Genomic DNA, 144,179 nt, shown 5'->3' on the forward strand with positions numbered 1-144,179 from the left:
GCAGCTAGTCTGGTAATGATTAGTTGTGTTTTATTTAGCAGCTCCCCTTTCAGGCCTCACCAACTGAGTATGCCGGATTGCCCTCCTGTGTTCATAATGCCCATTATCCGTTTTAATAAACCAAGATCACAATTTAAAACAAAAAGACCCAGTTATAGTATTTCACCAACCTCATATTTCACTGATGCTGCTGTTTTTTTTACCAATCCCTGTAATTATAAAGGCACAGAAGCAAACTGTCTCATTTTCATCAAATTTCTACTTCCGGACTTAATCATCTAATTCCTTTGCCCTCTAAATCACAGCCCTCAAAGCCTCTAAGTCCAGCAGTTACTGCCCTTCTTAACTGCAGATCTTTAATCTTCTGCCCATTATCTGTGACCTTCTGTTCTGCTAACATGTGTGTATGTAGGAATGAATGAAAGCCTGTGGGCTTGACTCTGTGTTTGCATGTGTAACCATTTAGACTTTTTTAAGTGTTTTTATCCAAATTGTGAAGCACTTTGTAACTGTTTGTTTTAAAAAGTGCTATACATATAAAGTTGTTATTGTTATGTATGACTGCTGATTTTGCCTTTGGGGGCATGGGTCAATTTGTCCGGGCTTTCAGTACAACAAGAACTTCCTGTCTACTTCCTGTTCCAACGAATGCAGACAGATCAAAGAAAGGAAGTTTCCAGGTTGAGTTTCAGCAGATGAAGTCTCTCTTTTGCTCTTGCCACATACAGTTTAACTCTATATGCAATCAGAGGCACCTCAGACGTGGTTGGTCAGTTGATTAGTCTACTCGAACTACAAACAGAGTACAAATAGGAACCAGAAAACCTGCAGTGGAAAGAATCTTGCCCACAGATTTCAGATTCATATGTTTTAATGAAGACGGTTCAGAAGGTTCTGAGTAATCATCACTGAGTGATACAATTTGACAGAAACGTACTGCAAAAGACAACTTTTGCTTGAATGATTGACTGCTTTGACAGTATTAGACTGTGCTGTGTTACCAGTTTGATTCGAATATACTTGAAAGTTAAATCCAAACCGGAAAACTGAAGATTTACTAGATGAGAAAATGATAAAGGTTACATTGCCTGCATAGGAACCTCAATACGCAGTTGTGACTTCACTAAAAAAAAAAACTGAGACTAGGTGATATTTTGTCTTTTTCTTTCTGAATTTGCAGGTTTTCCTCTCTGTTGCTTATTGATAACTGGGAAAAGGTATCAAATGTTGAGATTCTCATTGCTCTACTATAAAAGCAGCAGTTCAAGTAATATTAAGCAGACGTGAATCAGTCTATAAACACTTGTGAAATGTGCCTTCAGAAAATGTCACCCACACTTGTTTGTCAATAAACCCCTGCACTGGGAGGCCGAATACACTGAAACTCATTTGGCAAGCTCATTTCTGGCACAGCTGGCTGGTTTCAAGTGTGAGAAGGACAGAAGCGGGAAAGACACTGTGTCACTGTGGGTGCCAGGTATGGCTGCGTGGTGCATTTTGGGTACTGAACGACAGAGGTTGGTGAGTGTGGTGTGGCATTTACCCAGCAGCAGGTTGACTAGGACCTCCTGTCCAGCCAGGGTATTACTCCGTGTGAGACACACGATAGTGCCAATGATCCACGTGATGCCATGCCCCGTGAGAGCCAACAGGGCAACCATGGAGCGGCAGCCTCCCCAGGAGGACGACGTGTAGGCGCACACCCCCATGCGCTTGGACAGGCAGATGTCAATGGCAAGCAGGGAGTTCATTGCTATTCCTTTGAAGGAAGGGTTCAGCTGCATGCAGTCTTCCTCTGGCATTTTGGTGGACTCTCTTCTGTCCCTGCTGCCTCTGTCGGTAGGTTCTTCACTCTGCTGACTTGTTTGGTGCTTGATTTGACCCAGTCGCCTTGAGCTGCCTCGGCTCTCAGCGGGGGCCCCGCCGCTACAGAGGGGCTGATGGTTGAGGGACATAAACTCAGGTCTGCCCAGGACGCTGTTTCTCTCCCGCGCCCTGGATCTCACACTGGAGGGCATACTGGGGGTGTTGGGGCCAAGTTTTCTTCTGTGGCTATAATAACCGATTGCCAATCTCCAGAAGATAATGCAAGTGGTGCAAGACAGTGAAATGTCCCAGGATAAACCCCCCTCCCCTCCCTACACCACTCCTCCCCCACCTCCTGTGGCCTTAATAGATATATTTAGACACGCTGGAATGCACGTTGTCTGTGGTGTTTATGCCATGCGGGGAGGAAGAGTGTATTGAATAGCATCTGCTCCGTCCAATCCAGAGAAACACGATCTAAAGCACGGAGATAAAAATTACAACATGAACATTTCGTTACGCACCGATACACCACTAACAGGTGCCTCACTGCGCGTGCTTTTGGTGGAAATCAAGCTCAGTGCAAATTTAAAACAAAAGAAGAAAGAAAAACACTGTGTAAAGAGACTACGAAAGACACGGCGTTGTCATCTTACCGAGCGAAGAAGGGAGAGCACGGGAGCGCGCACATCTCTCTAAATCCTCTCCGATATACAGAGAGGACGTTCACGTATATAAAGCGATCCGCGCAAAATCAGAGGAAAGTTGACAATCACCAAACCGTCGACAAGAAAAGGGAAAAGACAAGGAAGCGCAGCGCAGGCAGCGCAGCGTTTGATTGTTCCTGGCGGATTTGACGTAGCTTACGCACGATTCCCGATTCAGCCTGGGCGCTGCGCTCCAGCGCCAACAGCGGAGTTCTCCAAGGTGCTTAAACAGACAGCGCCAGGACTCACAGAAACCCCGCATTCGGCTTTATTACACACAAAGACAGGGGGCAGGGCTTATGGAGGGCCACGGAAACAATTTCAAATGTTCAGAAATGGTTAAAAAAAAAGAGAGAAAGGAAAAGAAAAGAAAAAGCGATGAGCACACAACCTACATTTTTACAGAATTTATCGCACCGATCAGACCATTTGTTGTCTGCTACTGCCACACTACAGCAAAATACATAAATAAATCAAAATTTATCAATCATTTATAATTTATTTAAAGCTGACTGTGATCCACTGATTAGTCAGTGGAAAGACATTTCCAAAAACCCCACAAAGATGATTTCATTTGTCTGTGTCCAAATTTTCAATACCACCCAAAGAGAGCGGACACGCGTCTTAAGTTACCTGTGGGGGCTCTTTTAGGCTCTCAAAAATCACTTACTAATTATATGTTATCAGTTATAATTATAACCTTCTCAAAATGAGGGACCTTTAGCCTCCATTTCCCAGCATGCTTGCAACACTCGCAGAGCGGAAGTGTCGTCAGGAAGACTACTAAAAGCTGCTTCCCAGGCAGCTCAGATAGACCAATGCGTGTCGGGGTGAACCTGCCGAGGCAGAGATGGGACGAGCGCGGAGAAATGACAGCTTGTGCAGGAATTTAGGCTGAACTGCAGCCCATCTCTCGGAGCACTGCAGCTGTCCGCTCGGTCGAACTATGTAACAGTTGGAATTTCTTCCATCAGAGCTGCATTATACATATTTTGTATCTATATATTATTATTATTATTTTTATTCAGTTTGACACCTGATCCCGTGGAATGGTCGCAAAAGTTGACCCGGCGCCGTCCTTTTGGATGTTGCGGTGCTCAGTCTCAAACTCGACCAGACTGTCAGCGCTCGGAGAAATGCTACCTCTGTTAACGGGACGCTGAAATTGTTTGCAATTGGAAGGAAAAGGGAGAGAAGGGGACGAAGAAATAAATAACGGGATCGGTTGTGGAAGGAGATAACGGAATTACCTCTGTGACCGGAGAACTGTGCGAGCCGCCGTTTACGCTGAATTTCTCCAGGATTTCGCCCCAAACAATTCAGTGGAGACTTTCCAGTGAATTGTTTTATAGGTAGACTTTCTTTCTTCTTCTTTTTTTTTTTTTTTTGCATGTTGCTTTGTCGGCTTTAAAAACGGGAAAGAAAAAAACAGACCTCAGTTCGTAATTGTACTGCCAGAACCTCTGTTTCGCAGATGTAGCGTTCAATGGTACTTTTCCTTATGAGAAACTGAAGCCAATATTTTAAGTTTGGTGGAACATTTTACGCTTTTGTTAAACGGACTTTCGGCTGCTCCGCGTTACACTAGAGGCATTTTAAACTGTGGGCGTCCACTCTTGAAAACCTCCAATATTTGTGATTAGGATTCTCGTCACCAGCTGGACGCAGTCACAGGGTTATATCTTTTGAGTGCACACGCAAAGGAGAATCTGATGCCAAGCTGTAACACAAGTAGTTTTTTTTTTTTTTTGCGTGTGTTAATTATTTAGCTCATACATGCCACGAACCTTTCCAAATGGACCCACTTTGCCCAAAGGCCAGAACTTTGTGTGGCAGTGTCTTGTAACTTTGGCAGCATGAAAACATCTGCGCTCGGATAAGAACATTTCTGGTGCCAGAGCCTGTTTTGGTGAAGCTGCGTTCACGCACTGGGAAGCATTCGCTCTGTTGTGAAGATTTTCTAGGCCTGCCTTCTTTTGTAGTTTTGGATAAAAGAAAAAGAATGCATGGCTTTTCGTGAGAAACATTGCTTCATATAAATACTTTCTTTGTGCTGGTAAACCATTTTTTCTTCTCTCTGTTGGGGAAACATGATGCGGAACCAACTGTGGTGATCGTTTGCTTGTTTCCATGCGTCTTTCCTTTCCTCCAGACTGCTGGACGTTCTTGTGGACTGTGTTGCTATTTAATGCAATGGGCTGCATCCAGAGTATCAGATGTAAGCCCAAGAGTTTCCGAGACAGCATCGTCATCCTGGAGCTGAACGCTACTATCGACTCCAACCCCACCAGCATCGACGAGACATCCGGCGTGGTCTTGCGCTACCGGACGCCGCACTTTCGAGCGAACGCCCGAATACTGGTGCCACCAGTAGCAGCTAAGGAGACGTGGACCATCGGCTGGATCCAAGCCTGCAACCACATGGAGTTCTTTAACACGTATGGGGACAAAGGAATGTGAGTATCCTCGGGTCTTGTTGTTGCTTGGTCAGGTGTAAGGGATGACAGCGCGTTGAACGCATGTGGATGAGATTCAAATATGAAAAAAAGAAAAATCACCTTTGACATCATTCCAGCTGATGAATAAATATGTCATTTGAGTTAGTTTGCAAGTGGCATTTTTTGCTATTGACACTTTTGGTCAATATTGGCTCTTCTACTTTTAATTAAATGAATTTTATTCCAGTTAGCCAACTGTGAGCTTGGTTTCCAAAAACTATTCAGATTATTTTGCCATTCTAGATTTAATCCACGACAAACCCCAAAGAAAGTATCTAATGCTCACAAATGTTAAGGAACTAAATGTGCTTTCTAATGTACGACCCCAACACAGGGAAACAATCACAGCTTCACTACTTGTCTTAGTTCTGAGCAAGTTCTGAGCAAAAGCTCAGAACTTGAAACTATTTAGCTCACAGATGTGACAAAGAGAAGTTAAAATTTAAGAGACTTAAAGCTGACACTGTTATAACAACTTTTTGGGAGTGCTTACATCTTGAAAATGTGAAGAGTCCAAGTAGGAAGACTTTAATTGGATCAAAAAATCTGCCAGGAACAGTTACTGAAAGGACGTCTAGGTAAAAGGTTTAACAAGTTTAACATAAGCAAATGAGCTTGAGTTCTTTAAGTACGGGCAAAGACGAGTAGCAGAAAGAGTCAGTGCCAGCCGCCCAACAGAGCCAGAACCTTAATTCCTGTGTAATTTATGGTTTAAATTGTAAGAATATCTCAGTTTCTGGTTTATATTGCAAATAATGCTAAAATTACTTCTTAGAGGAAATATTTCACAGTAGTGAAACTAGCCTACGGTTGCATGTGGTTCTCCCAGTTCAGCAAGGGCACACGTGTGTGTCATGCAAGCGGAACGTCACATATTAGCATCAGTTTTAAAGAACTTAAAAGATAACTGTGAGTGTGTTTTAATAATCAATAGCTTGACTGTCCCCACAACACATGGGCTTTAAGCATATGCTTGCAGGCTGCAAACACCTTCAAGAGCTTACACGTGTTTGAGTGCGGGACACTGATGAGAAATAATAGTTGCTGTAACCTTTCTGATGCCCCCTCCTTGGAGTGGAGTTATTTTTTCATCAGTCGTTATTAATAAAGCAAACATGAACAAATGCTGCTTTTAACTGTGCTCATCTCACCCAGGGACTATAAAAAGGTCTAGCTCGCTCTTTAATTAATAAAGTTCTATCTAATCTAATCTAATCTAATCTAATTTCCTTTATTTCTCAGAACGAGTGTTTACATACGTAGGGTTTGTCTTGTATCATGTGATAGGCAAACGCAAGTTGATCCGTGTGCTTTATCTGTAGACACGGCAGCAGAGGATGTTTGGGTGCTGCACGACTAAGATTAGAGTCCCGTCCCGGACACCCCACACCCCAGTATGGGCCTGTATGACACAGAGAGCGGGACAGAGCCCAATTACTTTCTGAAACTCAGTGTCACTGGGTCTTATTGGCCCTTTTATCTGGCTAGATTTTACACTTTCCATCTTTTGTCAAGTTCTTTTTTTTTTTTAGATAATGGTATACAAATACATGCTGAGAAGAAAACCCACATTCAAAACCATGCATGCATTTAAAAATGCTGAACTTGAAAAAGACGTTTTTCGCAATACACCAGTAATGAGAATGAAACATAGATGAAATGCAAATACATGTATGATCATTTAAACTAGCACCTGTAACTATCTGGTTACGCAGCATATAAGTGGTGGTACCATAAAAAGACAAAAACATAGACACTATAAGCTCGCTGTCACCAACGCCACGTTCCCGAAACAGACAGAAAACAAAATAAATGACGCTGAAGACAAACTGATGGCATTATGCTTTTCTCAAATTTTCCATAGCTGTTGAGATAATATCATTTTGGTAAATTTTGTTTTTGACATTACTGGTAATGTCTGATATCATGACTATATATAATTCCACTTACCACATTTTTTAGTCTTCTCAGAAACCACATAAGGGTACACTCACAACCATTTCATTAGTTCTACTATGCTAGTACCAGCTTGGACGCATTTTGCCTTCAGGATTGGATTGGATTCAAATTCTGACCCTCCTACCCAAATGTTGCAAAGAAATCGAGGCTCATCAGTTCAGGCAATGTTTCTCCAATCTTCTATTGTCCAGTTTTGGTGAGCCTCAGTTAGAAGTTAACAGGAATGGCACCTGGTGTGGTCTTGGCTGCTGTAACCCATTGCTGTCCATGTTCAACCTGTTGTGCATTAAGAGATGCTCTTCTGCAAACCATGATTGTATCAAGTGGTTATTTCATTTACTATGGGCTTCCTATCAGCTCAAAGCAGTCTGGCTATTCTTCCAAACTCTGGAATCAAAGAGACAAGTTCGCTCACTGCTTTTCCTTTTTTTCTCAGACCATTATCAATAAATCCTCAGACCAGCCCATCTGGCACCAACAACCATGCCATGTTTAAAGTCTTCAACGTGACTTAAATCACTTTTCTTTCTCTTTCTGTTGCTCACTTTGAACTTTAGCAGATTGTGTTGACCATGTCTACGCACCTAAAAACACAGAGTTGGTTCTGTGTGGTTAACTGTTAGATATTTGCGTTAATGATCAGTTGAACTGGTGTACCTGATGAAGTGGCCAGTGAGTGTGTAGTAAATGCACTCTTGACTTGAATTACCCTACATGACTGTAACAGATATGGTATATGTATATATAGCACTGCGCTGTATATAGGGGTGTTAGAATGTGCGCACCCAGATGTACAGCAGTGTTTACAGAGGGAAAATCCTTGAATCTCGTGCATTCGAACATTGACTTTAAATCATTGTCCAGTGTTAGGAACGCTAAGCATTTCTTTCCTGCAAAGACAAACAATGAAAGAAAAGGCTATTCCTTATGTACATTTTTAAAGGCACACTTAGGTTGTAAGAGATGAGTCTGCTACCGCTGCTGAGACTCTCATACTAAGTAGCTCCTTTGATGCTAATAAAACTTCAGTGTACTGTAATTGGACAGAACAGCCGAGGATGGTAATGCTGCTGATTTCTCTGCTGGCTTTGGATGATGTGCTCGGGATTCTGTTTGCATCCATCACTTCTTCTCCCCCGTGCACCCATGGGCTTTTAACGAGGTGCAGTTTATCGAGTTTGAACAGTTTGTGTGTATTCAGAAAAAAAACATAACAGACATGCACAAAGAAAACAAAAAAAAAAATCCAATTTATTATAGCTACGTCTTGAAAGAAATTGTATCCCTGTTGAATATAGAACATAACAGTCATGGGAGGAACATTTATTTTCACAGAAAACGGTGAAGCTCGATGATGCAATTATCTTGTTGATTGCTCTGACACCCTGTTGTCTTTACTTTTGTTCCTAGTCTTCAGTCTCCGTGGGGGAGGGGGGGAAAAGAAGCATTTCCTGGGCGTCTTTATCATTTCTTTCTTTCTTTTTAAAAAATCAAACAGACTGCTTTCCAAACTATTTGCCCGCAACATGCAAACGAGTGTGAGAGCAAAGGTGCAAAAACAGGAAATAAGCAATTCCACTGCTTGCTTTTGTTCGCAGTTGTGATGGGACCTTTTCAGTGCATGGACAAATCCTCAAAAAAGCTTATTTAAAATCCTTTCTTTCGGCATAAAGCTTCAACTTTTCATATATAATTCAGTTTTAAATAGATTCTTATTTAGAACACATTTTGGTAGGCAGCTTTCAGTTTTGACATGCAGCGTACGAGGCCTAAGACCGGAAGAATTCTAGGTGAGAGGGAATCACAACTATCTTTATGACAGCAGCGGTTACAGGTTTTTTTAAGACTTGCCACATGAGCTAAACTACCTCTTCTGTAACATCACACAATTCATTCATTAGAGGTGAATAAACCAGATGTCATTTCCTGCATACTCAAAGTGGGGGTTTTTGCAAAGAATTTGTCATACAGTTAAACTCAGTATCTTGGTCAAGTTGCTCAATTTTCCACTGATCCATTTCTTTAAAAGTTTTTTTTATTGCCCTTCTATCACCACGCATTCAGTATTTCTGTAATACTTTTAGCCATTTACACCTTTTTAGCCATTTTCTCAGACATGGATTAGGCCTAAGGCTAGACTGAACGTTTAAATCCAGCGAGCTTCTCCTTTGAAACGAAGTTTTTAGTGTAACACTCATCTCAATCTATGTCTGGGAAACAGAGTCTGTCTTTATTCACGCTAACTCTGAGAGTTACATGTTAAAACTTTTCTGCTTTCCAAATATAGATGATAATTTAGATATTTGTATCTATGGTCTTGCACACTTAACATTATACAGAAACTGACATGCTCACAAGTCACGGTGTAAAAAATGGCCTAGCAGCTCTTTAAAAAAGAATGAAGAAAAAAAGAGTGGGTGAATCATTTTAGCGTGTCTGCGGTTGTGTCACAAACACGACCTATGGGAGGCCATTTGCTTGTGACAAAGCAGGCAGTGAAGGCGCAAACAGGAAGTAAGCCCTATCTCTGCAGTGCTTTCCCCAGGCGTGATCAAAGTTCCTCAGCGTGTAGATGAGCCCGCAGCTCTAGGTTAATCCTCCTCCGATACATGTGCTCTTTTTACACTCAATGAAACACAAGCTTGAGGTTTACCGTAAATCATACAGTCATAAATGATGAATTGGAAGAATTTTCAACAGAAGGTGTCAAATAATTTGAATTGAGGAAATGTGTGAGTTCATGACAAAATGGAGAGTTGCTACAAAATGTTTGGGAGGCATCGTATTAGAGGATGAAGGGATCCTTCAGAACAGAAATGCACATTTGCACACAGACACACACGGGCCTGCTATTAGCATGCCTGACATGCTAATCTCACCAACCCCCCTGGGTGAATTCATAAATCACAATGTGAGGCCAGGCGTAGCAGGCTAGTAAGTCATGCGGGCTGGTGATCGCACTGTTATCTCTGTTCTGCTGAGCCTCGGTTTCTTTGAACGAAAGGTAATCTTTTTCCTGCTGCGGGCGGAAAGTCGATAGGTGGACAGAGCAGAGGTGCAGGGTCGCTTAAGTCGTTCGGTGTCGCCCGCTGTGCATGTCAAAATATTTCATCACTGTATTGGGTTCCAGCTCAGCAGGACGTTACTGCTGGAAGCATCCAACTGTGAGACTTTGATCCAATTTACTGTTCCTGTCCTGTGTTTGGTAGATAGACCGAAAAATCTATCAACTGAGGAGGCCACACTTGTGGTTCCATTTATTATGTATTTACTGTTCTTCATCATTTTTATCAGTGTTTTAAAGGGGTCAAATGACCTAAGATAAAAGGTCAGATTACTGTGCTGCGTCTTTCATACCCTGTTAAGCATTATTATATAACATTTTACATGTGCTTACATCCAGTTTTCCCTTCAAAAACAAATGATTTTAAATAAAGGATCAGTGTCTGTGAATCCTCATCTGTGCTTCCTTTCAACTTCCAGGTCAAGTTGGGAACTCCCTGATCTACGTGACAGCAAGATCCAGGCCATCAGCGACTCAGACGGCGTCAACTACCCGTGGTACGGAAACACTACTGAAACCTGCACCGTCATAGGCCCCACCAAGAAGGACAGCAAATTCGTAGTCAGTATGAATGACAATTTTTACCCCAGCGTGACTTGGGGAGTGCCCGTCAGCGACAGCAATGTGCCTCAGCTCAGCAGCATCTTCCGCGACCAGAGCTTCACGACTTGGCTCGTGGCCATCAATCAGGCCACCTCAGAGACGCTGGTCCTGCAGACGATCCGCTGGAGGATGCGGCTTGACATAAAAGTGGACCCGGAGAAGCCGCTGGGTCAAAGGGCCGTTCTGAAAGAGCCCGTGGCCCAGGTACAGCCACAGATTCTGGGAAAGAATGAGCCCATCCCCCCCAACGCCATGGTCAAGCCCAATGCCAACGACGCCCAGGTGCTGATGTGGCGGCCAAAGACTGGTGACCCTGTGGTGGTCATCCCACCTAAATACTGACCTGTTTTCCCTCTGACTTTCACTGACTGGCCTTGGATACCTTAACAGTATCATCTTCTTTAGTTTCTTTCTTTTACTCCTGCTCCTCACCAGCTCTCACTGCTTTAACTCTTCTTTTTTTCTGTCTCTATATTCTCTCATGTTTGAAAATGAAACCAGCTCTCAGAAAACAAAACAAAAGACCAGCTGTTGCTTTGAGCTACGGGCTTGAACACTTTCTAAAGGCACTTTTGAAACCGGAGAAAATGCAACTATTCTACCTTCAGACTTGGTCGGGTCTCACTGTGCTAAACTGCAAAAACGAAAGAGAGCATTTGTTTTGTTTTTTTACAGTACTGTATAATTGTTTGAGCCAACCGACGTAGGGTTTGGGAGTCCAGGGCAGATTGAAGTTTTTCTATGACCGTGCGTGTGCAGGTGGATATGCACAAAGGTCATGAACAAGCATCAGTTGTGTTTTGTTTTGTTTTTTTAATTTATGGACTGGAAGAGAAGCGTATTTAATTGTATTTGATGTTATTGCTGTGTTCTCTACATGACACATTGCATTGGGTGACATACTAGATTTTAGTACTTTTTAAAGAAAAAAACAAACATGCAAGACATTCAATCCATGCTGCCTTACATTACATTGCTTTCCACTGCGAACTTCTTAGCCTTAAACAAAGTGCAATGCAGTATGTGGTAAACTCATGCCCGTTCCTTCCAGACTGTTGGCGCTGGCACGTGTGGGTTTAGGACAGGAACCACAGCACTGAGGAAAAACTCGGGTTTCAGATCTTGGCTTCTGGGTTTCATTTACCTGCTGAATCTATTGTCTTAACAAACGCAACTGGCATTATGCACAGACACAGTTACACAACTGAGCTAACTAGCTGAGCTGTGTTTCAAGTGCTTTATGCAAGAGAGGAGATGCTCTGTGCAGATGGACATACAGAGAGGCGAGTCTCATCAGCAGCCCTCAGCACACACACATAAACACAAAAACATGCAATAACAACTTGAGCATAAAAAAAAACTCCACAGCTGACCTCATTTCACTTATTTTACTCAAACCTTTACTGTTTTAGCAAAGTAGCAGAAAACAAGTTCTCTTTTCTCGATATTACGCCATCTCAGGGCCCCTTGTTACTTCCTTCCCTTCTCGAATCTTTTTTTTCCACCCATCCTGTCTCGCCTCCTCCTTATCACATTGCTCACATTGAGCAATCAATATCTGTTATAAATAAGAAGGGAAATATTTTTTAATAAGTGGTCAATGAAAACAGCAGTCTGTCTTTTATTTTTTGCTCCTGCAATCTTTTTGTCATCGCATTTTTATTGCTGCTGCCATTAATTTGCCTTCCATCTAATTTAATCCAATCATTTGTCTTCTATGTTAACAGATTTTTCTGTTTGTTCCCCCCCGTCCCCCACCCTCAATCACTTTTAATCTTTATCTACCACCAGTGCTCCTCCTCCCACTCGCTCACTTCCTCTCTGCCTCTTTTATTTATTTTTTTCATCTGCTGTCGAGGCTGCAAAAGCAGAGCAGGAGGCATGCGAGTTCGATGCTCAGTTGGCATATAGATGACCCACTTCTCCTTAGCTCTCTCCTCGCTGCAGAAATGTGGGGCCCGTGTTTTTTTTATTTCACCGCTGGTGCACGACCCCCCCCCCCACACACACACACACACACATAAGGAAGTGGCTCTGGTCAGCTAAAGATCGACGGTCGATGAAACGATGCGTATTTAAGTGCTAATCTTTGAGAAGGGCTTTGGTGGTGAACTGAAACTGCTTGCAAAAGCGTGAAGAAACAGGCTAAATTTGGCAATAAGGGAGGAGGGGGACAGGGGTAATTTACTTATCAATGGTATCCCAAATATACTATGGGTTGTGTAGACAGTTTTTCACTTCCAGTTGTTCGAAGCATCTTGCAATTTCCTTCCGCCCCTCCCCAGTCTGTGTGTGTTCAGCGCCAACTAAAGAAATCATCTGCATTCAAGTCTGATCTGCTCGTGCATTTCACAAAGGTCACTGGGCTGCTGTTTCAGAGTCCAAGCATCATACGCTGTATACCACCAGACTTGGTTCGGTCCTTCAGTGGCCCTACATCAGCCACTTTCACTGAGAAAGCAGGCACACACAAACGTAAATAATCACGATCTGTTCCACATAGGAGTGGAGTTTAATTAAGGTGACGGGTAACATCTGCGTTTACCTCGAGCAAAGAGCAGGCGGCTGGGTGGAGGGGTGGGGAGCGGGGGACGCTGAATGTGAAGGTGACAACAAACCGGATCCAACTTAGATCTTTGCAGCAGCTTAAAAATAACGCTGGCATTTTCAGAGAACTTGGATGTCAAGTTGCTTCAGCTTGTGGCTTGTAGTGAAGGTGATGCCGCTCATGCTGCGAACCCACCGACCTCTCTCGGGCAATAAGCGGCCCGTCTGCTCCGCGGAAAGCCGCGCGATGACCGGTGGACACCGTGGATCGTACTCAAGTTGGACCACGTGTAATGTAATTAAGTGCTGACACACAGTCACTGACTTTCAGTGTGTGCGTGTGCTTTAATTCCCGCTGGGAGGATTTAGGCAAGATGAGGAGTTTCACTCGTGCTTATGCTGTTGTTGAGTCATGACCCTCCCTCTGTCTTTCTCTCTCTAGTCACCCATCTCACTCACACACATAAGCAGAGGGCAGGGAAGGTTGTGTCCTTGTCATAAAATGAGCTTGCCCTCACAAACACACAAAATCACCCCGAGGCGAAGGGACCAGCCTGGCTTGGTATCTGTTTGTCACAGCAGTGTCACATTGGCAGTGAGAACTCATTTATCAGCCCGGCACGTGGACCGTCTGAACACATGCACAAGCCATATTCAGCAGCATGCCTGTTTACTAGAAAACAGGAAATGCTTCGCAGCATGTAAACATTGTATTGTAATTGTATTGTATTAAGATCCGAGAGAATTAAAGTACTGGGCTCACCAAGTGGGTGCCTGCCAGCTATCAACAGCATTTATGTAATACTGAAGGCAAAGGGCACCAATTGTCTTCTGTGTGTGTCTCAATCTTTTGAGCTTTGTGTAGATGAAAATGTGTGTTTTGTGTTTGTGCGGAAACTTCAAAAATGCTGTATGTGCTTCCTTGACTAAGCCACAGAAAAACAAAACCACAATGTTGTACTTTTGCTGTACAAATAGTGAAAAAACAAAGGTGCCAAAATTGGACAAAGCCAAAACTATGCATTGTTTTTAGAGACATGTGAACTCAAAAAGCTCTTGGCACTTAGTGACAGACCTGTTTCTTTGGTTGTTTTTTTATTGAATGCACGTTTGTATTTCCAGAGAAACATTATGAATATAGCCATGCTAGTAGGGCTGTGCCAAGTGAGTGTTTCCTCTCCTAAACCCACACCCTTTACAGTTCCTGTGAGGACTGCTAGCTTTGTTTCATTTCCTTATTTAGTTATCTAGTGAACTAAATTCAAATTGAGTTCACACTCAGGACCACCTGCCTTCATTTTCCGGCTTTTACTTTTGGCCATACCCCACGAAAGTTAGTATTCCACAGGTGCTGCTCCATTGTGCTGTTCTCCTCGTGTCAGCGATTATAAGTCGTCATTTTAAATGTAGCCCAAAAGATAATAGGAGCAACTAAGTGTGTCCCTCCTTTCTTTTTGGTTTGTTTTCTGGAAATACAGCACTGAAACAGTTCAGGCCGAATGTGTTTTTTGGGAATTTTTTTCTGTTCCGCTTTGATTTTTACACCAATACTTGAAAATGGGTCAGTTCTGGTAAAATATTTAAAACTGTGAAAATGCACACCACTGGGGAAACAAACCCTCAGAAAATAAAAATAAAAATATATATATATAATATAAAGAGGTCTTTTTCATGCCTAATAAAATGTAGAAATATTATGCACAGTCTGGCTTTTTTTTTTTATTTACACGTGCTATTCGTTACCTGCAGATGTTGAAAACTTATTTGCAAATTATAATCTTTATATACATTTTAATTCAGTGAGGAATCCTATATAGTCACGGTAAAAAGAAAGGACACCTTAAAGTTTGATATATAAGGAATTAATAAAGGATTATCTGGTCCTTACCAGGTCTTACGATAAGGTAAATACAACCTGAGATGAACAACACACATCACACAATGTCACTTTATACAAATTTCTTAAACATTTCAATCAGGTTGAGATCTGGACTTTTTTAAGCCACCCTGTTATAGTTTTGCAGTTCGGGATTCTTGTTCTGCTGTAATTTTGCCAAGCTTTAGCTGCCAGACAGACGGCCTCACATTTGACTCTAGAATACTTTGGTTTACGGAGTTTATGGTCAACTCAGTGACTGCAAGGTGCCCAAATCATCACCGCTCCACTACCGTGCTTTATAGCGCTGATATGCTGGGTTTGTTTTCGTGTCAAACGTGGTGCTGTGGATTAAGACCAGACATTTCCACGTTGGCCTCACTTGTTCAGAGAACAATGCTCCAGAAGTCTTGTAGCTTATTTGATGCAACTTTGCAAACATAAGCTGTAAGATGGGTTTGTTTTGGAGGAACGAATCATTTCCTGGCAACCCTTCCAAACAAAAAAAATAAAAAAAATGTATTCAGTCTTTTTCTAATTGTGCTGTCATGAACTTCGGCATTTAAGATGCTAACTGAGGCCTGCATCTCTTGGGAAATTTGGTGTCTTGAATATTTTCCACTTGTGAATAATCTTCCTCACTATAGAATGATGGACGTCGAACTGTTTGGAAATGGTCTTATAACCCTTCCAAGATTGATGGGCACCAACAACTATTTCTTCAAGATCATTGCTGATGTTTTTCCTCCTTGGTATTGTGTTAACACACTCCTGAATACTCCAAAGTCCCCAAAATTCTGCTTTTATAGAGATGCATACACTGGTTCAGTTAATCAAGTGCATTTGATTTGCAGCACCTGGCCCCTACTATGAAAGTAATGCAATGCTTCTGCAGGATTTATTTATTTTTTGTTAAATAAGTAATGACATAAGTTTTGTAGTTCATCTCAGGTTGCATTTCCATAATCATAAGACCTGCTAGTATTATTCGTATTCAGTCCTCACATGTAAAAAAACCTTCACTTCAAAGAGGGTGTAGTTTCTTGTACTTTTTACCATGAAAGAAAAAAGAAGCTGATTATTTCCACTGATAAATGTATTGATTTTATTAGTAGACCACTGAGCTGATGGTTCCTTGCTGCCCAGCATACATTCATCCATGTGTGTCACTTCGGGGTGTTTTTCTCTATGATGGATGGTGTTTTCTTTCAATGTGTACAAATCAAAAGGACCAAGCATGCTCTGAATCAGAACAAAGAACGGCAGAATTTAAGAGCTGAACTGAAAAAAATCTTGAAAGCCTGCATGCATACGCACAAATCCCCCAGGCTTCACATACACAGCTGAGCACACAGTAGATTCTTGTAACACTGGTATGGATATTACTACTTTATGTATGCAATTATGTCACATTTTGCTGATGGCAGTAAAGCAAAGTAAATATGGGACATTAAAAAAAAGGACAAGAAGTGATTTAAAAAGATAAAGTCCAAGAATGCAGTTAAATATGGCATGGGCTCGTGTGCTCAGACAGTATATCATTTTCACTTGAATTTGATTTAAGAAAGCAGCAAACACAAATGTTTTCTGTAGATTCTTTGCAGTCAGTAGAGCTGAAACTACTGAACACCTGGGGCCAGATGTATAGACAGACACAAATACACACAAAAACCAGTGTACGCCTTTTTCCACACGTATACTGGTATTTAGAGGGAAAAGTGGGTCGAAAATGTTCTTAACTACCTCACAAATACTTTGTGTACACAGAATCATCCATATTAATATGCTGAATTTTACAAATCACAAACTGCATTGTAAATAATTGAGTGTGTACTAAATTCTCTCAAGCCATTTTGTATTTTACTGTTGTTTAGTGCATGAAGCTCATGCTTTTTCTTTTTTTTTTTAACCTCTAGCAGGGGACTTTGTTCTCAGCCTGCAGAGTTGAGAGCTCTTTCTACAAATTGCTCTATGTATCCTATAGAAAAATCCGTGTGCATATTTCTAACTTTTTGTATGCACAATATTAGCTCAAAAAGAATTTTGGAAAGACTCCAAAACTGCATAAAACGATAGGAATATTTTCACATGAATGGTGTGCAGGGGTATACATCGTACTTATTCCCGTTGCAGATCAAAAGCTCTCCGATGCAGACTGTTTGGATTTGGAGACCACAGCTGCACACGGATTTAGAAATCTGAGATACAAAATGAATGAATAAACCCACTTTTTAAATATTTTCAGTTATAAAATATTAAGCTGGGAATATCTGTGTTTTTCGTTTTGTCAGTCAATGCCATCTCTTAAATATTTTTTTTTTTTACTTTTCTCCTGTCTGCGTCACACAAATCTTTAAAAATGGGTCACTGTCAAATAGTTGCATTTGTATAAGTAAGAACAGCTAGGAACCTTTTTTTTTTTTTTTTTTAAAGATGTTATTTAAATAGGAGAAAAACAAGTGCACTGGTTAGGGACTACTTTTGGTTGCTTATTAATGCATATTTGGTGCATTTGAGGATTTTGCAGCATGAGGGATTGACTTGGAATAAACTATAATGCCCAAGGACAGAATGAGTGTTATGCAGTGCAACAACAGAGTTCACACAAGTGCTCTTACAAGTGGGGCTTTTAGCTGCGTCGGCTATGCAGGTAAAAGTTACTACTGGTTTCTTTCTTTCTTTTTTGTGTCAATAAGACAAATTTTGTCTTCACCCTTACTCATTTATGTGTTCGGTCATCCAAACTGGAGGTATATATGCATAGACATAACCCAAATTCCAAAGGATTTCATCTTCAAAGCATATGAAACAGTTAACAGAGAAATAATCAACTTAAATTCTGACATTCAAAACTCTCATTGGATTTGGAATTATTTTTCTATCCCATGAGCACAAAATGTGCGAGTTTAGTCAAGTAATTTGTATGCAAGAGGACACATATGCTGAACAGTATGGATTTTTCCCCTTCTCACCTCCGCCACGAGTCTCACAGGACATCTCACAGCCCTTTGTTGGATTCTTTTAATTTTCTGTTCATCGCTTGTGACCCCATATCTCAGAACCACCTCTGCAATGGAGGACACTGACTGTCCAGCTTTAAAATAACAAAATATGTCCATTTACGAAACAAAATCTTACACGCGGTGTCGGGAGACTAAAGAAACGCCAGAGTGACGCGTGGAAGGCCATGTGTAAAAAAAGGGTTTTGTCCAGCAGCCTCTGTGTGTGTTCAGTTACTTGAGTCAGTTTGAGCCTCGACTGTCAATGCTATCCCGGTCGCATTCCTGAACTGCACATTCACAGCTATATTTACACGGCTCAGAGTCTCTGTGAGGGTGCTGCAGTATCCACCTGTCCCTATTTGTAATACCAAATAATCACTGCATCGCTTTATCTTTGGAACCAGACATTTCTATTAATAGTCCAACGATGCCAGCGTTTAAGTATGGAGAGATTGTCAAGTCGACCTGACGATTTTCAAACTGACTATCAGAATGGAGAAGAAAGGTGATTAATACAATTCTGAATGTGGCATGGTTGTCGTTGCCAGATGGGCTGATCCGAGTATCAGATTTAGTGAGACGTCCCTGCACAAACACATGGAAGTACTCTCGATGAAAATGCCTTGTTGATGCCAGAGGTCAGAGCAGAAAGGCCAGACTGCTTTGAGCTGATAGAAAGGTAACAATAACTCAAATAATGCTTTATTAAAACCAAGGTATGCAGAAGAGCATCATCACCACAGCCACCAGATCTCAAACAACTCTGGGATGAGGTGAAATGAAAGATTCACATCATTGATATACAGTGACTGTGTGATGCTGTCGTGTTAATATGGACCAAAGTTTTTGACAAATGTTTCCAGCACCTTGTTAAATCTGTGGCACAAAGAATTATAGCAGTTCTGAAGGCAAAAGAGGATCAAAGCCAGTCCTAGCTTGGTGTACATATTTATAACAACTGCACCATGTTGATTCTCATGGTTTGGACACACTAAATGCTTTTCTACTCTATTGGAACACTCAAACATGTCCTATTCACACAAAGTAGGCTTTATCTAAGGAAAAACAACCACAGATTTAATATATAATAAAAGAAAAATACAAATAAAAACAAATGTTATATGTTACTTGGGATTTTTTCCCACAAAGCTACGGCTTTACACAACAAAGGGCAACGGTTGGAGATATACCTAATATTTAAAAAAGCTCCAGGGTGAGGAGCTGAGACACAACAAGGACCCAGATATGCCAAGAAACCTAAGCTGTGTTTGTGAGCATCAATTAATACTGGCTCATTTTTAATCTATCACTTTAAGATGCGGGGTCTGCTAGCTGCTACTAGCAACATCAAAGCATATAGCTGACCCTTATGGAGGAAGCTTAATCTAGTACTTTTTAAGACTTTTCAGTGCCTGCAGGAACCATCCAGAAAATATTACGTAACATCTATTTAAAAACAAAATGCTGCAACAAAGCAGATAAATCACTGCTAAGCTTTAGCCCTGACAAACACACTGCAACCCCTACAATTATGTAAGAGATTGATTTATAAACATGTACATCTGGGCTGTCCAGCTGAGCCTTGAATGAGGACAATTACTGCTTAGCATACACCATTGTGGAATTTTCCATTTAAATTAATGATGCTGTTTGAGTGCTGAACATCGCATAAAATAAACCGGGCAGGGATACATAAGTACAGGGCAAGCTTTAACTGTCTACTGTGTAATTACAGCATGTGACAGACCCCACACCTCCAACATGTTGTAGTAAACTCGAGCAGGGAATGCATCCAGAGCCTTTGTGCAATTACGAGTTCAACTTCTAAACACCTCATCAGACATGTCCATCATTAACTTCTGTTAACATTAAAACCTTAAGCTCACATTAATAAAACACGAGACTCGCTCCGCTTTGATGTCATAATTTTTCTCCTCACGGTAGCTCAACTTCATTGACCCCAACAGAAGGCCTGGAAATCCAGTAGGCAGGTGATATAAACAACTATAAACGACAGCACATTGTGAGTGGCCTGGGCTTTTTTCTACCTTGTAGTAATTCAATTAAAATGTTCTAATGAAAAATTCAACTGATGAAACGTTCATTTTTAAATTAATTTAACATTTGCAGTTAATAAATAGACGATGCGCCACAAGATAAATGATTGAACCGCTCAGAGGAATGACTCTCAGTCTGGAGAGGTCTTATTACAAGATTGCTCATTTATAACCAGTAAATTAATAATGCATTATTTAATAACAGAAACAATAATTTATATAATGATATATATAGGACTTGTACAGTTTATTATAGTACTTACAAAAGTGAATCTTGATAACATTGTGAGAAATACAAAAGGTGAATAGGGCTTTCAAAGTTTTTCTTTGCACATTGGATAGCAAAGACAATTTTAAATTTTATCTTTAGGCATTTTGTTACTAGCAGCCTGTTGCAAAAACACATGATTTGGTCCCACTCTTCAGTTAAATCTGTGAAACATGACAAATGTAACACATTTGGACAGGCAAAGACCCAACACAGGACTTGAGAGATGCATCTGGCTCTTCAGTTGAGCCATCTACAATGAAGCCTCATCAGCAGTGTAAAGGGGGCTGTCAAAAAGCCATCCTTAGGGAAACGAAACAGGATGAAAGGGCAGAGGAATCCCAACTCACATAAGAACTGGAATGAAAATCGGTGGCAACAGATCATATGGAGCAATGAATCCAAATATATGACTTCTGGTTTAAACTGTCAGCGAAACGTGTGTTGTTTGGGGTTGAATTTTAGGTCAGTGGACTATTGTCAAAACTGAACAAATTATGTGAAAAGTGTACACATCCACCATGCAGGACCATGTGGAAAACAACGGCATAATTTTCATAGCACCACTGCCAGTCAGACATGGCAATGATCCTAAACACACCGTCAATGCAGTAACAGCAAAGCTAGATTGAAAAACACACGGTGGAGCACTATTAGACATTGACTGGTCTCCCCAGAGCCCAGACATCAACATTATTGAGGCTGTGTGAGATCCTTGAGACAGAAAACAGACCAAAAAAAAAAAAGACATCCAAACAAGAGCTTTGAATATAATTCAAGAAGCCTGGAACACTATTCCTGAAGACTTTTTAAAGAAATTACAAGAAAGCTTGCCTGAGAGTTTTATTGTGAATAAAATATGGGTTTATAAGATCTGCAAATCACTGCATTCTGTTTTTATGTGTATTTTACACAACATTCAATCTTTTTTAGAGCCGATTTTGAATGACTTGTGTGTCCTCTCTTTTAAAGTTCAGGTCACAGAATAACGTTGTGACCTTTGTTTAGTATTTGCTGGCAATAATTCAGAATTACATAATACCATTATTACACCGGCTGGAACAACACAACACCTTATACATTAGAGGGAATATTATTTCCTCAAGTATAAAGTTCTGATGAAACCAAAAAGCTCTGTTTTGGTCTCATCTGCTCAAGAACGATTCCCCAACAGCCTTCTGCTTTGTATGAATGACAGACGTTTAGTGTTCTCTTTATGATTGCCCCATCAAAACATACATTTGGTGTTTTAAGAGAGGCCTACAGCTTTTTACAATTAACCCTGGTTTTCTTTGAGATCTACACACCTTCCTCTTGAAGTGGGTGTGCCAAACATAAGATCCATGAGCCGGTATTGGCCCGGCAAAGACTAATCTTGGTTATTGGGTGGCTTTAGACAAAGGGGAAGGAAGACATCATTTTTTGACTTTTAACTGTATCTTCACAGGTTTTACAGCTTTTCCTGCTGATAAGGACCTCCCCCATGTCCATTCATAATAAACCAAAGTCATTAAATTATTGATTTCGATAATTTTACACATTTATGTCTTACAATTTAAGCCCAAAGAGTCATGCTGACAGGTTTCTTTCATCTTTATCATGTAGAAAAACGGAGACATGCTGCTGAAATTGCTCTTAGATGAAGATCTCTCACCGACTAAATGTGTAGTTAAGCTTTTCACATAAAAGTAAATGTGTAAAAGTAAAGATGTAAAGTGATTGACATTCTTGTCTTGGAGAGTAACAATGGTCTTCAGGTTTCTTTTTTTGGATCTCTGACTGTGAAATGGTGAACTCTAGACTCTTCGAAGATGAATTTGTAATGTCTGCTGATCTGATGAGGATCCAGTTCACCAAAAAAAATTCTCCTGTCTTCATGTGATACACTTCAATAAAGGTGTTGAGAAGGTCATATTTTGATAGATCCATGCATATGCTCCAAATAAAAATTCCTGTAACACCAGATCACTTGCAGTGGCTCCTCAAAATATCTTAAGATTCTATTTAGGATTTTTAAAAAGAGGGTGAGAAAGACCCAAAAATAAAGAATACTTTTTGGTGGATATATTTCTAAAACATTCATATATTAAAACCGGTGAGGTCAAAATGATGTTTAAAGGGGAACACCAGAAAGCTTCACTGCAGCAGCTGTCATAAGTAGCCGTTACAAGCCTTTTGGCCTTTCTGAAAAACCTGAGTGCCTCTAACATCTGATGCAACACTGGACATCCACGATCATGTCTATTAGGTAAGAGCTTAAAGCCTTTCCTCACTAATCCACTCACATGCAGTGTAAGTGTTGAAATTGTGGTTTCACATGTTACTGATCTTTTCGGCTAAGGCGCTGGCCTGAATACTTTGGATGTACTTGGAAGACTAAGTGAAATTTGCATGAATTTAGAACTTGGAGAATTAAAAAAAAAAAAAAAAAAAAGGAAAAAAAATCCTTTGAAGTATCAAGATAAGCGATTAAGCGATGACACAGGCCTTGCATAATCCCTGCGAATGAGTTAAAGACAGAGAAGGGGAAAAAGGAGAGGAGATTTGGAGCTGAAGTAGGGAAGTAATAAAAACAAAAAGAGAAACCCTGAGAGGTTGGGGGGGGGGCTCAGATATTGTTTATCACTCATTCTGTTCATCGGTGTGCTGCTACAGTGCTCAAAGCGGTTGTTAGCATTTAAGAAATAGGCATAAAGTGACCATTGCTTTCTGCCGCAACTGCAGGACAAAAACATCTGGAGGTGATGAGAGTGAAACAAAGAGTAGAGTGTTCAGTGGTGTACAAGTTGGCTCCACACACCGACGCTTCAAACTATTTAACTGTGACAACATTCAAGAAAAAATGAAAATATCTAATATAATCAGAGTATGAAGTAAAAGCTGAGCTTGTACCAGTGAGATGTTTTTAAAAAACGCTTAATCATTCTTGCAGTCTACATCAATGACTGCAAGACTTATTTAGGTAAAGAATGAGACAACTTTCAGCTATAAGCAGAAAAAGCTGCTAAACAAGACCAAGAGCCTACAGTCACGCTGGCAGCTTTGAGAGTTTGCACTTTTCAACAAGTTTTAGTGCTTATATTCACCAACTTATTTCGCTAGCGGGAGAATTCTGGCTTTAGGCATCTCTGACAGAATGCTGTCTTTTCTTCAGTTTTTAGTCACAGGTTGATTTGATTTCAGAAAAAGTCTTTATTTTGGTTTTACAAAGTCCCTTGTCAGTAACAGTAACCATGCCCTGTTGAGTCCGTCTGGCTTCAAGATTTAAATGAAAAATTGTTACATGTACAAATATAATTGTATCATCTTCAGACATTTAGTCACAAACTAAGGCATCAGGATGTGACATTTTTAACTAAGTTTAAGGTTTTATAGAATCACAGGCCATTTCTTTAGGTACATCTTCCTATTAGGCGCCTCTGTCAGTGCACCCCAGGGTGGCTGTGGCTACAATGTAGCTTGCCATCACCAGTGTGTGAATGTGTGTGTGAATGGGTGGATGACTGGATGTGTAAAGCGCTTTGGGGTCCTTAGGGACTAGAAAGGCGCTATACAAATACAGGCCATTTACCATTATTTTTTCCCCCTAGATATTTTTATTAAATTTTCTGCATCCACTTTTACAAAAGACAAATTGAACAATATGCCGTTTTCTTTTTGAAGAACATAAGACAATATGGAACATACACTCCCACCTCATAAGTATAAGAGTACCAGTGGGTGTACACACACAAAAAAAAGATCCAATCTAATAATACAAATAGTAAACCCTGGAGTACAAGATAGCAGTTCCTGAGTATACAAGAGAGATGTGCAGAGTTTCAGAACCCACACCCCTACACAGACTACATCTTCCTATTATTGGGTTGGGCTCCTTTTTGCCTTTATATCTGCCTCAATTCTTTAAGGCACAGATTAAACAAGGTGCTGGGAACATTTCTTGGGATTTGGATCCATACTGGCGCGATAACATAATGCCGATTTGTCAGGTAAATATCCATGATCCGAATCTACCCGATTCACCACATCCCAAAGGTGCTCTGTTGGATTGAGATCTGGTTATTGTCGAGACCATTTGAGTACAGCGAACTTACCATCTACACAAAGCTACTTTGAAATGATTTGAGCTTTGTGCTTAAAGCAGCCATCAGAAGATAGGCACACTGTGTCTGTAAAAGAATGGGCATGGTCAGCAGCATTACTCGCATAGGCTGAAGCACTTAAATAATGATGAACTGGTACTAATGTTTCATGTTGTTTACACCAAATTCTGAACTGACCATCTGAATGTTCCAGCAGAAAGCAGTCTGGGCATTCTTTTCTGATCTCTGGCATCAGTAAGGCAGTTTTATGCAATGTTGTTGGTTTTTGGATGTTTCCTCTTTTTAAAACCAGTCTGTAAACCCTGCAGATTGCTACTCTGTCATTTTCACACACACAACTTCTAAAGTAGTCAGACCTGTGGCACCAATCATTTCAAGTCACATTCAAAGTGACTTTAATCACTTTTCTTCAACCTTTCTGATGCAGTTTGAACTTAGGCACACTACCCTTGACCATGTCTACATGCCTAAAATGCATTTTTATAAAAAGAAAATATCCAAGTTATTATGAGATTTCACTTGAATTGATTTATCTTGAAATCCTAAATGTCTGTAAAAAATTTGGCACTGATCTATGGATGAAAACGTTTATGTCACTGCTGGCACAGGAGAAAATACCAAGGAATCACCACAGAGATTGGAATGGATTGAATCCCTTCAAAGTACTATCGATATCTGTGCCCTACTTCACGGCTGTTCATTGGATAGCTGTCAAGATATTTTAGTGTGGAACAAAATGTCAGACTAACACACCAACATTGCGAACTGTTGATGACAGCCGTTACAGACAGATCCCCTTTAACATAACATAATGAATATGGTCCAAGTGGTCTGTTTTTGATTGTTTCTCTGTTAAATACTGAAATATTTCACAATAGCATAGTTAAGGAATAAATCCATTGTGCACCACAAAGTCAGCAAGCATGCAGAAGGCAGGAGAAATAGGAAGTGAGGTCTCTGTTGTCTGTTAGTGGATTATTGGATTATCTGCAGAAACACGATTACCCATTAGGGCATATTGTGCATTCTCCTTCAGTAGAGATGCTGCTCACAAAAGCCTTGGTTAACCCTAACCTTGCAAAACAGGGACTCAAAACAGGCTAGCTGCTAAAATATGCACAACTTGGGCCACTTTAGTGACCGAAATCAGCAGCATTTACTGTAGAAATAGCACTCTGTTCATAGATATGCCTAAAGACTCGAACGAGCACACACCGAGGCTCATGCAGCAATGATGAATATGTGCTCAGGAGCTGCTAATCATCACTGAATGGGGGGTTGGGCTGGGAGACAACAGAGAATGAGGGTGGGGCTGGGGGAGGGATGGGTGGGTGTTTGGTTTGGACTAAACTATTTTTATCCGGATTCCATGAAGACAGCTGCCAACCTCCCGAGTGTGAGACTCTCCTGCCCTCCTTATCCCCAGGAACAATGACATTAGACACCACCTCTGAGTATTTCGGCTAGGCATGTGGTAAAATAATAATAATAATTACAATAAAGGCTCCTCTTTTAATGCTTTCATTGAGGCCAGTTGTGGAGTGGGTGCTGAAAATCTCATAAGCTCATCCGGTTTAGCTGAAAGCATTACAGACTTCAGGCTCTGCAACAGCCCGTGTGCTGCTGTAATCTGCCATCGTGTCCAACTATCAATCTTTACCTGAGATGTCAAAGAGGCTTCGGTGCGATCATGTGTGTAATGCTGATAATCGAATTCTTCTTCAAAATAAAATTGTAATTGCTGAATATTTTCTTTGGATCTTCATTGTTCAATTGTTCATTAACCAATTACTTGCATATAAAATCCATTTATAGCTACTTATTCTTCACTTGTGGATGCCAAAGCCATCAAAGGCTCCAGCCTGCTCTTTTTATCTATTGAGGACAGAATATGGGCTTTTCTTTTTTAGCAGGTGTCTATTACAGGCCACATGCCATGACCCTGACATTCCCATGCCACTTCAGGCCCACCAGGACTTCTGCCATCCGTTTGCAGAGAGATGCAAGATAAGGGCTGACAGAGTGACAGTGACATCCTCCACAGCCATAAGCTAACAATGTTACTCTGCTTCCTGGGGCCACATGCCACAAACATCAGGGCTCTGATACCTCCCTCAACATTTGCCCACAGCCACCTTCAGCTCCTGTATGTGGAATCCTTCCAGAAGCAAAGAAGAAAATAAGGTACATATCATGGTTCACTAATTAATGTTGTTCTTCATGCCACCCACTCGTGTTAAAGTGTAGCTTTATGTTTTCTCCTCACAATTATATTGTGGTCAGTGTACGTCAATGAACGTCACTGAGCAGAGAGACCGATGTTCAGATGATGCCTGTTTTTATACTTATGGCATGAGAGTGGAAAGTTCCTCTCAGCTATAATCATATTACAATTTGTAGACAAGTAATGGGCCACCTGTACATTACTCCTACAGAAGATGCTCATCCATGGAAACGCATGCCATTAAGCTATTGGTGCAGTTTTTGTGCCGATGTTAATGTCAGAAGATTGAGTCAGCAAAGCGCTGCAACTTTTAGATATTCTGTGACTCCAATCAGTAAGTTTATGTAGTCTGCCACTTCATGGTTGGGTTCTGTAGCTCCTTAACGATTCTACTTTGTAACAATAGTACTTGAAGTCGAATATCGCGGAATATCAAGGAGGGCCTAAAATAAAGGAATCCTATTACAGCACCACACTCTTAAGAGCCACACATTCTTTCACAAATCCTTGTAAAAGGCAGGCTGCATGGACCGGTGCTCGATTTTACACACCTTTAGCAATGGCACTGAAACCACCTTACATCAAAGATTTCTATCCAGGCAGCTACAGTTATTTTCATGGGAAAACAGAGCAAGACAAATTATTACCAGTGCTCACATTAAGCGTAGACAAAAAAAAACTTGAAATATTTGGTTTATTCTTAGTTTTCCATGTAAAAATACACATCCGAGGGATGGATTTAGTGGGGGGGAAAACAAAACAAAAAACAATTTTTTTTAAACGTCTTATTTCAACAAGTCAAAATTTAAAATCAGTTTTTGCTATTAAATACACACCTCCAAGTTTTGCATTTTTCACACATACCTAATCTGTCAAAGTCTGCATTGGCAGCAACGTAAAAGTAGACTGGATGTTGTTTTAACAGCTTTACAAAGTTAAAGAGTGAAAGTAAAGCTCAGGGGTTTTTTTAAGTCATGTTTTCAAAGTGCAAAAATTGTACTTGTAAGGCAACAACCCTTGATGTGTGTATATTGTGACAATGAAGACAACCATACACTCTTTACTTGTAAACATGTCAAAACTTGATTCAACTGTGTCCAAGAAAATATTAAGATCACAAAAAGTTATAACATGTGTCTGCTCTATGAGCAGCCAACCCAAACACAATGCAGCCTTGCGCTTCTCCCAATGTATGGCCCAGAGAGCTTTAAGTGAAGAAGAAGAAATGTCGCAGTGGCATCTACAGTAGCTCAAGGTGGTTTAAAAGACAAAAACTAGCTTCTCCAACTGGAAAATGTTTGAGAATTTGATCTGTAAAAAGAGATCAGAGAGAGAGAGAGGGAGAGACATTACTGAGAAAGAGTTTTGAATGTTTAAAAAGTCAGCAGCAGGACTATTAAAATGACCTCTAACGAGCAAATCAAAACACAGACACCATGACATCTTGTCCACCCACGCACCCACCCAGTGTTCTTATAGATTTGACATCATGTCGTCCTAATTGCTTTCCGCAGCATTTTTCCAGGCAGGTTGTGAAATAAATCAAATGAAAAAACGCGTTGAATTCAGTGAAAGTGTCTGATTTTGTACTCCTGCATTTGCCTTTTGTCTTGGCAGCAATGACAAGTGCACATGATGAATGGTTTTTACATTGGAGAGAGCTGCTGTTAAGAGCCATATTTTATTGTAGGATTATGATTTATTGTTAGCAATGATTACACTTTTCAAAACTGGTTTTAGAGTTGTCAATGGAGATGTTTAGTTTTTCACAGCACAGGGTAATAAAAACACTGGAATGTTTCTGTTCGTTCTTTTTAAGGTTTAAACACAAATCCAAGGTTCCTACAAATAATTTCTTGATAATCATGAATGGATTTCATTTTAATTCAGGCTTTTTCCCCAGTGTCATTGTAGTAGAGGGTTTTTTGGTTAATATTATTAAATCAAAAATTATAACGCTTGTAGATTTGAGAAATAAAAGTAAAGGCAATTTTGACTTGGCAACAATCCTGTCTGTACAAAGAATGTAATATGCATACAGTTTTGAAGGCAGACACAAGAGAAAAGCAGAAAAGACTGAAAGAGAAGGATTATTAACAGAATGTGAATGTGTCCAATAGACTAAGCCTTGTCTTCACACACTCCTGCACACTTCAGAGTGCATTCCACTGGAACACACCCCGGGGAAACACTGGCTGCCATGTGACACATGGAAAATGAAGCGAGAAGCAGTATAAAAAGGTAGAAAGTGAAATTGAAGGATGACAGGAAAGAAGAGGAGATAGAGAAGAGGAGGTGAAGGAAAAAATAATCACTTTAATTAGTTTTAGGTTTAATTAGTAAGAAAGCTCTGCTTGAACATTTAAACCATGCACAGCCAAGTAAGGAGCACCAGCTTCACAGGGGCTGAGAATGAAAAGCCACACCCACACACCCTTCATGTGCTATAGATTTAGCAAGTGCAGCATTGGGTAGTTTTTAGAATATCTTCTAAATATGACTAAAAACAATATTTTCCTATAATAATTGCTTTCAAAATTTACTGTAAGACAATGCAGTGAAATAATGGTGAATATGAGCGATTATGAGGAACAGAGGAAAGAAAGAAGATGGAAAAGAGGAAAGAAATGAGGTTAGATGAGGTGGTATTAAACCTGAAAGGTTCTATAGGGAGCACTGCGGTGCAAGATGGAAGCTTCAGCAGAGTTCAAATACCACAGGCACAATGCAGTGCTGCCAGCGAGGAACAGAGAAATGTGGGTCTGTCTACTTATCAGTTCACATTAACACACACAAGAAAAAAAAACACACAAAAAGACTAATTAAAACTAGATGGATGGACCACACTTACTGGTTTGCAGACCCAAAGGTGTTTCCAGAGAATCCTAAAAATATAAAAAATAAATACATGATTAATTTGGTAATTGTTACTGCAAGTGGGAAAAAAAGACTAATGGAAGTCTCACTTCACAGCGTGAGTCACATGATCTGTGTGCCTATGTGTTGGAAGTGGGTTAGTGGACAGTCCTATGTACAGTATGCATATTGTGTATAGTGTGCATCCACAATACCATTAAAACTTCAGAAAAAAAATAAAGCAGAGGACTGAAACAAAGGAGAGAAATATCAAAGAAATGAGTGCATGGAAAAATAATTTGGATCTTGCATGCATGAAAACTCAGAGGGATGCACACCAGTCATCTCGGCAAAGAAACCTGTAACAGCTGTAATGCAGTGAAAGTTTATAGATGTGCAGGACAGGCAAATTCACCATACAGTGTGTTACAGTGAACCCCCTTTCTGTCTCATTAGCCCATGAAACATAAAATGTATTCATCCATCCTTTGTCATCCTTTGTCTTTATCATGTTTGAGAGGGAAGTACTCCTTGGATATGTTTCGCACAAACTTGCATTGTGTTGCCAAATGAGGAAATTGACCACTTTAAAATCTTCATGTGATGCACAATCTACCCTAAAAGTGTAATTAACACAACAAAACACTTGTTTGGTCGCAATACTCAGGAAATTTCTATTGCACAACAATAAAGCCACCTTCCTTTTTCAAGTTTGAAAGACAGTTAAAGTAAAGAAACTTGCGATAAACACTGTACAATGGCTAAAATTGTACAGTTGCTGGAAGAATGGCGCTGTTGAGTGACTCACTGTAGGGAATAAACTAGAGTGATAGCAGGCAAGATGGCAGCTGAAGATGATGAGGAAGGGGGAAAAAATAAAAACAAAAATAATTCAGGTAAAGTAGTAGTCTCACCTCCTGGCTGTGGCTGTTGTCCAAAACCTGAAAAGCTGCTGGGCTGACTTCCAAACCCAGGTCCCTGCTGGGCCAGGCTCCCGAATGATGGAGCGCTCTGACCGGCTAGCGCACCAAAGGACGGAGTGCTAGGAGGTGGGGCAAACCTGAAAACCGGAGCAGGTGCTGAGGTTGTGATACTGTAAAACGCAAAAGTTACAACTGAAAAAAAGACAGCCACACCTGAATGGGGCTGGTAAGACAAAATGCTTGACAATATTAGGTTACTGGTCTGACAGTCATAAATTCATAATTAAACACACATACATGTGGGCAAATAGTTTGTCCAAGATGTTTTTATTGGTTAGTTAAACATGTAAACAAAGCAGAACATTCAAGATAGTGAATGTGAATTTGTTTAGCTTTATTTTTTTATTTTTTTACTTGTTTGGCATGTGAGGATTGACAGGCTGGGATTTATACATTAATCCTTTCTACAGGACCCAACGCCCGCTCACTCCCAAGGGAGAGAAAAAAAGAATAAGCAAAACAGTGAAAGAGAGAGAGAGAGAGCATGTCAGTTTAATCTGCAGGCTTCATGACCCCAGATTGAGATTATCTGGAGGGAATAATCTAGTCTGGCACAGAGCTGGGTTTGTTTTGTGCTGGCAACCATGGTTGCTGGTATCAAAACACATGCACATGTGAACACACCAGAGGTTAATGCAAATCATTAGAGTATAAATGATAAGGAGGAGGGGAGGATTAAAAAACATAATAATCAGGAAATCCTGCCTGAAGTCAGAACTGCTGGAATTAGATTAGATAGAAATGTGTGTGTTTAAAAGTAATAAAATTAAGCCTCACTTCCCAAATTTGCCTCATATAACTCTATAGACCAATAAAAATGTTTTGTTTCTCTACACTTAAATGTTAATGGGGTTTTTAATAGTGTTGTTAAATGCTGCTTTCAGCTGGTTTGTCTTGTAGTGCTGAGCACACTGAAAGGCGCCTATTATGACAATAATAGCCTGATGACAATGACATTTTCAAATACTCATTGTCTGCAACAGTGGGTTGAGAAAAAAAACAGTTCTCTGTTACACTACTTTGTCAATGAAAGGTTGTTCTACTGAAAATATTTTCCGCTTTAAACCTTGAATATCAGAGCAGGCAAAGAAAATAGATTACAGACAAACTAGATGCAGATAGAAGTTCTATAAACAAAGTTCAGCTAAAGGTTCAGCCACCCTGAATCAAAGTGGCTGAACCTTTAGGTTGCTCTAAAGTCAGCTTTAATTACACAACGATGGATTTTTTTTCCATATCAAACCTTTCAAAAAAAGACTTCGCCTTGCTTACCCAAATCCTCCCATGTTGGCAGCCGCGGTGCCCTCTCCGAACACTTTGCCAGCCGATGATCCAATAGGACTGCTGAATGAAGGGCTTGAGCCAAAAGATGCTCCAGCACCAAATGCTGGGGAACCCCCAAAAGAAGGAGGACTCCCAAACACCGGAGCACTGCCAAAGCCACCTGTAGGAAGGAAATAGGATAACAGAGCAGGAAGTTACTTGGTTTCCAGCGTTCTTTCTTTTTTTTTTTTTTTTTTTTTTCTTTTTTTTTTTTTTAAATGACATCAGAAACAGCAGTATGCGACATTTCTACAAAGAAAATACAGAAGAAATGTGAGTCATGAAGCAATTTCTGTAACTTTTATAACATTATATGCTAAGTGGCTTATTTACATCAGGCATTACATCCATGTAGATGTTTTTTCCCTTTAACAAAGCTACTGCAAACACTAAAATTTAATCTAGAGTTCTTCTTGGACTCATATGAAGAAACATAAATTGAATTTAGTGCTGGCACTTCCAAAAAGGAAAATAAATTCCTAGGTAAAGACAGAAAAAGTATTTTAGCTATGTTTTAAATTTAAAATTTTTTTAAAAAAAAATTGCATATCCCCCTATTGTAACTCATCAGAAGCTACCTGAGTACACGTGTGGGCATTTACAGTATTGTTGTGCACAGCCTCTGGAGCAGTAAACTGTTATAAGCATGATGAGTACTTCACACCAATTCAAAGCCTCTGATTGGCAGGAGAGAAAGAGTGTACTGAAATTACAGCCTGGCTAGCAGCATGCCCCAGTAAATAATTGATTGAGCTAATGTAACAAGAATACATTCCCCCTGCATGGCCAGTGATGGAGAATTAGTGTGCTGAGGGTTACCAATATCCCAGAGGCTCTGAGGTACAGCTTGAATAGCTGCTACTACTATGACTACTCATGGCCACGAGCAGCAAAGTATCAGCATATCGGTTTTTAAATTTACATGATGTTTTCAGACAAACTACAATGTGATGTAGACAGGGTTTCTCCTGGTTTAAAACAGCCCTCTAAGGGCGAATTTAACTACGCCTGCACTGGTTTTTATCCATAGCGCCCCAGCTCTATTCAGAAGTGATTTACACAATAAAGACCACTTTTAAATGTATAATAATGAGTTCTCCAAGAATTGACTGAAAATAATCAGCGCATCATCTCGATAGATTAAGAAAAACATGGTGGGGTTCACCAATGTGTTGAACCATTTAAAATGTTTCTCAAAGTAAGAGTGCAAAGAATATGAGGAATTCAACTTTTACAGGAAATTACATTATATATCCAAGACATGTATGAGTTTAAGTTAGTTGGTGTTTCTAAATTTGAAAGTAGGTGTGAAAGTGAGCGTGAGTGGTTGTCTCTTTGTGTTAACACTGTAACAGATTCAGGCCCTCAGGCAGCGCAGCATGGGAACCGCACATTTCTCGGGTGGAAATCAGGAACCCTTTGAATGCTGTGATCAGTCACCAATTGATCAGTCACCAAAAACCATATCTAAATGAGGGTCGAACGCAGTGCTGCCTGTTAGAGGCTGAGCTTAATTTAAGATGCATTGAGCAGAAGTGGAAAACTATCCCATGGTCATGGTTCTTGACTAAAATGCTTTAGAGGTTCATCCAGTGAGAACAAAACACAAGGATTAATAGATAAAATACGCTAAAATAAAAATAGAATAAAAATAGGAATGCACTGAGATGTCTTTACTCAACTCGAGCTAAAAGCCAGGAAGACCAGGTGAGTTTTGAGTAAAGACTTGAAGGTCTCTCCACTACAAACAGATCTGATGTTTTGGGGTTGGCGGTTCCACAAGACAGGGCCTAGAACCAAAATGGCCTTGTCTTGGGAACATCCAAAATCATCTGATTGGAAGACCTTAGTGCCCTAAGTGGAGCGTGGATACTTAAAAGCTCAGATAAATTGGGGGGGGGGGGGGGGGGGGTGTGTGTGTGTGTGTGCAATAGCATCTTAAAATCAATTCAAAAAGAAAAAAAAAAAAGGGACAGGGAGCCAATGAGGACAGGATAAAACTGGGGCAATGTGCTCTCACATTTTTGCCCCTGTAAGATGTCGACCAGCTGCATTTTGAACTAACTGTAAACTTCAGATAGCAGAGTGACCCAGGCCTGCAAAAAGGGAGGTACAATAGTTGGGGCAAATACAATTAAAAGCATGGATAACTCTCTCAAGGTAGATAGGGCTTGACTTTGGCCAACTGTCCGAGTTGATAAAACCCTGCTTTGACCACAGAGCTAATCTGTCCGTCGAATTTGAAACCACTGTCAAAAATAAGATCCAAATTCCTGGTAAAAGGTTAAAGGTTAAAACCCTAAAGTGCCAAAAGTGCGAGCGAGTTACTGAGCTGTTCGGGGCGACCAAAAGCAACATCCTCAGTCTTCTCCTCATTTAGAAATGGAAAGTTTTTAGGTAGCGTGAGCAGTTAAGATGTGGTTTAAATGACTCTTTGTTGTTTGCTTTGATTGAGAGACAGATTTGAAAAATAAAATTTGAATTTCTTTTTCAAAGTCCTACTCATCGTGTACCCAGGTTAAAGAGTATAAGAAACCATCTGACTTTTGAAATCAGCACTCTGCAAAGGCAATCATCCATGATGGTATAGGGATGGATTAGTTCATTTGTTATAGGAAAATTTTCACCCATAACAAATTTCTATTTATACAAAAAGCTTATTCACACGTGTTATTGCCTTTACTTAACAGACGTGATGTCACTGACACATCTTCTTCCTATGGGAGAGCAAAACCTCAGTGTCCAGACACTGGGAAAATGGTCTGTTTGTGAAGAGGCAGTTGTTAAAGAGTTATGAAAAGTTACTATATATAGTTGCTTTTGAGTGATCAAAAGGGATGTCAGATGCAGAAGCTGAGATTGGATACACTACCATGAAAAAAGAAGACACTGCAGTCATTTCATTATAAATAAATAGTTGTAGATTAAACGCATCATTTGTGTCGTAAATATGAATCGATTCAAATAAACATCAGATCTTTGAGGTCATACACTGTGACTTGGCAATGGAGAAGACTGGCACTGCATAATATTCTGTGGGGAACAATGGAGCTTTTGACAACCTCATAGTTTATTCTGTCCTCAGGGGTGAGGAGATAAGAGCTCAGATGATAAAGGTGAGAGCAAGGTCAAGAACTGGCTGCCAAGTATTAAAACCGTTTCTACCGCAGTCATCTAACTATCACTGAACTATCACATCAATGAACCAGAGCCCTTAAGCCAGGGCCTGGAAAGAAATGCGAAAGAACTAATCACAGTTTCATGCTTACTCCCCCCGCCCAACGTTTGCAGCAGTAGAATCAGTAGCTCTCTTCTCTTGTCCACATAATCGTGCATCGTGTGGTTACACACGGCTTCAGTTGCATGGTTATATGTCAGTTTCCTTTGACACAGCCGACATACGGTGACTGACTTTCTACATCAAAGTTTCAGACATGCACTGGTTTGCACTTTTGTCATCGACATAGTTTCCAACCTAACTTGTTTACAAGTTCCCATCACAGAAAAAGATGGGCTACGGCTTTGAACAAACAGGTAACTGTTGTTTTACAAAATGAAATCATTATTGTTATGCATTATTTAGCTTAACAACTGGTATTTCTGGTGTGACTAACAAATGTAGAAACATTTAAATCATGATATACATAATGTAGACATATCCTTTTCTTTCAGCTGCTCCCTTTACGGATCATCTGCCTCCATCTTCTCACACTATCCCCAGCATCCACCTCTGTCACTTCAACCCCTCTGCATGTCCTCCTTCACTACTTCCATTAATCTTCTCTGTGGTTTTCCTGGTTCCTGGATCTTTTCCTCCCATCTGGCAGCTGCCAATTCAACATCTTTTGTACATTATACCCACCATCCCTCTACTACACATGTTCAAAGCAACTCAGTTTTTCCTCTCTGACTTTGTCAACCACCGGCTCAACCTCACTTGTCCCTCTGATATACAAATGTCTAGTCCTGTCCCTCCTTGTCACTCCCAAGCAAAATCTTAGCATCTTCAGCTCTGCTACCTCCAGGTCTGCCTTCTGTCCTTTTGCCTGTGCCACCGTCTCCAAACCAGGGATCATAGAAGGTCCAACTACTGTCTTTTAAACCTTCCCTTTTACTCATGTACAAATACAGCCACCAGCAGGAGAGCACCAAATGATCTAGTTTAGAAAGACCACTGAATGATTTAGTCTATCCTTAATAAGTGGATAGATATTACTTGAACAGGGGAAAAAAAATACATGATGTCTTCATTGTTGTCTCTCTGTTGCCTACTGTGTGTGTCTGACAGAAAGGATCCTTCTATTGTCGATGTTTGTACTTTTACAAGAACTCCTAAATATGTCTTAAAGTTTGCACATATGTTTTTTAGCTGCAAATCCAAAATGAAATATTGACAGTTTTTAAACTCTGCTTTCAAGCCCTGTGTTCATGTCTATAATATCTATTTAAATTAACATAACAAAAAAATTCTCAGTTTTCACCAAAAATACGCTCTTTCCAAAGCAATGGGGAACAGCACATAGAAACAAGTCTTGTTTTAAAATCTCAGCAGCAATAAATCTTATAAAACGTTACCTGTGAATTACAACTAGCTATGCACAACTTTCAAAACGTGTGAAAATATATCAAGACTAAAAAGCAGGGAGTGAAGAACAAATGCATTAAAATTACAAGGAAAGCTGTACCTGGTTTTGATGGTGTAGAGAATGAGCCAAAGCCCTGGGATGCTACACTTCCAGCACCAGTGCTGAAGGTCCCTGTAGGTTTCTGCTCCCCAAAGGAGGACTGTCCAAAGCTGAAGGTCTTGGCACCACTATTACCGAAGAGACTGTTGGTACCTAGAAGACGGACAGGTAAATGTAATTACACAACAATAAAATGATCTGGGTTTATTTGGTTTGTTCTTTGACAAAGTAGTTACCGCTGACTCAGAACAAAGTCTTGAACAAAAATGATGAAAATATTTCTGAACCTGACATAAATCGGCAACTACAGTTCAAATTTTCTAGTTAATCTGCAGTTTTATTACATCTTAGCCTACCTGTCTGACCAGACTGTCCAAACACTCCAGTGGAGGAGGTGGTGCCAAATGGATTCTTGTTGGCAGCGTCCTCGCTTGGTTTGCCTCCTAGGCCGCTGAAAAATCCTCCACCACCAGATGAGACTGCTGTATTGGCTGAACTGGAACCAAAGAGACTCCCAGATGACGGCTGCTGCTGGGAGATAAACATTAATTCAAAAATTTGTCTAGAAGAAAGGGAATTCAAGAAATTTCCCAAAGTTGGTTTAACAAAAAAAAAGAAAAAAAAAAAAAAGATGGGTCATACCTGTCCAAATCCACTGCCACTGCTAGACTGCTGGCCAAACACCGGGTTGGCAGAAGAGCAGCCAAAACCTGTTTGAGAACAAAAGACAAATTCAATTAACACAGACAAGATCAGATTACTGCATTTGGCCCTTGATGCCAGGCCCATTTTATAGTCATCACTACAGAGTGAAAAGTGGGACCCCCCCCCATAAAGTATGAAATCAGGAATGCCAAGCTGGGACTAACTGCTGAGTTAATGCACTGACATCAGCTGTGGCATTCTCATACTGCTCTGAGAATTTATAGAAGCTTTGGGAATGGCACAACACCCGCCATCCCACTCAGGCTGACAGTACACCACAAATCTTTCCTGCAAGATGATACCATTTCAAACACAAGTGCCACATTTACCACAACATGTGGAGGTCAGCCAGAGCGAGTGTAAAACTTTGCACATCCTCCACTGCCCACTAACCTTACAGACATCACAGTTCATAAGCTGTCAGACAGTGTTAGTATAATCACTGTCAAATGTGACTGAACAGCATGCAGCCGAGAAGCTCTGGTTATTGATCATTTCATCATGTCGGTGACACAGTGTGGTCTCTGTTAGGTGGGTGCAAAATGAGAGAATTTTCAATACCAATTTCTTTCTGACATTTGGTGTCATTTTTCCAATTTATAAAAAGCCACAGAACTTACAGTAGTTTTAAATAAAGATGCCAATGATTTCTTTAAAAGCTCTGAAGTTGATCCAATCACGTCCAGAATCGGACTCACCTGACGGTTGTCCAAAGCTGAATCCTGAAGATGAGGATGTGGTGGTGTTACTCCCAAACACAGATCCCTGTCCAAATCCAGAGCTTTGGCCAAAAGCCTGGTTTGTGCTTTGTGCAAACAGCCCAGTGCCAGTGCTGCTTACTGTGTTAGCACCGCTCGTCCCAAAGGAGAAAGAACTTGCATTGGTAGCAGTAGAAGCACCGAAAAGACTTCCGCCAGTAGTTGCACTACTAGAAGTCGCTCCAAATGCAGACTGTCCAAAAGTAAATCCACTCGATGTTCCAGTGTTGCTTGCAGGCTGGCCGAAGCCACTAACCTGGCCAAACACAGATTTGCCAAAACCAGCTGATGTACCAAACCCAGCTGAGCTGAATCCTGTTGATGCTGGTGCAGAGGAAGCTGGAGGTGCAGCAGGTTGCCCAAACACGTTATTCACAGCAGTCACTGTTGCACTACTAACAACGGTAGAGGTTTGAGTAGCTGCAGCTGGGGCAGCTGTGTTGATAACTGGTGTGACTCCAACAGAACTACTGTCTGTAGTTGCAGGAGCGGGCTGAGTAAAAATGGAGCCTGGCTTGTCAGATGTGGGGATCTGGAATGCTGGTGGAGCTGCCTGAGATACAGGTGCTGCGGTGGCAGCAGTTGAAGAGGGTACAGTAGCAGTGGTAGATGGCTCTGGGGTGGTTTCTGTTGTGGACAGGGCACTGGATGGTGCCGGAGGGTTTACTTCTTTTGGTGCAGTGAAAGTCGAGGGAGGGTCTGGGGTAGGGGCAGGTGCGGCCAAAGCAGGAGCAGGTGTTGACACTGCAGGGGTCTGGGTGGTTGCAGGTGCTGCAGGTTCAGGTATCACAGGACGACTGGTGCTCTCTACTTCAGGTTCACTGGTGGGAGGTTCTTTTATAGGGGGCGAAGCAGGTACTGAAGACTGAGGAACAGCTTTTGGTTCTTCTTGCGTCTCTGGTGCAGCTGCAAGAAGACTACTGAAAGATGAGGCGAAAGCTGAGCTGGCTGAGCTAGACTGTGGAACGGAGAAGGCTGGCTTGGCGTTTGATTCAGGAGGCTTAAACAGACTGCCTGACGGGGTCCCTTCGGACAAGTCTGGTGCTGAAGAATCTTCTCCAGATTTTGGAAGACCTGTTCCAAAACTAAACTGTGTCGCTCCCTTGCCCTTGCCAAGTCCAGTGTCCGCAAATGTAAATGCTGCCACAGCAGGTTTAGTGGAGGAATCTTTAGCTTCTTCTCCTTGGCCCACCCTTAGTCCAGAAAAAATGCCCAGAGTCTCGCCACCAGCTGTCTTTGGAGGCTGTGGCTCTATCCTCAGAGTGGCTGTGGTCGAGGTGGGTTTAGCACCTTCAACTGTTGCGTTTGGAGCCAAAGTGGGAGACCCAGTGCCAAGACCAGGGGAGGTGGACTTTGAGGTAAAGGAGAATGACTCTTCTCCAGCCTGGCCAAACACCATCTTACCATTTCCACCAAAAGAGAATTTACTTGCATCTTTCACTGGAGAAACATGAGAAAGAAGAACAGAAATAATGTGCATCAGTAATCTCACAGCTCCTACATCTATCCTAACAAGCTGCTATATCATTTGTACCTTGTGGCATTCCAGCTCCTGGTGTAACTGAAGCAAAACTGAAGCTTGAGGACCTGAAAAAAAAAAAATAAAACACCATTTAAGTTTAAATGCAGCAACAGTGAGATGCTCATTATATTTTGTAACAAGACATATTTACGTGTGAAAAATGCTGGATTAACCAGCCAATCTCAGCAATACAGCCATGTAAACACTTGCTCACCTATTAGGCTAGATTTGGATTACATTAGAGAACTCTTTCAGTACACAACTTATGATTTTGCTCCAGGAGCTATTACCACCCAGTCAAGCATAGTTGTAAGCTGATGGAAAGCTTTAGTAAGCGGGCCCAAATCCTTTGTGAGAGGATGCATTTCATATACACCCCCGAGTGCAGGTTACAAAATAAGTTGGCCTTTAGAGGAATGTGTCTTAAAACATTTTCTATTATAGTGTCTTTTTATGACAAAAATAATGATTTAGTCTTAATAAGTGGATAGATATTACTTGAACAAAAATAATCACAAACATAGTGTATAATCTATAAAATACTGCTGGGCCATTAAAAATATATTATATTTATAAACATCAACTCACACTGAATTGAAAGAAAAACCCTTGCTGCTGGTTTGCTCAGCTGAGCTAGGAGTAGCAACAGAAGCATCAGTTTTGGACGGCTGACCTGAAAGAAAAAGTTTATAGTCAATGTCAGGATTTTACAGTGTGTGTGTGTGTGTGTGTGTGTGTGTGTGTGTGTGTGTGTGTGTGTAACAGTGCTTACCAAAAACAAAACTGCTCTGTGGGATGGTTGTAGTCTCTGCAGACATTTTTTGGACACCCTGGACAGGATTCTGCCGAGACAGTTTTAAATACATGTATGAAATTAATATTACAGCCTAACTGTTAACCTTACAGAAAAACAACACTACTATGATGCATTCACGATTTAAAAAATATAACACACAGGATTGTTTCAGGTGAAAGCTCAAGTCCACTAAGACATAAACTTAAGGCAGATATAGAGAAAAAAACAAAACAAATGTCTATAGGTAATCGTGCAGCACATGAACTTGGAGCTACACAAGAACAGGATTTCTGCGAGGAGTACCCCTGTCACCCAACTGTAATTTGTAACATCAACATGGGTGGGAGGTGGGACATTTCTCACCCATCTTGATAATGGTCTTCACAGGAAAAACTGTCAGCAAACTGTGAATTCTCACATGCTGAATGTTCTTGAAAGTTGTGAGAAGACGTACATAAAGCTATGAATATACCTTTATAATAACTTTTACTATTTAGCACGTGGACACATAAAAATATACTGAAGACATTTGTTTGTGGTGGCACTCCTTGGAAAAGTACAAAACCACATGAAAGGTAAAGTTTTTTTACATGATTTTTTTTTTCAATTTAAAGTTTTTATTTATTCCTTAAAATATAGATAAAAATGGTTTCAAATATTTCACATGCAAGTCAACTGAGATTTGTGTTGTGAAGATTATTTAATTTGAATTAATATGTCACCCAAGTAACAGTAACAAGAAAGTCAAAGACAAAATGACAGGTTGGTGAGTGATGGATTTACTCACCCGTTTGGCCTGACTGGAAGAAACTGTTGCAAAGACCTGAGATCCTGGATCTGGTACCGAGGAGCTGGGGACATCAACACAACCATAAGAGGGCACAGTTTTCACATGGCACAAAAATATTTTTAAATTTACATTATTTAGTGGTATGTTTATGGCAAGGGTCCCTCGCAGCAGCCTTTACCATATCTCTTGCCTGGTCACCCAGTTAAGCTATAGTATCACCCCCATATTACTGACTATGTTAGTGATTATTAAAATAAGAATACATCAAAAATGTTTCAACTACATGTTGATCAAGTACATCCAAGTGTCCCACACCTATGTCTAAATATCTGCTAATCTTTAAGGAATTGGTTATTAACTGATTTTCTAACTGATTCTTTTTAATAGCTACAAATAATAAGTCTTAGGTAATGCCAGTAATCTCGTTTACAGTTATACAGAGGAATAGTTTGTAACACTGACCAAAAATAAAAACAAATAGACTTCTACTTGGGGTTTACTATCTTATTTGGAAGCTATAGTCTTGCCGTATTTGTAGTTTACCCTTGACACATTTTATCTGCTTTCCCTCAATTGCCTTTAAAGGAGTGGGGGTGAGAAGGTGAGAAGTGACCTTCGTTTTAGGTTTTACCTGATGTTGGAAGGAACCACCACAGGAGTCCCCTTGTCTTTGAACTCCTGAACATTGACCACCTGAGGAACAGTCTTCAAGGTGGACTCTGTCAGTGAAGTATTGATCACAGCTGGAATATAAACACATGCATATTAGAGCAATTCACAGCTGGAAAAAAAGGTACCAGATGAGACAGAAGCAATCAAACTGAATGTCTCCAGGTTTATTTAAGCCTGCTCTGTTTACATGGAAACATTTTAGCAAATTACTCTCAGGCAGGATGTGGTAATGAGCTAACAGTTACATATTATCTGTTCTTTAAGTCTTTGTCTCCCCCTGGTGAATTACTGAGGGAATAACAAAACAATATTTAAAAGATCCCCAAATGCCCACCGTAGCTAAAAACAAATGTGCACATCTTCCTCATTGTTTAAAAACAAATAAATACATTTTGACTGCTGCACAATGTTACTTACCCAACTGACTGGCCATCTGTCTGCGTAAAGCAGCATTGGCTGCAGCCTGCTGGGCAGAGATGGTGATGGGTGCGGTCCTCTCGGTTGGTGGAGCTCCATGCTTGACTGTCTTTGTGGCGAGAGCCGTGCTCTCAGCCCCGCTGAGGTTGATCTTATTTGTTGGAACTGGAATATTAATGCAGTAATCAATATCTACAAAAAATATCCACATCTAAGACTAGCGACATTACTTTATGTTCAGTAAAATATGGCATTATAACTTGAAGTCATTTATGATTCATGAATGCGTCCTCGTAATTTTTTATGAACAGCAACAGTTGGTATAATTTACTTACTGGGGCTGGCAATAGGGCTGAGTCCAAAGCCCATACCCTGTCCTGACTGAATTTTAGATAAAGGGGTGGACTGGATGGCTCCGAAGCCCGGCTGGATAGAGGGGGTCCTCACAACGGTTGGGTGGCGGGGGGTGGACAATGTTGGAGGTATGGAGGACATGGGAGGGGGCCGTGTCTGCAGCTCCTCTTCTTCCTGCTCCAAGTGAGGCGGGTGAGGCTCCAGGGACTGGGACAGGGAAGATGTTGAACTCGCGTCATCCAAGTCCTCGTAGTATTTAGGTGAAAGGAAGGCTGAGCGAGATAGGTTGGCTGAAACAGAAAAATGAATAAATACATTTCAATTCCAATATGTGAGGTGCTGCTGCATTCCACAGTATGAGCATCAGCATAGGGATTTCAATATTAATATCACTGAAATGAAGCGGGTGTTGAATTTGGCATTTGCAGTTGTGAGGAAAAAGCTACTGTCGACATGAAATTAGCACTCACATTTACTATGATTTATTATGAAACACACTAAGAGGGCTTGATTAACATCCCTTTACTTTAAAATCAGGCTTTTTGTATACTTTTTCAAAAGGCGAAATCCACAATCATTTGAACATTTAGGATAAAACTTTCATGTAACCATAAATTTCTAGTACCTGGTGCAGTTGAGCGGACAGGAGGCATCTGTCCCTTTGAGAGAAAGTTGCGCAGCTGGGACTGTTTAACTGGTGATATCTTGACAGCTGCAGAGACATCATACATACTGAAATATACTGAAAAATATACTGAAATGATTAAATATATCCTGTGCTGTTTTTATGCAGACGGTAGGGAAAAAAATCAATACCTGGAGATTTGGTCTTAGAAGGGGTAGGGTCCAGCCTGGTTTTCAGGAGAGCATCTCTTAAAGTCTCAAGGTCATTTTCCAAACTAATAACAACACAAAAACATGGTGTTTTTATCCAATAGGAGCAAATGGAAGCATGTGAACATCCATACATTATAAGGAATGCTGCTTGGAACCATTCTTTACCATACATGATGTTTAAGCTGACTAAAACCCTTTTTAATAACTTAAAAACTGACTTATAAACCATAGATAATGGTTAACTTAAAACTTAAGTCTTTCCTTAAACTACCGCACATAACTAACTCCTAATATCCTCTTAAATCCCTGTTTTTTCCCCCCACATTCTGCAGCCAGGCCTTACCTAGCTGTCGTTGCTGTCACAGGACTTCTAGCAGGAGTGGTTGTTTTGCTGTAGAGGCGTAGTGAATTGAGCTCCTTAACCAGCTGGTCCAGTCTGTTCTTCTGCTGGTTGATGATGTACAGATTGTTGGACAGTGTAGTGAACAGACCCTCACGTCCAGGCACAACCATGTGTCTGTAAAGAGATTTATTTAATAACAAATTATACTCCATCCAATTTTTTATTCTCTCTTTCTATCCAACACACAAACTGCTGGTGGGATTATCTGCCATTTTCTTTAAAACTCACTTCTGCTTTTTCTTCTTCTCCAAGTGTTTCTCCCATTCCACATCCAAGACATCATTAACATCCTCCACAGTGAACATAACATACTGGTATAGCCTTCGAATCTCCTGAATTAAAAAAAAAAAAAAAAAAGATCAAATATACACGATGAAGGAGATTATTTTTATAAGAATATGTAAAACCTTAAAACTGTCAATTCATGCAAACAATTTGGGGGTAATCTGTCATTTTATTTCTCACCTTGAGCTGTTCCTCACTGCGTGGGTCCAGAGGCTTTTTGTAAAGTAGCTGTCTGTAATTTCTGTCTTTGCTCAGTTCACTCTGGGTCTTGGCTTCTTCTGCCCCAGCAAAGCCTTCCAGTAGCGAAGTTTTCAGTGTGCCAATGTCACCATGGAGTGACTAAAGATTACAGACACACACACAAAAAGGCTTGAAAGGAGGTTTTAAATGATTTATCAACCTAGAGTGACACCATCTTCCAAACACTGCTTCAGACAGGACTCTAAAGTCACAGTGGTTGAAGTCTTATGGTTGCAGAATTTAAGGTTGTTCGAAATGATTTTTACTGGCTTTCTCAACATCAAATGTTAAAAGGAAGAAGAGCAGTCTGTGAACAGGACTCAGCGTTTCAATCATTGTCTTACCTCTGTAGTTTCCTTGATTTCCAGGGTGAAAATATGGAGGTCTTCGGACTCTTTCCTCAACTCCTTCATTTCCTCATCAGCACCAACCTTAAAGTCAGCTTTTGCACTTCGTGCCTTAAGGTCATCCAATTCCTTCTGGAAGTGTCCGATCTGATGGCAAGTCAGAGACATGTTTAGTAATGTTCTGCCAGACACCACATGTGGTGTCCTGAATAAAGTCCACTACCTTTTCGTAAATCCTACAACTTTGTATGTCAAGTCTTTGGAACTAGTTACTAACTAGACACCTGCACCATTAAAGCTGGTGATATAACTTTTCAACTAATGTACCTATGCCTATTGCTCTATTTATCGAAACACATTATTGCACATAATTAATCTGATGTATCCTTATAAAATAATGACATTAATATGTACTTGTTTGTTATCTTTTGTCCCTCCATATAACATTAATGTGAATAATAAGAAGGTACTTTATTGATCCCAAATGTTGGGAAATTACTGTGTTATAGCACCCGAAACACAAGAAACAACTTAGCTCAATTAAACAAATAATGTATTCATTTCTTCTTTTTCTTCAAGCTGCTTTACAGGTTCATACAGCAGATGATCTGCCTCCATTTAACCCTGTCCCTAGCATGTGACTCTGTCCCACCAACGCTCTGGATGCCCTGGATCTAGGGCTGTGCGATATGACCGAAATCTCATATCCCGGTATAAGAATTCTATCGTCCGATAACGATATAAATCACAGAAATTTAACATTTTCTGTAAATTCTGTGAATCTCGGGCGGCTCGTCTTGCAGGAAGTGTTTCCAGCTGCGCGTCATGTAGCTGGAGTCGAGTGTTTTAACCGATGCATGAAACTATACATTTTTAGACACAAGTTGTAACAGCCGCCGTTTTCTTTGTGAGTATTTATTACACAGCGTGCTGCGGGGAAAAGCCTGTTCTAACATTCGAGTCTAAGGTTTATTTTTTAGCACCTGGTGGCTCTTTTTTAATTCTCATCCGTAAATAATCTGCTCTTTCACGTGATTCAGTTTATTTTGAAAAGTCTCAACAGGATCTTGAGCTTTATTGTGAAAGGTTTATGTGGAACAAACAAGCGGACACGCGATGCTGTTACCGTCGTTGTTGTAGTGTGGTTATATTAAATAAGAGAAAGAGAGAACTTTAAGAAATTAATATAGCCACTACAGTGACCATCAAAACGATGAAAAAATATTGCCGTAAACAGTTTATTTTGCGACAGCACGAAACAAACTATAGCGTAAAATGAAACGATAGACGTTTCTATATCGTCATCCAATATATATCATTATATCGAACAGCCCTAACTGGATCTATAACGCTCCTCTGAGGACTTTTCCTCCTGCCTGGCAGCTCTGTCTTCAACATCATTTGAGATGCTTTGGACATGTGCAGAGGTGAGATAGTGGATATACTGGACAGTTTTGTCAGTAACACATTCAACCTGAATTGTCCCCCCTAACACTCATTTCTAATCCTCTTCCTCCTGGTTACTCACAGTGAAAATCATAGCACCTTCAACTCTGCTCAGTCGCATTTATTTATTATGTATTTGGTATAATTATATTGTAGTATTATATGTTCTCTATATAATTTATTTGTTAGTTTATATAATTAAAAAGCATTCTGATTGAGGTCCACACTTGATATGGTGCATTTCATCTTATCACTTTCTTTTCTCTACAAGCTCAAGAACCCATATATTAGAGATTTAAAGCATTCACACGACAAAACCAGCATTTCTTCCCCGACAAACCACTGCTACATGGCACGACAGTACATGATATGTCTCACCTCCTCCAATATGCCAGCCATGATGGGATCAGAGTCTTTCCTTTGCTGTAGCTGTTTCTCCAGGGCCTTCACACTGACACCGGCCTGCTTTTTCATGAAAAGTATATCAAAAGTTACTTTTCACTGTCAGCATCAAACACAAAAAACAGTCTGAACTAAAAAAAATATATCAAAATGCCTGTCATCTGATATTACTTTTAATCTGTCTGTTTCACTTTGTTTTAGTTGAAGTCTGTTGCCAGTAGCAACCAGTGACTGCACAGTTAAACAGAAGTTTGTTTTGTGTTACTTTATTTAGGATTTGTGAATATATTTTTTGCTGCAATTAGTTAATTGCTTACGTATCCAGGGCTCTATATGACAACACCTCCTTTGGGAGTGACCAAATTTAACACCAATCATCATCATTTTGTGTCATTGGTGAATTGTGATTAAAAGGTTGTTTTTTTTAATCTATCGAAAAAGTCTACCACATCACTGAAAGAAACCTATTTGATATAAGAACAGTAAACTTTCTTCGCAGCAAAGAGATCAGACCTGTGGAGCCTGGGTACGGGTCTGGACAGCAGGAGAAGGTTTCTGGACAACTGCTGGAGAGACACTGGTTTGAACTGGATGCACTGGAGCTGATACACATTTGGAACAACAGACAACATGCATTTGCAATTAAGATTCCAAGAGGACCTTTGTAAGAAAAACTACAACATAAATTTAATTACATTAAATACAACACCTTTCTTACCTAAAATAGCTGGTGGTTTGCTGGCCAAAGAAGGAGGGGCAGTTAAACTACTGGAAGTCGTGGCAACCGTTTTGGACAGTGGGGAGTTAAAGGAGAAAGGAGGTTGTGTAGTCTCCACTGTTGAAAATCTTTGGAAAAAGCAGACCAATTTTTAAACATTTAGACAAAAATCGACATCTTAGGACTAATACTGTGAAAAACACGTGATAGTTCAGTACCTGTCATTTAGATTCAGTTTCACTGCAGACTGGGACGCAGGGGTGGCAAGACTCTGAGGAGTTAGAGCTGGTGCTGCTGATGGTTTAGCAAGACTCTGAGGAGTTAGAGCTGGTGCTGCTGATGGTTTAGCAAGACTCTGAGGAGTTAGAGCTGGTGCTGCTGATGGTTTGACAGAAAGGTTGTTGAAAGAAAAAGCTGAAGGTGCAGAGGGAGTGTCAGAGGGAGGTTTCGAAGCAAAAGAGAAGCCGGATGACCCTGAGCCAAAAGGTGCAGAACCCCCCAGGGAGAAAGCTGAAGGGCCTGAAGTGGAGCAGGTAGTTGGGATGGAGAAAGTGAAGCCTGATGCTGCTGATGACACAGGAGCTTTTGGAACAATGCTGAACGGTGCAGCGGCAGAAGAAGTAGCAGGGGATGGAGAACTGGAAGCAGCTGCTGGAGTAAGACCAAGGCTTGGAAATGCTGCTGGGGCAGATGGGATTGAGGCAGCAATTTTGGGTGGTTGGGTTGCTAAAGAGCCTGTGAAAGAACATAAACAAACAAACAAAGATTACTTTTATTTGATCTCATCACATTTAAAGCAGTGTGAGTTTTGTCTACAAGCACAAGCTACTAGTTTAAAAAAAAAAAAAAAAGTAGAAAGGTGAAAAAACATTTTTAAAATCACATTTCTGACAGTTTTTAAAGGTATCTGCAGAAATGACCCCTTTATGAGTGAACCTGACTGAACCAAAAAAGAAAAAGCTGTTCATAGAATAGAAGGCACTTGAGAATGTAGTAAAAGCTCACTGCATGGTAAAAACAGTTGGTCACATTTAACAAATGTCAGTGAACAACATGTGAAAAACAACCAAAAAAATTAGAGAAATAAACTCTTTACTAAATATTACTAGAACCAATAATGCACTACACGGCTGCTATATTAGGTACAGCCTGCTAATCCAGGGTAGGACCTTTTTTGCCATTAAAATTACTTTGATTTTTTTTTTTTAGAAAAGGATGCCAGAAAAATTCCTCAGATTTTGGCCCATATTATTAAAATGACCAAAAAATAATAATAATAATCACACAGTTGCAGCAGATTTGTCAAATCATGATGCAAACCCTCCACATCCAGATGGTGCAATACTGGACTGAGTCACTCCTGGTGACTGTAGATTCCATTTGAGTACATGAACTCAAGAGATCGGATGAAATAAGGTGGAGATTATCTGAGTTTTGTCACATGGAACTTTGTTTGCTGGAAGCAGCCAGCAGATGATGGCTGTACTGTGGTAATAAAGAGATAAACTGGGTTGAGAATAGGGCTGTCCCAAACGATTATTTTGATAGTCGACGAGTCACCCATTATTTTTGCGATTAGTTGACTAATCAGATCATCATCCATTGAACGTAAAACGTACAGCTTATTGCACCAGCAGCATCTGCTCTTATATAACTATCATTAGCTTACAGCTTTAAGTGTTTAAGGTATGTGGCAACTAAAAATAAAGACAAGATGATAGTTTATTAAATGTAAATGAAATTTGCAGATTGTTTCGGTGGAGTTTAATAAACTCAGCCGTCTGCTCCTTGCTATCTAAAATATAACAGGACACTGGAGTATATTCTCGAGCATCTCACACTTCTGATAATCAGTTGTCTGCTTGACGTTTATTCAGCTGTGTAAAAACTATAACATTGATCTCAGCCAAACCGATTTACTCAGGAACAAATACTGAAAAAAGCCAAACACTAACATTTTTAAGTTATCTAAGTGACTTATATATCATGTTTAACCTGAGTAGCGAAAGACAGCGGTGGGTTTGAAAACAATCTGCCGGGAGTCCGGTGTTCTCACGGGCTCTAGTGAGCCTTGCCCCCGGCTAGCTATCGAGCTAGTGGGTAACAGACGTCTCTGAAAATGTCGGAGCGCTTTTGAAAATATGTGGTGTCTTGATAAACTGAGCAGATATTTCAAGTTTACACAGCTACATTAACATAAAATATGTTAAACGTTTATTTTGTGACCAGAAAGAATAATAAGAGTAACATTAAAACTAAGTAGCTGCCGCCATTGTTGGAAACTGAGCTGGGCTGCGCTATGAATTCTGGGACACAGTTTCTTCTCCTCCGGGGTTTAACGGCAGCTGGCATCCTTGTACATGCAGTGCTGCCATCTTTTGTTTCAGTCCATTATTACACTCTTAAATCCTACTACTTATTCCTGCGTCTTTTGGGATCTTACAAAGCTTCAAACGACGCGTCGACTATTAAATTAGTCGTCGACGATTTTGATAGTCGACGTAATCGTGACTAGTCGACTAATCGTGGCAGCCCTAGTTGAGAACTACTCAAATTCCAACACTCCCATCTTAACATTGGAGCAAAACTTAAGACTAAGACAACATTTTTTCCAATCTTTTATTGTCCTATTTTGGCGAGTCTGTGTGAATTGTAGGCTCAGTATCTCAGCTGACAGGGCTTTGAAAGCGCCATGACCTTCTACTGCTGTAGTCTATCTGCGTCAAGGTTCAACATGTGCATTCAGAGATGCTCTTCTGCATATTTTTGGTTATAATAAGCAGTTATTGCTGCTTTCCTATCAGCTCGCAGTAGTTTAGCCATTCTCCTCCAACCTCTGGTATCAACAAGGCATTTTCACCCAGACAACTGGTGCTCATTTTGCCTTTTTTTGCATCATCTGGGAGACGGTTGTGTGTCAAAATCCCAGTAGAGCAGCAGTTTCTGAAAAACTCAGACCAGCCCGACACGCATCAACAACCATGCCCTGTTCAAAGTCACTGAAATCACTTTTTCTGCCTCATTCTGATGCTCAATATGTCTACATGCCTAAATGCACAGAGTTGCTGCCATGACTTGTATTCGGTTGCTTTTTAAGTGGTTGTATGAACACAGTTTACAGCTATCAAACATTTAAAGACATAAAGAAGACATCAAAATTAACAAGAGGGATATATTCAGAAAATCTGCTTCCTTAAAGATTAAGTCAGTCATTTTGTTTAGTTTATTTAACATAAAAAAAGAATGCAGTACTCATAGAGCTGGGCGATAGAACGATAACGATATGTATCGCGATATAACTTTTACTCGATAGAGAAATTAAGCTATCGCGATAGACCTCGCCGCTCTTGTCCTCTTAAAATAAAAAAATTAAAATTAAAATTAAAAAACAAGGTCAGCCAATCCAAACTAAGTAGCGCAGAGCCGAACCAATCACAGCCGCAGCGTCACGTCGCGTGACTTGTTACGTACAGCACAAGTGCCAAGCCGCACGTGTGTTTGTTTGGGAAGCAGCCAGCGGGTAATGGAGCCAGCGCGTAATGGAGGAAATGAGTGTGCCGACTAGAAAAATCAACCGAGCGTGACCGAAGAGAAAACAGATGATGGTTCCAATGCCGGAGAGATTGTCGAACGGAAGAGCCATAGAAGTTCCGTAGTGTGAAGGTATTTCGGCTATTTCAAGTCTGACAAAAAACAGAGTAGCGTGCACTGTAAATTGTGCCGAAAGCAAGTCTGGAAATACAATAAACTGGTGCATGCGTCACACTGCGCGCCACGTTATTGTTTCGGTGAAATGAATTTCTACAATACTGTTACTGTTAATTCTACTCTCTGCAGTGTTTAAATGCTTACATATACACACAGTTACTGTCCCTCCACACATACGACTCGGTTCTGCTTCTATGCCCCAGCTTTGTTTACTTTTTCCCACCGAGGCTTCTAGACTTCTGATTGGCCAACATTTCTGCACGGTTAGGAATCTAGCGCCACCTGCTGCTTTGGCATGTTCCTAGCAGCGTTTTTCTTCATTTCTGCCTTTATGTGTGGACGGGATTATTTTTTTAAAACGAAAACGGAAAATCTCCGTTTTCAAAAATACCCGTGTACGTGTGGACGTAGCCTCAGTCTCTGACTGGAAGCGCTAATTCGTCATTCGGCTTTTGTCAGACTAAAGTAACTGTTAAAACTGTTTGAAAAGCTAAGCTATACAACAAGGAGAGATTGAGAATTTCCTTTTAGTTCTCAGTTTATTTGATATTGACAAAAGTTAGTCAATTTTGTCTGTTCTTCTGTAAAACAAACTAAGATTTATTTTTAGAATTAATGTTTTGTTTCTAAGTGGAATTGACAATTTAGTCTGTTTCGTTTGTTCTATTTTGAAACTTAAACGCTTTAGTGGCTGCCTTTTGTGTAGTTTGCAATATTTGCCTTTATTTATCTGAAAAAGTCTCATGTTCCTTAAGTACATCTACCCTGTTGAACTTATTATGGGAAATAAATATTTAAATAAAAACAAGCTGCTGATTATTTCACATTTTACTTGTGAGCAACGGCACATTTAAATCTTACAAATATAGTTATTTGGCTTATATCGTGATAGATATCGTTATCGCCTGAAATGAAAAAAACATATCGTGATATGAAAAAATCTCATATCGCCCAGCTCTAAGTACTCACAAATGTACTTTGATTAGTGTGTAATTATGTCTTCCAACAAACGGGTGCATTCTCATAAACTTCGAATTAATCCATCAAAATACATAGGAGTGGTTTGTGGAAGTCTCTGTGTTCCCTGACATTTTGAATACAGTGGCTGAGCTGTACTATGTGCATTTCAGCCACATACACAGCACGTTATAAGTTACTTTAATTTAAAAAAAAAAAAAAAAACAGCACAAATAGTCACTTCAAATCCCCAAAGGAGGAGCTGTAACAATTCAAACACTATGCAATCAATACATTATCAATACATTAGGACATTGAAGAAATATTTTAGGCAAACATGGTTCCAATTCACAGGTTTTCTTACCAGGTTTGGGAAGTCTTTCCCCTTCCAAGGCCAGATTAGAAGGAGCCACGACTAGCTGCTTAACCCCTGGATTGAGGTTGAGTAGAGCAAATGGACAAAGTAATCCCTCAGTGGAAAGCATTAGCATTGTGGGCGCTGGGGGCAAGGTCTTCTCATCAGCTTTATGGGAGTGGAAAGATTGGATATAAACAAAGTCAGACACTGAGCAGTTCTCCACACAATATATTTAAAAGTTTTAAGAACATTTGAGTACTAAGACAGTAGGTTCACGCTATAGTTGTCTGACTGAAGTTGGAGCTTTACGCCCTCTAGTGGTTAAAAAAAAGTATCCAGTCTTCATTTCAAAAAGATACTCCAGTCAGTTACAGAGACAACTGTCCTAATATTTGTAATTCGGTAAAAGAGTAAGATGCCTTTCTCTTCTCGCCAAACCCTGAAACATTTTCTGCTCCTCACACCCACTTTCTTGCCCTTTCCAAAGCCTCGCAGTATGCTGTGGGCTGCAGAGAAAATGGCAAATCATGTCTAAACCACCATTCAAATAACGAAACTGACTATTCACGACACAGATTAAAGATGCATTAGTCAGAGTTGATACTAGTCATTTCAGAAATGCCAACAAAGTACACTGAACACACAGTCCTCTTTGTTTTCTCTATGACCACGTTTTATATCTAAAAATACTGTATTTATCAAGTATAACTGTTCATGAGTGCATGAAAAAGTGTTGCTTTTTCTGACCGCGTCATTAATATCCACCGACTTTGCACCTATTTGACCCATGAGCTACATGCATGATAATCAGTGTCAATGTACACACACAAATACACACCCACACTGACAAATAAAATGCCAAGAAATACACTTGAAGAAGCAGTGCGAATTAAAGTTTTAGACAAAAAGAAAGCATACACCCCCACCCCACCCCAAAAGACTGTATCTAATGCTTTTTTGTTATGAAACTAAAGTTTGAAAGCTTTAGAGACGCAAGCAGAGAGAGGGTGAGAGGGAGCGAACAGACGGGAGAGGCACACGGTAAACCTCATCAGCATTCTGCAACAGGATTGTCTGGGCTTTGTTGTTTGTTATGGTCCTCTAGCTTGTGTGAGCCATTTTAATGAGTGCATTTTTCCCTACAGATAACTCCCTCCTACTCTCCCTTTGCTTTTCCAACCTAATGTCTAACTTTAGATCAAGGTTTTGATCAGACTACAATCATGTCATAATGTTGCTCAAATTGCAGGGGTTTTTTCCCCCGTAATGGGGAGGGAGGGAATCGTAGAGCGAACAGGAAGAGATGTGACTAGACAGCAACAGCAGCTCTACGTGAATGTCTGGCAGACTGGGCCAGTTAAGATAAAACAGTGTACTGAGACGATAGCTTATCACTATTCTTTACACATGCTGCAATACAGCACTGCGGTGAATGCTGTATGCACACAGAAACCTGACGGATTTAAGATTCACTGGCTCATTAGGGGACTTCTCACCAGAAAACATTTTAAAGTTGAAACAAAGGCAAGGGAATGCGCTACAAGAGATAACACGACTAAATTAAATTAAACTAAACTTAAAAATGACCAAATTAACTTTTGTCTGGTGGCAGAGGAGACGTGCACCGTCGCCTATCTTTAGAGCGTGGTAAGAGGGCTGAATGATGTTTTTCACACCCCTGGATTGAAAAAATACAGGCCATTTATTTTACACCGCAGCTGTCTGATTCTTTAACAAGAGACTGTCACTATGTGTCTTGGTGAAGAAGAAAAAAAAGAATTAGAAACTATGCACCCACCACAGTCAACCAAATATAATGCGCCTGTCTCTGCTAAAAGAAATTCACTCGAAACTAACACGAGCCTCTGTGTTTTGCTGACTTATGGTGCGATCGAGTCATTAATTCCTCTTCCATCTATTTCCACAGTTTTCTGCTGACACACAAGTTAGAAGACAGCTCACTACTGATCACCAGATTCACAGCGTAAACACAATAAATCCATGGTGAGCACTAACACTGCACTGCTTCGCCAGTGTTCAAAATGCTGCATTACTTTTCCCACACAATCCACACGTTTTTCCAACAGTGTCGATCCAAATTCTTAGAAGCTTTGACTACCATGATAGAAAATGTCAAAATCGTGATCCATGATTATTCACTAAACTTGAATGTTATCCTTAATGATATTTATAAATCTCACTGACTGTGTTGGGTCTCATTTCTAGCACCAGCACTGTGAAAGGTGTACAGCTACGTGGCAAGGTGCCAGATGAGGTCAAGGTTTTGTTTTTTCAAAGTGACTTTAAGCAGAGACAGCAACATTGTAACGATTTTTTTATTTACTCATTTTTTTTAAAACCCTGCTTTAGGGCTGCTCAATTAATCGAATTTTAATCTCAATTACGATCTGGGCTTTCAACGATCATTAAAAATGACTGAGCCGATTATTAGCACCTCCCTCGTGCTTTACTCTCGCGCTGCTCCGTGTGACAAATCGAGTGCACCGCTCTGCGTTTCGAACACACGTCACAACAATTAAGAGGACCCAAGGGAAGCTCGGAAAGCTAAGCAGAAGTTATTTGGAGAGGAGAGTGACTGCCGTTGGTTGAAAAGGGAGGTAAAAAAAAAAAAAAAAAAAAAAAACTTCAGTGGTGTGGAAACATTATGGGTTCGCGGAGTCAGAAGTGGATCAAGTAGACATAGTGTGTAAACTTTGCTACGGTATCGTAGCTGCACCACAGAGCAACACTGCAAAGTTCACTGAACATAGATGTTTACATTTTCCATTTATTTTTTATATTGCAAACATTTGCACTGTTATCAGTATTTGCACACTATTTTATATTATTTTTTGACAATCTTTAAAGCCATTATTCAATACATTGTTATTGTTAAATAAATATCGTCAAATAATCGAGATCTCAATTTCAGTGAAAATAATCGTGATTATCATTTTTGCCATAATCGAGCAGCCCTACCCTGCTTTGTTTTTTGGGATTCCATTGAGTCAGGCATTACAGTTGTTATGTCTGTTAACATTTGCTCAATCAAATGACAGCAGTATTTCTGTCAACAACTGTAGCACAGACAGATCACCTTTATTGTACTGTACGCAGACTGGTCATGCTTATTTGACACAGTCAACAAGTCTGATATATTCTGAAATAACATGAATCATAACCCAAGTCCTTATGAAGGTTATGCCACAAAAAGAGAAACAAACAAACAAAAACAAGGCAAAACAACAACAACAGTAATAATCTTTATATATGAAATTAACTTCTGCTCAGACAAGTGAAGCAACTAAATACATAAAAAGTCATATTCACTTACTTATGTGGATTTCCTGCTGGCTGGTGTAATCTATAGCTAAGCCAAGGGGCAAAGTGTCTTCATTTGTTTCAGTCACTCGAAGCTCAGCCCTGCTCGAATCTTCTAGTTGCCAAACTTCCCACATCTAAAAGGGGTAAAAATAAGGCATGGTCATCACCATTTACAGAGAGTAAGTATTCAAACAAAATCCAAGGAAAATTAATAGATTTGGGCAGGTGGGGGTATTTACAGTTCCTAAAAGCATCAAGTCTAATTCACTAAAACGTTGAAGCACTCAGATAAAATTATTGGTTTACCTAATTGATAAAAATTCAGCAAAAGCACAAGCTTGCTCAACTGTCACCAAAAAAGTCAGGTAAGCATTGGATATTTGACCTGGTGGGAGCTTAGCTAATCTAAATTATTTAGAAGGTAAGTGTTGTGACTGACTAGAAGCTGCTGTAACACTTATGCAACCCTCCTCGATTTTTTGGAAGCATTTTACTTTAACCGAGTAAAACAAACGGATGTAAAGACAAAGTAGAAAAATGACAATACATTCAAGACCACTTTCATTTATCTCTACATTTAGACAAACCTAAAACGTTTTCACACATTTTAGCGTTTACCTTATCGTCTTGTCTGGCAATGACGCTGACCTCAATGGAAGCTGCTGATGCTGCAAACACAAGGTCCCTGGATGAAAGAAAAAAAATAAAAACAATGAGACAAAGCTTCAATTTACCATGACCTTAACATCAAACAAAGCACAAAACTTTCAGGGCATAAACAATGAGTTTTAGCTTATAAGTAATCAGGCTTTCAGGTCACTGTTGGAGCAAATCTATCAGTTGGGATCAGTCTTACCAGTCCTCTACGTGACTGAGGAAGTAGTGGTGCTGACGCTCCGTACAGCTTCCAAAAACAAATTCACCAAAGTTCAGAAACTTTGGCTCCACTTTCTCATCCTTCTTCTGTAAAATAAATAAATAAATAAATAAATAAATCTAGAGTAGAGAAGTGGCATACTTCAGTAGCACTGTAATTTATGTCAAAAATGTAAGCTGCAGAAAAAGAACCACAATATGCATACAGTAATTTATGTGCATTAACCTGTCAGCTAGTGACATCAAACTGTGTCTCAGGGTTGGGGGGGTTTTTTGTGCTAAATCTGCTTTCTGTTAAACAAATTTAAGGGGGATGAGTGGGCCTCAAGAGTCTTGGTATACAGACTGTAAAGCTGTCTAACACACATACAAGTTTGAGTTTTATAAATAAAACTGATTGGACATTAACACTGTTAAAATGCCTTAAGCTACCCATGGGAAACAGGTGCAGCAATTTATTGGAACATCTGCAAACAGAAATGGAAATACAGCATATAACAAACTTTGTACAATTTTAACAAGCTTGAAGGTTTACAGTTTGGTATTACCACCTTTATTCTTCATCACAGCCTGAACTCTCTGATGTAGTCTTTCTTGTAATTTCTTTAACCTCCTAGGACCTGGCGTCCACAATATGGACATCACATTTTGGGTTGTCTAGACCAAAATACTACATTTTGCTCTACAAGGGCCTGATATCCACTTACGAGGACATTATACTGCCACTGTTCTATTGAATTTTTAAACAAATATGCTCATATGTGGATCTCATTTTTCTCAGAAACAAAAAGTAAAAAAATAAAAATTTAAAAAATTTATAAAAAAAAAAAAAAAAAAAAGAATCTGGTAATTCTTTGTTTTTACATTCATCAGGTGCCAATCATCCCAAATATCAAAGAGAAATTAAAAATGCATGCCATGGAAGAGTTCGGGTCTTAGGAGGTTAAGTAGTCGCTTAAAAGCCATTTAAAGCTCTTCTTTGGATGTTGGTTGCGTTTTGTTAAATTGTCTGTTAAGATGATTCCACACTGTTAATGGGCACTGAGGAGGTCAATCCATGACTGATACAGTGTTGCCTTTTTCAATTTACACAAACAAACATTCCTCTGAAAATGGTCAGATACAAGGACTGGACAGGAAAAAAAAAATTGTGGAAAAGCAGCCAATGTCCAAAGAAAAACCTTGAAATACCTTCAGAGAGCCTGCATAACGCTTTCTCTGTCATTAAAAAAAAAAAAAAAAAAAAAAAAAACTACAAGTGTAGCTGACTGGGAGCAAAATATGAAGAAATGACTGGTGACTCAATACTTTTGCACAGTAGTGTAAATATGAAAAGAAAGCACAAAAGCCCAATTATGGTCAAAGCACTGGTCACTGCATGCACAGCTGTGATGTCATCAGAGCACCAGAACTACATGCACTGAAACCCAAGGGAAGCCTAAGAAGTAAATAAATAAATATATCACAGATTCATAGGAATAAGCAAGTTTTTTGTTTTAAATCTTTGTTTCTACCATCTGGAAATCTATGTTCCTTCACAGATGTGTCATAGAAATGTCTCCACTGACTGACCTGCTTGCACTGACATGCCTCCAGACTGGTTGTGCCAGGCATACAGGGATACTGTATGCAAAAATGCTGTGAAGTTTCTTTTGGTACTCATGGCTGCCAATGGCAACCATTGAAAACAATCGACACTGTTATTCTTTGCTTTTTTTCTGTGGTCATTTTCTCTGCACTGAAACATTTCTGTATTAATCCCTGTTTAATTATTAAAACCTGTATAAAGCTCTGGAGGCATAAAACACTAATGATGAACAATTAGATGTTCTGATGATCAGTTTGCTGGATCATTCCTGCTCTCTTTCACTTCATGTGGGGATGATGTGAATATTTATGAATAAAGATGACTGTGATCAAACGACTTGTAGATTTTCAGACTTAAAAGCAGCTCTAATGAATTCCTAACCATAATCTAAATGTATTTACTCCAAGCATAAATACACAAATATATTTGTAAACAATGTTTAAAAACTGCTGTGCATTTATATTTTAAGTATAAGTTGAATTGTTACAGTTTGAACCTGGATCATCTTTTTCACACACTTCACAGATCAATAACTAATCTGCTAGATACATGTGTTTAACTCTGTTACTTGCATTGTTATCACTGTCAAGTTACTGATAAATAAATAAATTTTAAAATTTACGTGATAAAACTTAGAAACGAAAGCAAGGAAAATTCAAGATGAAAATGTGGATAATAAATTTAACTCTCCATAACTGAGCTGCAGTGATGATTTTTTTCCCCCCGATACCCATGAATGGTCTTAACTGAGCTTCATACTATGATCAGCAGTTCGACCGTAGAACCAGTCTGTTAAACCTGATAAACCCAGATAAAAATCAATCATAAAACGATGCCAGGCATACTTACAGGGAGTGAGATCAACACTAGCTCAGGGGGGGTCTCAAGTGAGCCATCTCCAGCAGCATATGCTACTGCAAACACATAGGTTTTCAGCCACAGCACATCCACAGCTGTGAGAGACAAATAGGAAAGAGAGACAAGACATTGGAACATCAACAAAACAGCAAGACTCAGCTCCTCCTTTTCCTATACAACTTGAAATATTTTATGGAATCACTGCAATCTATTACTAATCTATCACCACCAAGATAAAAACCTTAGTGTACGGACCATTTTCATAGTTTAATTTTATATACATAGGTATGGCTACCTTACCTTTTACAGTTTCGCCAGGGGTGAAGAACTGTGGACATGGGATAACTTTCTTTTCCTCCAGTCCCTTTAGAACAGAGGAGAAAAATCTGTTCCTGTAGCTTCCAAAGACTGTTAAGCAATTTGCTTTTAATTCAAAATTCTTCTTATTATAACTTACTGGTGTATATTGTGTGACTGTACCATCCATTTTTCCAGCTGCAACTTGCTTTCCCTTTGGACTCCAGCAAACTGTGGTAAACAAAGCAAGTAAACAACTACTGAACCACATCAGCGATATGGACTGCAGATAAATTTACCAATTATGTCAAGAGTGTCACTCACTGCAGGTAATTCCACTTGAAGAAGGCAGCCTGGCCTGCACATTGACACTGTCAGTAACATCCAAAATCATTATAGTGCCATCAGAGAGGCAGACAGCCAACACAGACACCTGCGCAGGATTCCACTTCAGGTCCTGCACTAAGACGTCAGGTGCTACAGCTGGCTGGTGCGATGCAAATGGTAGCTTCTGTAGTTTTCCCTGGAAAAGCAAGGAATGCAAATTAAAACAAATATCAGACAACATGATTACATTTACCAGACAAGGTGAAATTTGGCAACCGGTGTTCGACTGTGTTAACACATTAGGTAGACAGACTGAAATAACTACCTTGTTCATGAACGTGCGGACATCATAGAATGTGAGCAACAAGCCAGCTTCCTCAGACATGCCACACATGGACAGTGTGAGCTCATCACAACTGAGAGCCACGTGGTGCAAAATTAGTTCCACGGTCACTTCAGTCAGTGCTGGTATTCCTTTGACTAAAATAGGGAGGAAGATGTTAGTGGACAGTGAAACAGCAAAAATTATTAATGACATGAAACATGTGGTGTATCTGTCATGACAACATTGTGTTTTTAACCTGTCATCATTGCACTATTTAAAACTGCATGTGTATTCATACCTATTTCGTTGGAGTTGCCATCACCTTTATCAGCAGCCAGAATATCTCGAGTTAAGTACACCTTGAGAGTTCTGTCAAGCCCCACAAAAGTTAAGCCATATTTATTTGAGATGGCAAGGAGGCTGGATCTGTCTTTTGGCAAATCTTCGGTGGGGTCAAACACTCTGACTTTCTTCATCTGACGAAACTGAAAATCCTAAAACGAAAGGCAAACACTTTCATTTCATGGTGACCTGTTATGAACTGTTAACAACTGTGGGTCCACTTCGGTAAATGCAAACGCAGCGTCTTCGAGACAGAATAATACACACTTTAAATAAACATTGTTGACAAGACAGCTGGTGAGCCTGAAGGGTGATCTCAAAGCCAAAATGTTTGTAATGCCTCTCAATTAGAACTATGCTAACACGTTACCATATCGTTAGCAATCGGTGCAAGGCTTGTTGTAATGTTACAGCAATATATAAAACTTAAACAAAAAAAAATGCAATGTGTGTTAGAACACGTTATTTTACAAATGCATAATTTAATAGGACGAATCCACCAAACACAGCGGCGTTTAACTTTACAAGCACAACATCACACCGGCTACGGTGCTAACCCTAAGTAGCGGGCTAAAATAAGGCATGAATAAAACTGCAGTAACTACTTTTAATTGAAACGCTTTTAAACAGCTGTGAAAGTCTTTAATGTTTTATCGTATCAAAATAGTCATTACAGTTCAGTAAATATCGTGAGGATAAGGATACCTAAACCAGAAAACATAACCCACGACAAGTGGCTTGTTTAGCTAGCCAGCTAGCTAAACTAGCCACTACATTAAGGGTGAACTGACACGGTAACTTACACATGCTAACCTGTGAAGTCAACTTTACCAGAGACATACCTTCATTTCCCTCTCAGGAGGGGAGTCCGCATCGTCACTCATTGTGAAATTTTGAGGGTTTTTCTTCCAAAAGACCTGCTGTGTTCGTTTATTTCTTGCTAGTATGTACCACAGAAAGTTTAGGTTAGCTACATCAGGACAACTAAACACACGCCGCGCGATTTCTCCGTTGAAAAAACAAAAACCAGCTAGGATGACGAGTAGATACCAGAGCAGCTTGAGAGAACACGAGCTCATACAGTCGAGTATGTTTAAGAGTTGCAATTAAAGGTTGAATTATCTAGATATAATTAAAGGTATATATTTTACCCTTTTAATAGTAAGTAAAAAAATGCATAAAAGTTGTGTTTTTGTGTGTGTGTGTATACAAAAACATAACTTTTATGCATTTTTTTACTTACTATTAAAAAGGTCCCACTTTTTACAGTAATAGAATAACATTTTTTCCACCAACAAAGTGATTTCCATGAGCCATTAACCCAAACTTATAAGTGTTGGCTAATAGTTAATCTATAATTCTACTGTTCGAAGCTTCAGCATAAATTATCTAAATGGACTGGTGGCTATCAGGGAATGGAATAAAAGCCAGCAAAGGAGAGCTCTGATTGTCCTTTGAGGATCCTGGAGAGCTATCCTTGAAGACTAGTTCAAGAATTTACAAGAGTTCAGGCTGTGTTCGAGGATAAAAGTAGTTATACCAAATACTGACTTTCAATCTTGTTAGAGTTGAACACATTCTTTCACCTCACATACCATATAATCATGCGTGTTTCAATAAACTGCTGCATCTTCAGTCTTTCTCATTTTCATAGCAAAATAAATTTTAAAAAATTGAAAGAATGAGGGGTAGCTTAATAAGAGTCCCCCCATACATATATTTATATATCATAGATGAAATGCTTAGGTTAATATGGTTGATTTGGATCGATCCAGTGTTGCCTGCAATTCTAAACCTGTGCCTTCATGAAATAAAACTGGCTGTATACTGTATGTTACATTCATCTTTGAAGGAACTCCAGTGACTCATCCAGCAAAATTTAACACCATTTTAATGACACAAGAATTTCACAGCTCGGTGGCACAGACAGTGAGAATTATTATTGTCACTAATTTGTCTTCTTTCTGCTGGAATCTCATTACTTACATGTTTGAAGCCATGCAGATCTACAATAAATCGCAACTTCCAGAGAAAAATATATTTCAAGTGCATCCTTTTGTAGGTACTTTGGCAAATGCAAAGAGAGACAAAAGACAGTATATGGTGAAGTAAGGACTTTTATTAGAAAGCAGATTTTTCTGTATTGCATTTAAAGAAATTGGGTACTCTTGGACTATACAACTTAAAACTGGTGATGGCAAATATGATGGGAATGAAAGGTAGATTACATCAAAAGTGGCAACTTGCATTTCTGTTGTATATATTATTGATGCTTGAGTCAGAAGGCGCATAAACATCTTTTTCATTTGAAACATAAAGCGGCATCAACACTGAAATTGTCCCATCCCAGTTTGCCTGATCCAAACCCAGCTGATAGTGAAGAACATTACCATGATCGGTGTAGGGTTGTTGTCCATCAAAGGGGGTTATCAACAAAACCTGGGCTCAGGACCACGTCCAGAACATGCTTACCAGAGCATGACAGATATGGTCCGTGTCCAGCTCTGTTTGCAAAGCACCAAAGTTTGACTCAGTCCTGGTTTTAAAGACACACACTTATAACCAAGAAGGCTGGAGATAACATCACCATGTCCCTCCACTCTGGAAAGGAAGCTAGCACAGACCGAAGCAAGCTGAAGAAAGACAAAGCAAACAGCAAGAGCACATAGCAAGTCATACCATATGTCCCGTAGTGCACTTTGGGTCTCGTTCCTATTCTGATTGTCAGCGCTCTGAACACATGGCTTTAAAAGTTGCATTTACTCCTCATTTGCCTAACACCCGGTTGCTCTCAGTGTTTTTCCTTTCACCTTTCCAAGTAGTTCTAAAGTGCTGGCGTTATGTACAAGGACACGTAAATACACAAACAAACCTTCAGTGCATTTTCTTCTGAGTGTGCTGAGCTGTGAACATACTGAACTGTGTACTTAGTCTCTGTATTCCACTCTTTGTCACTACTTTGCTGTCATTAATACAAGAAATTCAGCTTTATGCAAACATTCAGCGAAAGGCCAGGTTGTATAATAAAAAAATCCAGCCCTGCTCACCACAGGACACCTCGATCTTTGTTTACTAACAGTTGACAAGAGTTATTCAGCATAAAATACATGGTGCATAAAGATCAGAGGTTTCATTGGGTTGCGGTGAGTGTGCGAATGGCATGCATTTTATGGTACAAGTGTCTCTTTGCATATAAATGTATTGTTTTTCATGATGAGCCAGTCACTGGAACAAAAAACTACAGTGTCCGTGTGGGGGTGAGCAGAGCCCGATGCAAAGTGAGGAAGAAGTTATTTGCAACAAAATACCTTCTATTCAATAACCATCCAAGAAAAACAAAAAGTTTGATATAAATGAGAAACACGTCCGATACATGACATACATGTAACTGGACTTTTCTCTTTTGGCCACGTCAATCTTCCCAAGGGTTAGCCATGACATTCTCCGTTTATAGTGCAACATCGTTCATTTACCCTGCACAAGAAAAGGATCAAACCCCAAGCGGTCTTAAAGGATTATTGTTCTGTTTTGGGGTTTTTTGATGGCTTTGTTTTGCAGCGGGGCAGAAAAAGTGAATGAGCTGGTCAAAACCAGCGCGTGATAAGGAAATCGTGCGTAAAAAAAGAAAGATTCCCCCCCCCAAACAACAACAACAAAAGCCCGCCACACCTTAAATGTGACTAACTGATGAACAGGTTTGACTATACTTGACTATACTACGAATGAGATTTCATTTGAATTTCTTCCAAGGGTGTTCAACCAGATTCCTTAAGAGCTGTGCTGTAAATATGTAATACTGGGCTGGTGAGCCAACATGATGGAAAACATAAAGCAAGAATGTAAGGTGAATAAATGACTATGTCATTAATATCATTTATTAGAATAAAAGATTACTAGTTTTTAATTTTAAACTCAAAAATGGCCAAAAAAAGTGTTATCTGGCTATATTTAGTAGATCCTTGGTCCTGTTTGCTTCTGAACACAAAGTAATGGCACACATCCACACCCACACATTCACAGTCTAAGGCACTGCTCCACACCCCTTTAATACTACAGTGGAACACATCCATGTTTCCCACCCGTTATTATTTACTGCTTTATTTTAATTGCAGCTGATTTCATATTCCCCATGCATTTAGTATCTCTGCGAAAGTCCTCCTATTCAAAAGGATCAAAGATTTATTTTACACAAAAACACACAGAGAGAAATATTAAATACAAAGAATATCACACTCATTGCCCAGTTTACTAACTGAGTAGAAAGGTTTCTCTCTCTCTTTTTTTTTCTGAAGCTATAACAGCTACTTTCTATATTTTCCAAAATAAAGGCTACACATATTCATTTCTCAAGTCTGTTACTCTGACTGGCATAACCAGAAGTGATCAGACATTTAAGTGGCTCAAATAGACAACTGAATATTGTTTGTTTTTTACTGCGAGAAAAACCTGTAAGAATAATAAACATATGATATGAAGGTACAATTTGCAAAATCTCTGTGTTAAAAAAACATCAAACAGAGGGAAAAAAAGCCTGCACTGCATGTGAACCTTGCTCAGTTTTGCACATAACGATGTTCACTACACTGGAAGACCTGTTCGCAGTTTGAAAAATAAATAAATTAAAAAAAAAAAAAAATCACTATATCAATAAAGCTTTAGGTTTAAACACCACCCAGCCTCACAGTCGGTATTAATTTTATATTATGGCATATTTTGAAGAATTTACTATACTCAAATCAAAGCTTGGACCCTCACCACAGCAGTGCTACAGATTACATTCATCCATCATCCCAGCCATCGTGTCACAGTCTTGTTTTATCTACGGCAGATCGCACTTATTCCCAATGAAAATAAACGCGCTATGAACCTTTTTGTTACTACCTAGTGCAATCGTAACCCTGTGTTTCTTGTGCAGGGCCATCTTAAAACTTCCCCTAACAGACGCTGAAACAAGAGCAGAAACAGAGACTACTCTGGCCCCGCTCATGAAGTGGCATAGCATATATTTTGAGAACAGTATTAGTACTAAGCCCGGCAGTTCTTAAATTAACCTATCACAACCCACTTTCCCCCAAATGTTGGTGGCTTCTCTTTTACTTAAATGAACGGTCTTTTCTGTGCTTTCGTTTGCTGATAGGGGGGAAAAAAAGATACAGGGAAGATCTATGCATTGCACAATGAAGAAAGGCTGTGTGGCAAAAAACAGATATCAAAAGAAGAAATCAGGTATGACGAATGCAGGTTTAAAGTCCCTGTTGGACATTGCTTTGCTCCCCCCACCCCCCTTCCAAAACGTAGAAACAGTCATTGTCAGAGAGACTCGTTTCAGGTGTTGTCGTTACAGCCTCTCAATTAAAAAGGTCCACGTTACCTCCCTCAGCATCTCGGCTCTTTACCTTCTTTTGAGTGCAAATGCAATAAGCCAGCATAAATTGCTCGTATAAGTTTGATTCAATAATTTACCCACCCTCCCAAAGAAAAAAAGAACAAACAATAAAACAAACAAACAAACAGCCAGGTAGGAAGCAGGACTGCGTAGTATCGGTGCATATCACACCACCACCACAACATTACCGAGGTGGAACAGTGCTTCTCTCTAACATTCGTTCTTCTACTGCCCAGTGTAGTGCACTTCTTTACTACTCCATATATCCAGTCTCCTCTGCTCATGGGCACAGCACACTCTTTAGTTTAAAACAAACAAACAAAAAACAAATAAAACAACAACAACAAGAAATTCCAACTGTTACTGTGTAAATCCTGGGTCACAGCCGGATCAGTTCTAACATGCGTCAGACTGCGGTCAGGTCCAGCGGAAAACGGAGAGAGTCCTCTTTGAGCATTAATAGCGTATCTCCAGGCAACGGCAGCTGTTATCTTATTTCAATGCAGGTTTGTGGCTTTGTTGGCGTTTTTTTTTCCGAGAATTCTTTGTATCCACTGTTTGTATGAATGCATGCAAGCTCGGATTTTTTCTTTCTCTCTCTCTCTCTTTTTTTTAGTGCATGTTCATGTTCAAGTCTCTCTCTGTATCTCCACAAGAGAATGATTTTTACCCAGAGTTAAAAAGCACTGTTTTTATAGACCATGTATTCTGAATACATTGGCGCAGATATTCAAGGCTATTATCCACGGGTTAGGAAATATGTCTTATCTGTATGCATGTGTGGTTGGGGAGGAGTGGTCTGGAGCAGACACAGGCATCACATTGACAACCTAATTCAACATGTCATGGGCAAATATGCGCGAATAAACAACTCCATGTGATAGAGTTGTTTTTAGACTGTGGACTATAGACATGAGTGCTTAAAAAAATTTGATCATCTAAATGATGGGCCTATTTAATAGGGAGAAAACCGTTTTGTTTAATGGAGCTACCACAGTACATGGCCTTAAATTGCAAAACTGTTGTTGTTATACATTCATACACGTTCAAAATACAGTAAACTAACATAAAGGTCAACATTGCTCTTTCCAGATCTGTTTTCCCCAAGGTTACGCGGGTTAGTTTCTGATGCAGCTTTCCAAGAAAATGGAATCATTTTACAAATCAGTGTACCACACCGGCAAAGCAGCTGTTGCTTTTGTATTGCACTTGAATGATGAATCATTACAGCCATTTGTTCTGCTACCAGGCCTTTGTAATAATGCTGCGGATGCCAAAACACTGAGTACATACTGAGTGTACCAAGAAACGGGCGGAGCAGAAAGAGTCGACTTTCTCAAAGTGCTAATGCCATGCCTGTGTCTACTTCTAAGAACAGTGTTCTGCTTCCACTAGCGGCAATTATGGGAGCACGCAAGCACACGTGTGCGCATGCATGTGCGACAGATTCCTGTATAGTAAGATCAGTGAGTGCGGCTTCTTGTGCTGAGCGAAATTCCCGTTGAGGAAGCACAGAGGAGGAAGAGTGGCGGACGAGCTGTTGTAAAAGAGCAAGCAAAGAGAAGAGGCTGTCTCTCACAATGTAAGAGACAGCCTAAAAAGGACATTCACTGTCCGTTCACCCTCGCACCGTGTCCAAAATTTTCTGCTTCCTGCTCAGCCGGCGTGTCGCCACAGTTGCCTGCCTCGGCTCCTGGGATCGCCCCCAGTGATCTGTTTACACCCTCTAACCTAGCTTCATCCTCGTCTTCCTCCTGTTCCTCTTGGACTGCTCCTTCGCCTTCATCTTCAGCTTCTGCTCCAGCCGCCCCAGACCCGGGGCTGCCTTCTGTCAGGGGTGGGTGAGTCCTGAGAGGGTCCTTACGATCAGGATACAACCTTTGCTCTAAGGTCTTGAAGTCGGCCTCAAAAGTGAGGGGTAACCCTGACTGAGGGGCACCCAGCGTCAGACCCAGACCTATAGCAGCGCTCATGCCCATTCCTGCACGGTACACATCCATGCCATCGGGCAGCATGGACTTAATCTTGGGCAACCATCGCTTGCGGACCCGCCTCGCGTTTGTGCACATGTCAGCAGCAATCACATTCATTTCACTCTCCTTGAAGTTAGGGTTGAAATTTTGACAGTAGACTGTAAAAAAAGAAAGAAAGAATACAGCAAAAGTCAGCGTGGCACAAACTGCCCCTCTTTGAAACTTCCATTACTTCTATCAAGTATGACCTACGTTTGACAGCGTTGAGGACCCTGCTGTCCAGGGGTTTCCTGCTGGGATCACTAGTAGAAGAGCGAATGCCCGTCCCACAGCTATTGGCTAAAGTGTTTCTGCAGGGATGCAAAGTCAACACCAGGGGGCAGAGTCAGCAACAGGCACATACAGTAGATAAACATGGGAGCACACATAACAAACCGCATTGCACAACATGGCCACAGATGGAGTGTGAAAGTTGGTTTGTGACAACAGCAGTAGTGTTGGAGTCATACACAGAAGTCAAGCCTAAGAGTCGAAATACTTAAACAGTTTGTTCATTATTTGCACATTTCTCTGCTCACCTGTCAAAGAATGTGGCTAAGAGACGGCGGAGCAAGACTTTGTGTTTGATGCCGGCACATAGATGACAATTCATCAGCTGGCCTCGAGTCATGAACACTTGTGTACCTGTGTGGGAAACAAAGAAAAAAAAAATCTTGTGTGAAACATGCTGACATTACAGCATTTTCCTTTATCTTTGAAGGCCCTCCTCTCTGCTTCTTTTACCTTTTACTCCACTTTGAGGCCTTTTTCTACATTTGAAGTCAAAGTTTAAGGAGATCTTTAATGGACTTAAACAAAATGGAGTCAGAAATGAGAGAAGAGGAACAGACGGTGACAAAAGCAGCACACTATTAAATGACTCCGTTTTGCTTTCTTTCCAGCGTCATCCCTTCCTCAGCAGTGCATGAGCCCTTACACCAATCGAGTTTTGGATTATTCACCACGACTTGCGCATTATTGTGCTCAGCTCTCTGTGAATTACGCTGGGAAGTACTCAGATGTCGTTCTTTTGTCTGGAGAGATTCGGCACCAAATCGATTTAAGGTTTTCTGTCACGTTCCTTTGTGGAAGCTGTATTGCCTACACGGTGAGTTGTACCTGTTCTCTTTGAAGTGCCAAGAGCGTGATGTGGGAGCCAGACCAAAGAGTTCAATTTTTGTCTCATTGTACCAAAAAATAAAAAATAAATAAAAGAACTTTTCCCTCATACTCTCAGAGCTCTGTAAGGACCATTTGGCAAACTCCCGGCAGGCAGTCATATGCTTTTTACTCCAGAGTGACTTCTGTCTAGCTACTCTTCCATAAAGACTGATGATATCTGCAGAGATGGTTGGATGGGTGCAGAGATGGTCCTTCTGTCTCAGCCTTAAATCTCTGCAAAGAAACTTGCAGCTTTATTTTAGCACTTTCAGTCTGACAGACAGAGACGTGGCGCCGGCTTCCTGACCCTTGCCTGATCCGTGGATTAACATGGGTCAGACTATGTTTTCCCAAACAGCCTTTTAATTAGGAATATGAATTCAATTAAACGGCACTGAGTTGTAAACATAATTTAACTAAACAGTCTTAATCAAATTTTTTTAGCACTTATGCATAGTCAAGTTGCTGTGAATGAGCAGTAATTCTCTGGTAGGAGTCTCATATCGGACAAAGAGGGCTGATTACATGCAGTTGACCCTTACATTCACTACGAATGAAGGTCACAGGGCTGTGGGTAAATTCTCTAATAGATGGTGCTCTTTGCCCAAGTCTCATTAAAAAGATTTCGGTAACTTTAAACTTTGACAATGAGCTCTCCATCCTTCTGAATTTATGACTTTCAATTCATTTAGTTAAATTCATTTTTAAATCCAATTTCGATATCTTCCAAACTCACTTGGTGTGTAAGCGAATCCTTGGAAATTCTGCAGGGGTAAGATGTTAGCATCTAAATGTGCTGTGAGTGACTTGTGATTGCTTTGTGCGTGCCTACCCGCCACCAGCTCCAGCTTCTCTCCAGGGTCCCCCTCAGTATAGAGCTTAGGATGGCAGCGGTAGCCTATCTGGCTTATGAGGCTTGCAGGCAGCGCCACAAGGTCCCTGCGGATCAGCACGCAGTTGCGGTTCTCCAAGGACAAGGGCATCGACGCCATCTCCGGCTTGTCTTGGACTAAAAAAAAAAAGAGATAAAGAACCGAAATGCAAACTTTATTTAAAATCTCACATCACAAAAACACATTGGTATCCGTCACTTTACTGGAATAAAAACACCCTAAACAAAGTTGTTTTCCACGCCTACCCCTGTGTATCCACACCAAAATAGAAGCTATGAAATTTAATTAGTAAAGCAGGTTGGAGTAATCTCATACAAGTTTGTTGTGTTTCATGAATGTTTTGGAGCATTGCAGATGCATCCTAGACAAGTCACTGTGCAGCATCAGCATCTTTAGTTTTGGAGGGGGGGGGGGACATATCCAGAGCTGAGTGTTGGGTTCTTATTCAAAAACTCTTTTTTTCACCCCAAAACCTCTAAGACAGCTTGTGAGTGTATACACATGCATACTCGTCCTGCACGCACACACACATGAAACAAAAAGAAATTAATCCAATAACTGCCACACGCATGCACATAGCGAAAGGTGTAGATTAATCAATTTGTATGTGCAGACACATCTGCGCGCGTGCACACACACACACACACACACACACACACACACACACACACACACACACACACACACACACACACACACACAGGAAAGATGTGCATGGTTCTCAAATATCCTACAATGTCACCCTGGGGTGCTCTGACTGATTGCAGATAGAATGGATTTCATAAATATGTGAAACCCTAGAATTTGACAAACCTCCCTTTGAGCTGCAGGATGTGAAGAATGAAGGAGAGCGAAATCTGTGTGTATGTGTACTCATGTGTGAGTTTATCACTATCCATAGGTACCCCGTCGGTGTGTTTATGTGAATGCAAACCATTTACACCTGCATGTATTGAAAAAATCTACACCAGTGTAAAAAATGTGGCAGAAAGCCATAATGAAAAGCGGTACGGTCCGGCTGCTGTAGCTGCGATAAGGAAGATGTTGTTGGTCACGAAGCACTTCAATCATAACTCCATAAAGCTATCTTTAAGCTGAAAGAACCCCCCCACACACACATGCACACACACAAACACACACACTGGAAGTACAACAACCTGCTTTTCAAAGATGCACAGGACACACGATGCATAAAAGATTAAATAAGGTAATTGGGATGAAATGAATGTGCATCAGGTTCTAGTTTTTTTGTTTTGTTTTTTTAATTTTTTGCACAACCTGTAACAGATAAGAGGTCTGGATAAACCCCACATTTAGTTTCTCCAATTCCTCTCAAGTTTTACTTTGAGATCGCTCTGTTATCAAATTAATTTCCTCCATATGAGCCGAGGGCAGCTGAGAAAGTAATGCACCAAATCAGACTTGACATGACTACAAATTTAAAGTTGCCATTGAGACTTTATCAGAGTCCTGGACTTTGATAGTATGTGCTTTAAGGATCGAAGTGCTGTAAAATCAGGGGGTGTGTTGTAAGCACAGCTCCTTATGGCATGCCACTGTTGTTTCATATACTAATAAGCATTGTTAAGGACTTTAGAAACATCTAACACAATACTCACTCCCGTAGGGATTGGCTGAACGTCCATAAAGATGACTGTAGGTCTCCTCTGTGATCCCATCGTAGGGCTCCTCCTCAAACTCCTCATCCTCGTTCTGGTAGGACGTGGGACTGTCGGTTGTGGGCAGACTGGAAGCTCCGGGGCTGGACCTGTCACCTACGGCTGCTCCTCCTCCTCCAGCTCCACTGCCACTAGTCCCCTGGAGGCTGAAAGCAGGCATACCAGGGATAGGGGTCCCTCCAGCTGTTGTGTAGAACAGCGGCCCGGCCCTCACCAGTCTACTTCCAAGCTCTGAAGGCGAAGTCTTACTTGGCGTTGAAGGTACAGTCAGGGGCAAGGGCTCACCTCCTTCAATTTTAATCTTACGCTGCGGTATGAGCAGAGTCGAAGACCATCCCGGGGTCCCTAGAAGGGCAGCCACTGCCAGGCCGTTGCCATTATTACAAGGACTCTGTGGCTCAGATACCGTTTCTTCTAAGGACCCCATTGTCTGCGAGTCACAGTGAGGTGAGTTTGCCTTAAACATTAGGTCCATGCCTTTTTCAACTATATGCTGAATTTGGAGGTAGCCAGCTGTGTACATGACCACCAGCTGTTCACTAGCTGCCATTGTTAGCTTCCCTGTGTAGCAGAAAGTGAGGATCTGCTCAAAGCAAGCAGGTGTGACTGAGGAAGGCAACTCAAACTGGGTCTTGGTGGAGCTGCTGAAGAGGTCACGAAAGTAGAGGCTGCTGGCGGCCAAAACAGCCCGGTGGGCTTTGAAAGCCTGGCCTGGTTGAGGGAAAAAGAAGTTGAGAACATTGACGAAGACAGTTAGCACTTTGTACAAGTTAATCTGTGATTAACAGAGCAACATTAACATTTTTCTGCCAACTGACCTTTAACCAGTATGGATACATCACAGTAGTGTCCCAGCAAGCGCTGCTCATTAAGGGAACCCAGAACCGTAGCTCCAAAGTTTGGGATCTCCACATGGAGCAGCTGGGACATGATGGCCACAGAGTGGAAGGAAGATGGGGCTTCAGATATTCACTGCAGACTCTGCCGCCGAGAGAGGCATCTGTAATAACAAAGCGGAAGGAATCCAAAAAAAAAGGTATGGTAAATGCGTTGGAGAGGAGAAAGGCACTGACAAATGAAGGAGCAAAAAGCAAACGCGTGAAAGATGAAAAGACATGCCAGAGGGAGGCAGAGGGGCGAGAAGAGAGAGATAGATCCTCTCAGGTTGTTTCTCTCTCTTAGAAAAAGCAAAGAGTAAGAATGAAAATAGAGTTGCGATGAAGTGAGAACACGCATACAGTTGAGGGAGAAGTGAGAGGTGTGCGAAAGAAAGATGGATATGCAGAGATAGTGGGTGAGAGAGTCGAGGCAGGAGAGAGAAAGGAGGAGTCACTCCACAGAAAAAAAAAAAAAAACACGAAACACAATGCTGCGCCTACTGTGCATAGAAGGTTGTGAAATACCTTTAGGCTATGTTGTTTTACATTACTTAAATTCCAAGAACCTTGCACTCCTTCCATGTATTGCTCTTAATGCATCCAGAACAATTTACCCACAGCATGGACTTTGACAGCCTGTACGCCTTAACTTTTCTCAGAAATAAACCCCACACTGAATGCAACCTGTTTTTCATGTCATAGATTTTCCTGGATTTCGCTGACACCGTGGCAGTTGTTCTCTTTCTCAGATCTAGCTAGACAACAATCCAAAGGAAGACAACTTTAAAAAACAAAACAAATAAAAAGTCCTTTTCAGTAACACTCTCCAGATATATTTGCACCTTCATTCCAGCCCTGAACCTTTTAGAATTGCCTTTGTCTTCCCACCAACCCACACATACGTACATATACGCACTAGTTTCATTATTGAGCAATGCTGCAGAACAGTTTCCAGGAATACAAACTGAAAAAGATGTCACCGCCTCTCTCTCTCTCTCTCACACACACACACACACTCTCCCACTTCATGCACTCCATACAGAAAGGCATGCACTGTGGCTTACTTACATAAAAGCCTGCATGCATGAAGACACACACGCACATGCAGTAAAAGCTGCACAGGGAAATTACTGTGTACTCTGGCACGCAAGCACTCACCTGGAGAAACAAGAACATGCCTTTTCCTCTGCTAACAGTCTCTCACACATGCACAAATGCACAAAAAGAGTGCTCACTCTGTTATCCCAGACAGTTCTGACCTGAGTAAGCCAGTCTTCTGGTTAAAGCACACCATGGAGCCTTGACACACACACACACACACACACACAAAACACGCCAGCAGCAGTCAGGACCAGGACAGAAGAGGAGCAGTTAAGAGACGGAGGGAGAGCACTCAGATGTACTCCGTCTGGTCGACTCTTTCTCTCACTTAAAGTGTCATTCCTAGTGACTCAAAGATGATTCTCTCTGCTGACTGACTTTTCTCTGTCTGTTTTCTCTCGGCCTATCTACAATCTCTATACCCTCCAAAGCCCTATTCTCCCTGCTAACTGTCTGCTCTAGCACTGTCTCAAAGCCTCCCTCTGCCTCGTCATTATCTCGCTCTCTCTCTGTGTTTCTCTCCCCCTCTCCCTGTTCTCCAAGGGTTGAATTCAACAAGTGCCGCTGTAGATAGGGGGAGTGTGTGAGTGAGAGAGAGAGAGAGGGGGGGAGTGAGAAAGACAATGGGGGGGGGGAGAGAAAGAGAGGCCAGAGCAGAGCAGAACCGAGCAGAGCAGAGCGAATCAATGATGAAAGGAGTGGGAGGCTCAGTGTGTGCGCAAGCGCACGCCCGTGCATGTGTCTGCGCGCGTGTGTCTGATCAATGCAGTATCTATACGTCGCAGGGAGTGGGAGGGAGAGAAAAACACAGGCTACAGTTACAGACGGAGACAGAGACTGGGCAGAGCTAAAGAGAATCAAGGGAGGGAGGGCGGGAAGGGAGAGTTGAGACAGAGAGAAAGTCATTTGAGGACAGTACGAGTAGAGAAAGACAATTAGGTTGAAGCAACTTCTGCTACTTGGACACAGACATGTATATACAGTCTAACAGAATGAGGGGGAGAATGACTAAGACGAAAAAAAAAGAGAAATGAGAAGCACATACAGGGGTCACATCCACCATTAATTAAGGAGACATCGAATAGCGAAACTTGTGAGCGCCCAGTTTGACGCAAGTCTGGAAAGAATGCGTCACATCTCAGTAAAGCAGAGCTTTATTAAACCCGAACTATAGCGTGCACAATGCAGTGAACCTTAAATCCTTCTAAATGTAGAACTGAAAAGATTGATCGAAAAACAATCACCAGTGTCAGGGTATTTCCCATTATTCGTACCATCTTTGTAAGACAATAGTTTAAAAAAAAAAGGAAAAGAAAAGAGAGGCTTTACTTTTGAGCAAGTGTTGTGTATTTTCTCTGAATCATGCAAGGACATCTCTGCCAAACACCTACACATAAACAGAGAGAAGTGCTGTCTTCACGCAAGACTATTTTGTATTTCTACATGAATTGATGAATTAAATGATTAATTTACGCCTCCGCTTCGGTGGCTCGGCTTGTTCAGGTGACATTTCTCTGCTTTCTCTTGGGTACTTTTTTTGGCCAGCCCATAGAACGCTTCCCTAAATGTTACTTGATCTGTATGAAGGAGGACAGGAGCCAGATGTCACTGCCTGCGACAGGACAACCGCTAAAAGAAGGACAACAGCTACCAGAGAGGATAAGTTCCAGAAAGATGTGTGTGGGAGGGTATAAATGCATAACGGATGAGTAGGAAAATGGGTTGTTTTTTTTTTACAGTATGTGTGTGCATATAAACACACGCACACGAACGAATGCTGTGTAATTTTTACATGTCAGAGTAAAAAATTATAAAAACAACAAATAACACTAAGGAGACAGCTTTCTCGGAGTGCCGTGCTGTGTTATAGGTGACGAGACATGAAGACATCCTTTCAGCGCATGTCGCTTATCTTAAAGAAAAAAACAAAACAAAAAAACATCAAGCTGATGCTGAGGTTTTCTGAAAGTGAGCACGTCTCTCTCCCCCCCTACAAAAACTATCAAGGCACATTGTGCTCAATTCTTTGCCAAAGAAACCTCAAGTGGAGAAAGTTGCGCTAAACTGAGCAAACTTTTACTCTTCAGTTGCAGCGGAAATATGAAAGGGAGGATATCACAAAGCGTTGAATGCAGTGAGTCAGACTTTGGTTTACAGAGCTTTGGCCCAGCAGTGCGATATCTGCACGGCACATATAGGCACACATGAGTGAGCACACACAAAAAAAGCACAGTGAAACGCAGGAGAAACAAATCTGCAAACACTCTCCTGCTTTCTTACACACACACACACACACACACACACACACACACACACACACACACACACACACACACACACACACACACACACACACACACACAGGTAATCTCCCTGTGCACACTCAGCAATACACATTCTGTTTGTTTGTCTGTCTGTCCCTCTGTGAACCTGCCAGACTGCTTGTCCACCGGCCCATCCATCCACCGGTTATTGTAACTACTGTGTCCTTACATCGCCTCTTGCGTCCCCCCCGCATCCCCACCGCCCTTCTTTCTCTTCTCTATCCTTCCCGCCCTGCATACCACGTACCCACTGTCTCTCTGCCAATTAATGCACACAGGGCTGCATTGCAGTGAGGTTGGCGCGTGCCACGGCAGCAAGCACAGTACAGAGTCTACAGACATGCATGTACGTGCCAGCCAGGCAGAGCGGGATGGAGAGGAGGGGGTGAAAGTGAGGGAAAAGAGGAAGAGGGAGGGCGGGTAAGTGGGTGGGTGAGTATGGGGAGGGGGGCGAGAGAGTGAGCGGAGAATATGTTGAGTCAGGCAGACAGGACGGTGGAGTGCCACACTGCACATATACACAGCCGCATGTCTGTGAAAATGTATGCACGAATGAATATGAAACAAAAGGCACGGCACACATACATGTGCATCATGACAGCCCAAAAGTATGCAGAAATGCAAATGCGCACACGCACACACACGCACTCGCACACAAACATGCATGCAAATTCCAACCTCCTTATGGCTGCTTTATATATAGACTTTGCACATCACTGATGAAAAAAATATAAGGCACCGACTCCCTCAACTTGTTTGCCAAACGAGTCACTATGTGTGTGTGTGTGTTTCTCCGTACATTGTGTCCTCATTTGCTACCGTATGTTTGCATTTCCATGTCAAAGTTTCCTGCATACCAAGGCGTGTTTTTATAGTCATCATAATATATCCGACTGTGACTTTTGGCACTTCATATCAGGCGCATGTGTGTGTCTGTGTGTGTGCGTGTGAGGCACAGTTTGTGAGTTTAGATATGAGATTCGAATGCTGTTCTGATGGCGCTTGTCTGTTTTTTGTTGGAATGTGTTACATCCATTTTAATCAAGAATTCATACCTACGCACAGTGTTATTAACTGTAGCAGCAGGTCCAGGCATATTTGAATAATATGAAGAAATGAGACGATTCGCCAGATGGCAAACAAACACACACACACGCCGATTTTAACTACTACTTATACTAGAGCTCTCTACCAAATGACAATGCTGTAAGATTCAAACCTTAAACCATCAAAGTCACAAACAACCCTGAATGCACTAACCCTTTATTACTTTGTGGAACAGTTTAAGCTTAAAGTGAAGTTGGTTCACATGATGCAAGTCACAAAAATCCTCACTTAAATACGTTAGCCGGCATCATCGTCAAGGCACAGAGAAGTAATACCATTGCTAAACATGTTTTTGGAAGTAAAGAAATTCATTAAAAAAAAAAAAAAAAAAAGGAAACTCAAATCAAAAATTTGAAACGAGCCGAGGAGGAGCACATCCGTCCTCCATTGCTTATGTTGCCACTATACAATCTCAATATGAACAGTCCCCTCGTTATAAATATTCAGATCCTGCAGTTGTTCTCATGTTTAAAGTGTACCAGACAACAGATTCTATCCACGTTGAGACAGCAACGCTCCCTGGCAACAGTTCTACCAATCGGGAATGAGCGGGTGTCTGCCTGAGTCTGTCTGAGTATCATTATGGGATGTCGAGAGAAATAGAGAGAGGAAGAGAGAGGCTGCTTATCACTGCTTATAATGCAACATCATTCTCTGTGTACAGACCCCGCTGGGTGAAGTTGTCTGCACATAGTCAGGATCAAAACCATCTTTTCTTAAAAAGAAGAAGAAAAAAAAATCTCCCCATGATTCATGTAGTTACGTAACAAAGAGACAAATATGAAATGATTTGTTGTGGGCTGAATATTGTCTGGTATCTTTCCACTTGTACTCACTCAATATGCACTAATAACGTAACTTGTGGTCTGACGAAGGAGAAAATAGCAGTGAATTCCAGTTTTTAACTGCAATGTTGTCTGCACAGAAATGATAGTGTGAAGCAAAAAGTCCCACAGAACAAGCCATATGAGGGTGGGATGATGTAACCAAATATAACATATCACAATTGTTTGGTCAAATTAAATATTAAAAAGTACTTTTTCGCACTTTGCTTTTTAATAATCATTGTTTTGTTTTTTGGTTGGATGATTTTGTATTCAAAGTAAAGTCCCTTTTACACTGGATTTGCTGAACACTACCATGACGGGAAGAATTTGAAGTATACACACATTTTGTCACTTACAGTAAAGATGCACTAATGTGTCTAAAAAGAGAAAAATAAATCTAATAACTGTTATCATTACTAGATTTAGTGACAGACAGACTATTCATTTGGTCCCCTATCCCTACTCACAGCATTGCTTTGACAAAAGCAGTCATTTATTTTGGTCTGCTAAAGGCCTAGAGACCAGTTGGCAACCATCTGCCAACTGGTCATGAGGGAGATATGTGTACTCTCCAACCAGTTGGTGGGTGGTTGCTGGAATTTGATGGTAGTTGCTCTGAAACTTATTGCTAAAGCCCCAGTGATGCCAAGAGATATGTCACTGGGAACAATGTGTATTTCTTGACCAGTTGCTGGTTGTTGTGGTACATGGTGCTGCTTATAATTATTTTATTTGCTAGCACACTGCTGCGGTTGCCAGTGAAAGATGCCGACATGTCAGTAAACACTCTGCAACTACTCTCCAAGTGGCAAAGAAACATTTTCCTTCAAATTAAAAGTTGTGCCTTTCGAAAATCCACATTGCACTTTAAAGTTGCACTGCTGCTCATCTAGTAGTTAGCAAGTGTCTGCAGACAAATCGATGTCTTCCATGCAAACGGCAATCTGCTAATGATCTTAGCAGTCAAAACCAGGTCTTTGGTCCAGCACCCAGTTTTCGATTTCATCTAGCAACAGCCAGCAACTTTCAGCAACTGGTTGGTACATTTTACACATTTTTCCCCAGCACCTGGAGGTTGCCAGAGAGTTGCCAACCAGTTTCTAAGCCTGTGTAAGTGAGGCCTTAATTAGCTAAAATCTTTCCGCCATCTTTCCACCACAATGCAGACATTTAATGGGATGGTAGAGACCAAATTCAAAGCAAAAAGGTGAGACTATTCTGAATCTTCTGGGGTTTTGGAAACACAAATATATGCTGACAACTGCTGTCAAAAAGATCAGAGCCAATGCAAAGCAGCTGGAGCTGGACTGAACAACAGGAGTTCTAGGTAATGAGGTGTGTTCAAAAATTTTCACATATGGCTCTAACTGTCAGTTGTTTAGACTAGAGGTTTTAGAAAAAAACATACTGCCCAAAGGGTTGTTGTGGCTAGCATTTGTTGAAAAATTAAGTACGGGTAAAATCGGTAAGAGAGACAAAATGAAAGCATCTACGGATCAAGCCTGCCAACTGCATTCCCGGCTGCTACTGTATTTAGTAGATACTGTTTACTCTCTTCCAGAGTCTAACAGCTAAAGGGTCAATTATGATAAGTACAACTCCATCCATTATAATCGACTCTCATCAAGGGAGGTAAACACGAACACGGACACACCTTCGCAGAAATGTACATATCTTAATCATGTGCACCGCTTCAGGGGAAGATGCCAGCGATGAATGAAGTTAATGCTTACATTTCCCAGTGGTTGAGCACAGTATTAAGGAAAAAGCTTTGACAAATAACTCCTGTAACAGGGGGGGGATACCTGTAAGTTTAGCCTGTAGTCGCTGTGATAACCAGACAGACTGAGGGAAAGAAAGACAGAGAGAGAATATACAGTATCTGTGTGTGTGTGTGTAATCCTCCTGAGGCAAAGGCATTGCTAATGGACTCCAAGTGGCTGTGGGAGGTAAACAAACAAACAGTAGCAGTGACTACTACATCACACCAAACTCTGGTGACTAGCACACTAGACCGGCTGTGTATACCAAACATCAACCCACATACCCTTGAATATACATGACTGCATGGACTGCTTATAGATATATAAAGGAGTGCTTGAAAGATAAATATGGCAGACTGACGGGTACATAACGGCGTTTTAGGTTAAGAGATGATAAAAGGCCGGGGGGTGAGGGGATAAATGAATAAAAGGGGAGAGGAAAGAGAGAGAGAGGGAGAGATAGAGCGAGTGTGTGAAAGATGCAAATAGAAAAGAACAAGAGAGAAGTTGACAAAGCACAGTCACAGGGAAAGAGAGGAATAGGGAAATGAGCTAAACTGACAGAAATGTAAAGCTTGAAAAGAGAATGTGTTCGAGTTGACAAGAAAACTGCAGAATACTTGAAAAGGCATACGAAAAGTTAAAAGTTGGAAAAGAAAGCAGCAGACTTGATCATCTGTAATATTAATATTCCCATTTAAACTGTGACAGCCATAAAGCAGACTTAGCATATTGTGTAATCTCATTTCATGCGCTTTGGTCCCCGATTTTTCCAAGCAGGGCAACAGACAAAGCCAGGCCATATGGATAAACTGTCACTTTGTTCCAATCCAAAGAGATCCGACCTTCGCTCAACATTACTCACTCTAAAATGTCAGCTTCACGGTATAAGCTTCCCAGACTGTCATTTTCTAGCAAGGTAAATCCTTAAATGACAAAGAAAGGGAAGAAAAAGAGGCAGGTTGGATTTTTTTCCAGTTAGAATAAACTCATATTAGACAACCACAGGAGCCCGCGGGCCGTTCCAGTTTAGAGCAACATATAAGTGTGACGTTAGTGTGCTAAGGAAACTATATTCACGCAAGACGGAGATATTTTGACCAAATACTGACACAAGACCAAAAATTCCCCCAATTTCCAACTTAAAAGGAAGCTACGTAAGCAGCACAGGAAGAAAGTAGGGAAGAGAGAGAGACAGTGAGGGCGCGACAAAGCAAGAAATGATTCAGTGTGAGATTGTTAAGTCACAACACTTGAATGTGTAAACGCTAGGATAGAGTATACTGCGCTTATGACTATCATGTGATATCTCTGTCTTTGGGATAGAAACCCTTTACATTGGGAGTGGTTTGCAGCTGCAGTGTGTGACTGTTGGGACTGTTTTCTATGAGCCCGAGGGACGTCATGTCACACTGGCACAGACTGATCTCCTGCCAACAAAGTGTCTGTTTTGATGGGCTCAGGCAGATTTTTTTTTTCCTTCTCCTGTCTTGTTTGGTGATTTCATCGATTGCCAAGACGTTGCAGGAAAAATGTCAATGGACAGAGAACAAAGTGACTTTGGTGTCAACCGTGGAATGCAAATCATCTCCAATTACAGCTTAAAAACGCCATTAGAGACAATCGGACAATTACTGCTCAGAAAAACAGTTTTTTTTCTTTGATTGAAGGAAGGGTAATCTGACTTTTTGGGGAAGCAATAAGTCTAAGTTTATAAAGTTATAACTCTAAAGTTAGTTTTCACATGAAGGGAGGACGTGTTGCTGGGCAGCTACCACACCGAGGTCCACAAAGGTCTACGAGTGAGTAAAAACACAATTACTTTTAGCTAAGTATTCCTAAAACTTGCAATATCTGTGGATGGCTTAGTCTGGCTTTATCAGTGAAGCAGCAGATTGAAAAATACATTTTTTTTTCAGCGTATCAAGGTAGATGCGTGTGTTGCTGCTCAAGCTCACAGAAGTGAATACCAAATAAAAGAAACACAATTTGTCCTTGGCCTCGCAATAGGGATGTTGTAGCCCTGCCATGTGACTCTGCTTTGACAAGGACATCAGTTCACTCTCGGGACAAGCGTTTGTGGCATCTCTAATGTGCTCATTTACAAACTATAACTGTGCCATGGCAGGGAGTGTACTGGCTGAAGGAGCTAATTGGTTTTATAGCTGATCCCTGCATCGAGAGCGCTTTGATACCGTAATTTATTCTTACAAGTGCAATTACAAATCAGGTTTGCCACCGTTGCTGTGCTAGCACTTCTGGCTACAAGGCACCAGATAATTGAGTACACTGGATTTATGCAATTGCCCTTAAGTTAGTTAAAAACGGCAGCACCATCCCCCTCTGGAGCATGTGAGGTTATTGAGTTTTTTCTTTTGTTGTCAAGCTGACCAAAAGACTTGTGGTTATTGACATACTGCCTGAGGATAGCTTCGGTATTTCCTCATATATCCCGAAATTCCGAAAGTTCTACTTTAGAGGTGGCATGGGAACAATTTTTATAGGCCAATACACATTTAGTATTCAATCATCAATATCAAACATATCTCATTTCAAAATCAAATGTTAACATATTTGTTTTCTCCTGTCAGTTCTTAATATTAAGGACATTTTCAGGACCTTTTAGAGGGAATCTATTATGCCAGCTTGTATATAAGAAGCAGCATAATTCACTTTTGCCCACCTGGCCAGCTGTCTTGCCTTAGATACTCTTTGGATATTCTCTTTAGCTTGACCATTGTCTGGGGATACACTGGCCATAAGATGTCCTGCTGAGTGTCACCATCTGTCACACAAGCTCTATTATTAGGTTAGATTTCACAGGAAGTCTGTATGGTTGTGAGTCTATGCGTATCTTGCCTATGCATTTGTTCCAGGGCATGATTTGATTTCCATACTGAAATGAAAACAGCAGGACATGAAAGATCATGACTGGCGATCCTGAACATTTTGAAAAAGATCCTGAATGAAGGGATGAGAGATATTATTTTTATTTCCGGTTTGTTTCCACATTTTGTAATAAAGGTAATGATGCTAATTTTTTTTTCTTTTTTCTTTGCTCAATAATGCTTTAAAAAAAAAAAAAGTATCTGTAGCTAAAAAAGTATCTCTTAGATGACTGATTGGTACTCCTTTACTCACTGCATATACTGCAAACAAAATTAGCATACATGTGCAACTCTGATGTACACACACTGGCCACTTTATTAGGTAGGCTTTTTTAACTGCTCATTAACACAAATATTTATTCGGCTAGTCACGTGGCAGCAACTCAGTGCATTAGACATGGTTAAGACAACCTGCTGAAGATCAGACTGAGCATCAGAGTGGGAAAGAAAATGTCATTTATGTGACACGGTTGTTCTTACAATTCATTTCAGAGAGAAATTTTGACAAAAAAGTCACAACAAAAGTCACCTCAGAAATTTCCAGCGGAACAAGGCTGAGGGAGCGGCAGCTATCTGCCGCAACCGGTTGCAGGTGAGGGTAAACAAGAAACAAAAAGCAAAACAATAGGGAGACGGGACAGAAGACACAACAGTTTATAAGGTTTAAATAGAATTACCCCAAAAAGAGAAAATATCCCGTGAATATCTTTTAGTGAAAAGGCCTTGTTGGGGCCACAGGTCAGAGGAGAATGTTCAGACTGCTTTGATCAGATACGAAAGCAACAATAACTAAAATAACTACTCATTACAACCAATGTATACAGAAGGGTATACCTTAAAGCAGATAGCCTAGAGCAGCAGAAGACCACCCCAGGTGGCTCTCCCATCAGCTAAGATGTTGAAGCCAGAATTTGGTGTCAACAACATGAAAGCATGGCTCCATCCTGCTTTATATCAACAGTAGAGACAGGTGGCGGAAAACTTTGGCACACATTAACTTTAACGCAACCCAAGCCTACCCAAGTATTGTTGGTGACAATGCCTATCCTTTTATGACCACACTTACCAATCTTCTGATAACAGTAAGATAACGCACCATGTCTCAAAGCTCAAATCATCTCAAACTATTTCCTTGAAAATCATAATGCGTTCACTGTACTCAAATGACCTCCACAGTCACCAGATCTCAATCCAATAGAGCACTTTTGGGATGTGACATAAAAAAACAAACAAAAAAACAACGATTCACAGTAGGGGTGGGGTTTCTATCATATATAAACGATATACGATAGAAACGATATAAATTTGGCCAATGATAGAGATTTTGCTATCGCGATAGCGCATGTTGATGATGTCATCAAGCTGCGCCTGTTTTGGTCGAAAGCATCGCAGCGGCTACAACCATTATCAACTGCAAATTATGCCGACAGTCATAGCAAAGAGATGAAGCACTTTTGAAATATGGGGAAAGCCAAAAACTGCGCTTCCTCCACTTCCGTAACATTGATTCATTAATGGTGAATTCTCTCGCAGCTGCTCTATTCCCATGTTGTTGCAGTATATTAATAACTAACCTCGTATTGTGGATGAATAATCTCAGTTGTTCTCCTGACTGAAGTTTGGCCCGTGTATAGCATCCTGCTATGTGATTGCATTTGTCCCTAACCACCAGAATCCCTCACGTTAACTTTTATCGAGTGGGAAAAAAAAGTTGGCGTTCATCCTCCAGCTTCACTGTGCTAATGTTATGCTAACATAGCTGTGTCGCTAGCAATCACGTAGCACAACATTATATACCAGGTAGTCCAACTTCAGTAACCCTGCAAATGCCACTGCTGTTTAGTTTTCTGTCTTCATTTATCTGAAGTGGTAGCAGAGCTGTACGTTTTAATTAGTTTCAAAAATCTCTCAGTCAGAACATGGTATGTCATGTTTAGGTGGAAACTAGCGAGCTAACTTCTAACTCCGTTAAATTTAATAAATTCTGTTTTCATGGATGCCTGGATGTTAAACTTAATTGTTACACCTGGTAAAGCAGCAACGCTGATGATTTTATTAAAGATTAAAGAATTTAGACAGTTTTTAACTCTCAGTGTTCGTTTGACTTTGGGACCAGAAATGGATGGAGTTTTGGACCCAGATTACTCCGCGAAGCTCCTCACTACGGCAGCCGTAATGCTCTGACAATCCATCAAGCAGTGCGGCTTACTAAAGTTGTACTAAAACATTTTTAACAGATTTCTGCACGCCAAAATTGGTTCAAGGTCAGTAAGCACAACCAGAATTCATACATAAGGCACACTCTCGATTTATGAGGAAATTAAAGGATTTTAAGTGTGCTTTATAGTGTGGAAAATACATTATACAGAAGAAAAGAATATATCGCGATATATATCATTACCGCACATGCTTCAAATTATATCGCGATATGAATTTTAGGCCATATCGCCCAGCCCTAATTCACAGGAAGTAAAGCTGATAAATCTGAAGTAACTGTGTGATGCTTTCATGTCAACACAGACCAAAATCTCAGAGGAATGTTTCCAGCACCTTGCTGAAACTATGACACAAAGAATTAAGGTTGTTCTGTAGACAAAAAAGGTGGGGAGGTGGTGGTGGTGGGGTGTCCAACCTATTATTAGGAGTAGGGATGAGTACCGGTGTCCGGTGCCATGATGGCACCGGTTCTGACATAAACGGTAGTAACCAGACCGAAAAGCAGCGCACATTTCGGTGCTTTATTTCGGTGCTTTATTTCGGTGCTTTATTTCGGTGCTTTTTTTTCCTGAGCTGTGATACACTTCTAGCCAATCATTTTACGTTTCCGAGGATAGTAGGCGGGCCCAGGTACGTATGTTCTTTTAGAGCAGAGCTACAGATTAAAAATGCTCAAGGCGAAGCGGTCAAAAGTCTGGCTGTACTTCACAGCAAAATATGCAAACTCAGCAGCCTGCAACAAGTGCTTTAAGCTGATACCGTGATACTGTCAAAGGAGGTAACACCTCGAATCCGATGAAACACCTGGCGACGCATAGCGTTTTTTTTAAAAGCCAAGAAATGCGCTGTATTTGATAGCTTGCTGCGAGACCTTACACCGAGCACATCTACTGCGGGTGGGTTGCCTGTTATCGGACCCGGAGTTAGCATCATCCCCAAAAACACGAAGAGGAGAGTCCTGGCCCCTAGCCCTGCCAGTGTAGCAGAAATGATGAGGATGATGCAGCAGCAGCCGTTCTTCTCTGCGTGAGTAGCTTAATGTTGTTCGTGTGTAATTTACGTTGAGTAGGCTAACCACGTTATTACATTAATGCATGTAAGGTGAACTAGCAAACATCATCATAGCTACATGCGGCTGTCTTCTTGTTTGATGGCAGATACTCCCTTCACCCTGGCCAAAAAGGCTAAAATGACCAAAGAAAAAGTGGGAAACAGCTAAACATGAGAGGTTTTTGGATAAAGTTTGTGTTTTTTCCATTGTTTAAGCACTGCTTCCAGCCAAGAGTGATACCATATATGCCCCATAGCTGCAGAAAAGGCTAACATTGTTATCTTTTTACAAAAACCAGCTGAACATGAGAGGTTTTTGGACCAATTTTGAGTTCTCCATTCTTTAAGCACCGGTTTGAGCACCGTTTGAGCACCGGCACCGTTTCAAAAGTACAGATTTGGCACCGGTATCGGATAAAACCTAAACGATACCCATCCCTAATTAGGAGTTAGTGTGTACCCAATAAAGTGGCCGGTGAGGGTACATCACTTGCAGATGTTATTTTTTGGTGTCTGTTCATATTCAATCTGTAGGCGTTTATCTTGTTTTTAACAGTAATTCAGATAAAAGTCAACATCTCACTGACTAAATAAATAAAAAAGCCACATATATTATTATCATCTTTGTCTCCAAATATTCTTAGTCAGCAAAGCCAAATGGTTTAAAAAAGGAGTTGTATTTGTTGTTTTAGTTCAAGGAACTCCTTTTGGTTCTACTGACTACGATCCTTTTTTTGGCCTTCAGCGCAGTAGCAGATACAAATACAGTGTTTGAACTGATGCAACAGAATCAATGAATCTTTGATCCAAGCATTGCTGAACACCAAGATCATCTGAAGATAAATGAGAAGCAATGTGGACATATTTAGGGTCTGCTATTGACATTACAACTCGCTATCCAGACTCTAATTTAAGGGTTGAGGACCAGTTCCAGATTTCAAATATGAACTTGTCTGCAAGGGTCTAAATAAATGTTCTTTTCAGAGGTTATAGCAGGCTGGTTTTTAACTTGCTGGAAACAAGCGACATACTGCATAAGACAATTTCAGTGAAAAGGTTCTGCACATATTAAGAAAAAAAAAACTGTGGATAACAGCTGCGTCAAGGGTGTCAATCAAACAGGGGCATGCAAGGTGAGAGAAATTTAAAACACACGCGATCAGGTCTCTGGAAGGCTCTTCACACCTTTAAGTGTAAAAGCGGTTGTTTTTAAAAAAACGAAAAAACCTCCTACCTAGTAAAACCACCACTTTTTTAAAACAATTACATAAAAAATTGTAATCTACGAGGGATCTTCGATAGCAGAAAAAAAGAAAAAAGTTCCCAGCAAACCAGCGAGTCACAGAGTGACAGGAAGAGAGTGACACAAAGGTAGACAGAGGGTTGGAGAAAAAAAACAAAAAAAACAACAACAACAAAAAACCCCAAAACACAGCGTCTTGATCACACTGCTCTGCTGTGTCTGAGCTGACTGACTACAGTGGCACATGTGTGACATCAGAGAAGCCCAACATGGCTGCCAGAGGAGCCCAGTGCAATGCAAAAATGAGGACGCATCTTTCAGCATCAGTGCCCCACTGTCTACACACAGGAGTATACAAACTCACACATGCACACGCAAACACACCCACGCAGACGAAGGCATACAGAGAAAGCAGTCCCTGCAACGACTGAGTGCCCCAAGTACATTTTTCAATTAGAGCAGACCGAATGATAACTTTAAAAAAAAAACAACAACAACAAGAAAACCAAAAAACAAACAAGAGGCAAAAATAAATATATAAAGCAGCAGGGGACTGAAATGCATTTGATAACAGAATCAGGAAAGCCAAGCACAGGCCACAGGTCATGCCAAAAAAAAAAGTGTATCACAAAAGATGGTTTGGTCTAGCAGCAGCAGCACACGTTTATTTTGAGATCTTATACGCAACCCCCTCCCCATCCACCCTTTCCCCAACCAAACATCTCTCTCTCGCTCGCTCTCTCTCTCACACACACACACACACACACACACACACACACACACACTTTCCTGTGACCTAAGAACCTTCCAGTGAGCACCATACCAAGCCTAGCACACATGTGCTCAAATAGCATGTAACCTTGGGTAACCTCATCGCACTAGTAAAGCACTGAAGTGGGCTGTGGCTGATCCTACGCTTGTTTATCTCTGTCTCAGGCAAGAAATGAGTAAAGAACGTTGAAATAACCATCTCGCATCATGAAAATCCCCTGGAGTTTACATAATGTGTGTAGAAGCATAGGTGTTGGCCACGCAGATATAGGAAATGCGCTTACATCATGTAAGGTTTCCAGGAACCGATCAGTTTGATCTGCCTTTTGATGCATGGGTCCTTTGCCATGCTGTTATATAATTCCTCGAGACAGCGTTAAGAAAAAGAAAAATCATATCTGGAATTTTTTTCTTCAAAATACTTTTCTCTGTCTGCCCAGTTATTCACAATGTTAATGGACATGAGGCTTGTTAATGAGTAGAGTGTTTCTCCTCCTTAGATCAGCCTTTCTCAAACTTCACAATCCTGCAGCCCAGTTAGAAATCTCAATAAACCCACCAGACTAGTTGCGTTTTAGCAGTTTTAGTTTGATCTTTAACTGGCTTGCTTGTCGAGAGCGATTCTTCGTTAGCATCTTTCCTCTCCCCTTATTATAGCCCCCATTTTTAGCTCTTTCCCTGTCAATGCTCACAAAATACACACACACACACACACACACACACACTTGTAGATCACACAAGAGCAATGACGGATAATGTGTAACAAAAACCCCAGGCCTTTGTTTTATTAGTTCTGAAAGTAACAACTGTATCAGTTATATTTGATTGTAACTTTTATCTTAAACCGTTTTATCCATTTGCAGCAAATGATGTCTTGCAGCCAACCTGCAGCAGCTTTAAGAGAGCACGCTGTGAGAACCAATGGGCTAAGAGCATTTGCTTTTTGCTGAGGTTTAGATAACAATCAGTGAAACCACTCTGGTAGGTCGAGGCTATACATGCCAGAGTCTTGCTTGGCAAGGCCAAAGATGAGGAAATAGTCACCTTGACTCAATGAACATTTGAAAAAAAAAAAAAGTCAAGCTCTTATATATATCTCAGCTAATGTGCTGGATGATGGTCCCATGTTTTGTATGAACGGAAAACAAGCTAAACATGATGATGATTGGCCTTTACGGATGCAAAGGGATGGCCTTTTCTTTTGGACTTTTAAAATGAAGCCGGCTATTTCTAACACTCCGTTTCCCAACACTGGCTAATCGTTACAGTCATTGTAAGCACAAGCCAAGAGGAATTCCTAGAATTGACACAATCTTCCCCTCACCCTCAACCAGTCCCAGCAGATGCCTGCCCCTCCCTAAGCCTGGTTCTGCTGGAGGTTTCTTCCTGTTAAAAGGGAGTTTTTCCTTCCTACTGTCTCCCAGTGCTTGCTCAAAGGGGGTAATTTGATTATTAGGGTTTTCTCTGTACTACTGCAGCATCTTTACTTTACAATATTAAGCACCTTGAGGTGACTGCTTTTTCGATTTGGTGCTATATAAATACAACTGAACTGAATTGAGCTGAAACCCTAAAAAAAAAAAAGTCAAGAAATAAAAGTGGGTTTCTACATCTTGCCCAATGTCGTGAAATCATCAGGTAAGTCAAGTTGTGATTTAGCAGTAATTGCTTGCACATGTTATCTTTGGAAAAGGGAGGGAGTGAGGGTGGGCTGTGTTGTGAAAACGACCCGCCTCGGATTGCTGTCTTTTTCCACTGGCCCCTCCCAGGATTCGGTCCCGACTGTTAAGACATGAAGAGCACATGCAGGACAGGTCATCACTACAGAGGAGGGGGGTGCTTTCCCCCTCGCTTATTACCTTGCGCTCTAATTAGCAAGCTTTGTTTACAGGCAGGAGTCTTGAGAGAGGCTTGAAGTTTGCAGCAATTTAATTATGCGCAGCACACAGTGAAAGAGCATGGAAAATTGTGTGTGTGTGTGCAGGGTGGGGGGCTGCGAGGATAAATGCCATCCACGGTGCTCTCTCGCTGGCTCTCCCTCTCTCAGTCTGGTCTACTCCTGTGCGAGTGTGTGATTCTGTTGGGTTTATGCATGCGACTGTGCGCGCGCACGTCACCCTCTGAATTACAGGTTCAACTTTCACAGCAAGTCTAATGTACCCTCAGTGGGAGTCTGAGAATCTGACAAAATTGCTCTAATCCTTTTCAATCCTTTTTTTTGCTACTGTCTCCGTCTCCAGTTATAATGAAGCACTTTCAAAGAGAATTTAGGGTCGGAGGTTTTCGGGGTGGTGGTGGTGGGGTGGCTCAAAAAAAAGTTTGAGATACTGTAAGCGAAAACATACAAGTGGTCTCGCCACACAAGCCTCCCTACAAGGCTACGCAGCTTTAATGAATTTTGAACGGCCCAGCGCCACAAGTGAAGTGAAAAAGTGCATCCACTATGAAGTACCATCAAGGAAAAAAAATCAGATTCTCCATCCTATTTGAGAATGTGATCCCATGACCGTTTCAGAAACACATCCTCGTCATACTTCTTGGTACTCCGTAATTCTCTGCCATGGCTACGTGCTTCTATTCATGCTGAAAATACTTGGAACAATCAAATGTGCACATGCTCCCTTTCGGGTTTTTTTTTTCTCTACTCAAGAACAAATGCACACACACACATGCACAGTCTCTCTCTGTCACACACACACACAGACACACACATATACACAACACAAGCACGACATTCATGCCATGTGATCTTGCTAGGCATTATGCCAACGGCCAAACATGTCACTTACAAGAAATCTCTGAGACACAGAGAGGGAGAGAGGGAGAAATTGTGCACATTTGTCAGTTTGTGAGAGCTCCTTGTCAAGTGTAAGTACAGTGCATACACAGGGAGCAGGAGATTTAGCTGCTACAGTTATCTGCAAGTGTAGTGCGGTGTGGGGGCAGTCGATTCTGAGAAAAAACCAGACACGTGATCTCTGAGATCTAATGTGGAATTGTTCTAAGGAACATGCCATGTTTACTGTTCATTGTCTAAATTCTTGGAAGGCTTCCTGAAAAGCAGTTAGTGAGCCAGAGCAGCCCAAATCACTAACATTTCAAGATTCCTAATGGCTTTCGCTGATCCTCTCTCCCTCTCATTTGGTCCCGCATTATTTCGCCCTGTGCGAACATGCATGTTGTGTAATTTCACAGGAAATGACAATAGGTGTGGAAAAATGTTCTCAGCTGCATTATTACTTCTGTGTGCACTTTGAGAATAACAAAATAAATTTAGTACAGTAATAGAGCACAAAAGAAAAACAAAAGAAAGAAAAACGCCACACATACCTCCAGAAGATATATATTATCCGTCAATCTGTTTTCCTCGAGAGAGGCAGGAAGGTTGCCAAACCTACTGGTGTTTTCCAAGAAAAAAACTTGGCCTCATTACATATGAAATGAGCAGGAGATTCGAGGAACTGCCCAACCCTGTTTAGTGGGTTTGGCAAATACCTTTTGTGCTGCAAACGTGTGGCACTCTAATAGTTGAGCTGTAAAACAGCAGCGGTGAAGCAAGACAAGAAATGTGAACCTTCTTGTGCCCACTTTAGCATGAAGTCTAAAGGTCTTCACATGCACTGGGAGCGAACATAACGAGAAAAACAACTTAAGCAAACGCCTTTTGTAGCTAACAGCAAACACACCGTAATGTATGAAACTCCCAACTTCACTCTCTCCCCGATGAGGAAGTATGCGGACAAAGCCTGGTCACTGGGGCCAACAAATTTGCTTAGCATTTACCTGCTTTTCGTGAACTCAGAATGTATACTTCTAGTGTTTATTTGTGTCATTCGAGTCTGCGCTGACTGTGACGGCACGTTTTACTCTCACTATCTGCGCTAGTTGCGCACATTACATAAACCCTGGCTCCATCGCCTTGCTGCCATTCTGTTTAATCCCTAAAAGAGAACATAACCCGCTTTCTTTTTAGCAAAAATAAGTTGTCACATACACATGTGTTTACATACCCACAAGCTATGAAGAAGAAAAAAAAAATCCTGTCCCTCGTGCTTCTTTCCTTTAAATTAGGAGTGCCTGTGAATGAGCCGTGTTGTTTTCCAGCCGGTCGTGATGTCAAAACGGGCTAGGCTGTTACACGTCTTTGATGGAAGTTTCACATCTTATGGTGTCATCTGATCCAGAGTGGCAATACAATCAGTGCATTTGGCGGATCGCACCGGCGTGTCTGAACAAAGTTCACACTACGTATACACGTAGCTTTACAAATCATACATGCCCTGCCTGTATTTTTAGAATTTCCACGTCTTTCCCCAATTCCTGTTTTTACAGGCTTACTTTTATTATTTGCTTTGACTTAATCACCCATGCTGCTTTTGACAGCTGTATCAGGGCAGAGCTAAAAACCAGAGGGATGGCACACTGAATGAGCGAGTTACCATGTGGCAGTTGCCTCTGCAGAAGTCAGCGAATGCTAAGTTTCCTCTACTGTATTTAAATTGTTTAGCCGTACAGCACATTTTATGCCGTCATCCTAGCTGAGGTATAATTTGCATTTGGAGTGTGCAATGTTAATTGAGGCTTTACATTTGAAAGCAGGAGCCTGCTAAGGTCCGCCAGCATCAAGGGTGAAATCTTAAGTCAGACAATGAGGAAGGGGTGCAGTCTAACATAAGATGCATCTAACTACCAACAATTTACAGGCGATTCCTTTCCTGAGCAAGTATGGATAAAACTTACCAAACAGATAGGGAATCTGAACAAAAACCAAAAAAGGGGGGGGATTAACCGGCCCCTAAATAGACCACTGCTTTCCCTTACTGAATCAGTGTGAGGGACTGCTTATTTTAAAGCACTTACTATTAGCATAAGGACATTATTTTCCTCACTTACCCTCTACATGCACATCTAGTTGGCAAGAAACACCAAAGTCAATTTTACAGTGTTAGCAGTACTGGGTTAGGGAGGAAGGAGTCATTTTACTCCAGTATTCTTTAGAAACACCACAAAAAGGAGAAACTACATGGCAAAAATATTTGCATGTTCCCCAGAAAGATCCAAATACACGCATGAATGTTAAAGTCTGAGCACAAACAAGCTTACCTCCACATTTAATTCATGTCACCATGTGCTGGTGTATGTAGATAAATTCAGCTAAAGGAAAAATGTATATGTGACCACCCGATGCGTATCTTTCCCAGAATTCCTGAACGCTTACTAGAAATGCCATGTCTTCACAGTTACTCTTAACTGTTTAAACCTCAGTTCCATGAACAGCAGCCTACATGCCTGAACATACCAGTAGGAGCAGGTTTTTTTCGTCCATCAGGGTTTAACTCGAACAAGTAGCATGTGTGTTACCAAGAAAGCACAGAAGTAACCTATGAGAATACAATGTATGACTGTTGGTATCGCATACCATCAGCAATGACTCATGCTTGTCTCAGGAAAGGAAAATCATAGACACATAAACACACTCCCCACACAAGTTTACACGCATATACAGAGGAAAGTGCGCCAAGCATGAGGGTGAACACGCGCACACGCACACAGTAAATGAAGCCGCACTAGAAATGGTTGCTGATTTTTCATGTAGTCGACAGTGCCCTTGTTTAGTTTTTCTTTATTAAAGCCAGGGTACAAATCTGCAGTTAAGATGATCTTTAAAGCCAGCCAGCGTGCTACTGTAAATTACATTTGGGATTAACCCTACTTAAATATTTGCTGTGTAAGAAATAACAGGGGAAATCACCTCCAGGTGGCTTTCTACGACTGCTTTGCACACTGATCAAGTGATGAAGTTAACGCCACCCCCAAATCTCTTGCAAATCTACAGAAGAATTTACTGGGAACGTCTACTTTGCTGCAGAGGACCTTTTAATTTAAAGGTCTGACAAGCGATGAGGAAACAGTCTCACCGTTTCCCCTCTCCTTCGGCCTTTTCTCTGCCAGCGTGTCCACATCAGTTTTATTTATTGAATCTCTCTCGCTGTCTCCTTGACACTCCCTACCCGCACAGCCCCCGGCCCCCTTGTGGAATGCTGTATAGAGAGAGGCCTATGGAGGAAGGGCATCCCGGGACACTGCAAGAGCACACACAGAGGCACACACACATACATACACTAACCCACTCACTGACACAAGCAAATACATACACACTCGCTCTCTCTCTCACACACACACACGCATGCACACATACACACACACACAGACAAATACAGCTGTTGAGAGCCATCAGAACCCTTTGGCAGATGCCCAAATCAAAGACCACTGGTGTCGGAGGGCCTCCGTTCACAGAGAAATAGAGAACGAGGGGGGGGGGAGACTCCCATTTTCCATGTATGTTATCTTAAAGGCTGGACATAAAAACTTGTCAGCGTGAGCTAACATTACTGTGAACCGATTTCCTCGTAATGAAGGGAGGGTATGATGAACTGCCCTCATAAAAATCTGTCTCTGTGTTGTCTTAGGGCAACCAGGTACAACTATGGATGCATAATGATTTAAAAGGGCAGCTTAAAATTAGTGCAATGCACCTTCACTCCTTCTTATATCCACAGGTTATATATTTATATATACACAGAAACAGATGGGTGTTAAAACATAAAGTTACACTGCAGTTTGAAAGGGTTCATTCACCTAATAACCCCACCTGAGTGTCACCTGTTGAGGACATGGAAGCTTAATATGAAGTAGGCTGCATTGCTTAACTTGTTGCCACGTTACCATAAAAGTACGATAAAATGTATCTAAGATTTTTTAAAAGAAGAAAAAAAGCATTTTGTCTTCTTAAGAAACAAACAATTGACTCACCAGTGGACTAGACAATAATAATTACAGCGACAGAGAGAAAGCGTGTGTACTGGGGGAGGAAAAGTGACAGGAAATGAAGAAAACTACCACAAGCTACATGCTGGGTAGCCACACACTGCACCCATGTACACAAGGAGAAGAGAGAGAAGAGGGGGGTGGTGTTGTTTTGTATGTATAGCCAGATGGCTCCTGCTGGGGGTTCAAGTAAGGTAAATGGAACCACGGCTGACAGATTTGATTCAACAGCATGCACAAATAACATATAAACATATATTTTTTTTCAATCCATATATGCCAAACATAAACTTCAGAGCCCCCTCATCCCCACCTTTTTTAACAGCCATGAACTTTTCTAAGCTAGCCAGTCAGCCAAAGAGGCCAAGTGTTAACCAGACTGTACCCGAAAAATAAACCCCCAAAAAGAAAACCTTGAAACAACAGTCATGAAAATGTAAGCTGATATCCTATAGACTTTTTCTTTAGCGACTACAACCAATAAAATCATATCTGCAACACCAGTACCTCGATCCGTCCTGTGATTCTCAAATCTATAGCATTACAATAGATGCACTATGGGTGGAGATTTATCTTTTTTCCTTTTTTTTTTTTACCTCATCGTGACGCAAGACCGATAATAGCTTGCCACTTTCACCACTCAGTACAGTTGAAACTAATGACAACACCAGTTCCTGTGGTTAAAAGCAATGGCCAAAATTATCATTAGACTGCAAATTTTGGGTGGGTTTTTTTGGGGGGAGGGAGGGGGGGGTGTAGAAGAGGTTAGGGTGAAAAACTACAACTACTATCAACCTGATTAAATTCCTTCAGAGGCGCGTGGTACGGTTACACATTTTCCGACTGAAGTTTAAGGCGCTAACTTAGTTTTAGGTGGCCGAAATAACTGAAATTCCGACTGGCAAAAATAAATAGATAAAATATTTTTTAAATGTAGCTATGAAGAGAGAGGGGGAAACGAGGGAGTACTGCATGGTAAAACCTATGCGTCATACGAATCAGGCTCAGTACATATAAAGCCGAGAGAGAGAGAGAGGGAGAGAGACACACACACAGAAAGGGGGGGGGGGGGGGGGGGTGTATATTTACCCGATGCGTCGTTATTCCATAAAATCAGCTGGCCCAGATGTGGCAGGCTTTTTCTTCTTATAGCCTATAAAGTTTGGAAGGCGTTTGTTTTTTGTTTTGTTTTTAAAAAGAAGAAGAAGAAGAAGCAGGCCCCGGTTCCTTTCGTCCGCTGGCTCACTCTTTCACTTTATCTCCGGCCGCTCGTTCCCCATCTCTATCCCACTCTCTCTTTCTCTGCCCGCTTCTGTCCCTTTGCAGGAAGTAAACGCAGCTTACATGAACAGTATACGGACTGCATTCAGCCTGACATCATGCAGCACTCGGCAAATAGTTCTTTTTAAAGACACAGACATTTTTGGACCCGCCAGGTTACTGTAGGTACTCTGTCCTACTGTAGTCTACGCGGCAAACGGGCAGTCGGCAGCAGCGGTCGGTCATATCGTGCGCCTTTACGGACACATGAACTCGCTGCACTCTGCGGGCTTTAAAGGTGTAGACTGCTGCGGAACACTTTTTAACGAGATCACCGGACAGGTTCGCGCGCCTCCACCCCGCCACTAACGTGTTCCTGAAAAGACAACACACTTGGGAGCACATTTGGGGGGCTATAAGTAGGGCAGGGGAGGGTTGCACGGCTCAGTGAGACCCCATTCGGTGTCGTCTACATGTGTGGTTACTTCACGTGTCATTATGCGATGACAGTCCGGGCTACATGATGCGCATGTGTGCCGTTCTGCTAAATTATAAGCGCCAACTGCTGGCGGTGTGACCTCAAGTCAACTTTTCTTTACTGCAGGCCTGTATCACGGTGTTACAGCACGATAAATCACTGCAGGAGCCTCCAGTCTACCACATGAAATCGCCATATTCGTTTATTTAGATTTTTTTCACAATGTTATACTATATTTACCTTGTTGATTTGAGTTATTTTATGATCGTCCAATCACATTTTTACTTTTCACTTGTAAATTTACACACTGCAATAGCAATTAAAATCAGTGATTTTACCGGGCATTTTAGTGATTTTAACTGTAGTTTATACATACACACATATATCAGGGATGTCAAACATAAGGCACAGGGGCTAGAACTGGCCTGGCACAGACTACAATCCGGCCCACTAGACTTCTTTAGAAAATGCAAAGGACTGCATAGATTTTGAACTTTTAACTGTATTTTCACAAGTTTTACAGCTTTTCCTAATGATAAAGACCCCACACCGATTGCCAAGGACATTTCTGTGAGTTAATGAAAACTTTATATATTAATTTATAATTACAGGATAGTATAATTAGTCTGTGCAGTGATCTACCAGAACCCTTTATGTGGAAAGGGATGAGGATGAGTTTTCTTTCACATTTTATTTTTAGATAAACACACACACACACACACACACAGGTACATATATAACCTCATCTAGGCATGAGCACACAGCCACCGAGACGTGCACCTCATCTATACACTCCACAGACATGACACACATAACCTCACACAGGCACAGCAAACACAGCATAGACACAGGCCTGAACACACATGTGAGCCAAGCACATACCGATGGACGTATGAAGAGCTTCTATCTTTGGCCATGTTTGCAGGGTCAACATATAGTACTGTTTTTTGTAATAAAGCTGTTATTGTATGTGAGCATACATGACAGATTTGTTTCTGTAATGGCACCAGCATCACTGGGAGAGTACAGGTCAGGAGGATCCTAGCAAAGAGGAGGCTCTCTGTGAGATAACCTTTTGTGGTACCAGATTTATGGAGCAACAGCGGGTACAAATGTAAATGTGGAGAGGCTGTGTCTTTTGTATTTCCTCTGTAGCATGAGAGAGATAACCCACACATGAATAAATATCTCAAACTACTTGGAACTATCTTTTTCATATTCTCTTTCCTCAATTCAACCACCATCATTTAGTTTTATTGATCTGGTCCACTTCAAAGAGGGCTGTATGATGTAAAATGAGTTTACATTTACTTACAAAATACATATGAGTCAGTCGTTCTTCTCCCTTTTCAACCAGTTAATTAATTTTATAGGTTGGCTGGATTATCTTTAGAGGTCAGAAGACAGAAAAACAGAAAATATTAATGCAGTAGTTGTACGTGTCTTTGTGAAACTGGATAGAACGAGTGTAGATATCTAACTGCTGCCCTCAAAAATGGATTTGTCAACTTTAATAAACATTAAACTATAATTTTGAGTAAAATGCACCTGAAACATAGAAAACCAAAGGTTTATTTATTTCAATAATAAATCATTAAGGAAAATGTGCTTGCTATAACCTGAAAGAATACCAACCAGGCACATTTCACTTGACCAGATTCCACTAATTGTAAAATCTTACACTATACTTATATAACAAAAACGTACACTTAATTAAATTAGTCAGCACTTGGGCATTTTTTTCCAGCTGTATAAATATCTACAGGTGTAAATCAGCTTACCCGTTCCCCATTTTTTGCCCATCTCTATCAACCCAACTCTTTATGTTTATCCATGCAGGCATTTTGTAAATTTAACATTTGATATTTCTTTTTATTTTCACTTTCTTACGGGATAGTATTGTATGTATTTATATATAGATATAGATATATATAACAATTTGTTAGGTACTCCTGTACAACCGCTCATTAATGCAAATGTCATTAGCGAATCACATGACATGTATAATTAGGCATATTAAAACTGAGCATCAAAATAGGGAAGAAAGGTGATTTAAGAGACTCTGAACATGGCGTAGTTGTTGGCTAGTCTAAGTATTTCAGAAACCGCTGGGATTTTTCCATATGACCATTCCTAAGAGTTTACACAAATGTTCTGAAAAAGAGGAAATATCCAGCGAGCGGCAGCTTTCTAGGTGAAAATGCCTTGTTGATGCCAGAGGTCAGAGGAGAGTGGGACAGACTGCCTCGAGCTGAGGGAGCTGCAACAGGAACTCAAATAATCTCTTGTCACAACAAAGTTCTGCAGAGGAGCATCTCTGAATGCACAACACATCAGACCTTGAAGCACAGAGGCATAGACTAAACAGCAGAAAATTGGAAAAATATTGCCTGGTCTGATGAGTCTCGATTTCGCTTTGTAATTTAGATGTAAGAGTCAGAATTTGACGTGAACAACGTGAAAGCATGGATCTATCCTATCATGTATAAATTGTGGTGGTTTAACAGGGCAGTGGTTATTTTCTTGGCAATCTTCCGACCACTTAGTACCAGTTGAGCATGCTTTAAATGATGCACCCTGCATGAGTATTATTGGTCATGATGTCCACAGTGTATCCATTTTCTGCTGGAAGCAGCTTCCAGCGCTGTCAAAAGCTCAGATCATCTCAAACTGGTTTCTTCAACATGACAATGAGTTCACTGTACTCACTTTCATGAGCACAATAGAGCAGTAGTCATGACTGCTGTACTGTACTCATGACAGTTAGAGAAATGTTTCCAGCACCTTGTTGAATCTGTACTGCGAAGAATTACATTTTCTGGTGGCAAAACGGGGCCCAACCTAGCACTAGCAAGATTTAGCTAGTAAAGAGGACAGTTAGTGTAAGTATTTAAACGTATTTCAATTAGTTTCCTTAACAATCATTGCTACATACACTAACTTATTCCATGATGACAAATAACTTAGTCCTGTGTTATTTCAGCATAAGGGTATATACGTTTATATATGTTATAAAAGTCTGTGGTAGCACTTTAATATTCCTAAGGTTAGGGGTATAATGATCTTTTGTTATTTAAGCACACACCTATTGTCATTCATTTTTACAAGGACTTTTGTTTTTCCCAGTTGTGGCTTTCTGCCCAGCCAAACCAGTAAAAGCCCTAAGTGTAGCCTAATTAAATGACAGCTTTTGCTGTTTGCTCCAGTAAACTGTCATTTTGCAAAGCTGAATGTTGAAACACGATATTTTACTTTCTGCACCGACAACAAAACCCGATCTTGTGTTTCGTACGCATTTCCATATTATCGTTTCTCACAAAGGCCGGGTTAAAAGTTCAAGATAAGAGCTGAAAAAATAGAAACAAATGCAAATGTCGGCGAAACTGAGAAGTCATTCAGTCTAAGCAAAAAAAATAAATAAATCAGCTTTTCATACAGAATGAAGAAATGAAACTGAACAGTGAATGACTTAATCATCAAGCCCACCTAAAGAGTATGTTGGCATCATGGGACAATTCATATTCTCTAGTTCTCTGTGTAATTCGGGCTGTCACACTGACCTGGCTCAGAACATGAGGCATATGATGTGTTGATCCAATGAACAAAAGCTTATTGTTGCTCTGATTAGCCATTTATAGGCCTTGTGGGTCTGAAGCATGTCTCAGTCAGCCCACCAGCCACTGTGTTGAAAGTTCAAATCTAAAGTTGGCGCTCTGTACTTCCAGCCTCTTTTGCATGCTTTCCTAATCATAGCTATCCAACCTGATGCTTGTGCATGACAAGAACAAAAAATAGTTAAAATCTTCAAAGCAAACCCAGGTTTAGAATTAAAGTGCTCATTTCAGTGCCTTCATTAGTTCCAGTAAGGCATACTTCACGGTATGTGAAAATGAGGCTATATAAGGTGATTGGGGCACAGCCATCTCCATTGTTATGCTTGGCACAAACAGCAGGATCTAGTTGTGGTTGGTGTTTGCGTGCTGGAGGAAGCTAAACAGAGAAGTCTGTCAGAGCAGCTCCAAGACCATGTGAAGAACGACTGATGGAACACTTGACCCAAAGCCGTTTTCAGTTTGAACTGTCACACACTCTTATGACACAGCTCGAGGCATGCCGTCATGAGTGTTAGACTACACAGTAAACACATTCATTTGGCCATGCATTGTAAAGCACAAACCAGCTCATGGAAAAAAAGAATTTATTAAACAGCTTTAAAAAAAAATGTTTGTGACTCAGGCTATACCCTTTGCCCTATTTTGCCCAAAACATATAAAAAACACAACAAAAACTTTCCGATGCAGCACATTCAAGGCAAAAAAACTCCCAAAACATCTTACCTGATTTTAATTTGGCCACTGCCATCTCCTTGTTCACCTCTCCATCACTTACAGGACTTCTGCTATTTTCAGATTGCTCTCTGGAAGTCCTACGTTTTAAACACTTGCCCCCTCCACGGGCTTTAAACTCGCGCAGAAAGGGAACGTCAATACCTGTGTCATCATCTGTCATCTAGCTATGAGACCAAGTCTGAAGGCTGGTTGCAACTAGGAGCACAGGTGTTGCTTATTTCCTGTCGCTCACGAGGTTGTGCACCATCAGTTTGCCTCCTCTCCCCTCCCCCAGGAGTCAGACTGTCTAAGGGAGGACATTCAGCACAAGCGACCTCAAAGCTGGGGGGTTTTTTTTGGTCATACCAACACAGTTGTGGCTTTCCATCTGCCCTCCTCACCAGATTTGGATTTTTATTACTTTGAACACTTCCTTAAACTCTAACTCAGAGTAAAGCGTCACTGTTTTGACACAGTGAAGAAGATCCAGTGCACATCCCAGATTCGGGCGGGAACAAGACTTCCAGGGAGCATTCTAAAAATCACAGGAGTGTGCAAAGGCTTCAAGCACCAAATCAACAGACAGTGGCCAAATTTGAATCCAGGGAAGTTTTTTTTTTTTTTTTATTCATCAGGTGGAGTCATTTAACTTCTTTTTTTTAAAAACTGTGCTTTCTATTTTACATTGTATTTTTATTTATACACAACATCATTTAAATGCACTGATTCATACACAGTATCATGACATCCTCTTTGTGCTCCAGCATGACTTTTTTGTGGCACAGATCACTGACGTGCATCCACAGTCACGATGCACATCAGTCATCTGTTAAGTCACTCCTCCATGCAACAGACTTTGAACAAACACATTCCTAGACGAGATGTCCTTTAAAGTCCATTAAGACGGTTTACAAATGGCACAAAATACAAGAATAACTTATATAAAGTCACAAGTCTCACTCTCATTTTTGATATTTCTAACTTCTCTGAAGTATGCAGGACTGACATTTTTTAAAAGAACAACTATTTAACTGTTTAAGCCACGCAGGCTGGTTTAAAGATCGCATCAATGCTTCTGATGCTTCTTATTGGATTTTAACCTTATCTACAATAAACCAAATGAGATTTTGCACCTTTCTGACTACAGCAGAGTCAAATATAAAACAGAGTATTTGAGTGCAAAACATTCCAATCACATGCCACATTTCTCATGTTTCTCATGACAGAGCTACATATCCACGAACACCATTAAGCACCAGCCGAGTCCCCCCACCAGAAACATGGTGATCTGCATGCTGTATATAATCAGGTCATTAAGCACACCCAAGTCCAGTCGCCGGTGCCCCAGCAAAAGCAGGATGACAGACAGCTTGTATTGCAGGCGCAGGAGCACACGCACGCTGATGTACTGCAGGAAGAAGAGCGCAGAAAGCGACACCCAGAGCAGAGAGGTCAGCAGGCTGCAGCCAAAGTAGAGCAAGAAGCGGAGGAAGCTGTACATGCAGCGTGAGCGCAGGTACAGGTCAAAGTTATTGTACTTAGTCCGCACTAGCTTGGAAGTGTGTGCCGACCCACAGGCTGAGTGCATGCAGGTGGTGTGGGGGCCATGGAAACTGCGCACCCGCCGTGGGATGGGGATCACAGGCATGGATGGGCTACAGGAGCCCAACAAAGTGCACTGGAGTCCTTGATCCAGATGTGAAAGCTGCTTCAGGGGAGGCAGTCAGCTTCATGGGGAGGGGATCCAGGGTGCTCGCTTCCCTCTGCTGTCAGTCAGGGGTTCTCTTTAAAAATGGAACAAGGCTCTGTGGAGAAATTAAGATGGTTAACATGCTTTTAAATGCACATTCAAACGGCACACACACCTACAAGAAAGGCAAGCTTATGCAAACAATACCCATAGATATGCACGTTGAAAAAGACCTATGTATATTTAAAAAACTTAAGCTAGTGATCATTTTTGGATGATTAAAACATAGCCACAGCATAGTATATGCAACCCCAAAGCATCCTTTCTTCATATTGTGGTCTAGAGCTAAGTAACAGTGCAGAATCTTACATGAAACACCGAGACGTCTTCCTCCACAACGAAACAAAATATCAAGGCTGTTTGACTCGCATACGTCCAGAGGATTGCGTCACATTATTTAAATTTTCCAGCAACATGCATACAAGCTTTATTTTCCTATTTTTTTTTTCTTTCTCAAGATAAACCGTGAAGGCGGCAGCGAGCCGGCGCGTTTACGTCCTGTCGCAAAATATACGAGTCATCCTGCTGTGACGGCAGAAGCCGACTTAAAGGGGAAGTGCTCCTCAAGAAAAGGAGCTTGGTTTAGATTTGTGCTTGTTTGCTCGTATGTAACGTTCAGCTGCTTTGCAGTTATTTTAGCAACCGCGTATTAGGCAAGTATTACGTATGGTTTGCGTAATATGTCGACTGTAGATATGTGTGTAGGCCTACTACAACTCGAAGGCTAATAGTATTAGTTTAAGCTAACTTCAAGGGTCAGAGTTTCACAACCATTTGGCCTTTAGACCACATTTCTTCAGCATGAATAACGTTTAGAAAAGCAGCACACAGTTCCTGGATATGTTTCAGTCCTTACAGTGTGCAAATAAGATCCAGGAAATATCACATTACCATTTTATTATGTTTTTCTTTCTTTTTTGTTGTTGTTTTGCCTCTGTACACCATCACAATGGATTGTAAATTAGCAATGATAATATGTGATTGAAGTGCAGTGTTTTGGTTTTAATTCAAGGTGTTTTTTTATTTTTTATTTTTACATAAAATATATATATGGAGTGGCCAAGTTTAAATTTTTTTTAGTACATCCTCAAGAAGTGGTCAGCAATGCCTAAAGGTGTGAAAGATCACAGAAGGTAACTACAGTGCATGATGACAGAATTCTTTCCATGGTTAAGGAAAACAACTGCACAAGTCAAGAACTCCTACAAGGAGGTAGGCGTATGATTGTCAATGCCTAAAGTCGAGAGATGCCTTCATGAATGGAAATACACAGGGTTTGCAGCAAAGTGCAAACCACTGGTTACACTCAAGACTAGGAAGGAAGTAGGTAAGATTGTATTTGTCGGAAACATTGTCAGCACAGTTCTGAAAAACAAACAAACAAACTTTGGACAGATGAAACCCAGAGTAACTAACACCAAAATGATCATAAGAGATAAACATTGATGTGAGTTTGGCCGATTAAATTTGAGCATCTGAAAATGGAGGACTGTGTATAAAACTGGTTGCAGTTCTAAAAAGTTCATGCAGAATTTTGCATAAAACTCCTTGAATTAACACGTAAAGTCTGCACTTCAATCACAGTCACATAGTGTATGATTTGAAATCCACTGTGGTGGTTTATAGAGCAAAACTGCAAGAAATGCTGTATCTAACTGTGTGTTCACAGTCACCTGGATGTCTCATTAATCAGATCCGTTCACAAATATTCTGAATTCCTTAAATCTTGCCCTTGACAAATGCCCCCCTATTATAATCAAAGTTATAACAATGTGAGTAATGTAATGTCAATGAAAATATAAAACTGCAAGAACACAGCTAGTGCATTAAAAAAAGCATTTTCAGCCTTTCTGAATACTGCTAAATAAATAATATATATATATATATATATATATATATATATATATATATATATATATATATATATATATATACCAGAAGGCAACATTGCAGACATAGAGGACAGTTACAAGTACTTGGGGATCCCACAGGCGAATGGGAACCATGAAGAGGCCGCTAGAAAAGCTGCAACCACCAAGTACCTGCAGAGGGTCAGGCAAGTCCTGAGGAGTCAGCTGAATGGTAAGAACAAGATCCGGGCCATCAACACGTACGCCCTGCCCGTGATCAGGTACCCTGCTGGGGTAATAGGCTGGCCAAAGGAGGAGATAGAAGCCACTGACATAAAGACAAGAAAGCTCCTTACCATGCATGGAGGGTTTCACCCCAAGTCCAGCACCCTGAGGCTGTACGCTAAGCGGAAGGAAGGGGGCCGGGGACTGGTGAGTGTCAGCACCACAGTCCAGGATGAGACAACGAACATCCAAGAATACATTGGGAAGATGGCCCCAACTGACCGAGTGCTCAGTGAATACCTCAGGCAGCAGAAACCCAAGAAAGAGGAGGGAGACGAGGAACCATCATGGAAGGACAGGGCCCTGCACGGTATGTACCACCGGCAGATAGAGGAGGTGGCTGATATCCAGAAATCCTACCAGTGGCTGGACAAAGCTGGACTGAAAGACAGCACAGAGGCACTAATCATGGCAGCACAAGAACAAGCTCTGAGCACAAGATCCATAGAGGCTGGGGTCTATCACACCAGGCAAGACCCCAGGTGCAGGCTGTGTAAAGATGCCCCAGAGACAATCCAGCACATAACAGCAGGGTGCAAGATGCTAGCAGGCAAGGCATACATGGAACGCCATAACCAAGTGGCCGGCATAGTGTACAGGAACATCTGTGCCGAGTATAACCTGGAAGTCCCGAGGTCAAAATGGGAGATGCCCCCAAGGGTGGTGGAGAATGACCGAGCTAAGATCCTGTGGGACTTCCAGATACAGACGGACAAAATGGTGGTGGCTAACCAACCGGACATAGTGGTGGTAGACAAACAGAAGAAGACGGCCGTAGTGATCGATGTAGCGGTTCCGAATGACAGCAATATCAGGAAGAAGGAACACGAGAAGCTGGAGAAATACCAAGGGCTCAGAGAAGAGCTCGAGAGGATGTGGAGGGTGAAGGTAACGGTGGTCCCCGTGGTAATCGGAGCACTAGGTGCGGTGACTCCCAAGCTAGGCGAGTGGCTCCAGCAGATCCCGGGAATAACATCGGAGATCTCTGTCCAGAAGAGCGCAGTCCTGGGAACAGCTAAGATACTGCGCAGGACCCTCAAGCTCCCAGGCCTCTGGTAGAGGACCCGAGCTTGAAGGATAAACCGCCCGCAGGGGCGTGCTGGGTGTTTTTTTTGTTTTTATATATATATATATATATATATATATATATATATATATATATATATATATATATATATATATATATATATATAAAAACACAATAACATCTGATTGGTGTGTTGTTTACCACACCAAATGCAATAAAAGCTACCATTTAGGACTGTTGCATTAGACTGCATTAGTTTACCTTGACCTATTAAACCTACGTGTGTGTTAGAGAAGCCAAATTGGAGTCCTGTGACTTTCGGCCGTTTTAGTAAAAAGACGCTGTAAAGGGCAGTCTGCAAACCAAACACACTGTTGCTATGCGTGTCCATTTGGACGTCCTCATAAGCTGTGTGCCACATAAACATGGTCTCTCTGTATATCACGTAACCTTCACTGGGCAGATTTATTGGTCAGCCCAAGGATTACATCTCTGGTATCTGTCAGCAAGCCAGATGGCAGCAGGTGACCATAAGTCATAATAAATGCAGGGGTATTTTTTAAATTTTTTTAAAGGCGTTTATTACAGTTGTTAATAGGGATCTGGGTCACTTTGCTAAGAGTTTAAAGGTGTATTATGCAACATTAGAAAAACAAACCTATAATATTTAATCAAACAAACATTAAGCTGTCACCGAGGCTGAATATATGAATCTGTGTGCTTTTCTTTTGCATTATGATTGATTTTAGTAATGAAATCCATAGCATAATAATTTGAGTGGTAGCCAAAGTCTGAAGTCAGCTCTGACCTTACAAATTTAACGGCCGTATACTTATTAAAATGAGTATTTTCTGTGCTCACTGGCACAAAATGTTATCGGAGCGCTTTCCATTATAAGTTTGTAGTGGTTCTCTTCACTCCTTGAATCAAAAAATGTCTCTCGCCGATCTCCCTTTCCCCCAATTTTTCTCTGTATTACTTAATAAATCTAAAACGGCACCATACATTTTACAGCACACTCTTCAAGGTGCCATGGTGCGCATATTTGATAAAAGTTACACTGTAATTACAATAAAATCTGTTCTTATCAAAACCTGCATTTCAGTTGTTGTGTATAATCTCCGTCTGTATCACAACTGTGTGTGGGCATAGATAAGTTAGTGCAGCCTTTAAACCCACTCATATTCTATATGTTGCAGACAGTATTGTTGTATTCTACAGATGCCTATATTGCTTCCTTCAGTGAGATATTTACCAAGAACGTTTTCTCTTAAAGAGCTCTTAAAAGCTCAGGGTCGTTGCGCTTATTGGAAGCGAAGCTTTGAATGCTGCATTTCATCATCATTTGCTCATGTAATCATTAGCGCTAATGTATAAATGTGACCTTTGGCTTAGCGAGAGACAACTTCTGTGCAAGCTTCAGGTGAAAAACAAGGATAATTCTCATTTTTAATAGAAAAAAAATGTTACCCCCTGGAAATGTGAACCTTAAATCTGCATGTTATTCCCATTAGGGATAGAGGCTGAATCCACACTTTTCTTCATGGACAATTTTATCACAACCCAGTCATATAAGTATCCAATAGTTCGCCTTTAGCTGTACACGCTTTTTTAAAAAAAATTTATTATTTTTTTTACCAAGCTTTGAAATGGGTCTTTGGATCTCTTTGGGGACAAAACCTGCAGCACAGGTTATTGGACTGATTCCACTTGGTGAGAAACTTTCCTGCCTATCTTTCTCCCTAACTCCTCTTGAGACTTAAACTTTTAATGCGCTTTGGTTCTCTGGTTCTTGTTAAAAGATAAATTGTGAACATTTAGAGAAAAAAAAAGGTCTTGAAAGCAAAGAGACATATCCTGTTCTTGGGTATAAATAATACTGGCCCAGTAGAAAGGGACACGTGTGAAAACTAAAGTGCAGAATAAGATAAATATGAAAACAATAAAACTTTCATTAGTGGAAAACCAAGTATACTGCATCTTAAACACATTCACTAGCTCTCAAAATCTTATTCAGCTCACTCTTATGCAATTTACATTTATTTTTAATTGATATCAGTCACTTAAACTACAAATCAAACTAAACAGAGCAAGCAGAGTTTTAGTTTGGAAACCTTTTTTGATCATTTTACATAAATGTGTGTCACACTTTTCATTCCTTTGCTTTTATTTTCTGAAACATTTATTCCTTGTTGGATGAGACTTTTCAGCTTGGATTTCAGCCGAAGAAGGAAAACATTTTAATTTACCACCACTGGAGGGAGCTATTTCTCCAGGTTTCCCCTCGCATGGCTGACTAAAGGGCACGGCACTTAGCTATCTCTTCTTTTCCTCCTCGAGGCTCTTCTGAACAAACCCACCTCCTATGTTATTGCCTTCTTTCATAAATTAGTACATTTAGTGCCATTACAGCTGCAAATGCCACCCACCAAATGGTGCCAAGTTCAGATGTTGGCTTCCCCCCGCATCTGGTTAATAACTTCCCATGTGCTGAGGAAGCTCCGATGTATCTTACCATTACCAAGAAAAATGATGTCAATAAAGTAGATGCTACTGATTTAGGACATTCAAAAGCCTCTGTAATGTATGTTTGCTGCATTATGGCAATGTTACTGACTCATATTTTTCTCTTCCAAACCACGAAGAAGAGGTAGAGCGCTGCCTCTTCTTCACGAGGGAGGTTAGTCAGGGGTAATATTCTCTGCTTCCCCCCCTCTAAGTTTACAAGTACCTGAGGGATGGTGCTTTTAAAATGTCCTCGCTCTGGCTACTCCTTCATCCACTGACAAACTGCAGAAGGCCCAATCTACTCTGTAATTGCATCCTGGTGGAGTGGAAAAAATAATCCACAGCTGAAGCTATCCGCCCTCCACCTCCCACCCTCAAAACCTTCCACCAATACACTGCCTCTATGACCCAAAGAGTGTCCAGAGTAAGCAAGATTAAAGGGGCAACATGTCAAAAATCCTCTTTGACTTCTTGGTCTAAATCAATTAATTCATTAACTAAGTAGAGGTCACAGCCAATAGTTTGGGCTAAGACAAATTAAATCAATTAGTCGGGCTTATAAGATGAGGAAGACTTTAATTAGTGAAAGTTTAATCAAAGCCATTTTTTTGCACTGTGCTGTGTTATGAAGAAGCTCATTGGATCTTCTATAGAAAGATCTATTGGGCCTGTCAGATGAAAGTTTGGCCACATATTATAGACAAAATGTGTGTGCAGTTGTTCCTTGGTCTGAGGATGTGTTTATGTTGAGTAATCATTTAGTTCTAGAAAAATGCAAATCATAAATAAATAAATAAATAAATGTAATAAATGAAAATGTGATAAAAGGCCCTAACAAACGACCGACTTCCAGGACAGTACAGGATGCCAAGCTTCAGCGAGAGAGAGAGAGAGAGAGAGAGAGAGAGAGAGAAAAGTAACTACCCAATTAAACCAATTAAAATAAAACATGACACACGCAGCTGGGTCACACGGCTGCTTCCAAGTTGCTTTGCTATATAAAGATGAATTATTACCATTAAGCAAGGAGCTACAAGCCTGTTCGGTGTTTCATCATCTCTTGTGCATGTGTGTCCCTTAAGTGCATGCATCCTTTGTGTCTTTCATAATCCTGTCAAACCATCTGTTAGCATTAAAACCTGCTCCTGTTGCGGTACAGATTTATTTGGCCAGATATTACTTTGAACTATTGTATCTCAAAGTTGTGTGAGTTGTGTTTCGTAACCACTGGAGCAAACATCCAAAACGCAACCACTAAAAAGTTAATGTGTCAGAAGCAGTGTTTTTGTTTAACTTTGACACCTTTCTGTTGTCCTGTCCTGCTCTCTGTCCTCAGACACATGTGGCTGGATTGGTCCAGGCTGGTGTTAATCCTTGGCATGTGTGTACTAGGCTGGATTATGAGCGGATGTGGAAACATCTGTATGGGTGACTGAGAGGGTCAGGAGGCTCAGACATAGAAAAAAAGGGCTCTCTTGCATGTATGATGACCTGCAGGGGGCATGGTGAAACAGCACCAGAAGTTAAGTCAGGTGTGTGTGGAGGGAAAGTGAGAATCAGATTGTAGAATCGCTTCTGTGTTAATTAATTATTGGGACAAAAATGACAGCGTGAATGAAAACTAATGTACCATGAGGAAGGAGTTGTTGATCACCACAACTGATAAAAATATAGCTGACTGCAAGGGCAAAGAACAGCAATTCCTTAAATAGCTACCTAAGGCTAGGTTCAGAGTCCATGTTATTATCCATGCATCCATTTTCTAAATAGCAATAAACATGTCTACAACTGGCACAAAAATGGATTTTGTCTCTATGAGTATTTCCCACCTTTGTAATAACAGTAGAGTTTAACTCACTAGTCACTACACACTGGCATTATTAGTCATGTAGTTTTTTTTAGGTGGCTACTTTAAGCTAATAGCTGTTTGCTAGCCCATGCATTACCTCAGCTAATTCAGATAAGTAGTCTGGACCACTCCACCATATTTGTGAAGTTGGTACCTTTTAGAAAATACAAATAACACATACAAGGAGGTGTGTTTTACAGTTTTGATGAGTATAATTCTTGCATTTTCTTATATTGTAACTTTGTAATGAACATGCTATCAGTGGATGCATCTTGCTAACCAAATAAGATAGCATTAGCTGATAAATTAGCATCCTCAAGTCTAAAAATGGTTTTGATTGTCCTCCCACTGTTTCTATTTTGCATACTTGTTGTGGTTTTGTGTTAACAACACTTTGTCAATGCTTCTTACTCTAAAATAACTAGATGCCATTGCTCTAAAAGTAGGATCAAGGATTCTTGGTGTAGTGGTTGTTGTGGCTACATTCAGCCTTTATTCACAAGCTGAGAGTCTAATTGAAGGAAAAAAATCTATTTCACATACACAAATGCTTTAAAGTTTTAGTCAAGCTGTACAAGGTATAGTATAAATAATATTTGGTTCTAATTAGAGATGGCACGATACCACTTTTTTATGTCCGATACCGATATCATAAATTTGGATATCTGCCGATACCGATATGAATCCGATATAGTGTGTTTTAATCAACAAAACTGTTTTTTTAAATATCTTGCTGCATTTTGTATAAGTTCATACTCAAGTTTAAAACAACAACTACACTAAAGCTATTCTGTTATACCTGTATGCAAAAAAAAATATTTCATAGTTCAACAATACTGATCAATCTAATAAACTCAAACCTACACCATCCTCCTTATTCTGGTATTTTAAAGAGTACTTAGCGTAAATATTAAGCAACCTAACTAATAGGGTTCCAACTCCCAGCAACAACAAAAATAAATAAATAAAAAATAGGGAACCACCCCTCACGCTCCACCTCATGATGCTTAATCGACGTAATCAACCTTAATTTGATGCAGTGTGAAAAAAAAATGCAGAAAAGCCGATCAGCTGATCATTAAGCAGTTTCATGATTGAAGTAGCAGCAAGAAGAGGCAGTCGCTCCATATATCGTTTGTTAAGCTTAACGCAGGAATGCTTTACAAACATTCAGAGATGGACTTACACACTTGCTTTACTTCTCTCGGGATAACTTTGTCGGAGATGAAATGCCGGGTTGCTAGCGAAGCTCCACATGCTATCCAGACCACCGACAGGTCCCGCATGCCACAGCCGCTCTATCACGTGAGGCATACTGCTCCGACGTGCTAACGTTCTGAGGCGAGTTACGGCGTGTTGCAAGTTTTGTGAGGTGCTTTTGTGATATTTAATGGATCGGATTACATTTTTTATTTTTCTCCGATATCCGATCCAGTAATTTAGGTCAGTATCGGACCGATACCGATACGTAATATCGGATCGGTCCATCTCTAGTTCTAATGAAATGGCTGAAACAAAGGAATCGTTAGCTAACATGATGTTAACTGTTATCTCGTCATGAGATAAGCAGCTAGTTTAGATGATATTATGAAATAAATTTAGTGGTGTGGTAGCCCAGTGTTGTTATGCTGAGTGAACTAACAGCTGCTGTGTGAACTAACAGATTTCTGGAAACATCGGGATAACTGTAAGAGCCAAAGTGAAAAAAAGGATGTTTTAATGTTGAAATTTTGCATATTACAAATCAAACTATATTACCAGTTTTCTACCATACACATCTATTTAAAAAAATCTGTTTTTGTCCTCGCTCATCACAAACCTTCAATGAGACCACGTCCTTGGGGTTTGTGTTTAGCATATAGAGACATTTCTATCTAGCTTGTGATGCACAGACATAAATATGCATGGATGATTTAGAGAGCAGGGGAGACTGGAGGGATTAGACCCGCTTCACTTCATACTGGGAGAGTTTGAGGAAGGAGGAGGTTTACATCAACAAGCCCTGATTTATGTTGGAGAACAGATGGCAGAGAAATTGCTCTGTTTGGAAAAGATGTGCAGTTCATTTCAGCTGATATGAGAGAGGGAGGGAGAGAGACAGGATTGATTGGCATGGACAGTGAGGGCTGAGATGCTGATGTAGGGTGAACTTTACTTTTACTTAAAAGCAAGTTAAACTGGGAGCTTTTCTTATCACAAGGCTTTTACATTCGCCACAATATCCTTGATGATTTTGTGATGGCCATTATTTTACTGAAATGTATCTATTTTTATAGCCAACAGTTGACTTGTAATGGTTGTGTGAACCCTCTTGGCTTCTGAAGGTGGACAAAGCAGAAATAACATAAGAATGACTGGTTTAAATAAATGATTGGTAATTTTGAGCATATGTTGAGTCCCTTTGTTTACGTCATAATTGATTTTTAGTCAGGAGAACAGTTTAAAACAAGAAAGAAATAACGAAAATTTTAAAATTAGCCAGAAAACTGGTTGGATTTGATTTCACACTGTGTGTCTACCACACCCATCTTCAGCTTTTTTTTTTCAGGCAACACATGCTTAGAGTTGTATGGCTGCAGACTGAGGTTAAGGTTAAGGCTGTTAGGACACCATTATACATTTCGCACTGGTCTTTTTGCGTGCTGCCTTAACGTCATCACGCAATGACTTATATTTATGCTCTCAGGTGGAAGCTGCTGCAGAACTCCCCTAAATGATAGGTGTTGCCACTAAGACAATACCACCACTTGAGGACTGATATATGAAAGGAAAAAGTTAAAACAGGATTACGTTGCAGAGTGTTTGTATTTCAAAGTTTTTTCCATAAAGTCTCGTGTTTTCAATCTGTTGTAACATCTTTCTCTGTGAATCTCTAAGCTTCTCTAATGATACATCATTAAAAGGGCTGTAAAACCTAACACAGCCATGCACTTGTGTCTTCAATCCAGCTGCTCTAGCAGTGGCACAACATGACAGATTACAAAAATCAAGAAGTGCATGTCCAGATAAAACAAAATCAAAATGCCTGTCATTGAATTTATAAACAGACACATCCTCAACACACTGCTGTATCAATCTGCAATGATGAACAAAAATCATCCACAACATACCCCTTTATAGGAGGGGACTCAGCTCAACTGATTTCCAGCTGGTTGTATTCTAGCTAGATTCCTATATAAATGCAGAGGTGCTGAGAAGCTATGTCATATTGCAGTTAAATCACTATGAAATTCCTCCACAGTGACGTAGTTGCCTCTACGTCACTATTTGCGTGTGAATTTCTTTTTCAAAATTATGAGGTTCTGTCTGGACTCTTAATCTAAGTAATTAATGTAGATATTTGAATTTCTTAGTATGTAGATGGCAACAGATTTGCAATTTCTGTCAATTTATCACAGAACTAATAGAAATTAATTGCTTTAGTTTTCCCTAGTTTGACTGTAGTATAACTGCCACATGTCTCCTACCTCCTCCTTGCCTGCTGTTTAACTCTGTTTACTGTGTGCTATATGGCTGTTATTTAATCTGTGGGGATCGCACTTCAACAATGAAGCTTTCCTGGCACCAGAATGGAAAGTAGAAGTGTCAGAAATAGTCATATGGCGGTGGTGAAGAGGTGACAGTCATTTTAAACTCTTGCTACAGGCCATCTATACTGACTCTTTAGAACTGTCTCCATTTGTTACCCTACTTGAGTCAACAAGCCTGTCCACCACACATCGGCATCTCTGATGTACACACTGTTGTCAATTAAGAATCCATACACTATCATTACATCAAATAATTGGAAACCTGATACAGTGACCACATACTGGATCAGATCAATACAGCTCCCACTTCCAGTCAGCAAATTTGGACACACCCAGTCTAAGAATTTTACTATATAATTGATTTATGGAGATTTAGTCTACAGGGACATATCGATCCAGATGAGGTAGCTTGGATTGTATGTGGGGAGTCATTATTATTGTTATGATTAATATGAACAAACACCCATATGCCTGGGAATTGTTAAAAAGACCAAAAAACATTATGATTTCAAATCAGAGGAACAGTCTTTGGCCATAAAGCAAACTGCCATAAGGCTTCTTGATTTTAACAGGCTTGCAAAGAGAAAAAGGTCAGCACTAATGAGAGCCCCTGAGTTGGGGATGTGTCGATACAGACAAACTGAGATGGGTTAGAAACCCAGGATGTGTGATCTGACTGGATGTCAGCCTGTGTTTGCATGTTTTTGTGTAAACAGACTCACAAGTATATGGTTCAAGTGAAAGGAAACTAGTAAAGTAATGCTCGGACCACTAGCCACCATTAGCTTGATTGGCCTGAAAGGTCATCGGGGTCAATTGATGGGTCAATCACATTGTCGATTTGATGACCCAACCACATTGGCTTGGCAAACAGAGGGCTGGGTGCTGGATACACTTGCTCCTTCTCCCTTGGCTTGAGTTATTGTGCATACCAAGGCTACGATACATTACTGCAGAAAAATCTATCCGATCACTTATGCTGATTTACGTTTGGACTGTGCTGCCTTGTCAAGCCTCTTGACCAGCTCGTGTAAACATTTTAATGCAAGAAGATTTATGCCGCAAATCATTTCACAGTGGAAAAAATACGAGTGCATGAGATGTGACATTGAAATGGCGTGTTTGTGCTGGATTTTTGAAACCAGGCTCAGTAAGTAAGAAATATTATATTTTATGTGTGAGCTTTCTAAGATAGGTTTAAGAAACAAAACAAAACATACAACTATCTCTAACTTCACTGATGTATCGGTTACTGCCAGGCCCACATGTGAATTGGACCAAAACGAAGCCTAGATAGAAAGGACAAGATAAACGCATCGGTTTTCTAAGCCCGTCTCCTAACCTGTAACAAAGTGCCAGGAGTCCTGCGTATCTTTATCTGCGGCCCATTAATGATACAGCAAGTACAAAAGTACCCCAGCTCGGATACCACTCTTCCTTTAACTGGCCAAACCCAGAAAGCCTGGGCTATCAGAAAGAAATACCTCCACCTTTTTCCCAGTGACATGATGCCAGGGTCAAAAAGTTAAGGGTCATGAAACCAGGTGACCTAACCCAAAGCTAACCTCAACCTAATACTGCAAAGTCTGATCTACATGTTGTCTACACCCATTCTTAAATATCTGGTTCACTGACTATTAAAGGTCAGTTTCCTGTTTGCAGTTAGACTTATAATATAGGGTTAGAGTAAAAACTACATGAACATAAAACAAATCTAGTGAGATAAAAAACATGCATGCAAGTATGGACTATGGCACCTTTACGTTCTTATAAGCTTAGCATTAAAAATCAAATGCTGCAGCTGCTTGTTAATATAGATGTTTATACTATATGTGTATACTAATCCCTCAACCTGGCTGGAACTGCTTATTTTCTTCTTAGCTGTCCACACCTCCCACCCATCTCCATCTTTTGCTCCAGATGTAAGCAGCACCTCATATTTCTTTAGTTGCTGACTCATAAAGTCAGTTGGTGTTTATGGGATTTATGGGAAACGTGTATGCCATTTATTGAAAGACAGGTACAGCGTTGCATTTTATTCCTTAGCATATGCTAAGGAATAAATTCTGACACATAGTAAAAGCAGTACTCACTGGTAATAAAACACACACAGACATAAAAAGTATAAATGAAACAAAAATCAGGTTAAGGATATCAGTCACCAAGTCTGCTGTTTTTACAATAGCTGTTCAGCAGCGCTGCAGATCAGGTGTCCAGCCTCACACACGGTGACCCCAGGTTTGCAGGTTTGCGGTTACCTCAAACTCCTCCAATATTAAACACAGACATCTATTATCTGTAACTGGTCTCCATTTACACAGGAACACATACAAGATAATGCAAGATACACGTGCAAGTGCGCACACACAAGTATGTGCCTTCACATGTGCATGTGCGCTCTCTTTGGTCATGCAATGTGCATGTGTGTAGGTGTGTACATGTGAACGAAAGACAATGAATGTGCTCAAAATAAAATATTTAGGGGAGAGAAACACATAGCCTGTAAAGTGCCTGCGGTAAACATCATCAGGAGGAAGAGGAGGAGGAAAAAAGATGAGGCAGGTAAAGTGGAATTTTGTGGTTATGCTGGAAAATAGGCAGCATTTATTTGTGAGAATTTCCACTTCACAGCAGCTTTTAACTACATGATTTATTAGTAAATAAATTTAGGCTTGATTGTGGATGACAGTGGTTTGAATTGTAGTGAATTCACACTGACCCTTTATTACATTTGTCAAATTCTGTGTTTCCTGTATACCACTCTTTTAGGACATTTTTGAGCTTTTTATAATTTCAATATTCCCCCCCCCCCCCCCCCCCCAAAAAAAAAAGGCCCATAGCTACTCACCATCATGGACAACTAAACTGGACAGCATGAGGAACCAAACCAAACAGTCCATGCACGACTCCAGCAGTACACCCAGCAGCCTGACTCATCTTGCAGCTGACTCCTGCACAGCTCTCAGTATCTTCTGATTGTTTCAGTCTGACAGCATATGTGACGTCCAGTTTGGTTTGGTTAAGCCTCTGAATTGTTTGGCCCACGTGAAAGCAGCTGAAATTAAAAGTAAAAAGTCGGAGAAGTCATCATCTTCTATGTTAATTTGTTAATTTGCTAAGCTGTTGATAGCCAGTTGTATGCAGTATTGGACTAGACTTCATTTAAGCCACACAGCAACCTCATATGCTAAAACAAATCCAATGCTGATTATTAGGGGCTTGAAGACTTTAGTGAAAGGTGGGATATACTCCATATGTTGTAATAAAAAAAAGACGAAGAAGTTAAATGTTGAGGTTTTCAGGTTAGTAAATTTTTTGAAGCCCTTTAAGCCTATAAATTATGAGTACACCTTGGTAATTCTGTCACGGTAGTCCCTAATCCAAAATCTTCACCCACTCCTTTGGGAAAATCTCTTGGTCTTTGGCTTCTAAATCACATTGTTCATAGCTAATTAGGTCTGTAACTGCTTGCATGCAATTAGGTTTTAGTTATTTATCCTAGAAAATACCAACTTGTTGCATCTAAAAACTGTGCTAAGATGCTATAATAGCTTGTGGAACCACCCTCAGCCTAACTTGAAGTAATCAATTTCTGTATGACAGTCTCTCAGGAGCACCCTTCTTAACAATGTTGCTTCAGTTCAATTCATTTTTACTCACATAGTGTCAAATCACAGTTGTAGTCACCTCAAAATACTTTATATTGTGAAGTTCACTGAAGTTTGCAGGTTTTATTTATGCACAGCACTCTTAAGGGCACTCAACAGCATTTTATTGAGGCTGAAATTTGGACTTGCCACACCTGGATTCTTTTTACACTACTCTGTTGTAGATTTGCAGTTGCACTTGGGTTCATTGTTCTGTTACATGGTCCAATTTGGACCAAGCTTTAGCTGCTGGACATATGGCCACGTTTGACTGTACAATACTTTGGTATACAGAGAAGTTAATGGTTGACTCATTGACTGCAAGGTACCCAGGTCACATGGCTGTAAAACAAGCCCAAAGCATCACCCCTCCACCACCGTGCTTGGCATTTAGTATGAGATTTTGTGCTGATGTGCGGTGTTTGGTTTCCATCAAACACGGTGCTGTGGATAATGGCCAAGCATTTCTGCTTTGGTCTTGTCTGTCCGAATGAAATTGTTCCAGAAGTCTTGTGGTTTGTTCAGATGTAACATTGCAAACCTAAGCTCTGCTGCCATGTTCTTTTTACAGTGAAGAAAATTTATCCCGGCACCGCTTCTAAACAAACCACGCTTTATCAGTCTTTTTCTAATTGTTCTGTCATGAACTTTAGCATTTGTTATGCTAACTGAGGCCTGGAGAGTGTGAGATGTAGCTGTTTGGGTTTTTTTGCAGTTTCTCTGAGCATTACACAGTCTGACCTTGCTGGGATGACCACTCGTTGGAAGACTTTGGCATTGTGTTAACATATACTACAGCCAGCAAACTGCCAAAACGTCTGCTTCTATAGAGGCGCTCACACTTGCTGATGATCTATTAATCAAGTGCATTTGATTCACAGCTTCTTGCTGCTACGTACCTTCTTAATTCATTTGATTTTCTTTTCGCTATTTTTCGCAGGACTGGATCAAGTCTTGTGAAAACTGCTTTCTCTTTTTTAAGCATGTTTTAAGCATGCTGTTGTTTGGACTGTTTTGTTCTAATTAAGATATTGTAATATGAAAAGAACATCAATTTTCTCATTTTATTATTTTATCAGCTTGTACTTTTAGTTTCCTGAGCGTAGACAACTTAAAAAAACTCTCAGACTCCAGCTCTTTCTCTGTGATTAAAGGTTAGAGCTACACATTTTTTGCCTCCAGAAGCCACATTTTCAGAGCTGTTTACCAACATGACAATTAGGTCTTTCTCCTTGTATGTTTTCATGCAACTATAGTGCACTTCAGAGCTTGTTGTGACTTATCCTACCCAGGTGGGGTTTTGTCTCAGTCAGCTTGGTACAAAGAGCGTTTAGCCTCTCCTGAATAATGAGAGCATCCGGCAGATGGGGACCTAGGGATCGAAACCTGAGAGCGACATTCGACGCATGCACACACACACACACACACACACACACACGCGCACACACACACACGCACACACACACACACACAGGGGATCTGGGGACTAAATGTCTTCAGGTGGTTGGTGGCCGTGGCGTTTCTTCTGGACATGTCACCTAACCCACAACTCTCCCTGACCCCTGCTGGGTTTCCATGTTAAAGACTAAATGGAGCAGAAGTAGTGGTTGGTATAAGCATATTCTCTCCCCTGGCGTTGAAGTGAAAGTGTCTGCTCTGGTTGAAACGTCTTGATATTTTTCTTATGCAGTGTTTGATTTGTATTTGCAAATAATAAGCAAATGCCAACAGACATCCAAAATTACTTCACGCAGCAAACTTAAAAAAAAAGAGGCCTAATGAAATATACAATCAATGAATCCTCACGGGGAATTGCAAAATGAAACCTCCTTTTAACATTTTATACCTAAGTATGCCATGCTGTGGTTCAGCATTCACACAAGTTCATGTCCCAGCTGTCAAGCAATCAGAATTACTGTATATTTGTTGGCCACATCTACGACTCGCCCTGAATGCGGTGCTCAGTAACTTATTGCCCCGTCCCTAACCTTTATGGGCAGAGGGAGCATCCATCATCTTAAAGTGCGATCTATTCCGGTCCACCTTCAGCCGAGGTGAAGGGGTGGGGACCGCTGAGCCAACATGTGTGCCGGCACAACTTATGGGCTGTCAGCACAAAGTGCAGAGCCTTGCCGGAAAGTGACAACCGCCGAATGACTGACAGTGACATTGCACCATCATCTCCGCTCTGCATATGAGTGTGTGCTTACGTTTGTGTGCTTGCTTTCCCGTAATTAAAGTTATATTTCTGCCTTTGCCCCAGAGGATCTTTTTAATTTTTTTCCTGCAGTCTTCAAAGAGCAAAGACTGCCACTCATCATTATGATGCCTTCATTACTGCCACCTGAAAATGTGACTGTGCCATATTAAACAAACCTTCACTGCGGCAGTGTTGACTCTCATCTTTTCTCAAGACGGCGTTTTTATTTGTACGTTTCAGCGTGGCTCTATATTTTTAGATCTTATTCACCCAACCATGTTCATGTCTTTCCTGTTGATGCCTCAGAATTCTCTTGCTGTCTCGGTGCTATAACAGTCTGCCCCTGTCTTTTCTCAAATTTTCTCCTACGTGACTCCTCCTCCTCCTCTTTTATTTCTCATTTTTTACCTCAGTTTTTCCTCACTTTCGTGTATTCTCGCCTCTCCTTTATGCCATGTGCTCTCTCACTGCACCCCCTCCCCCTCCCCCCGCCGACTCTCCTCTTTCCCATCAGCACCCAGGGACTGATGAATGCGTGGCCTCCTATTGATCGCAATGGGTGATGGATGATGGCTGGGAGATGAGTGATGGGGTGCAGGCAAAGGTGCCAATAAGGGGGCAGCCAGAGGGTGGGGTTTCCCCTACTGGTGTTAATGGGAGAAGACTAGGAGAGACGGCCGCTGTAGCAGCCGCCCAGCTCCGCCTTTTCAGCCCCAGCTACAGCAAGGTGCTGTGTTTTTACTCTAGTTTGCATTTTCTTTTCATGCAGCATCTATGGGTCACACTTTTATGTGTATTGCGCATAAATGCACCCCAAGCTCCTACATGCATGGTTTGTGCAACTGCCTGAATTTGCAGAAAGTGTGCTGAAATGTGTTCTGTTGGTAGATGGAGGGTAAGGCTGTTTAAGTGTGCATGTGTGTGGGTGGGGGGCGGCGTATAGGTGGGGTGGAGTGCCCAAGTGGTGGTTAGCACGAAAAGATGATGGATGGCAGGGCAGGAGGGGAAGACTGCTTTGCAGCTTCAAATTGATATCCCAGCAAATGTTTTTGTCTGCTGTGAAAAATGGTGCCGCAACTCTCATCTCCACTCCACTCCAAGCCCACCCCACCCCCAGCCACACACCCCACCCTCTTTGGTCTCTCTCTCTCTCTCTCGTTCTTCTGGGCTTCTCCCTCTGCAGTGAATCATGCCCTGCAATCCATTTCTAACACCCCGAGCTTCACTCCTCGTTTCCAAGTATTCTGACAGCACCTGATCACGGCCCCGGCTTCCTGGCTTTCCACTCACATTGCATACCTGGCCTTCATTTCCTTGTTGCCATAGAAACCCTGCCTCAGTTTATTGTTCAACACCTCTCATCCTTTACCCCTTTCTTTTGCTGTGCCCCTCCTGGCTCAGCATTAAGACCAACCGATCAGAGTGGGCTATCAGTTGTGAGCTATTGCTCCAGCTCCTGGGAGGGAATGAAAGAAAAAGTAAAAGTCCTCCAGAGAGACAGAGATTACTCTCTAATTGAGTTGGTAAAAGAACCACAGAGTTTGGGAAAGCAATGCTATACAGAATCCTTGAATACAAACTTCTTAAAATATGACTTAAAGCAATTGCTTTAGGTGGTTTGCAAATGTGACATTTTAGAATAAAGATAAAAAATAATAATAATGACAAGATGTAGTCAGTAAAGTATTGAAATTTAATCTATATCAACATACTGTGTGGACAAGACTTTATTTTTTATTTCTTAAGGATTCAAAAAAAAAATGTTAAAAACAAATCAAAACATTCCAACAGATGGTGGGCAATGTTTGAAAGTGCTCTAAACTTGGTAGTTATTTAGTAAAAAAAAAAAAAAGTGTTCAGGATGAGGAATGAGAGTGTAATGTTGGGAGAAAGGGATGAGTCGAGCGATAACGGGGGAATAACCGGAGAGATAGGGATGAGCTCACTTCTTTTTCTGTGCTTAAGGAGAGAACCATCTGCAGGAGAGATTGTGGCTCAGATTAGGAGTGAGGCGAGGCTTCGGTGGAGAGGATTACGGTGGCGGAACAGAAGCAGCACTAATAGAGGACAATCCAGCTGCCTGGGACGAGCTCTGCCACCCACCCGGGGAAAAACAAGGAAAAGACAGACAGATATTGGGAGATACAAGCTTCACACTAAAACATGCTTTAAAAGTAGTAGTTTTTAAATTGCTTTAAAGAATTTATTCTAAAATCTTTTGAGAGAAAGACACCAGATTAGGAATGATATAAATCCGTTTTTGGTCATCTTACCTTCAGTAATGAATCACTGAAGACCATGAAAACAGAGTTTATTTGTGAAAATCAGAAAAGGACAAAACATATGTATATCATCTTTTTTTTTTTTTTAATCCAGTGATGTAAAGAATCACAGAACAGCTGAGGTTTACTTATATTTATATACCCTAAATCTGAGGTTAGAGTTCATCTATCTTTGGCTCCAAGATAACTCTAATCCTAGTTCACTAACTCGGCTGCCTAGTGAAGGGGCCAAGAAGCCTACTCCCATAAGACCAATCTCTCTGACATCTGGGCCTCTGCCTTTCCCTGGGCTCCAGACAGATGTTGGATGACTGTTAAGCTCCCAGGGTTCTTAGGAGAGGAGAAGCGAAAGCTGACTATGGTTTAGCGGTATTTAAGAAAATAGCTTTGTGCCAGTCAAACATGTAAGTATGACAAAAGGTTAGAAAGGCTAACAAAGCCTAATCAAATGTAAACTGAAGACATACAGAAAGAGCATGTTGATATTTCAGTATTTTGCGCCTACATAGCTTGTAGTTTTGGGGCGTTAGCATGCTAATGTTAGCTGTTACGTCAAAGGATAAGCATTTCATCACATTCCCTGGACAAAAGTGATATAGGCATCTGTGTAAGGGGCAGAACAGAGAAGCAGAAAAACTGATAACATTCTTTTCGTCTGCTTGGCTGTTTTTTAAACTACAGAATGACCTACTGTGTTAAAACATTTAGTCGATGTAAATGTGCTAACCCTATCAGGGATGTTTTCCTGCCTCTGCTATCTTTAGCACTCTTCTCCAGATTGTGGGGGTTTAGATGCCTTGGTATTCAAAGTCTGTACAGATTTACAATCAGTGTGTAATTAACACATCACTGGGCACATGGCACATACAAACACAGACGCAAATTCCACAGTAAGTTACACTTATGTGCTTATTTAGCGAAACACACACAGTCATACACCTGTGTATATGTTTACTGTAATTCTTTTATGGTATGTATTTAAACCTTTAAATGAAATTTTTTTTATCAGATTTAATTATTTAATTATCGTGGGAAGTAAAAATCACAGTGTTTTAGTGCTCATTAAAATTTTAAGCTAAAGCTTCTCTTCCTTGCCACAAGGGGTCGCCACAGCAGGTAGATCCCTATGTTTTCACTTCCTGATCGTGTTCTGAAGGAATGCACACTAATAGTAGTGCTTGTATTCATATACAAGTATTAGTAATAGTGCTTTTTTAACAATTACCTAATGAAATTTCTCTGAATTAAATCTGCATGATCACAAACTCAGTTATCTGGCATTCATTGCGTCTAAGATGAACCTGTGATTATGTGACTGGTGGCTCCTTCCACCAATTTCAGGCCTTGCATCAAGCATGTCCTTTACTATTGGGTCTAAGCCTTGTAATCTTATTTTCTGTATGTGCTCAGCAGTTTAGGTTGGAGATTTTAGCCTATAAACTTTAAAAAGTGTTTTATGAAAATACAACATTTAAGCCTAAATGTACTGTAAGTACTTTTATCTGCCCCAGCCCAGCATAACATAGCAGGCTAAAAGATGTTGAAAGATTGCGAACCCACCCTGTTCACCCCATAATGTCCAGTTGTCTCTCTATAATGGCCATGATATAGTTTGATTGTTGGATTAAACACTTATCCCTCCCCTCAGTCTGCCTTATTGATTTTCCTTATCCCTCCACCCTCCCACACTTTCCTCTGCCCCCCTCTTAAAGGTGAAGTGGACGCGCGTCCTGATAAATGGCAGAGGATTGATTCGTATTTAATTAACAATTTGCAGGAGACTCTCTCTCCCTCCTCGCTTGACTCCCCATCCCTCCCCTCTCTTTTTCTCTCTATAAGGCCTCGGACGGCTTGTGAGACACGCAATGAGGAGAGGAGAGGTGATGCATGGATAATTTATAGTCTGATCGATAAGTCCTGGCCTAACATCTCCACTACCTGGATATGAGGGCTGGAAGGGGTGTCAGGCTCCACAAACGGGGGGAAAAGGTGAATGCTCAAGAAAAAAATAAAAGGAAAGACTCCCAGACAAGAAGAACACGGTGAGAAGCAGTATAGACTTCTTTTTCAAAGACTAAAAGTATAAAGTAAATGACAATCCAATATATGTTGCAAAGGAGAAATAAAAATAGAGAAATAACAATTGCAAGCTCAGACAGCTCAAGCGAAGTGTCTGGTGTATCAGAAAGGAAGTACCAAAGGAAAACTTGTTTGAATTTTAACATCCTGTTGATGGAAGAGATTTATTGATATGGCCAGGAGGCATCAAACAAAATCATTAATGTTAATAAAGATAATCACTAATCTGCACATGAACATAAGAAGATATACCAGTAACTGCAAAAATTAAACACCAACCACATAGAAGTGTACTTAATTGTTATGATGGGGGAAGCTTTTGAGTCTGCATTTTCTAAAGAAGAGAAAAACACAAAAACTGCAGGAGCAATGTATGATTATTTGCAAAGAAAGATTTAGAGAAAGATCTAATACACCAAATATATAACAGATTGTTTTAGTTAAGAGGTAAAAAAGTTCGAAATGAGTTAATCATAAAACGATTTCTAAGTCATCAACCTTTTATTTTGGTCCAGTTTGTTTTCATTCTTTATCTTTTGTGACAGCAGATTTGATATCTTTAGGTTTTGGTGCGTTGGGTAAATCTAAAAAGGTGCTCTATGGTGTCTCCAACAGTGTATTGTGATAATCTGATCTAATTTTTGTTGCCTCAATTTATCCGCCCACTGAATAACTAAATTGTCCAAACAGCCTCCAGTCTATGCCAAATCCATGGGCGCTGTTGTTCCGTCACTCATCCATTAGGGGGTGGCGCTGAGTGCACATTCTTTTTTGTTTCTCATCAGCTCTCCACGCACAGTCCTGAAAAGAAAAAGGAAAGAACACAACAACATAACAAACCCTCCTTAAGCTAATTTTAAAAGCCCATTGTTGTCATGAAACCTTCAATATAAAGCACACAGACTAGTATGTGGCAGCATGGTTTGCATAACTCAGGAGAGGAAATAACATTATTTACAAAAAACACCCCCCCAAAATATCCACAACCAAGGTGAGAAAAAAGGCAATTAGTTAGTGCTGCTGCCCCCACGCTTAGGATAACTGGCTCTGGCACTGGACACCAACCCCTCTCCAGTCCAACACACACAAACGCACACTCACATACACACAGAAGCACAAGATGGGCCACTGAGTGGGCACCATGTGTGATGAGACCACAGCATTTACAGCCCCCCACATAAAAGTGTTTTATCACATATCTTGTAATGCAACACATTAAGGGCTGCTGTTGTTATTCCCAGCAAGGTCATTTTTATCTCCTTCCCCGCCCGCAACCCCCGATCTTTGCAGTCTATCTCCCTCTCTGTCCCCTTGTTGCTGTTCTTAACACGGTAACTGCGATGCACGGTGCTGTTATTATACCCATAAAGGTGTGAACATGGGGAAAATATACGCATGGAGCAATGGCAGAGGGCTGCACATTGACAAGGTTATCTGGAGCAGTGGTTTAACTGGGCGCCCGTGTTTGTGTACTTGTCGGATTCTCCCCCCTTCCTCCTTTGGTTCAGCTGATATGCACAGTCCAGTGCTGGAGACATACATGTGTGTGTGCAAAATCTGCACTCTCTGTGTGTGTAATCATTGGTGGGTGCTGTCTTCTGTGTCGCCGCTGAACTGCTTTTGAGCTTATCTTTGGATTATTATTGTGCCAGACCTACTTTTACCTTCCATCACTATTTTTGATCTTTCTTTTGTTCAGATTTTTCATACAGTCATCATCTTAATGAACGCGTATATATATATTTTTATTATTGTTATTACTATTCCCTCCCTTCCAAATTTAAATCCGCTGGCTTTTCTGGTAATCCCATCAGTTCGGCCTCACCCCCCTAACCCAAAACTCTCCTTCAGCTTCAGCAGTAATAAAAGAAAAAGAATAATCCTGTGTTTAGAAATATGAGATTTACTTGTTGGAATCTGGCGAGCCATGTTGGATTAAGAAGGGCCTGGGCTGTGCCCCCCTGCTGATCATGCCCCTGGATGAATAGAGAGGCTAGTGTGGAAAGTGTAATACTTATAGACAGTGAGGTCTTCAAATTTAAAGTCTTTTAAATATTTCTTTAATTTTAGTTCAACTCCTGTGGGCCAAAAAATGTGCAAATAATTTTAGCTAAAAAATACAAATGCATGTCATTAATAAAAGGAGACAGTCAACACACACCAGACAGATGCGTCTTTGATTTCTTTCCTCTTGCACGTGTGTGTGTGTTTCTATGTTGGTGTGTAAGTCTTTAAAAGAGAAAGTGTGCGTGTGTTCATGTTATTTATGGCTGTCTGGATTTGAGATGAAAGAACTGGAAATTGGGTTGCTTTTTAATTTTTTTCCCCTTCTCCTTTTTTCCCCACCCGTTCTTTACTGCACACTGCTCATTTATTTAATACCCTCTAAAATGTAAATCCGTATGCACACATGCATCCCGGACAAAACCCCAGATGTGAATTTTATGTAAAACGTACCCATAACTCTCGCCTATGATGTAACGTATGGCTCTGTGTAATTTCATTACGTAAAAGGGTTTTTTGTTTGTTGGAGAGCGGGATGTGTGTGTGTGTGTCTGCACGCAAGTGGACGTGTGGATGAGGTTTAGGATTAGAAGAAGAAGTGATTATTAGCAACGCCGTATGTTTGTTTGCGCCCGCCTGCGCATACTTTACAGGGTCGAGGGTGAATGTGTGTCAGCATCAAGATCTCGGAAATGCAAAGTGGACAGAGGCATTAAATAAAGAGGAGAGCTTTTCATTGGCATTAGAATAATCCAAGCAGGGTTTTGTTTGGAGAGTTTTGCCTTGCGCCCCATTTACATATGAGGCCAAAACATAAAGGTCAAACACCAATAATTTCTAATACTCTAAGTAATGTGAAATATGTGGTATGACCTCAGCTGTGATAAACCGTCTGAGAAACATAAGTGAAGATTAGAAATGTGGTTTATTTCGTTAAGTACGTTTTGTTATGGGATTTAATAATACCATTTCGAAATGCCGAGAACTGCATGCAATCAGAGTGTTGTGTGTTTTGTAGAATGACATATTTTTAGTCTCGTTTAACATGGCTGTGTTTACTGTAATAATGATTTCATACACCACATACATGCGTTTTCTGTGTTTAATCCTCTGTATTTGTTTTTATTTGTCATGTACAGAACGTCACAGTGAAGCAAAGATGCAAATGCAAAAGAAGAATGTGCTTTCAAGAAAGCTGCATGAAATTCAAGCTTTTGTAAGGCCATTAATAAAAATGAGGAAAACTTGTGTGTAGATGAGTTCGATTAATGAATCCTTCAGAATTTACCAGTGTGTGTTTATCATGCCTGCCCCTGTGGGTGCATGTTATTATCTCGTTATGCTATTCTGCTTCTCACACGCGGGTCTTTTATTCAATTAGTGGAATTAGAGTATGAAGGGAAAACAGCAGTTTAACCCCTTCTTGCATTGTTAGATTAAAGTGTTTGTTAAAACCTGCTCATTTTGCATCTTTAGAAAAAACCACTCTGCTTTTGTCCCCTTTATGTTTCATTATGGCATTTAAAAATACCATCTCAATGTCTGTGAAGCACTTTGTTGTACCTGTGACTTTTAAATGTGCTATAGAAATAAAATTGAAATTGAAAATTGAAATTGAATGTCAGCAGCTTGCCTAAGGACAAAACCCACAGCACAAACATCAGATCCGAACCTTTTCTTTTATTAATAAAAAGCCAATCTATAATGTGGAAATCATGGTCTGCTGGTATTGATCGAGGTTGCCGGGTTAGTGCGCTGTGTGACAGTGAGACCAAGAGTGTATTTGTACATAAATATTTGTGGGGTGTGTGTGTGTTTTATGCGTCTCTTACTGTGTGTGTAACCTGTACCAGACACTTCAGTCTATTGGATTGAGATTCATTTGCTATTTAAGGGTCAGGGTTTAGGCTGTGTGTGCGTTGCATGCCTCGCTGATCAATACTATTGCCACACATCCTGCCTGACCCTGGCATTTTGTCACAGTAAATCCCCAAGATCCCTTTTCTCCTGTTCACCCCGGCCTCTCCCCCCTCCTGCCTTTTTTTGCTCCTTAAGTCATTTAAAGAAGTGATGGACTCAAGGGGGAGCACTTTGAAAGATCTAAATACATTTAATGTAGCAGGGGATGGCTGTTTGATGGGTAACGCTCAAGATTCAACCGATGGCCTTCTCTCTAGAGGGATGCACTGCCGAAGAGATTTTTGAGTACGTCATTTTGTGATGACTTGGTTTATTTGATGGGAAAGCTTGGCGGGTTGATGCCGGCATCAACTGCACAATGAGCATTATTTATTTATTTCATTTAACGTGTTTTTACAAGAAGATTTTTAGTTTTTCAGCTGATATGCAAAAAAACCCATGACTAAAATCACTAAAACCATTTCCTATAAAAATTCATCCATATCCTGGCCAAAGATTGACCAAAACAAACCAAATATAATTTTTTAAATAATGAAACCAGAGTTTTAAGTTTTATATACTACATACTGGTGTATAGATTTAAGAAAGTGCTTTTTGTATTTTCACTTTTTTTTAAACTGATGTATAAAACCGTCGTAGAAGTCTATGCAAATGTGAATATAGACAAACAAACACAAGCAAGTGTCCTTCAGACATCCTTAGGCATCCTTCTTATTCTATGCAAAATGCAAAGAAGATGCCCTTTCACCTCTCATCTCGCTGCTCTACATACTTTTCTCCTTCCATCTCCCTTTCCTTCCTTCCCTACCTTGGTGGCAGCCGTCACACTGCACAGACGTGTGTGCCTGTCCGCTTTGATATAGTGGCATAAGGTTTCCTGATGACCAAGGTCAGGGACAAACAATCTATTCAATCCACTCATTATTATTAGTGGTATAAATAAATTTGCTTGGAAGACTGCTCCTTGAACTTTGAACCCTTACCCTCGGCTGAAATTTATCTTTCCACCATTTTTCCCTGTTGCTTGGTGATGAAAGGTGTCTTTTCCTCAGCCCCTTTATCTCCCAGTCTTCTGCGGTCTCTGCTCCACATTGGCAACAAATCCATTAGCTGAATGAGATGAATACTGCATATGCAATATTCAAAGGTAATGTTTTTAGACTAGATTAAAAAAAATAAAAATAAATTATATATATATTCCCATAATTTACTCTAAATCTAAATAAGTTGACAGAACCTAAAAAATAAAGCTGTTTTTATTTGACTAAGCTGATGAATCATAAAAAAACAATTATCTCCAAAACATAAGTGTTTGGATTTTGTGCTAGATGTACTTTTTGACTTGTGTGTATTTATAGTGTAACTAATAGCAATGTCACCTATATAACAGGGTAGGACTGTAATTTCAATATTTGAGCAGCTATCACTTACCCAAAATAAATAATACAATTATCTATCTCATTGTTTATTTGTTTTCTATGAAACTGCAGTATTCATCAACAATTCAGCAACCCACTGCACTCATGTTGTCACAATTATTTTAACATTTAGGTTAATATAACAACTTGGGCAACTTAACTGAACTCAACATAATAACTTACCATTTGCAGATGCAACACACTAGCTTTCCCAAAACACCTGCATACGAAACACTACAAAGTATTTTATCAAAAGGTTACAGGAATGATCCTCTAAAATTAGGGAATTTTACTGTTTCAAATTTTTCTAATCTCATTTTCAACATCTTCTCATGCACCTCTATACCAGTTTCAGCATGGCTGCCATAGACCCCTTCATAACATGCATCCCCTTGTGCCTCTACTGCATGTGCTGAATCACCTTCAATGTGTTTAAAAGTCGGTCATAATATTATTATATTTTTCAGTCCCAGTAAATATAGAAAGTTAAGATTATGTTGGTGCAGCTAAAATAATAAATGTAATAAAAGTCCTATGTAGCACGATCTCAGTCAGTTCTTCTGAATTTTCTCCAACCCACAACTCAAGACATTATGAACAAATGATGAGCGTGAGCCAATCTGGCTCATCATCTTACTTCCTGGATTTTTCCCCAGGAAGTAAAAACTGCTTGGTTGTAGCCAGCGACCCAGCTCTCATCATGCCTGAAGATCCTTCATTTGAAACTGGGTTGAGTTTGAAAAAGAAGGCGATCTTTCCTCAATATGATGACCATTGTGAAATCACAGAGCACCAGTGCAAGTACTGAGAACAGGATTTACGGAGAGCTACCTAAATATAGCTTGCTGGAAACAGTCTGAATTCGGCCAAGAGAATGACCGTGAAGGGGTGATCAGCTAACAGCCATCAGTGTGTCTGCTATAATCTGAATTTAAATTATAAAACACAACCCCCAAAATAATAATAATAAAAAAAGAAAACAACAGACTGTATATAAAAGATGGCTGTAGCAGATGGCGCCTTAAACCTGCAATCATTTCTATAACCGGCAGGAGGTTGCAATACTTAATGTGCCTAATTACTTTGAGCATTTGAATTTCCAGTTTTAATAAGTGTTAATGAGTCTAATGAAATCATACATTGACAAAACAAACAAACAAACAAAACCTTATAGCTAAAACACCACAAACCCAAAACTTTTATAGTCTTCTTTAATGCCATTATAGCACATACAATGTTCATATGTATAATAATCTAAGTCCTCCCAACATCGACATTATAGATGCGGTAAAATCTGCAATCGGTGAAGGTGGTTAATGTAACATTATAAGACAATATATAACAACATTAAAGCTCCTTGCACGTATACTCTTCCGTAGTGTCTACAGCGCACATCCCTCACCATGCTTTTCATTACTTTCCAACTTTCACCCTGTAAAACAAAAACCTAGATGTTTCAGAAAGGACGGCATGAAGAGTTGTACACCATACTGTATCCTGCTCCTGTATTAACAATAGTTCTCCCTCTTGTCTTTGTCCCTGATCTCTCCCCTCCCTCCCTCCCTCCCTCCCTACCCCCAGAAACCAAATTATAAAATCATCGAGAGCATGATGAGATTGCTGCTCGGTTATTAATCTTCAATAAATACATCTTGACCCAAGGATTAAGTGTATGCCCTCTCCACCCCCTTGTCCTCTCCACCCACCCACCATCACCCCGCGCCACCCCCCCCCCCCCCCCACCCCAGCACACACCACCCTCACTCATCTCTCCAGAGATCCGTTGACATGAATTATGAAAAAAAAGAACAGCCAAGGGCTGAGAGAGAGAGAGAGAGAGAGAGAGAGACAGGAGCTGAAACAAATGTTCCAACCTGGATTGACTATTGGGCGAATGATGGCAGCGACCTTGGAGGGGGTCGCCAGGCTCAAGTGGGATTACTTCTTCCCTCTGGGAAAGACAAATAGCATAGCTGGAGACGTGCTCAACTAGAAACCTTGGCACGCAATAAGTACAATTTTCAGATGGTTAAAACATGTATGCTATATGATATTAGAAATAAAAAAGAGAACCTTACCTCTAATGTGTAAAACCACCACTAAACAGGATTTCTTTTTGCTAGAATGATTATGAACAACCTGTTATTGCTCTATCATGTGATGAATATTTCTAAGCAGTTAGGCTTAATGAGGGAAGACGCGACTCCTGCATTGCAATTCTGGCCACAGTGATTACCTGATGCAACACTTAACATAAATGGGCATGGTGAGTTAGGTGACTCTTAGTTATAGTTAGGATTAGAAATTCTCTAAAAAAGTGAGAAAAATAACATCGATTTAGCAAATTCGCTCTTTATTCACTCTGCAACTGTCAACTGCAGTGACATTAAAGGAACTGACTGGTCAAGACCAGTCTGTCTGTAGACGATAATAATGAAGGAATTAAGTTTTATTCATGCTGCAGGAAAAAATGAGAGATTAACAAAACAGGAGGCTGTCTCGAAATCAGAGTATAAACTAGAATATTGTGCAAAAGTCTTGAGCCACCCTTCAATTCTTTTCCAAGGAGACAAACTTTTAAAGCTTTTTGAAAGTGGTCTGGCGCAATTTTTTGTTTGGTAAGACACTTAAAACTAACCAGTGAATCATCCGAGCATAAAAAAGGTATTGAACTCAAAAGGTGAATTTGTGCTGTCGACATTTAACAGATGACATGACCTGACACGGGACCTGAGAGATGCATCTGGCCCTTCATCCATCTACGTTAAGCATCATCAGAAATGATCTTAGTGGAAGGGTGGCTGTCAACAAGCTATTCATGAGGAGAGGAACGGGGAGAAAAGGCTGAGGTATGTCAAATTTCTCAAGAACTGAAAAAACAGTGGCAACAGGTCTTATGGAGCAATGCATCCAGATTTTAAATATTTGGTTCAAATCATCATCAGTCTGTACGTGTATGATGAAATTATAAATTGGATTTTGATCCACCATGCGGTACCCAGTGGAAAGGATTTGGCTTCATTTTTGCACAAACACACTGTGAATGGAGTAAAGGCATACCTGAATAGAAAAACTCATACCTGAACACTATCAGTCAGGGACTGGCCTCCCCAGTACTCATACCTCAACATTATTGAAGCACCGTGGGAACCTTTTTGACAGAGAACAAAAAGAAATAAAAAGAAGCCGACATGTATAGAAGAGCTTTGAATGTCCTTCAAAAAGCCTGGAGAATTATTCCTGAAGATTAAAGGTGGTTATACCAAATACTTTCAGGCTTGTTCGAAGTTCACAGACTTCTGTTTTTGCCTCATATACTGTGTTTGTGTGTATGTTTGCAGCAGGGTCAAGCTGTTTCTGTAGAATAGCTTTCCATATGTATAAACACATAAAGAGTGTAATTGGGAATTACATGTTGCAGTATTTCTTTAAATATTTTTTATACTTTGACTGATATATGAATCAAATACATAATATAAAATCTTTATATTCTTCAGATAGAACCAGGCAGAAACTTTTCCAGGACCGAGGAGCCATCTCCTGGCCGTAGCTTTAAGACAAGAAACTCATTTCTGTTTGAAACGCACAAGTGTATATTTAAATTTTTGGTAAAAAAAATCATGATGTTCTTAATCTCTTTCCATCCCCCCCTGCAGCTCAATATTAAAACACTAAAGAGCAAACATTCAGGGCTTGCCCTCCTTGTCTCTTCACCCCTCCCTTCTTTTCATGCAGGCAACTAAAACTGTGTAAGACTTAAGTGGTTCAGCTACCCTCTCTTTCATTTGCCACTTTAAATGCTGGCTTCAAAATCAACAATTATATTAAGTGATTTGTCACCTTATACAGCGAGCGAGCAGACTCTAAAAACATCTGTACTGATGTACTGTACTGTCATGGCTGTTGTAGACACGTTGCGGCTGTTTTTCTGTCATCTCTGGGCTTTCCATGTTCTGGATGCAGGAATTGTATGTCTCCCATCCCTGGCTGGCTTCTCTCCTATCTGCAGTGCCACTAAGAGGTGACAGCTGAGCAATGGCCTTTCGCGGGCGAAGCAATAATTGAAAAGTGTGATGGCTGGCTGCTGGTGTAGCGACCATCTGCGAGTCTGAGTGGTTTTAGTGTGTGTTGCACTCGTGGGTGGGGAGGTCGAGGGTTATGCGAGAGCCAGACAGCCTCCCCGAGGGAGCTGTTAACACCTCATAGAAGCCAAAAGGCTCGGAGAATGCCCTTTGCAGAGCCAAGGCTCCTAATGAGAAAGAAGGTGATAATCCCACTGTGATAATCATATAAGCACGTGCTGCTATGAATCCTGACAACAGTACTAATGAGGCAAAAGCCAGCAGAAATATGGTTAAAGCATCACTATTTCCAGTTTGCAAACAAAGTTTTTCATGGGCTAAATTATCACTGTTGAACTGGGGGAATCTGACTGGGATACTTGCAGATGGAAAATTTATTACTCAGGAAAACAATTAATGCTGAAATGATTACACAGCTGATGCACAGAAAATTAATTCCATCCATGTACGTTTGATAATTATTTATTTTTTCCATAAATCACAAACAGTTTGTTTGTCGTTTTTAAATACTTCAACTATTTCTTATTAATTCTGACTTTTTTGGTCCACTCTGAGCTGCAACTTAATACTTAATACTGATAAACAAAAAGACCGACCTGTGATTCTGTTCTGAAACGAGATGGCCTTTTATTGGTTGATGTTAAATATCACTGCATTCATATGCAGCTGTAAAACCGCCGTGAAGGATGATGCGTTAACAAACACAACACATGAAAATCAGTATGTGTCTCATGCACACGCTCCCGGGTTAATGCCTGTATGAAGTGCTTTGATGATTGCATTAAAGATGACAAATACCTATATGCCAGCACTGAGAGGAAGAGCTGAGTGATACATTAGCCAATACATTTCTAATATGAACGCTCCTGAATGCATTTCAGTCAGCCATTGCAGACAGATTACTAGATATTGCATTCCTGTCTAATAATAAAATGAAGAAATAATTACGCAGCTTGCGGGTAATGGGGAGGTGGAGCAGTGATGGATTTGATTAAAGTTGTCAAAGAAAACAGACGCTAATGACTGTGTTGATTAGTTACATTGCTCTAATGCTGCTGCTGGTGCCATTAATCTGCAGTATAAACAAAAGTATCATGCTGGTCCCTGCTGTGCTTGCAGTTTGTTTGCTTGTGTGTGTGTGTGTGTCTGCCATCATGGAGACACTTTCTATTTTTTTGTACTATCCAGTCAAACACAAAGTTCTTTTGTGTGCCTGTTATTTGGGGATAGTGCATATTTTAATTTGACAAATATAGCTAAAAAAATATTATTTTGAAAACAAAATTCATTTTTAATTTCACTCCATACCTGCCATTTATTTCCCAGCACTTTTTCCTCCTCAAAACTAAAAAGGCCCGCCCACTGCAGGACCTTATTCAATTAACACATTGCCTTAATTGATTGATATCTGTACCACAGATAATCCCCTATGCCCCCCTGAGATCCCAAAATGAAAAAGAGCACACTGCCTCTGGCATGCATACACACACACACACTAAGCAGCCAGCCCTCCGTTGCTGCTCCATTAGGTCTGAATTGTAGTTGTGATGTGTGGGACCCAGGGGAGGTGTTATTGTCAGCCCTGATTTACTCAGCACCATCTGACATGGGGCTGGGGGGCCTGTGTGCATGTGTGTGTGTGTGTGTGTGTGTGTGTGTGTGTGTGTGTGTGTGAGGCCGTATATGAGAGACAACAGGCGTTCGGCCAGGCTTAGAGTCCTTTACAGAAAGGACTGTTAAAAGCAACAGTTTAACAGTAACCACAAAGTGATGGGCAGCCTTAAACCTCATCAGGATTTCATATTCTACACCTTGTAATTTATATTTTATGAGTGTTACGCTGCCAACACTGGTGGCTTCAAGAAAGAACGTATTATATTTATGAATTTATTTCTTCCTCCAATTAACAATCCTTGGTGAAAAAAAATGCCCCACTTTGTTTATTATATTTATTTGATTTGAGATAAAATAAATAAAAATGTCCAAGATTGGGAGAAACATGGCTCATCCAATCGCAAATGGTTTTCATATTATATGATACTATATCCAACATTTTTGTTTGTTTGTTTTTTCCTGTTTCCCACTGCAGTTAATATAAAAAAAAAAGTTCACTCACTGATGATTTCTTATACTAGCCAAGTGTGATGTTCTCATTTTAAAAAACAATTTCCATTATAAGAATGTTGTGAACAATTTAATAAACTAAATGGTGAATGAAAAGAAAAAGAAAAAAAGAGGCTAGTTTGTTGATATTTACTCCGGTAAGCGGAGGTGTGGTTGCAGTGCTTTAGAGCAACACACAAATAATTTTTTGATCTGTTGTTAAATAATTTTTTTCCTTGTTTATGACTGTGAGCTGGCAGTCATAAAAAGGTATCTAAATTTCATTTGTAAGTGTAATTATAACTCATTGTAACTGAAAAAAAAAAGTTCTGTAAAGCACTGAAAAAACCATGATATGAAAATAACAATTATAATGTGCATTACGTTACAATGTATGTTACAGAATTAACTTAAGTCTTGGTTTTATAAATTTTATTTTACAGACATGATAAAAATATACGTTATTAGAGGATTTGTTTGCTGTAATATTAGAAATTAGAAGAAAAGACTGAAGTATCATTGACAGTCTCATAAACTGAAGTTGGCTAACATAGCATAGTATAAAGGCTGTAAGCAGGGGAAACTGGTTAAGAGGAAATCCACATCAAACAATAATTTGATGTTTTTACATTTTTTTGTATGATGATGGAAAAACCCTAAAACAAAAAAACATACATAACACTGCAATAATAAGCTTTAGATGCAGTGAATAGCAGATGTTTTTAAACCAACTGCACTGTTTCCTTTGGTTTTCATTCTTTATGCTGGACTAGTTGTGTCCTGTTTAGCTTCATATGCAACAGCAGACAGAAATGAGAGGGGCATTTAACTTCTCATTGGATGCTCATCTTAAAAATTTAAACATTTAAGAAGAACCTTTTAAAAATGCTGATTATTTATATTGTATGCAGACTTTGAAATAAAATAATTTGTTATTTATGATGAAATTTTAACTGTTATAAAAGTGGGTTAAGATGCTTTTATTCCCCTCCCTATTTTGTTCTTCTTTTTTTTTTTTTTGCACACATGTTACTGCTTTTTATAGAAATCCTGTGCATGAGTCAAGAATCATGCAATCTTCAACTGCTTTTAATTGTGTACAATACAACAACAATCCTACTGATTCACACAATTAAGTAAAGTTTGGTTTTCCTAATTAATTTTGTTAATTAATTCTTGTTCTTTCTGTCTCAGTCGTATTCTTCCTTAAATTGCGTGCAACCTTGTACAAATACAAATGTACACTCCATATATCACGTTACACTTTTCCCCACCTACTTCTATTTCCTCTGAATTTTCCCACCATTTACTTACGCGTTACGCTCTTCATTCAACTTAAGTTGTTGAATATGCTTTCCGTAGCAAGTCTGTACAACCCATTTGACAAATTGTATAAACGACCCTAATCTAATTTTTCACTCAGAAAATAGTGGATTTCCAACTCAATCTGAAAGAGTGGGGTGACATAATCCCAGTTATTTGCTTAGAGGAGTTCACCCTATGGTCATCAAAATCTCACACCTGCAGAGTGACAGGCTACGTCCACACTAATGCGTTTTCGCATTAGTAATGAGAAGTGAAGGTAAAAGAAAGGGTGAAAATGTTCAAATGTGATGGGGCCGAGAAATCCAAAGAACTTCTTAGAGTGTAAATGCATGAAGCTATAGCACAGGTGCCACGTTACTGCGCCTTTCCTTTAAGCAAAGGAAAGCAACAAATAAGCCTTTCTAACCCAAATGCAAACAACCCAGTAAACTGACCGAGCCTTTGACTGTTCACTCTCACCCCCTTACTCTCTTTTCACCAAACACTCTCTGGGTCAGGTTACACACCTGGGATGCAACAATGATACCTGCCTCTCAGCTGGAAGGATTCAGCTCTGGTGTTCCTTCCCTTGTTGTTGGAACCCGAGGAGCAGATCAGGCAGCCATTAGCGGCAGAGGAAGTTGGAGGTTACACTTCAAAACAAAAGAAGGGTATGAGGACAGCTGGCTGTTGTCCTCGTGCATGTCAAATTTTACAAATCTGCATACAAAAATGCACAACCATGCACAAGACTCGGATTCAGTCTCTCTGAATGCAGCAGTATTTCCTTTAAACGCATTATCCAAAAATGGACAGATTGCAAATATTTTACATTCTGCTTGGTAATTTAACCTTTTTCACTGGATCCTTTAGTGTAGCGAAAAACAATATTTTAAGCGAAACTACATGATGTAGCATAAAATGGAAAAAAAAGAAAAAAAAGTTTTCAAAGGTGTCCATAAGTATATTGCTTCCATCGCGGTTTATTGATTTACATATTTAGGATGCTTGAAGTGAAATTGAAACAGGTAAAGCAAAATGGCTTTACCCGCTAATGGCTTATGGATGGTGAGCACAAATATCAATACAAAAAGAAAGCACCCATTAAAAAAAAACTACAGAAAGCTTAAAGATTTAAAACTTGTATGATGCAAAGGTGTTTCCATGCGTATGTATCACAAGCCCTTATAGAAGGAAACACGTCAACAAAGAACCGCACACATATACACTCGCATGCACGCACACATTTACTGTTTAATCTATTTAATTGAATCTGACTTTGAATAACTAAACAAATGAGGAAATTCACAAGGGGCACTTGATCCCTTCTTGGATAATGGATTGGAGATTCCTTTCCCATAGGGACATTTGGGCAAACAAGACTCAGTAATCTCTGAATTGATGGGTTGACTGCATCAAATTTCTTCACTAAAGAGCTGTTGAACCCCTGATACAGTGTTGGTAGTTAGCCAGATACTCAATTTGCAGACACAGGCAGAACTGCAGGCTTGCTCTGGTTTCACAGTCAGTGTGGCGATATGTACTATAGAGATGTAAGATAAAAAATGCTGCAGGTAAGACGAATAAAGGGTGACTGCCTTGTTCGTTGGTTCTTGTTTCCCTGTTTTAACAATAATTTTTCAAGTGCTAAAAATAACCTAAAATGTAACAATAAAATTTCATCTTCAGTTTTCTGAATAACCGCTTCGAATACTTTACTCAATTACTTTTATGAGCGCTCATTACATAAGGTATGATGCACTGTTTTGTACAGCAACCAAAAAGGACTGAATCCCATTTTGATTTAGGTGACAAATTTATTAAAGTCCTGCCATTTAATTAGGAATCATCATCATCATCATCATCATCATTACCAGACAGAATAAATAAGACATAAAACAGGTTTTTTCCCACATAAACAAACATATACATCAGACCCCGGGTACTACAGTTCTTCCTTGGGGTGGTTTCTGGTAGAATGAAACGAACAAGTTACATCTGAGAACACACAAATGCATAGAAGTAATTGGATCCCTAGGTACCATTTAAGACAACATCTACAATTTTTGCCTATATCCCTGTTCAAGAATGTACAAAGTCCTCATATGCGGGTTCTTATTCATGTCCAAGAAGGGGTTTGTATAAAAATAAAGTCTCCACAATGATAAACCATTATATATATAGACATTTGGCAACAACCAGACATTTAAAGACTTTGAATGTTGAACTGAGTTCTGCACCTACTACACTTTAGTTAACAAAGAGCAGTGGGCGGAGAGGGAGAGTTGGTAAAGCAAACAAAAGGTTGATGTCTAAACTTTCTGAGTGTGTGTGTGGTCTCTATATTGTTCTTAAAGAGCTTATAGTGGTGTCTGAAAATGGAGAATTTTTGAAAAACTCCTTACTTTGCATACAGTATTACTACTGAAGGATAATTGTTAGGCCAAGTCCTTAAAATGAGGAGCATTGTCTTCCTTACTTTCATTCAGATAACACACTCCGAATGAACCTGTCAGTCAGCTATTGATGTGATCCAGGGACAGCAATCTGCTTCCTTTCCTTACACAATCACAGCCCTGTGAGACTATTTTCCAACTCTTAAAATCCAACAGAAGACACAAAAAATGCAGAAAAAAAGCTCAAACTTGTTATTGTTGACCAATCAAAACTGCCCATGGTCCACTTCATCTAACCAGGAGGCAGGACTGGCTGGAAAATCTGGGTATCCGCCGCTGCTGCCGGTAGAGAGGTCTGAGCTGGGGCCGTTAGCTGCCCCCATGGAAACCCTCACAGCAGGGTTGATCCCAGGACCGCTGCCTTGGGCCATGATAGATAGGGCAGAATCAGGGTAGACCAGGTTGGAGATGAGAGGCTGGTGTCTTGGTAGTGCCTGAAGTGACCCCGGTGACTGAGGAAGGCTGTAGGGGCTGTTGGAGCGCATGTCGTGGAACTGGTCTTGAGAAGGGAGGACGCCGTGCTCAAGGGGGAAAGAGTTGCCCGCTTGGCGGCCTCCCATAGCTGGAGAGGACTCGCTCAGGCTGCTGTAAATGCCGTTAGTGTGGCCAAGCTCTGACATTGGTGGTTCATCTGTCAAACAAGGATAAAGATAAAGGAATAATTAAGATAATTAAGATTACAAGAGTAATAAAAAATAGCAGAAATGTTTGCAAAAAATGAACTTCAATAGAGCTGATGCAGTGTGTTCAAGTCAAGTAAAGCTGCACAAATGAGACTTCGCAAACCCATTTTCCTGATTCAAGTAACTTCCTCACATTGTTAGCTTGGTGAACTAATTATTAACCCTTCCTTGAATATAATAATATACTAAACCCAGAGAAAAATATGAAACGAGAGAATATGCTGTATGTCACACCTCAGCAAAAACCATAAGTGGCTTAGGGAGGTTATCAGAGCAGCTTGGGCTGCCAGCTTCCAGTTAGCTAATGTGTTTGTTCTCCAGTTACAACAATTCATCATAAACATTCAGTCAACAAAGTACTTTCTGCAAGACGAAATTTTACTGCAGCACTTTGTGATGTGCCTGGAATATCAGACACTATATTCTTATTTGAATATCGTCACAGCTTCATGTATCGAAACGTGAAAGGAAAGCAGATTTTTGCTCTAAGTAAGCAAGTAAGACACATAGTCACAAAGCAGAGCAAAATAATAATTAAAAAAATGATGATAAAAATACTATTTTATTTTATCATCTGGTTTTTTTGTAAATAGCATTTGCAAAAGAAAGCCAAGTTAAACAGAAATGTGTTCAACTTCTTTTTAAAGGAGTCAGCTAAATGTAGCTGGAGTGGTAGATCTGGTGCCATTGTGTAAAAAGCTCTTCAATCTCATATGAGGAAAAATTCATTTGAGCCGGTCATCACTTTCCACTGCCTATCAATATTCACAGTTCAACAATAATGATGGGTCTATTCAGTTTCCCTGCTTTATTATAAATATTACTCTTTATATACTTGCTCATGTGAAAACATATCATAGTAGGAAGGCAACAAGTGCATGTAATGAATTTAATTGTGAGCATGCTGGCTCACCTTTATGGCAGTTACACTTAAAGTGAAGGAGCCATCTTTATGTTAGTAGTAGAAGTTGTGCTTTTCTTAGGGCACATTTAAAAGAAGCTGTCTCTTCTCTCAGTTATTGCATTGTTGACGCTACCTGTGAAGGACACCTCTGCATCACTGTCCATGCCCTCCTCCTGGATGCTGTCCTTGTCAGATTTGGAGCTACCCCGTGACCTCTTCATATTGCGAAAGTACTGCCCCCATCTTTGGCGCCCGGCATCTTTCTTCAGCCTTTTTTCTTTAGCTCGCCTGTTCTGAAACCACACCTGCAGGGTTAAAAAAGAAGAAGAAGAAATTGTTTTTAGTCAAAGTTGCGATACTTCATGATAAATCATTAGATACAAATACAGTGTCTGACTGATTAAACTAATTAAATCATTTTCAGCTTGTTTTGTTTCTATCATTTATTTAATTTTCTCAGTGTAAAAGACTTTGAACAAGTAGCCACTTTTTTTTTCATCGTTATGACTTCTAAAGAAGTCAAAGTCTCCTACATCTGATGTCCTCAGCTCCTTACGTGATGCACATACTATGCTTTAAAGCATTAAAGCAAAATTAATGTTCAGCGACTGTCCGGACACCACTTCACACCCACTTCAGCTCAGGTGAGAGACTTGAGCAGTGACACCGAACAGTAATCCTTTTTGGTGTTACTGCTAGTGTCCCCAGCATCAGATTTATCATGCATTTAATTAACTTCATGACAGCTACAAGTCGTCCTCAACTTAGAGCAGACAGGTTATCTCGCCGGTGACTTCTAATATTTGAAATTTTGTGGCTTTGCTTTTGATCCGCTCAAACTCTGGCTTACAGACAGCAGTATATGTGCAGCCGGTAGTCTTAATTTGTCTGTAATCTCACTGCCTTCTGGTGTCTGTGAAGTCTGATACTAAATGCAAAAACTTCTTTTTTCTCATTCATTTTATCTTGCACACAAAATGTATTCATTTCAGTCACGAGCACAGAAAGCAGTTTTACATTCTTGTTAATGATATTCCACCCTGAGTGAACCCTCTTCACCCCTTCGCTTTCACTGAATAATGAGGAGCATTTTAGTGGCTTCTGTCTCTACTTTTGTCCTTGCAAATAAAACAATATATATGACCACCACCCAGCAACCAGGAGGGGGCTCTTCAGCAGCAGACAATATGCGAGGGGCCCTCTTAGCATTGTTAACGAGCTTGCACTTAAACAGTGCTGACGTTCAGTCGGACTTCATTTTACTCCATCTAGCCGTAAATCCGCCCCCCACGCCACCCAGCAGGCACCCACACATATATGCACTTGTTCGTACAGTACACTTGTGCCAGGTCAGCTACAATTGTCCCTTGATAATGAAGTCAGGACACTAATGGAATAGCCTTTAATGGATAATAATGTACTCTACCTGCACAACCCGCATATCCAGACCCGTCTCTGATGACAGCTGCTCCCGCACATGGCGGGCTGGTTTTGGAGAGTTATTGTAAGCGTTCTTCAGTGTCTCTAACTGTTTCGCAGTGATGGTCGTTCGTGGCCTTTTTGCTGTAGAATCGGCCTCTGAAAGACAGATGGACAACATACAGTGTCAGCACTGGGCAGGCGTTTTTTTGAGATTCTATGTGGATCTGAAAAAGTAACAATATTTGTTACTAATATTTGTAAATGTGCAAAAATATTTAAAGACAAATTCAATATTTTTAACTGTACAACAGCTGTCAATCAATTTGCTATAAAGAAATAAGCTCCAGTCTAGTCCATCCAGCTAATTCTGTACAGACATCCTCAGTTGCCAACATTACAAACTCTGATAAATATACGTACTTATTACAGCAACCAACAGCACATAACCTGCATAACATCCTGTCTCCTAATTTTACATAAATAGATAAATTCCCTTCAGCTCATAAACCCTAAATCGGGATCCCTGTGCATAACTGCATCATGTCTGCACATCTGTTTGCCAGCACAGCAAAATACAAAGCCATCATCCAAATGGATGCTGCCCAAGTAATTGCACCCTGTCATTAGTAAAATAAACGTGTGTGTTTTTGGTGAAAACTTGTGTTCACTCACTGCATAAATCAGCACAGTAAATTCAAACAAACAGATGGGGAGATAAAAATCGGCCATGCCCACTCTGCCCTATCACGAATGAGCCTGCTGGGACTCTCAGTAATATGAGGTAAAGCAGAGCACTGATACAAAACAGAGTATCTGGTGAACGTGTTTTAGGCTGTTGGCCTGCGCCACCTCATATCATTTCAATGACTACAAGTCAGCTGTTCATTTCAAACCAGTATAAACACTGCATCTAACACTAAAGCTCAAATTAATCAGTGCCCCACTATATGCCACGGTTAAAGCAATGTTTTTTTAACAGCTATAATTGCAAACTTTTACTCTGAAACAGCTTTAGTGGTCTTGAAGCATGTTTAATTTTAATTATGGACTTTTTTAAAATCAAAAACTATCATGTAAGGGAATTATTTTATATTTATACACATGAATAAACGTTAGAAACTATTCCTACAAAAAATAATAAGTGGAATGTCAATTTGCAGCATTTGCAATGTAAAATTCATCCATGCAGACATGTATATATTGCAATGACTGTAGTGGAGAACAATTCCTGACGCCACTGTATATCATTTCCGTGCTGTAAATAATCCTGAAGCCCGCACAAACTCATACACGTGTATTCTTCTCTCACGGTCAGACATACATGCATCTCTCTCTTATTGAGTCTCTCCGCCCACTATAATAAGAGTTATTGAAAGCTGATCCTTTCAAGTGCAGAGTGCAGATGTAATCCTCCTGACCTGCGCTTTATGCAGTTTAGTATCGATCGGTTTGGAGGCAATGATGCAATTAGCGCAGGTGGGTCAAAGTTTAAGGATGACGTCTGTCATGGCAGGTTGCTTAAAACAAGCAGACACACAAAGTACAACATGCCGGAGCCTGGAGTCTGACCAACTGATTTGCCGACCGTTTCCCGATCTGTTACATATCTGCAGCTCACCTCTCTGCTTGGCGGTCTCGTAGTCGGCCTTGCAGACCAGCCTGCTGTCCTCCATCAAATAGTACTCGTCACCTGTCGCAAGTTGCCGCTTGCATACAATGCAGGCAAAGCAGTGCAGGTGGTAGACGAAGTCCTGCGCCCTCCTCACCACCTGTGTGGGCGGAATCCCCTGCTGACATGCTGCGCATTTGGTCCCGAATCTCCTTTTGGAAACAGAAGGTTGCCATCAGTATACATCTCATCCAGCAAGCCATAAATGGAAATTGAAAAGAAATAATTAATAATCAATGTCTTATTTAGCACTGGTTTATTTTCTGAAAGCTGCTCACTTGAAGAAATCGTCTTTGCAGTAGACACTGTCACCCCTGGTGAAGCACTTGTCCGCCAGTTGTGCCTGGCAGTCGCTGCACTTCAGGCACTTGCTGTGCCAGTGGCGATCAAGCACTTTGAGAATAAAGCGATCGACGATGTGTTGATTGCAGCCTGCACACATTGGGATTTCTGCGGGAGACAAGATGGAATCACAGCATTTTAGTCTGTTAAACGAGACGAGAAATGAAAGGAAAAAAATCACGAAGGGAATCGGTGCGCAAAATGACAGCCGGGCATGCTCATTGTGTTTAAAGAGACTCTGAATAATTATCTCCTAATGGACACAACTGTTTAATTATGCAAGACTCCCAATAAGAAAACGTCCCGCTTTATAGATAAAATAAAGAGCGGGAGGGTCAAAACACTGTAAATATAATGATAGTAATTAGATTTTTCATTTCACCTGACCCATTCTTCGCTTTTTAGCCCTTTCATCTATTTGTGTGTGTGCGTGTTTTTTAAAAGTATTGGCACATTT

General features: G+C 40.5%; 6 protein-coding genes across 19 annotated transcripts in view; 1 reads left to right on the top strand and 5 right to left on the bottom strand.

Moving 5' to 3' along the window:
- The window catches only part of LOC309709852 (inactive phospholipid phosphatase 7-like), a 9,272-nt gene extending 6,113 nt beyond the window's left edge, over positions 1-3,159 (bottom strand). Inside the window, exons 1-2 of the mRNA XM_082538746.1 lie at positions 2,463-3,159; positions 1,544-2,283 (exon numbers count right to left, since the gene is read on the bottom strand). Coding sequence (XP_082394872.1) covers positions 1,544-2,018 — 475 coding nt within the window. The 5' untranslated portion in view covers positions 2,019-2,283; positions 2,463-3,159. The remainder of the gene's footprint in view (positions 1-1,543; positions 2,284-2,462) is intronic.
- The window catches only part of fam78ab (family with sequence similarity 78 member Ab), a 19,294-nt gene extending 4,413 nt beyond the window's left edge, over positions 1-14,881 (top strand). The window contains 2 exon segments of the mRNA XM_082538749.1: positions 4,666-4,969; positions 10,454-14,881. Of these exon segments, the coding sequence (XP_082394875.1) occupies positions 4,666-4,969; positions 10,454-10,979 (830 nt within the window). The 3' untranslated portion in view covers positions 10,980-14,881.
- A 12,510-nt stretch (positions 14,882-27,391) lies between these two features.
- Positions 27,392-61,314, bottom strand: nup214 (nucleoporin 214). 6 transcript variants are annotated; one of them, XM_082538742.1, is made up of 36 exons: positions 61,056-61,314; positions 60,170-60,365; positions 59,872-60,026; positions 59,544-59,742; positions 59,380-59,450; positions 59,223-59,286; positions 58,914-59,017; positions 56,457-56,563; positions 56,219-56,285; positions 55,611-55,734; positions 52,283-52,441; positions 47,472-47,988; positions 47,254-47,381; positions 47,049-47,137; positions 46,512-46,595; positions 44,685-44,834; positions 44,281-44,439; positions 44,044-44,147; positions 43,756-43,929; positions 43,392-43,474; positions 43,201-43,287; positions 42,557-42,865; positions 42,222-42,386; positions 41,764-41,875; positions 41,130-41,193; positions 40,319-40,388; positions 40,135-40,219; positions 39,559-39,611; positions 37,965-39,464; positions 37,204-37,271; positions 36,918-37,092; positions 36,562-36,714; positions 31,826-31,997; positions 30,485-30,663; positions 29,566-29,599; positions 27,392-28,025 (listed from the first exon to the last, which is right to left on the bottom strand). In XM_082538742.1, the coding sequence occupies exons 1-36, from the start codon at positions 61,290-61,292 to the stop codon at positions 27,989-27,991; spliced, it is 6,234 nt and encodes a 2,077-aa protein (XP_082394868.1). In that variant the 5' UTR covers positions 61,293-61,314; the 3' UTR covers positions 27,392-27,988. The 6 variants fall into 6 exon arrangements, with proteins under 6 accessions (XP_082394868.1, XP_082394871.1, XP_082394867.1 ...); XM_082538745.1 differs by having other exon boundaries at positions 30,485-30,630; positions 61,056-61,313; XM_082538741.1 differs by having other exon boundaries at positions 36,918-37,089; positions 46,512-46,598; positions 61,056-61,313.
- Positions 61,315-62,312: 998 nt separating this feature from the next.
- Positions 62,313-101,629, bottom strand: nacc2 (NACC family member 2). Of its 7 annotated transcripts, none has more exons than XM_082538230.1 (7): positions 100,417-101,629; positions 72,163-72,344; positions 71,285-72,055; positions 69,605-69,781; positions 68,151-68,256; positions 67,825-67,922; positions 62,313-67,730 (listed from the first exon to the last, which is right to left on the bottom strand). In XM_082538230.1, the coding sequence occupies exons 2-7, from the start codon at positions 72,272-72,274 to the stop codon at positions 67,207-67,209; spliced, it is 1,788 nt and encodes a 595-aa protein (XP_082394356.1). In that variant the 5' UTR covers positions 72,275-72,344; positions 100,417-101,629; the 3' UTR covers positions 62,313-67,206. The 7 variants fall into 7 exon arrangements, with proteins under 7 accessions (XP_082394356.1, XP_082394352.1, XP_082394358.1 ...); XM_082538226.1 differs by lacking the exon at positions 100,417-101,629 and adding an exon at positions 95,431-95,973; XM_082538232.1 differs by lacking the exon at positions 100,417-101,629 and adding an exon at positions 92,617-92,635.
- A 6-nt stretch (positions 101,630-101,635) lies between these two features.
- On the bottom strand, positions 101,636-102,055 carry tmem250 (transmembrane protein 250; the record flags this gene model as incomplete). The annotated part of the gene is made up of 1 exon (XM_082542598.1): positions 101,636-102,055. The coding sequence occupies one exon, from the start codon at positions 102,053-102,055 to the stop codon at positions 101,636-101,638; it is 420 nt and encodes a 139-aa protein (XP_082398724.1).
- A 35,957-nt stretch (positions 102,056-138,012) lies between these two features.
- Positions 138,013-144,179, bottom strand: part of lhx3 (LIM homeobox 3) — a 10,819-nt gene continuing 4,652 nt past the window's right edge. For 2 of the 3 annotated variants that reach the window (XM_082542639.1, XM_082542637.1), the window contains exons 2-6: positions 143,659-143,830; positions 143,330-143,532; positions 141,716-141,867; positions 140,423-140,594; positions 138,013-139,333 (exon numbers count right to left, since the gene is read on the bottom strand). In XM_082542639.1, coding sequence (XP_082398765.1) covers positions 138,909-139,333; positions 140,423-140,594; positions 141,716-141,867; positions 143,330-143,532; positions 143,659-143,830 — 1,124 coding nt within the window. In that variant the 3' untranslated portion in view covers positions 138,013-138,908. The remainder of the gene's footprint in view (positions 139,334-140,422; positions 140,595-141,715; positions 141,868-143,329; positions 143,533-143,658; positions 143,831-144,179) is intronic. The other variant, XM_082542638.1, reaches the window with a different exon arrangement.

This window comes from Aulonocara stuartgranti (genome assembly GCF_965226115.1).
Source record: "Aulonocara stuartgranti genome assembly, chromosome: 7".
NCBI lineage: Eukaryota > Metazoa > Chordata > Actinopteri > Cichliformes > Cichlidae > Aulonocara > Aulonocara stuartgranti.

Bases quoted from the DNA above. Each gene is read 5' to 3' on its own strand.
- nup214 (XM_082538740.1), bottom strand. From the start codon at position 61,292: ATGAGCTCGTGTTCTCTCAAGCTGCTCTGGTATCTACTCGTCATCCTA. The intron at 37,272-37,964 runs GTGAGTCCGATT...GTTCTCAAACAG, and splicing joins CAGCTTTGGACAACCGTCAG to GTTTTGGCTGCTCTTCTGCC. The intron at 28,026-29,565 runs GTAAGTGTGGTC...CTCTTTTTACAG, and splicing joins ACCTTTGGGTCTGCAAACCA to ATCAAATTCTCAAACATTTT.
- nacc2 (XM_082538230.1), bottom strand. From the start codon at position 72,274: ATGTCCCAGCTGCTCCATGTGGAGATCCCAAACTTTGGAGCTACGGTT. The intron at 68,257-69,604 runs GTAGGCACGCAC...TTTCCCACACAG, and splicing joins GAAGCTGGAGCTGGTGGCGG to GTACACAAGTGTTCATGACT. The intron at 67,923-68,150 runs GTGAGCAGAGAA...GCATCCCTGCAG, and splicing joins TTAGCCACATTCTTTGACAG to AAACACTTTAGCCAATAGCT.